This window comes from Amphibalanus amphitrite, unplaced genomic scaffold, assembly GCF_019059575.1.
Source record: "Amphibalanus amphitrite isolate SeventyFive unplaced genomic scaffold, NRLGWU_Aamphi_draft 000010F_arrow, whole genome shotgun sequence".
NCBI lineage: Eukaryota > Metazoa > Arthropoda > Thecostraca > Balanomorpha > Balanidae > Amphibalanus > Amphibalanus amphitrite.
Genome location: NW_024881506.1, coordinates 1,660,330 through 1,803,682, shown reverse-complemented (window position 1 = coordinate 1,803,682; position 143,353 = coordinate 1,660,330). Strand labels below are relative to the sequence as shown.

Sequence of the window (143,353 nt, the reverse complement as noted above, 5' to 3'; positions counted from 1 at the left end):
TGATGACCCGCCGGCCCGTGTGACGCGGCGGGCTGTGTTCTCGTGGTGCGGGCGTCTCGTCGCCCATCTGCCGGTCTGCGGGTGGCTGCGTCCCGCGGTGGCGTGGTTGAAGCGCCGGGTGAACGAGGCGACAATCGGCTGGGATGACGTCATCGAAGACTCGACTATCTCTGAGCTGATGGACGCTATCTCGACCCGGCTGGCCACTGATGATCCTGCCCGTGGAGTGTGGTGTGTGGAGGGTGAGCGGGTCGTGGTGTGGACTGACGCTAGTTCGCTGGCCGCGGGCGTCGTCGTGGAGCTACCGGACGGCAGCGTCATCGAAGATGCGTGCTGGCTGCGCAAAAACGAGTCCGCACATATCAACATGGCAGAACTGGATGCCGCAATCCGAGGTGTGAACCTGGCTGTGGCATGGAACATGCGCGTGATCGAGCTGCGAACGGACTCGACCTCTGTGCACAGATGGGTGAGCAATGCACTGACTGGCCGTGCCCGCCTCCGTACGAGGGCGCACAGTGAGATGCTTATCAGACGCCGTGTGGACACAATCTGCCAGTTGGCTGCCGAGTTCGGCCTCAGTCTGTCCGTTGTGCTGGTCCGTTCAGCGGAAAATCACGCGGACGCTCTGACGCGTGTGCCCAGGGTGTGGCTGAGCGGCGGGGCTGAGTCGGCCGGGGGCGCGGACTCCGGCATGTGCAACGGCCCGGCGGCGGCCGGCTGGCCGGCGGACTGTGTGGGTGCGGCGGCCGCGGCTGGGCCGGCTGCCGGTGCTGCGACAGCGGATTGTGTGGGTGCAGCGGCCGCGGCTGGGCCGGCTGCCGGTGCTGAGACAGCGGACTGTGTGGGTGCAGCGGCCGCGGCTGTGCCGGCTGCCGGTGCTGAGACAGCGGACTGTGTGGGCGCAGCGGCCGCGGCTGGGCCGGCTGCCGGTGCTGAGACAGCGGACTGTGTGGGTGCAGCGGCCGCAGCTGGGCCGGCTGCCGGTGCTGAGACAGCGGACTGTGTGGGTGCAGCGGCCGCGGCTGTGCCGGCTGCCGGTGCCGCGGCGGCGGTGAATGTCGGTGAGGGGATGGTGGCAGAGCATGGTGAGCGCGCTGTCACTGTTGACGAGGTGCATGTCAGCGCCGGTCACCCCGGCGTCCGTCGAACGTTATATTTCGCGCGGCGGTGTATCGGGCCGGCGGTCACACGAGCTCGGGCGCGGGCTGCTGTGGAGAACTGTGACGTGTGCCGTGCAATCGACCCGGCGCCAGTGAAGTGGCGTCATGGGACGCTGGAGGTGCCGGAAACCTGGCGGCGACTGGCCATCGATGTGACTCACTTTGGTGGTCAGTCTTATCTGACCATTGTGGACTGTGGACCTTCGCGGTACTGTTTGTGGCGACTGCTCCGCCGTGAGGACTCAGCTAGTGTTGTGCAGAAGCTGGAAGAGGTATTTTATGAGCGGGGTGCACCTGTGGAGATTTTGTGCGATAATGATACTGCGTTCCGCGCCCGTCATTTCGCGTCTTTCGCTGCACGGTGGAATGTGACGCTGCGGTTCAGAGCTGCCCATGTACCGAGCGGCAACGGTGTCGTTGAGCGCAACCACCGCACAATTAAAGTCATTGCCGCGAGAAAGCAGTGTTCAGTCGCCGAAGCAGTACATTTGTATAATGTGGCTCCGCGTGACGGTGGAGATGCTGACGATAGCCCCGCTGGCCGTGTGTATCGTTACGTGGTGCGAGACTGTGTGCAGCCGGGGAGTGGCGAGTTAGCTGCGACGGAATGCGATTCCGAGCCGAATGCAGCGGAAGCTCCCCCACCTGAAGGGGCTGTCGGGCTGAATGTGGGGGACATTGTATGGGTGAGACGGCGCGGCACGCGGTGCACAGAGCCGTCGAGGCGGGGGACTGTCACTGGTATTGTATCCCAACAGGTAGTGACGGTAGATGGTATTCCGCGACATGTGAAAGATCTGCGACGTTGTGTGGATCAGGCGCTGCGGTGCAGTGAGAGCCATGACGAGGACGCCGACTTGCCACTGTATGTTGATGTACCCGCGCCTATGACGCCGGTGGGTGTGGGTCAGTTGGAGCCGCCGGTGTCGCGGGCGGAAACTTCGGGTGTGTCAGTACCGCAGTCATCAGTTGGGCTGACTGAATTGGCGATCCCTGTTTTAAGGCGGAGTCAGCGTGTCCGCCGCCCGCCCAAGCGGTGGTGTTGTGACCCTGATGGTCAGGGAGGGGTGTGAAATAGTTGGCGATGCACCCCGAAACAGCTGGGCCTGGGCGCGCCCGTGTCAGGATCGTGCGCTGGTGCGGTGACTGCGGCCCGGGGCGATTGGCGGCTCGGGAGGGGCGGTCAGTGGGCTCAGCGAGAGCGTTGTGCGCGGGTGTGCTGCTAGTTGCTCTGTGCTGCTGGTTGATCTGAGTGCATTGAGCGTGAATACAACATGTTTCCATGGAAGCTGAATACCACAATACGTGTAGCGCACTGTAGCATCGTGCCGTGAAATAAGGCTCGGGACGGAAGTTCCGGGGTCACAAAAATTGGTGTGGCGGTGTTGTCGCGGCTGGCGGGCGCCAGCAAGGGGTTTAAGTTTACGACACCACTCTTGTTTCAGGAGAGGTGTCAGCGATTCGAGACTACTTGGGCATGCGGGCAGCGGGGTCGGCGTGGCTGCCTGCGGCTGCGGCCACACATCTTGGCGTCCTGGAGGCGGAGATGCTGATGGTAGCATGAGTCATCACTGGCTGCCCGATTTCCATGCTCCAAGACTCGCCGTGAGGGCCGAGGCGGGCGTCGTGCCGATGGAGAGATGAGGAGGGATGCGCTGGCATCGCGCCTACTGGCGAAGGCGCTCTCCCTCCCGTCGGAGGACCCGCCGCGTCGTGGCGGAAGCCCCCCCCCCCCCCAACCGTGACTGAAGTCAGTGACCGGCTGGAGAGAGCGCGGGGGAGCGGTGTGGGACCACTGGAGTGGCGCTGCCCGCCGAGGCGCGCTTATCCACGAGACTGCCCCCGTAGACGCCAACAGACGGCGTCACTGTCCACCTGGACCGGCTGCCGATCGGGGCGTCCGCGACAGCGAGGAGGAGTGCTGCGGAGGCGTGCCTGGGAGCGCTCCCCCAGCGTGCGACGTGGGCCTGGGTCGACGGGTCTGCGACCGGGGGAGTAATAGGAAGGCGGCGCTGGGGTCCTCACCGAGCACCCAGACAGTACAACATTGGTACTGCGGGAGGCGGCGGGGAGGATTTGCTCCATTTACCGATCTGAGATGGTGGCGCTCAAGACGGCAAAGCAACATCTCCTGAAGCACCCGTCCTTCGAGGAAGACCCCATAATCATTTGCTCCGACTCGCAGGCGTCGCTGGCGACGCCACGAGGTGGACAAGTGGCCCAGACACCCCCTCCCCCCTCATCCCCTAGGTGCCGCCATCTGGGAGTATATGATGGCCCTAGTGGCTGTAGGGGGCCGAAGAATCCACCATAGAAGGAGGGCGGCGATAGCCCGATTAAGCTGGGCGTCCAGTGGAGCCTCGGCTCTATCATGGGCATTGGGCAAGGACTCTGCGAGCACCCCCGTCTCCTCCATCTTCGACGGCACTCCAGTCAGAAAGCTGTCCCCACCCGAGTTTCCCAGCAGCATGGGCCACATGAAACCGAACAGCGCCGAGCCGCTCGACGCTGAGGACCAGGCGAGAGTAACAGTGAAAAGGTGAAACGCTCGAAACGGCGCGCGCCGCCGGCCGAGGGCGCCGAGCCGGCCCAGGCCGGCTGCGGGTCAAACAGAAGCCGTCTCCGCGGCGGCCGCCCAGTGACAGCGACTCGGACTGACGTCGAGGCACCGCTGCCGCCTCCGCCGACCAACCCGCCGCCCAGCAAGGGCAGTTTGAAGGCGGCTGCGCCGGTGAAGGTGGCGCGGCCTGGCAGGGGCCGCGGCCGGCCCACTCCCAGCTACCCGTCCCGCGAGGTGCTCAGTACCACCGACTCGTCCGATTCTGAGGCAGCGCCGTCGGCGGGCCGCCGCCAGCAGTGACGACGACCGGCTGGCGGCGTTCGCGCGGGACTTGTCCGACTCCTGGTACTCGGACTTGCCGCCCAAACTGGACGCCGGCGGCGTGAGCACCAGCAACGCCAATAAAAAGTCCACCTTCATCCGGCTCTTCTCGCACCATGTCAAAAGGACTACGCCGCGCGGCCGGCCGGCCAACTCGAATGAGCGCAGCGAAGGGCACACGTCCCCGACGGCGGCACTGGCGCCTCCCGCCGCGCCGCTGCCGGCGTTGCTGGCAACGCCGATCCAGGCCCATCGATTTCTACTGTTTTGTTGCCTACGTGCCGCTGCCGCCGCTCAGCCAGCACAATGGCGTGCCGGTGTTGCGCTGTCGGATCGAAAAGCGGCTCGTGCAGCGGACGGACGGGTGCGGCCCGCGCGATGAGCCGCCGCCGCACACCGAGCTGCTCCGCGCGGACGTGAAGGTGGAGCTGGCAGCGGCCTGCTCAGTCCCCTCAACGGCGTCGACCGGCTCTCCGGCGATTTGCGGTCAGAAACGCCGCCGCTTCTGGGACCAAGGTGTCAGAGCGCGGCGCTGCCCGTGAGACGTTAAGTTAGCACAGGCAATGTCGTCTGCACTCCTTGCAGTTCATGTTGAATACACAACCATGTTGCGAAGTAATAGGCGCCGGGTTTTTCAGTTCATAGAACTTTTTCCCTGGCTATTACACCCCACAACCGAACACTGACACCTTGCACAAGTATGACTGTGTGTATGAATGTTAATAAATACATGAACCAATGTTGTGTTTTCGGTTCCAGTACCTTCTTTGGGCACCTCGGCAACAAGTAAGTAATCCGTTAGCTTTGCCACACCTAAGATAGGCTCCCACGTTGTTATTTGCTCCCGGGTTAACATAAACCGGTTTAACGTAACTTTTGCATCCCGGCCAAAATTGCCGGGTTAACTGTCCCACCGCTCGAGACTGGCGCTAGGCTGGCCGAGCAAAAAAAAAGTTTGTCCGCGGCTTCGTCTTATTCGCAGCTGCTGGACACGGGGGAGGGGGAGGAGGGGCTGCATCGGACGAAAAGCGGGCTCTGGTATTAACTGGATTTTTTGCCAGCTGGCGCCGTATGGTGGCGCTAGCAGAGCTTCTTACATATCAATGCTAGATATAAAAGAATAAATATTTACCAATCAATTTTTCATTTAAAGCCATTTGAAATATTTATGTCCATCCTACTACCGCGCTTAGGTATATCTAAAATTAAATACCTTTCGTGCGTCGCCAGCTGGCCAGCCAGCTGACGCAATCCAGCTTTTACCAAAGCCCCGAAAAGCGATGACGTGAGCCCTAATATTGGCTTCACCACACAATTTGAGCCCTCAAACTGGAATCAGGTGAGCTCGAAAATGGGGATCAGTCTGAAAACTGGTATCATAGTGAGACTAGTTTTAGAGCTTGACACCGATAATGGGTACTGACTGAGCTCTGTTTCTGCGATCAATGATACCGATTTAAGGGATCGTATGAGCCCATGTGGCGTTAGCTCAGAAAGTATTCTCGAAATGTGCTGTCTGTTTTGAATATGGTACATTAGCCCGAAAACTGGTCTCTGAGCCCGAAAATCGGGACACTGTTTTCTCAGTGTACCTTCTCCCACATCAATTTGACGTCTTCTGTGTAATTTTTAAGAAAAAAAATTAGATATATCGATTTTAGTGATGTAACTACATGGCGTTTTTAGTCAAAAAGTGGTAAATGTTTAAAAAATCGCCAAAAATCAGGGTTTAAAGCAAATTGCAAATTAAGGACATGGATAGACGCAGCTCAACGAGTTCTTAAAAATGGCTATCTCGGATGTTCCATAAAATGCGTTTTTCACCCCTAAAAATTCAAAAAACAACATTTTTTGGAAAACAGCTAAAATCCAAAATTTTGAGAATTTCCAAAAAACCGGAATATATTTTATAGAGCTCTATTAGAAAATTAGATGTCCCAAATTTCAACTTTCTATCTTGATTTTTGACCCCCATATTGTAAAAAATAGCTCCAACATGCATAGGGCATGGTGACGTCATAAGCATTTTCGTGAATTAGAGGTACTTCTGAACATCGCATGTGAAAACAAATGGCACCACTAGATTCCTGGGACAAAGCTCGTCTAGAAAAGTGCATTTTTATGTCAAAAATAAAAAGTTGAAAAATTGACGTTTTTTCTTAGCCCTCGTTTAGTTATGTATGGTATAAACGATTTTTTATGCTTTCAATGCACACTTATCACTAGCACAGTGACTTGGGGTTACATATAACCATTACCATCGGATTCGTCGTGAAAAATAAGCCATAAAACATGTGTCGCACGCCCATGTAGCAGAAAGTGAAAACCGTGACCTTTCGTGACCTGACCTGACCTTGACCCGTACTTAGTATGACCCCTATACGCACATGGTACCTTCACTAGGCCTTTGAGGTCATTTTTGGTGAGTTTCGAGCAGCAGCTATCGATTCCGCTGTCCGTAAGCCTAATCATGCAAAACCCCTGAATTTGACCTTTGACCTGACCTTGACCCAAAAGTTGACCTCAATCTTAAAATCTTAAGAGTGCTTTGGGAAGGTACCTTTCGAACGCCGCCTCGCGGGGCTCGATACGACCATTGGTTCTCGAGATAACAGGGGGGGGGGTCGGATCCGACCCCCCCCCCCCCCAGGTTGTCGTGGGTACGGAAATAGCCCAGGCGGTGCCGGGTTAAATACTAACCCGTAGTTTGCCCCCCCCCCCCACCCGTCCTCCACGTTTAGCCAATATTCTCGAAACACTTGGCGCCAGCTACGTAAATCTTTTACTACCTTATCATCCATCGATTTGACGATATCCCTAAAAATTTGAACGAATTCCGTCGGATTTTTTTAAAATGTTGTTATAGTGACGTCCTTTCACGCTATTTTATGCTTCAAGAACTCGCTTCAATCGTTTCTGATACCGTCAGGTTGTAAGGAAAGGAGACGCCACAAAATGCGTGCATGCGATTGTGCTTTGCTTTTGTGGCTAACTCGTTTTTTAAGTTTTGGATTCGATCCCATAATTTAAAAAATGTAAATAGTAATGAAATTCAAAATTCAAAAGGGATTTTCATTGGTGGGAGGGGCAGGGACTCAAGGAGCCAAACCTAGGGTACCCCCAAATCCTGTTTATGCCACTTATTTTTCATCAAAGCCCTGACACAATAAACTTTTTGATATTAAAAAAGTACATAGGCCATCCGACCCATGCCAGTTTACATTATAAGTTTGTAACCCCCTCACATTTCCCAACCAGACAGCAATAATCATGCAAAGAAAGAAGCTGTAGTGTTTGGGCCTGCCACACCTTTTCTTTAAAGTCGGTCATTTTTTACCATTTCAGCCTCTCATGAATGCTTTACTGTTAATCGGAGTTCAAAATTAACGACTTAGGTACTCCCGTTGCTCCAGTTAATCTGTAAGAAAATTGCTCCCGTTATGCCTATAGGGGAGCCACCGCTTATTTATCCAACTGTATAGGCCCTGGCCGCCTCATCCCCCGACATGCCGTGCGTCCCTCCCCTCCGCCGCGATAATCTCATCCCGTCCCCACCCCTCAGCCGCGGTCATCTCATCCCCCAGCCGCGGTCATCTCATGCCGTCCCCATCTCCAGCTCACTCAGTCTCCTCTGAGCAGCGCCAATCCCGGCGGCTGCGCTGCGCTGATGATTGCTCATCACGCCGGCCCCAGTCACCCCGGGGTGACCTGGGAACCAATCGGCCCCGACAGGGCGACCTGCCGCGGTCCCAGCCGGGCACAGATCTGGATCGAACCCAGCTCAGCCCGCTGTGGACCCAGGTCAACTGCTGGAGTCTGGAGAGTAAGTTCTCCTGGAGAGCTGCAGGGGTACCCAGCTCAGCCTATTGCGAACGGATGAAAGCCTACTACCAACACTGATCAGGCTGCTGTAAAGCACATTGCGATATTGCCTGTGGACCCGGCTGCGTTCGCTGTGTGTTCGGCCAAAGACCAGTTCCGCGCTGTGGAGACTTACAGGGTGTCCCAAAAGTTCGTTCTCACCTTATATTTGCATGTAAAACGGAGTACAGTGCGTTTTGAATTTTGATATATTTATGACTCCTTCGATGTGCTCCCCATTTCATGGGCTGAATACATGTCTTAACCCGCGTCCGGCTGGGGGTTCTGGATTTCCACGCCCTGCTGGGGGGGGGGGGTGTTTGAACACCCCCTTCTAACTCGGCTCCTGGGCCACGTAGCGATACGCGGAAGGCGGCGTTCGAAAGAGCGTAAAAAATAATGACGAAATAACTTGGGTCAATTTTCTGGTCAGGTCAAAGGTCAAGTCACCAGAGGTCATTGAAGGCAAAATTTCGCCGATTTCCAGGTCGAATGTCGACAATTTCCAAGAAGCTAACGCATAACTCGGGAACCAATAGAGCTTCAGCGCCGCAATAATAAGTATGACGCACCTAGTGGCAGCAAAATGTCGAATGGTTTAGAATCGAACAGAATAGAATAGTCGAATGCCGAATGGTTGGCTTCCAGCTACACAATGGGGAGTGTTCCAGATGCGCGACAGAAAGGTGACTTGCTGTCCGCATAGTTCCAAAAATTATTGGTAGGGCTCGATTGACTTATTTCAGGATCACAAAGCCATTCTTACCACACAGCCCCCTAGGGCTGATGTTCAAACATGAACCGATTGGTAGGGCTCGGATCAGCCCGGGCCCCACTAAAACGACTCCCATTGTGCTTACATCATCGCCAGTGCATGACACGTTGACTTACGTTGGCCCTTCTGACTTCTGTAATTCAAGGCACCAGCCTATTCGTCAATCGCAGTCGTAATACTGGACATATCGGGTCATAGTCGAGCATTACACGGCAGCCGCTAGATGGCACTGATGGTAGGCGCCTGAAGGTATGCTGTGCCGCGCATCCCGGTAGGCGCCTGAATGTATGCTGTGCTGCACATTCGATGGGATGAGTGCAGCAGACGATGTGTCCGTAGCGGCACTGTGTTAACCATGGGTGGAGAATTATGCTGGACTGGGGGTGCTCGAGCTCTCCCAATTCCACGCCGGCTTGGCTTTGGAGCCGCGGCCGGGCGGCGCAGGTCAAGGTCACCGCTAGGCGGCGGCGGATTTGCTGCGCCCGAGCACCCCCAGCTGGTCACAATTCTCCACCTATGGTGTTAACTGTTACTGTATGCCAATACTCGCCTGTGTCCGTAGCCGCAGTGTGTTATTGTGTGTCAGTACTCGCCTGTGTCCGTAGCCGCAGTGTTACTGTGTGTCAGTACTCGCCTGTGTCCGTAGCCGCAGTGTTACTGTGTGCCAGTACTCGCCTGTGTCCGTAGCTCCACTGTGTTACTTGTGTTGTGTCATAGTCGCCGTGTGATTTGCGGTGACGACTGATGGCGCCATCATTGGACGCATCAGTCGCGGATGGACTGGTGATCGGCCGGCCCTGGCCCGGGGGGCGGGTATGGAGATAGGAGCTCAGTTACTCTACTGACCAACGCTCGCCGAACTACAGCTCTGTACAATACACTCAACAAACGGGAATCAGAGGTGCCCGTGAACACTGTTCGACTTTTGAGCTGGCAGCGACGGAAATATGAGGCGATATCCCTCGTTGTTATAGGAAAACTTTATGCCACTGTCTGGTTTTCAACCCAAAAATAAAGCCCACTTCTTTGTCTGGACAGAATTCACATTAAATGAAATGAACGAGCTATAATGACGGCCGTGCTAGCCGAAGTTATAAGGCCATTTTAGTAATGATCATCTTCTCAAAGAGGCGTCGGCTTCAGGATTAATGTGGGTTGACAAATAAGACAGCAACCGAACTTGCCGGCACTTAATGGCCTATGAACATCAGCCCGAGGTTGAAATCGAGAATTTACCGAATGCCTGAATATGTCCAGGCCACTGGCCTTCCTTGGATGAGATCTTCTTTACTTGTGAACCACATCAGGCTCCAACTTCTTATCACTGCAACTGTTTCTCTCGCAGGTTTGCAGCAATATGACGCACGGGAATAAGCTCGCATCTTCTACTAACCTCCCTAGATCTTCTTCCTGCCCTATCAATCGCAATCTAGAGCTACCGTTTTCTACATTTATTCACATGTTGTTTTCTAGAAGCCATTTGCTAGGTGTCGTTAATCAATCGTCCAGCTGTCAGTCGCTATCCAATATGTCATGTCGGAAATTGCGTGTCAATCGCCGCTTGCTATCTGACGTGGCTTGTCGTCTGTTGTTCGTCAACACCTGCCAAATGTATGGTCTCCATACAGCTATCATCTCTTGACTGACATCTAATGAATGGCCTACAATTGGGTAAGAACTAAAAAGTTTACCAATATAAAAATCGAAATATATGCACTAAATACGTACACATTACACAGCATATTGTAGATTTTGACAGTGACCTGAAAAGGAAATACTTAAAGTTCAGTTTCGATAAGCAGATTGGTCTGTGTGTGTTCCTAACCGATGCCTTCTCCCCGCTGCTGCCAGCCGCTACTGTCCGGGCACGGACAGGGACGGAGCGGCGAGCGGCGGACAGGCGGCGAGCGGCCATGGGGCCAACACAATGGCGCCGCCGCGAGCGCCCCAGACCAGCTAATGAGAGCAATGATGTGTAAGGAAGGGCTGCTAACAGATTGTTGCATCGTTACAAATAGCCGGAGCGCGCGGCGCGGAATAATTGGCCAAATGGAGGCGGCCGGAGCAGTGCGGCCGGCGGCCAAACTCGTTAGCTGGTCGGTTCCGGATCGGGCTGCCGACCAGGGGGAATCGGCAGGAACAGAACCACACCGGAAGGCCCGGGCGAGGGAGCAGAATCAGCCGACAGAAAGGGTTCGGAGAAGGGGGCAGAATCCGGCTAGCTAGCATGGCCAGAGAAGATTGCAAACGGGAGTAGGAGCAGATGGGAGGCTGTCAATCGTCGGGTAAGGGAGAAAAATCAGGCCGGAAAGAATTGGAGAAGGGAAATCATTGATCAATAAAAAACAAACATGGAAGTAGAATAAGTAGGTACTGGTCAGAGGCCTTGAACGAGTGAGACGTGAGATCCGGTCCAGAGAATGAAATTAAGTCTGAGAGTCAGTCCAAGTCAGAGAAGCTGATTATGAATTGCACTTATGTCGCTCATGCATGCTGTTGCCATCAGCTCTCTCATGTGTACCGCAGGCAACGGCGGATCCAAGAAGGTGGTCCTGGACGCTGCAGGGGGACACCCCCCAAGATGCTCTTCAAAATTTCCTAAACTCATCGGAGTTAAATTCCTAACGCACTACTGTGCAATTTAAAAGGAACTTTCCTTTGTGCCAGTTGTTTTAGTTTTCTTTTTATTCTATAAAAACGGTAAATTTCCAGCGATTGTCATTAGCCGCTTTTACAGGTTAGTTTTCTGCCACTATCTAGGGTTGTCGATAAGGTCGGCACGCCGACACCCGAGAGAGGCAAGTACTTAGTACATGCCTCACTCTGTCTCCCCCTCTGTAGACGACGTTAACATATTTTTAGTACTGCTCTCCGTCAAGCAAGTCACCTGGTCGACCCCTGCCTGAAAAACAGACGCCGTCCGTACGGCACCTTCAATGCCGAGCGCGGGCTACTTTTTGTCCCGGCCTGGAAACCAATTAGGCATGTTTTCGTCCCCCGTGCAGTTGCTGACGGCGTTTTTCTCTGGGCAGATGATCGCCCCCACCCTTTCCCCAGACGCCCGTATTTCTCGACTGCTCTATCTTCCCGACAGGCTGGGTGCACGGGGCGCGCGCTGTGCAGCACGCGGCGTCTCGCCACGCGGTGACAGCCGGCGCACGTCTCCATCGTCCAACACAACACCAGCCGCAGTCCTGCCCTCCAACGTATCCGAGCTCAGGTCCAGTCAGAGAATAAATGCCAGCTTTTGGCAGAGCGTACGCTGCTCGCGCGAACCTGTTCGATAGCTGCTTTTCTTACAGCCCATGCTTTTTTCACCACACATGCAGACACGTCACATATTCATTATTCAGCGCACTAAAAAAAAAAACACACACACACACATACACACACACAATCATCATAGTGACCACTGACCAGTACTACCGCTGTGTAGTGGCTATTTTACATTGCTCACTCGTCTGCGTTCCAAGTTTCAGGAAATAGTTGAGAATTCCGCGGCGGTCACTGCTGGATTCTCCGACTGCGCGCTCACAATACATATCGCGCTGATGCGTCTGGCTTTCCGCGGCGGTCACTGCTGGATTCTCCGACTGCGCGCTCACATATCGCGCTGATGCGTCTGGCGAGCTGAGAGTCGAGCTCGCAGCCGCCGCGTGCCCGCTGTGAAACGGCCCGCTGTGCGCTCCTCTGTGTTTGCCAGGCTGGCACCGGTGCTTCCATTACACTGCGTAGTGCGCGCCGCCGCGCCGGTCGCGGCGGACCGGCGCCAGTTTGGGCGGCCTGAATTGGCGGGCCGGCACCTTAGTCACTGCCTCTCACCTCTGAGGCCCCGTCCTGCGTCACCAGTTGTTCTTTTACACCCCGTTCAGCCCCGCGCCCTCCCCGCTCCCCTCATATTTCACCAGCGACACCAGCCAGCGGGCGTTTCTGACGGAATTTACCAGATCTTCTCCAGTGCACCACCCAGCTGAATCGGAGGTGTGACCTGGCATAGCAGCCGGCGCCGATCAAGAGACGCAGCATTGCCGGGGGGCTCTAGGCGGTCTGGTAGCGCCACCCCTGAGATCAAAGGGCGCCGACGAGCGCTGCTCGAACCCGCACAATACCGCGGAGAGGGCCGCGCTCTGTGAGAGCGGGCGAGTGCCGCCCGGCAGGCAGACAACACTACCCATACCCTGCACTGCAGAACTTACAACATAGTTAATATACGGCGCGGCCCGGTCCCGTAGTCCTGTGACCCCGGGACCGACAGCCCGCCATCAGCGTGGGTGTCGCCCAGCCGGGTCCCGCCCGACCTCTGTATATCGAGCACACGCTGATGTCTTTATCACTGAGCGGTATGGAGCTCCGCACCTGGTGGCCTGTCCTCACCGCCACATACCGCAGACCGGTGTCCATCAGTGGGCTGATGACGCGGTGACGCGCTACCTGTCACATCACTGTCCGCGCCCGTCACTCCCCCCCCCCACGGCCCGCTCCTCCGGGCCGGGGGCGTATACGGAGGGAGGAGGGGCGGTTTTTGCCGCGGTCCGGCCGGCGATCCCCGCTCGGCACCTCATCACCAGCTCAGCCACAGCGCAGCCGCCCGGATCCGGCCTACCGTCCGACCACCGGGAGAGGCGGTCCTGCGGGGCCGTGTAAAAATACACCCCGAACAGGGGACGCGCCGACCGCAGCGGAGGGAGGGGCTGATAACGGGGCGGGCCGAGAGGGTAATGTCAGGTGCGGCGGTAAAAACGCGCCGACACATTCCGCGCGCAGACGCCGCGCGGAGCGTCTTACTCGTTAGAGGCGCGGGAGGACGTGCCTTGTTCGTAGAAGCTGTGGCATATCGCGGCGGCTCTCAGCGGCCGATAAAGTTGCCCTGGCGTCATTCCGGCCACGGGAACACCTGGTGCCGGCGCCGGCCGTCCGACAACGGCCCAGCTCCGGCCCAGCTCCGGCCCAGCTCCGGCAGACACATCTCCCGGAGAGACGTTCTACCAATCTGAGAGCTCCCACTGCAGCCGTAAGTCACGAGCTTGTCAGCTCTATACGGTGGATAACAATGCTACAACACTAACTAGGTTACGCAGTCAACGACCATCGATAGTTGGTGACATAAGGCCATGTCTGCACCTGTTGATCCATGGCTTCCTTTCTAATTTTGCATCCAGTCTATGGGTAGAGAGGAGTTTCCTTTAGTAAGTACATTGTTACCTAACGGTCTTCTTAGGTTTATGTGCTTAAATTAAGCCTTCAGTCAATGGCTCTCATCAGGATCATACATGGCTTGATCATTGATGCTTACCAACTGCTGCAGCTAGCCTGAAAGTAGCCTGAAAGGCAGGCGTGGCGCTGAGGGACTGCCCAGATGGTCCGTACACGGGGGCTCTCATCTTGCTGCAGGCCAGCGACGGCTCCGAATTGGGATGAGAATTAAAGGGACTATCCCACCTTCTAAAATGTTGTTAAAACCAGTTAAATTGTGCCCGACTTTATAGATTGGATGACCAAGAACACGGTTCTGGTATTTATTTTTCATTAAACATCTTAGGCTTCCCATATTCCAAACACAAACTTCCAAATATGTGACGTCACAGCCCAAAATTACCTCCTTCCCCAGGCCACATTACTGTCATAAAGCTGACTCTTTTTACTCTGTAGGCACCACAACAAAGTTCAGACCAAGTTTTAAGCGATTTTTCAACGAACAAACCCATTTAAATCAGAATGACTAAACGAGGTGACGTCACACTAACGGTCGCTCCATGAAGATAGGGCCTTGTACAAGGCCCATTTTCAAATGAAGGGAACGAATTTCTTCAACACCAAGAGGCCGCGGGGGTTGCAACCTAGATAGATAGTGGTTTCTGAACCTCGCCGCAAACTTGGCTATCTCAACTCAAACCCCATGTTAAAGGTGGGATAGTCCCTTTAACGTCCCAATTCTTGGCAGTTTATTTTCGGCTGGCAAAGGCGCCGTGACTTATTCTGGGATGTGCAGCGCAGAGAGATCAGAGGCTACATACTCGCCAGAGGAACTGTTATGTGCAAGTAAGCTGTGAATACCATGTCGGATGTCGCCTACTATAATTGTTAGAGCATAGGCGTTATGTATATACGTTAGGTACGTTAGGTACGTACATACAGACACACCTACTGGTGTCACCCAGCTGTCAATAAAGCATTGGCATCAACCCTGGGGTAACATGAATGAGCGTCCAGATTTTTATATACTGAAGCAAAATAAAATAATGAGCATGCTTATTGCTTATGCAGGATGTCAATGTGCCTCCATGTCCTGAGGTACCTATGTGCTCGAATCATTCGATATAGTGCACCTCCGCACATCCTTGTACACATGAGATCACAGGTCTGCGGAATTACACTCATCACCTGATTCATGTGCGCGTCCAATCAGCGAGTGCATGCTTCATTAGGCGGCAGCATTACTGATCAGCGCCACGTGCCAGTACCGCACAGTGTGCGCCATTGCGCGGCCCCAGACACGGTGAATGGCCTCGTCAAACGGGGGCCGCCCCACCCTCCCCGGCCCCGGGCCCGCCCCACCCTCCCCGGCCCGGGCCCACACTCTGTCACCAGTCTTCCTGTGGGGCTGCACTCCCCGCAGAAATCGTCCCGCAATTACCTCCTCGGCGACCAATTACCATTTGTCGGGGCGGCGGGCCGCGCCCCCCCCCCCCGCCGCCCCCGGGCGCGGCGCCGACCTCCAGCTTCTGTGCTGCCGCACTGACGGCTCCGCGGGCGCCGCCGGCTTGGGGCAGGTCTGCGCAGGGGGAGGGGCAGACGCGCCCCGCGCCACGCCGACGAATTTATGAACCCGCGGGACGGAAACAGGTTGGTTTTATTGGAATGGCGGGGCGTCGGGCTGAAATTCGTCTGTGATGGTTTGGGAACAGGGGAGCAGCGGGCAGCCCCAGAAAGGGGAAAAAGATTAGATGAATCCGCTTGCAAACGATAAACTGCTCTTGAGCGAGACGATCACGAATCCCCGATCTTTCAGGAAATAGCCATTTTTACGAAATGACTAATGTAATAAAGTTAGATTTGTATCAACCCAACATAGCACCCTACCAATGTGCGTTTATTTGCATGACGCCCTGACTAACGTGGAGGAATAGGTATTAAGTACCAGGGGAGAGTGAGGCACATTCGCGTATGGGGCACATTCGTTTTCAGCAGTTTATGGGAAAATGAGTGACTGCACGATCTCGAGGTAAATTATGGAAATATGTCTATCATTGCCACCCTTCGTTCACTGTAGAAGACAACACTGTACCTGCTGTCAAGTGTCATGCTTGATAAAAACGCAAATTTGTAATATTCGTGAGCTTTTCAAACTTTTCTCATATCATCCATTTTCGTGATCCTGACTCGAAAATGTGGTTCAGCTTTTCAAAATTGGGGACGAAGAAGCTCACTCTATTCACGGAACTGCTGCAAACTTGTTTCCTGAAAAAATGTAATTTTTCAGCAAGAAATTTTGAAATATATTACAAATAACGTTGTGGTGCAGGTTCGTGTACGCACTGCCTCGGGGCACATTTGTGCATTTTTTTTTAGTTTTTGCGATTTATGACCTTATCTGTAGAAGGTTTAAATAATGACGCTCGTCTCACTCAGTCTCGGCTGCTTGCGACGTCGTGACAAGTAATTCACGCGACCTTGGCGAAGTCGCGGAGACCGGCAGTTGGCACATTCTTGTAAGCCAGCCCATTCTTTCCAGTGGCGGATCCAGGGGGGGGGGGCAAAATGGGCATTTGCCCCCCCCCCAAAGGCTTAATTTTAACATTACGCCTATGGACGAGGCATGGAAAGAATCGATAAATTGTTATGGTCTCCCCCCCCCCCAAAAAAAAAACTCTGAGCTGTATCCGCCTCTGATTTAGAGATGCCACTTTTGAACCCGCGAACCCGCTTTCTGCGGGTTTTCAAAACCCGCAGGGTTTTTGGCGGGTTCGAGAAGCAAAACTTGTCGTGTGGCGGGTATTTGGCGGTCAGACTTAAGAACCTATAAATTTTATTATTTTTATTTTTTTTAGATGCAAAACACAATGCCAAGTGCATTTGCTCAGGTTAACAATACAATATTCATCAAAACAACTTCTAAAACAGAACCAAATATAAAAATATATCAAGGAAGCACATTTCAAATGCAAAACTGAAAACAACCAGCAATAGCATCCACAGTCCAGCAATGACCAAACCAGGGAGGGTACAAGCAACAAACTACAAAGCATAAATAAATGCTGATGAAAGCATTCCATAAAACATAAAAGAACCTGAAAGCAAACTTATAGGAAGCTGAACTGAAGTCTATGTGCAGTGTGCACTAGATATACATTAAGAAACCAGACTAAAATGAGATGTTGAAAATCAGAGCGCCACATGTTACTTTATTTGCGTCTGGTCGGCATAAAAAAGAGCTATCAGCTAAACAAAATTTGATGCAAATTCATTGATTACCTATCCTTAATCCTACTCTATGTTCTGTCCCACCCTATATTACGAAAATAACACACCAATTACCCTTACAAAAAATCAAAATATTGACTGGCATGCGGCCCAAACATAACGCAATACAATACTGGCGCACTTCCGACATTCTGACAAGGATTGGCATTTGACTGCGTCAATTTTGGTCTCTGAGGCAAAGGAAAGCTGTCATTGATGACGCAATAATAATTTTACAATCAATTTTTCTGTCTTGGTTTTTGAATACCTCAAAATAGCAGTTATACATGTTTCAAAACCACGTATTTCTTTTATTTCTTTTGCCTTCTTATGTCCTTATCATTTGTATGCTGAGAGAGGACCAGCCAGAGAGGATTACCAAGACCAGATCTATAAAATTATTACATTTAATTTAGTACTTAGTGTCTCTTTTTCTTAACCGGTGAATTAACTCTGAATTGTAAAACTGTAGCTGTTACGTAAAATAATTTTATCAGAATGGCACGTGAATATGCATTATGCAACGCTGTTTTCGCAACAAGTTCGCACTAACTACGGCTGCAAGAATTTAGTCGCTGTAACTTTCTTACAATCAGCTGTTGGCGACGCTTCTGACGCATGTTCCCAGGGCTGTTCACGGGCCCTGTGTGCGGTCGGACCGCACACAGCCTCGAAGCTCCGCCCACTTCGTCCCTACGAGTACGTCAGCCTTCCGTCACCGCACACAGCGATCGCTGTGGCCGGTCGGGACTGGCCACAGCGGACCGTCCCAAGGCTATATAAACCAGGTAGAACGCTCCGGGAAAAAAGTTGGAAACAATAAATTAGTTGCGGCGTTCCCTGATGACGCGAATGTGGGTCAGCGGCCGGCGGCCGGCCGCCGCTAACACTGTATGAGGAGGGATGCGCGGAACTTTTGCTTGTTGGTGATTCCGCTAGGCAGTTAAATGGTAATGTTAGGATATGTTTCGAAAGTAAATTGAACGACGCTTCGAACGCCGTCAATGAATTTGCGATACGACGACTATTTATTTAGTTAGAGCCGGCGAACTTTTACCTTCCGACCGCGCGCGGAGGCGATATGGTGCCACACTGGCGGTTTTTACGATAGCTCAAAATTCTTTTGAGATAAAGAGATGAAATTTGACATGTCCTATCTTTTGATCAAGCTGGATCTTATGGTACAAGTCGCATATTTAAGGTAGGTCAGGTTGTTGACCTATGTCGTCGCTCGTGAGCCTCTGCACAGTCCAAAAACAACGCAATTTCTGAACACTCAGTGCCAAGAAATCCTTCACAGAAAGATGACACTTGGCAGAAAGAAGAGTTGTCGGTTTCTTACCGTTCGTATGTGTCGTGTTTTCACAAGAGTTTAGTAAGGTCAGGTCCGTCACGTGACCTCCCCTCATAACTCAATAGGTTTACGGGTTTACTATCATAGAAGCGTTTATCAATCGCCGGAAATCTTAGCCAATCCCACTGGACACTGGATCCATACCCACATGGGGCCATCCTGACTGGCCACTCCCTCTGAAATCCACAATAACATTGGGCTGCGGCCACGGTTATGTATTAATGCTTTTCACTAACAGAAATACAACTTCAACCAGCACAGTGCACGCCGCCACAACAGTCCGACCCACGTCCCTGATATCGACTAGCTCCCGGCCGGATGCACATACGCGGAGCCAATCAGTCCGAATGTGACCTGCAGCTTATAATTGCTGTGTCGCATGGCGCATGGCACAGGACGATTCCTAGCAGCTGTCGGCTGGAGTGGAGAAACAGCACGTTGCGACACACCGCGCCGGCGACAGAGCTCAGCAGGGCTGGTTGGAGGCTGGAGCCGGAGGTAAGGGCGGACACAGGCACAGACATTGCAGGACAAATAACAGGATGTCAGTTAGGGATATAATTCAAGACGAATGATTCAAGACGGACTGAAATAATACACGTTTTGCTCACTTGGATACCAACTTCAAACTTGACGTTTATGTATAGCACCATGGAAACAATGGGCACACAGGAAAGAAACAAAAGATGAGGGTTTTTTAACTCAAGGAAGTAAAACAGCCCGAAGTGTAGACAAGCACATACTTTTGGTAATAGCTATCAGCTGTCCTACTCCTCTTCTCCCTTCATCAACTACTGGACACATTTGAAGCATCATATATAGCACCAAATACCAATGTCCATAACCAAAGCTTGCAAGTAGTTTTAACTTCTATGAAGCCAGGGGAAATGTGCCTACATTATGCATGTAAACTCAAAATTACACATGCATGACAAAGGAAGCTTATGTAAAGAGAATAGTTGACAAAAGCATCTCATGGTTAAAATTATTCAAAACTGCACACAGGGCAAACATAAAAAGCAGCAAGTGTACTGTTCTGTTATGCTAAGAAATAGTCCAAAACAAAATACAATCTTTTCATGTTTGAACTGGTTGTTCTTCTATGTCCCTTCATCCATATCTTGATTACAGATGGGCTGTTACTGTAGGCTGATGAAGTGACACTTGATTGCCTTTGTGCGAGTTTCAGTTGCAGCCTCCTTGGTACTGCACTGGAAAGCAGATTGAATTGAATGCCTCTGAAAGATAGGAATACAGGCAAAGTTAGCTGTAGTAGTGTCAATGATAATAGACATGACATTTTTGTCCTTTGACATACATTTGTTGAAGTACAAAAAGGTACAAAATAAATTGGTTTGTTTCAAGACACGCACACTGCACAAAGCCGCACAGACATTACAGAGGCATATGAAATTGGTACACATAAAAATTGATGATTAAAAAGGTCAAAACTTGCAATAATAATTGAAGTAAAAGTTACAATCACAATTCACAATCATTTGATTTAAAATGACTTGACGTAAGTCACAAGACGCAACGCTCCTATTCTTTTATGCTTTCATTATCCTCCACATATCAACCAGCTTGATACCAGGCTGTGCAATAGTGTGTACATAACCCCATGTTGCCATTTTATTAGAGCAAGTGGGGTTACAGCAACAATGCTAATGTCAAACCCACACCTGCAACCCGTACTGCAGTTTCAATCACCTTACAAGCACACCTTCTGGCAGTTTGATAGGCAGAATGGTCATAACTACTTTCTCCTCATATTCAACACATATTCTCTTTATACAGATACAGTTTAGACCTGGTTATGGCAAGCATTTTCGAGAAAAGATATGATATAAGTCCAAGACAAAGGTCGAGAGAAACAACACCAACATAAAACACCGACTATGTAGCACTAGTACTGTCAAATTCATAAAAATATATACATGAGTCGATCAGAAATTCACTGTAGATTTCGAAAATGGTGTCAAATGCCACTCAAATACCCCCATTCGCATGTAAGAAGCAATAAAACACTGACCTTCAATTCCGCGTGCCATTCTCCATAGGCCACTGTGTATTAAACAACGCGTTCACTGATTGCAAAAAATGAGACCCACATATGACGCGTTTGCTACCAGCCAATCAGCGCTCGAGATGCCGAACGCTGATTGGTGGAGAGGGCCATCGTTAGCAGTCCATTACACGTTGTTTTCCTTGAACATGTGCGTGAGCGCTGATGCTGCTCACGGGTTGTTGCCATTTTTCGTAATGCTGAAGGCACGGGAGCGAACCCCCCTGGACCGTCCACCGCACGCAGCCGTGACGTCAGAACCGCCTACCCATCCCCTACCCCCACGCCTGCTGGACGCACCGCACACACCGCACGCAGCAGTGTGCGGTGCCCGTGAACACCACAGAAATCCGTGGTTCATTGGTGCTTAGTTGGTTTTTGCTGGGATTTTGCATGATTTGTTTTATGTGTAGATCGACTGGATACTCATTATTCACCGTGTCACTATTTATTTCTAACTGGAAATCGCATATCTTTTTATATCAACATTCATTTTGATAACAATATCATTCCAGAAGCCTAACATTGAGAGGCAGCCAGAGTGAAATTTCGATCCTCAGCCAATGCTGAAGGGTAAGGTGAGAGAAAGATTTTACTGAACTCTTTTCAGAAAGGCATTTCAAATGTATTGATGCATTATTCATTTTCCACTATCCAGTGTGCACTTCCTGAGGGCTTAGCATAGCAATTTCAAGTCCTTACTATTTGTTTGGCTGTCTTTTTTCTGCACAGCAATGAAGCAAGTAAGGTTTATATAGCTCTAGCATTGACCCAGCTGTATTTTTTTCTTGCAAAAGCAGGTTTTTAAAATTGCGGGTTTTTTGCGGGTTCGGCTCAGCCAAAATCAGCTTGCGGGTAGTTGTGGTTGGGCAAGGGGTAGCTGCAGGGCGGAGCGGGTAATGAAATTGCAAATTTGTGGCATCTCTACTCTGATTCTTTCTACATATGTTGTGCAATGCATTCTTGTCGAAAGGAATCAAGTGTGAGATGACCCCCTGCCAATTTCTTTTGGTAAATTTCTGGTAATGCCCGGTAATTGCTCGAACTTTGCAGGGTGCACGGAAGTGCCCCATCCCTTGCACGAAAGTGTCCCATTGGTGGGGCAGGTTCGTGCAAACGTATTTTTTAATAGAAGCAATTATTTTAGAGGAAAACTTTCCAGGAGGAAAATTATCTGCAATAGTTCCTCACCATACTACAATAAAAAATTTGGCCGTTGCACTAACCAAAGAACAGATATATGGATTTATCCATTGTTTTTGCACGAATGTGCCCCACTCTCCCCTATACTCGTAGTCTGGCAAACCTGGGAAACAACGGAGTTAAAGGAGTTAAAGCATCTGAATCACTTTGCACGTGTTTTGTTCACTTGAAACGTATGGTTCGGAGAAATTTGTGTGAAAAAGTTGCGACAGAAAATATGCTCTCACAATATAAATGCACATGCATCAACGGCCGAAGCATTTCAATCCATTCTTTCTTAGGTTTGCAATCGCCCCCCCCCCCCCCTACCCCGAGTCCCAAGTGGGCTGGTTGACTGCAACCACGTGTGCAAGTAGTTACACGTTGAAACAGATTCGCATTGAACATCAAATGCAGCCTACAATACACACTTTGGGTCTGGATGAACACTGTGCGCAGCAGGCGGAAAGAATGAACTAAAGAGACAGAGACCTTCTAATTCTAGTGAATTCAAGGGAACCCGGCGGAGAACGCCTCCTCGCCACCGCAGTGGAGCGTTTGGTCCAAAGGCCCTGTCACGGTCAGCCTTAAAATACTCGCAAAAGAGGGCAAGCAGGCGGGACAATCCAGGTAGACCGAATCGTTCTCGTTCATCGTTGTCCATTGTTCACTGAAAATAACGCTTGAATATTGTTTGTATGCCATCTATTATAGAATGAGCTATGATCGATAGCTATTTCGAGACAAGCTGCATCATCTGTGCGGCCACCCAATCAAAACGGTCACAGTGCTCTCTGGTCGACATCGCTGAAAGGTTTAAACGGGCCGGAAAAGTGCAGCCAACTCGGAGTTTTAGTGGAGCATCGTTCAACGTCAGCGTCGGAAGGCGTCGTTAGCTGCAGCGCTGGCCTCCACGTGCAGAGGCGGCCGGAGGTCCCCGCAAAGACGCATCAGTTGAGGCCCAGCATACTCAGCTAATAAAGCGAATGCTTCTAAATATACAGATTCACCAGCAGAAGGCAACGCACTTCTGACTTGTGCTCTATTTGTATACGCTGCCGGTATTCGAATACGAAATCCATAGTTGTGCTTACAACGTAAAGCTCGTACCGTCCGTCCAGGAGAGCACGTCATGCGCATGCCGTCCAGACTTACCACTAACGTGTGTCAATACCTCCCCCAGTGTCTCCCCTCCCCCTCCACTGGCGGTACGGCTCCGCTGTCTGCTATCCACCGATTGTCGCTGCTGCGGTCAGCGCCCAGCGATGGAGACCAGACACACAGTTCCAGCCGTGTATTCTCTGATGACGGGAGACGGAGACATCCTTGTCTCCAATCGGTCTCAGCGACACGGTCTGAAAACACACCCATCTCGCCGTGTCTCCCTGGGGGAGACGAGGGAGACCCGCCCGACAAGCGCCTGGCTCCGGCCGCGCTTCACATCGCATTACGGCGGCTGATTCGATTCGGTTCTCCACCGCCGCACCGCGCGGCTCGTTAGCCCCGGCGCGGGGGCGGGGAGGGGTACACTGGACGGGGGGGCAGCGCCGGAGGGTGGCGAGCCGAGAACCGTGTCGCTGCTGGCACAAAGGTGCCCACAGTCGGTCATCAGCTCCTGTCCCGCACAGTCCGGCGTCTACCGACAGAGATTGATCCCATCAGAGGGCTGGTCGTATGGGGCCGGGCCGGCCTGAAAGCCGAGGGGACAGTGGATCCCCGCTGCTGCTGCTGCAATCAGATGTTGATTCTTCTAAAGAACACATAAAACTAGCACCAACTGCTGAGCAAAGGCTCACATATTTCTGCAATGGAGTGGAGTATTTTGTGAGATCCTTCGTCGTAGCCTGCAGGGTTCAGTTTTGTTCACAACAGATCGTTGTTATTTACTTTGCGTGCCCGCACGCCGTGTACATGCTGCATACAGAACAGATGAAACCGATTGTCCTTTACGGCCGGAGCAGGGACCGCGGATTCAAATTCTCGTAGGGTGTGCAAGATGTGGCGATTGGGCCTCCATCTCACGCCGGGCCCCTTCCAAAAAGTCAGCGACGCCACTGCTCCGGAATAATCCGGCTCTAAGGAAGCGGGGCGGGAAAACCTTCAAAATTGACGGTCGTAAGATGACTGAGCGCAGAGCGAGCATCTTACGGTCAGGAGATGCATTAGCAGAGTAAATGCACATGCATGCATGCAACGTGATCCAAATCAATCTCCGATTTTCCCAAACAGGCCCCTTAGGGGAAGCGGGGGTAACACCGCCCCCCCTAAGCTTTTCGCCAAAATGAGAGAATATGTGTGAAGTATCTTGGTAGTTATTGTTTTGGTTACAATATTTAAACATTTTCTCACGTGTTTTAGGTACTTATTTTGCATGCTCCTAAAAGGTTTTCATGTATCACGACTTTTAAAAATACCTTGCATATTTGCTGCATACAAATTGTGTGGGTAACCCCGCCACCGGTGTTGATGTTAACCCAACCCATTCCTACGAAAGCTTTTAATTGTTCAGAGACCGTGTGCGATGAGTTTCCTGTCGGTAAGTGGTAATTTTCGCAAATAATCGGTAATGGACACCTAAATAGGTATATAGGTTCATCAGCTGTTTGCCAGTTTTATACAGCTGGCAAGTGCTTGCATGGGTGGAGAACCTGCCCCGGCCACCCCGGCCGTGGCCGGGGTAACTTTCAGCCGACCCCGGCGCGGCCGGGGTAACTTTTTCCACTTTTGTAAATCCTAAAAGCTGTCTCCATACGAAAAAACTGCCATCTATAAAAGCGTCTCTCATGATTCTTATCTACCTTGAAAAGTTCTTGAAAATTTATTTTATTTTCATTTTGGAGCTTCTATGTTTTTAAGTCTTTTCATCGCGGAGCCCAACATGTTTCATCAAAGTAAATCATATTTATGGGCCGTTATCGTAAGATGGCACTGACATCACAAGACAGGACGAAGGTAATATCAGTGAGATAGAAGGACGAGCTGCTGGGGCTCAAGGCTCCCCCAACTTAACCCGCGCCAGGGTGGTGGCCTTATCGTAACACGTTGAGTCGAGAGGTGGGCTTTTCACGCTCCTTCTAACTCGGCTACTGGGCTACGAGGCGAGAAGCGGAACGACGTTTGAAAGAGCGACAAACGTGATCAGAGAAATCTGGCCATGTTTTAGGCAAGCTCAATAATAAAATCACCATAGATCATCAAAAGCCAAATTTCTCTGATTTTAGCGTTCTCCGACAACTTTTCTCACAGTTCATGAACATAACGGAGCTTAAACACTGCAAACAAAACATTCGATTACTCGTTTAAGGCTCGGTCGCGAATAATATTTCAGGTGCGAGCTCAAATCAATAAGATGGTCAAAACGGTCAAATTTGACATTTTGTTTGGTGTGGGAAGGTTGCAACTTCCACGGAATAAGCTTTGCAAAGGGCATGATGGCATTTTTAGCACGAGCATCCAGCAAATTTGACCTGATGACCCCTAGCACTAGGTGACATGCGTCCGAAATTTTAAGGCGTGTTGCAAAATTGTTGTTACAATTACGAAATCTTCCGCACCTGCGTGCAGCAGTTTTCCCTAAAAACGTACAAACGGCAGACATCCATTATTCTATGCAACAGAATATGGGCTTGTTGAATGTTGATAACCGTTGACAAATATTTGAGCGTCATCGTCTTTCTGACTTTCGGTCGCCGGCCGGGGTAACTTTTTCAAACATTCTCCACCCGTGAGTGCTTGGTCGGGATGCATGAAAAATATAAAGTAAAAAATCAAATAAGCTGCTTATTCCCGACTTAGGAACATCTACGAACATAAATAAAGCGTGTCTTTGGAGTTTCATCACTTATCACGCTACAAACAGGAAACACCGCAACCTCAATTGGGGTAACACCGCGGGGTGGCGGTGTTCCCCAATAAGTGATCACAAGCAAAAATCGCCAGCGGTAAGAATGTACTACACGGTTCAAGCAAACTTATCTTACTGGACAAAGCCGATCAGTTATTTTTCGATGTAATCAAGTAAATCAAAATGAGTCTCTACTTAAAGACATTCAAAAGTGCTCCCAACTCATCGAATTTTTATAAGAGAATGTGCATTTTTCTTTAAATGCCCACATTGAGCTTCGATTACACTGAAGTCTGAAACACCGGAACACAAATCAGAAGACGCTTACCTTCGTGCGGTCAATAGGAAATAACGGATTTTTACACTTCACATGTTATACTTTCGCCGCCAGATGGGGTGGCGGTGTTTCCCACAGTGGCGGTGTTACCCCCGCTTCCCCTACAGCTTACAGTGACCTTCAAGGGCCCCTACGGGCCTCAGAGAGCCCTTTTTCACAGTTGATGTTGGTACACTTCTTTTTATCATGGATTACATGAATTAGTTTAAAAATAAAACACGGCCGGCGGGATGTTTGGGCCCATCGATTTGGCCCCTATGACCTATGGGGGTCTGGCCTCCGGCCCCCTTAGCTTCCCCATTGCTCTACGGCCCACACGCTGGCTTTGGAGCCCCATAAAGGCCGCACGCCAGCTCCTGAGACCCAACGCCGGCAATTCTAAGGGTTACCGGCGCACCGCACACGGTCTTTGAAGGTCCCATAACGGCCTCTGGAATACCTCATGTACATAGAAATATGGATGCCCACGCCGCTTCTTGGGCCCCCACACCAGGCTCTTTGACACCGTTCGCCGGCTCCATGGGGTACCAACTACTACCAAGCAAGCTCGCCTGGAGGTCCCCCACCGTCTCTTGGCGCCCGAGTAGCCTCGATGCCTGAATAGGGCCCCGAGACATCGACCTTGGCCAAAAAGTGTTCGTGTAGGCCCTCAGAAACTGGTGTGAGCCCTGAGATTACTGTGTGGGCTACTCAGGCACTTCTGTCGGGTCATCATGCATCGATTTGGGTCCGAGCTAGTGAGGGTTATCAGAAGCATCCTTTAGCCCTGCGACTTCAGAGGTTGGTGTGAGATCCTAAAAAAGAAAGTGAGGGCACTCCGAGGCTTGCAAAGGGCTTTTCCTCGGAGGTCAGCCTTGGCCGAACGGCGTTCCTCAAACTTGTGTAGGGCGCTGAGATTACTGAATGTGACTCTCGAGTATTGGCATGGGGCCCTCAGGAGCCGGTAAGGTAAGGGCTGCTTTGCGGCATGCATAAGCCATCCGATCTCAGAGGCCGGTGTGAGATCCTAAACAAGAGCTGAGTGCACTTAAAAACCTGCGTAGGGCCCTCAGAGATCAGCTTTGACCAGACGGCGGTCGTGGACGCCCTTAGAAACTGACGTAAGGGCCGCCTCAGTCGGTCAGCCCTCTCACATCAGCCTGGGGATCTCAGGAATCGGCCTGGGGCCCTCAAGAGCCGGTTAGGGTCCTCGGAAAGTGGCATTATACCCTGAGATAGCTGTGTAAGGCCCTCGGGTAACGGCTTGGGGCCCTCGGGCATCGGCCTGCGCCCCCGGGCATTGGCCAGAGGTCCTTGGATATCGGTCTGGGGCCCCTCAAGAGCTGGCGAGGGCCTTCAGAAACTGGTATGGGGCCCTGAGATAACTCTGTGGGCTTTCAGGTGCTGATGCAGGACCCTTGGGCATCGGCCCCAAGAGGGGTTAAGGAGGGCAGGGGGCAAGGGGCCCTCAAGAGCCGGTTAGGGCCCTCAGAAACTGGCGTGGATCCCTGAGCTAGCCATGTAGGTACTGACACCGGCGTGGGACCTTTAGACATCGACTTGGGGCCCTCGGGCATCAGCCTGGGCCCTCAAGAGCCGGTGGGAGCGCTAAAAAATGGCGTAGGTGGGGTTCTGAGATAACCCCTGAGATAACACTAGAACCTATTCACGCCTTCAGGCACCGGTGCGGGACCATCAGGCTCGCGCTGGGGCCCTCGAGAATCGGCTTGGACACTCAAGCGCCAGGGCCGCATGGGCCCCCACAACGAACTGTGGGTGTGCAAAAATAGGTGTTTGCACACCCTCAGGATTTTCAGGGTGTGCAACTGCACACCCTGCCCCCCGGAATCCGCGGTCCCTGGGCCGGAGTGCTGGCGGACGGGGGCGATGCGCTCAGCTATCATGTTTTCCGCGCAGCTATTACCATTTCGGAGATGCTGCCGCGCCTCATTAGTGCCCGCGCGCTGAAATGGTAATTGGATTGCATTATTTAGGCGCACAATTAGCCTCCCCCACTTGTGTCGCCATCCAGGCACTTTCCGACCATTCAAATCACGGTCGTGGGGCGGCGGCCGTCATTTCTGCCCGTCACCACGGTCTGTTGGCCGTCGCGCCTCAGCCCGCCCAATGCGGCATGTTGTGATCAACGGCACAGCCACCACAGAAAAACACTCAACTGGGAGTTGGGACTGTTCAGCTGCATAACATCGACACATGCACACGTGTCATAGGAAGCGTTTGTAAAACTTCTATATTACTAGAACGGACAGATATATGAATTTCCAGCAGGGTTACGAGGACTGGGAATGTCAGCAATTCACCATGCTGATATACAGGGTACTACAAACGACTAGTGACTATGCCGTGCTAAGACGTCTGGGATTCCGTGAGTGGCTGACGCCTTGGCGCCTTTGAAATCACGGAATCCGGCGCCAGGTCTGCTCTCCATCAAAGCATCAAACCCTGCTGAGCGGTCGGCAGTCATGAGCGTCAGCATGGTCCCACCGACATACGGATACCTCCGGCCGACCACCCGGTCACGATCGGCGCGGCCATGAATTTCTGAGCCGGCCCGGACTCACGGACCTGCGCGACCGGGCCAATAAACGTGGCCGTGTCGCCGGCCGACGGACACGACTGAGCAGTGGAACACATCAATGATGGAACACGCCTCGCCGCCCAGACCGCTCGCGCTGGCCCGGTCACTGCTGAAGTCACTGGCACGGTCACTGAGAGGTCACTGCTGAGGTCACTGGCACGGTCACTGAGAGGTCACTGGTCCGGTCACTGAGAGGTCACTGGTCCGATCACTGAGAGGTCGCTGGTCCGATCACTGAGAGGCCACTGGCCCGGTCACTAGGAGGTCACTGAGGGGTCACTGGTGCGGCTACTGCTGAGGTCACTGGTCCGGTCACTGGCCTGGAAGGTAAGATCGCCGGTCCTGATCACCAGGGACTCAATGGTTTTCAGCTATCTCTGGGAGGGACTGGAAAGGTCGAGCTGGCTCTGCTACAGGGCTTTGTTTTGAGGGACGCTGGGTGATTCGATGGTTCATGTTGCGCTGCTGGTGTTCTCGTGCATTATCACTGAACGCTGAGGCTCAAGCGCCAACTGTTAACGCCTGGTTACTCTGCTTCAGTTCACTATACTGTTTTTATGTTTCCCATCATTCAGTCCCCACAGTAAGCTGGGAGTCCTCTATTCGAGAGCTGCAGCTCCAGCCCGTCACGGACGGTTCGCGGCCGACCTGCGCGCCGCCTGTCGGCGGGCGGCGCAGGTGCCAGCTCCCGGTGGAGGAGGCGGCGCCCGGCGGCCGGCGGCCGGCGTCAGTCAGCAGCCAGCTCCGGCGGCGGTGGTTGGTACGGCACGGGCCGAGACCGGGCTGAGGCGGACAGCACGAGTGGACCGACAGCAGACGGTGACTGATACAGGCACAGAGAGACTGAGCAGGCCGGCCGGTCGGCGAGCCGCGCGCACCAGAGGACGGACGAAGGACCTCCCGAGACCGAGGGGAGCGGCGGGAGGACGGTCTTCTGGTCTGTCTCGCTGAGGACGGACACCATGGGGACGCAGCTGCTGGGGACGGCCGTCCTGCTGCTGACGGCGCTCTCAGGTGAGTCCCCGTCCTCCGTTCAGGAGTGGGCTGCTCAGACAGTCTGCTCCGCCGGCGGGGAGGGCTCGGACAGCCTGCTCCACCGGTCGACCCTATAATGGACGAGGCGGGGTCGGAGGTGGCCAGGCAATTGCACACAGAAATGGTGTATGGATCGGCTACTCCGCCATGCCGTCCGAGCCGACGCTGTGCGTACAACTGGCGTTCGACAGATGGTCGACATTGCCTACTCAAATGACACATTGTCTGACCAGTGACCAATCAGGTTAGGCACGTAATAGAATGTCCTGATGTTTGCATATCCTAAGTCCTCTTTTGATTTTTCCCATGATTCCCTGGGTGTGCACCATCTATTTACATTTCGAGAGGAACGCTTTAAGCAGCGGTGAACTGTAGCAATGAAGTTGCCTGGCCGCATCAATCTCATCCTAGCAAGATGTGACCGTCGGTTAATACGATCAGCTGGACCTTGCAGATCACAACACAACGGAAATTGACTCATAAATTACAAAAGAAATAGCAATTAACTGTTACATTCAAAATACATTAAAAATGAAGACAGTTAAGAATGAAGGAGAGAGACATTTGATTGCTACCATTGATTGTAGGAGGCATTGGTTGCCTAGCTCTTCATATTGTTTTTTTTTTTTTTGCTATACGTCTCCATGTTATGCGTTGACGACTGTAAAATATTCTGCGTTCTTTGTTAAAAGATCGGTCGAAAGCTGCTCGCCGGGCTTATCTGCACGATATGGGTGATTGTTATCCAGCGAACGGATGGACCGAGCCGGGCTGATCTCCCGGGACAGGCCGATCGCCGCTGCAGTGTAGTGCGTGATTTTCGATAGACGGCAGCGGAACGCCACCGCGCAGAGACCTTACCTGTACCTCTCCGAGCCGGACCACACAGCAGACGCGCCGGCGATGAGCTCCGGGGGACGGCGCGGCGCCGGGCCGGGCAGTCGTGGCGTCTGCAGTCATATGCATGTGAATTGTCCTGCGACGGGTGACGGACGCACCGCGATCAGTCAGTGCCGGCGGGGGGCCGAATCGCCGCCACGCGCCGCCGACCATAAATAAGACGGGCCGGACGGCGCGGCGGCCGGCAGCGCGGCCAATAAGGCAGCGTGCTCACTCCGTGCCGCGAATCCCGAGTCCTCGCCGAATGAGTCAGTGCCGGCCGGCGCCGCGGTCCATAACCGACACGCTCGGCTGTTGGTATACACGGCGCACGGCCACAGAGTGGCGGATTCACTGGACAATTTCCAGTACCAAGCAGGCGTTAAATTTAAACTGTCAGATTGTATCAGAATGGGCCACTGTGACGTATATGTCTGGGCATGATTAAGTATCGATCGTCGTAAATCAGACCGCTGCAGTGACCTTGCAGCGTTCGCCCAGTATCATCATGAGTTCATCATCTGAGTTGTCAGGACTTGACGTCTGTGAGCCCCTGGGGCAGAGCCATTGATTCAGACAGGCCCGGCGGACATCCTTCTGGAGACTGTGTCACCATGTTCCCGGCGACAGAGGCCGATGTTTTCACAATGCCGACACGGGAAATGTCACTCGCGTTACCTCACATCCCTCGCTGGAAGTGCCGGCGAAAGGTGGCGAAATGATCGCGGGACGCCCACTTCATTCCCTTTACTTTTTGACAACCCGAGAATGCCAAGTGTCCTGGGTGATATGAGCGGTTGAGCTTAAGTTGTGGCTGGCACGTTTAGCAAGTACCTCGTTCAGAACCGAATAGCAGCACTCTCTCAAGGTGTTGTTTCCTCACCGGCTATGCCCGTCTCCTGGCGCTACTATATGCTGCCCTTGCTGTACTCGAGCTTCCCTAAGTTACACCCGGGCTGCGTCCGCACTGTGTCCATGGGTGAAACTTTGACATCACCATTGGGGTCCCAAACGTCCAAGGGGGCCTCCATTTAGTGGGGGCCTCCAAGCAATTAGGGGCCTCCAATTGCGGAAGCGGTAATTTACGAGCCACGCCAGGGCCTCCTCTAAGAAATTTTCATTGGGGGACCAGAGGCTCAGAAGCCAAACATAGGGTACCCCCAAATCCAGTTTTCTCATCGGATTTAGGCCACTTATTTTTCGTCACAGCTCTGATGCCATGATTTTTTTTTTTTTTAATATCGATAAAGAAATGGTAGGTCACCTGACCCTACTGGTGGATCCAGGCCAGCAGGGTGACATTGTATGTAAATATCCCCCGCGGCATCCGAAATCGACGAAAATTTCTGGCTTTTTCACTTTTGACAATAAAACACAATGCCTTTATAATAGAAAAAAAAATTAACGGCACAGCATTGCGCAAGGAATCTAGCCGTAAGCCGACCCCAGAAAGTGTGAGGGTTAACCTTCGCCGGCACCTGGGGGGAGGGTCGCCACCCCCAAGTTAGTTTTTCTGCTCTACACTTAACATTTTTAAAGCTAGAAACCTGATTTTCTTTGTATAGCTGCTTTTCTATCTTTTCTCAGCGTCCATTGAAAATTTCAAGCTTCTGCGGCATTTGGGTTTGGAGATATGACCTTGTTCTTCAGGTCATGTCATGTCCTAAATGACGAATACCCAATATCTTGCGATGGCTATGGGCCTTGTGAGCTTTTGACACGCTGATTTCGGCTTTTTTTTGCCAGTCTTACCTCCCACCTATCATTGAACATGTTGTTCTGCGATGTACAGATGTCAGAGTCAGGGTCAAGGTCAACCTAGGTCATCTAAAATTATTGCGCTTTAGGCAAGCTGAATTTACTTTTCGTGAAGTTTCTTTGACTGTATGTTTAGTAAAAGCTTCTCACTTCATGATCAAGTGTAATAGGGACACACAAACCGATCTGTGCACACATCAGTACATACACAGACATACACAGACATACAAACACATATCATTGACCTTGACCTAACTTGACGTGAAATGACCACAGCCAGCAAATTAGTCGGATAGTGTGACAAAGAGCTGTTCTAGCTCGCTTGGCACTAATACGGCAGCGTCATCGGTATATGATGGGTTGGCCCGCTGCTTGTGTAGGTATCTTATTCGACATCACCACAATTTTTTCTTACAAGATTTTAAGCCTTGCGGTCAAGAGCAACAGATTCTTTGGGAAGTGACGAATCCAATGATACCAATTTTACCTCATCAGGTCAGTCATTGACCTTCCAGGTCAGGTCAAACTAAAGAATGTTGCTGTTTGGGGTCACCGTTGCCCGTTGGAATATCACGTGCGCTGCTCATCATGTACCGATGACGCTGCCGTATTGTGGTGCCAAGCCAGCTAGAACCTCTTTGTCACACTATCCGACTAGGTTTTTGCTGGCTGTGGCAGTGGCGGCGGAAGGTAATTTTGGATGGGGGTGCAAAGTTTTCTCAAGGGGCCCCTCTGGAAGTTTTGGGCCCCCCATTCATTTTTTTTTTTTTTTGAGTGATTATTATTGATTTATGAAAAACGAAGATTTTAGAAAACTGTCCCCATACACATAAGTTCTGTAAAAGGTTTGAAATTGCAGTGTGCCTACCTATTTCAAATAATGAAAGCATAAAGAAGCAAATGCAGCTAGTTTTTTTCTAATTTGTTTATCGGCTAATCTTTTAGTCTAGCCACCACCCGCAGCGTCTCAAGCCACTTTCTGGATCCGCAGTGAACCATTGAGGGCCCTACGAGACCGTTCCAAGAAGACCGTGCTTAGAAGCCCCTTGGAAACCGACCACATAAAGACTCCTCCAGAGACCTACATGACTCCCCAGACTGAATGAGCCCTCCGATCAGGGTCGGTCCCTTGAAAGTTGCTGAAAGGTTTCAGAAGGCAGTATAGGTCCGAAAGTCTTTTGAGGGCTCTCAGAAACCGGCATCGGACCCCAAAAAAAGCCTGTATGGAGGCCCTCCAAAGCCGGGATGGAGGCCACAGGAGCCGATGCTTAGCCTAAAGAGCCGGTATGGAGGACTGAATAGGGGAAAGGGGGTCTCAGTGTCAGTGGGGCCTTCAGGGGCAAGCGCTTGAGCCCCAAAAGTATGTGTGGGGTCTTAGAGGCAGGTAGACCCCTGGGGTATATGCACGGGGTCCCAGGAGCTCGCGTGTGAGCCCAAATATCCGGCTGGTTGCTACTAGAACCAGCATGGGGATTCTTAGAAGCCGCGTAGACCCACATTTCATGGGTCATGAGTCCCAAGAGTCGATGTAGGGGCCATAAAAGCCGGTGTAGGGCCCATGGCCCCCATAAGTTCCGGCACTGAGACTCTCAGAGGCCGGCGACGGGGCATCAAGAGCAGATAAAGTGCCTCAACAAGCCGACATGGGGCCTGAGAATCATTGTGGAATTCTGGGAGCCTGCGTGAGCTCTCGGAGACCTTCGTATTTCGTAAGGTCCACAAAGGTCGTTGAGCCCTCTGAATCTGAACTCTGCGGGGCCCTCAGATGCCAGCATGTCTCCTGGCACCTGCCTGCGTTAAGTTGAGGCCCTCCGAGGCCGTCGTAGGGTTCTTCAGAGGCCAGCGTTGGCCCTTGAAGCCTTCGTTAGGCCCTAGAAGCCGTCAAGAGGGCCCTCAGAGGTCAGCATGGCCCCTGGAGCCTGCCTGCGTCGAGGCCCTCAGAGGCCGTCGTGGGGCCCTCAGCCGCCAGCGTGGGCCTTTGGAGCTTCCGTTGGGTCTTAGAGACCATCGTGAGGGTTCAGAGAGGTCGTCGTCAGGGCCCTCAGCCCCTTAGGGACCATCCTGGGGTCCTCAGAAGTTGTTGTGAGGACCCCATGGGCCCTCAGATACCTTTGCAGGGCTCTCAGAGGCCTTGGTAAGAACGCTAGAGGTCATCGTTAGGGCCCTCAATAGACCGTTGCAGGCCCCCAGATGCCAGCATAGCCCCTGCAGCCTGGCTGTGTTGGGGCTGTCGCTGGGCCGTCTGAAGCCAAATGGGCCCTCAGACTTGAGTCTAGGGCCGTCACGAGGGCCCTCAGCGACCGTCGTAGAGGCCCTCAGAGGCCAGCGGGGCACCTGGAGTCCTGTGGGACCCTCAGCGGTCGTCATTAGGGCCCTTGGTGGTCGTTATAGGGCCCAGGGGACAGAGGTCGTCGTGAGAGCCCTCAGGGATCATCGTAAGGGCCCTCAGAGGCCGTCATAGGGGCCCAGAGGCCAGCGTGGCCCCTTGAGTCTCCTTGGGGCCCTGGAGTCTCTGTGGGACCCTCAGCGGTCGTCATGAGGGCCCTTAGTGGCCGTTGTAGGGCCCCAGGGGACAGAGGTCATCGTGGAAGCCCTTAGAGATCATCATAAAAGGGCCCTGAGGCCATCGTGGGGGCCCTCAGATGCCGCATGGAGCATCAAACGCGGCTCGGGACACTTCTAGCCGGTGTGGGGGCCCCAAAGACTAGCATGGGGCTCTCCTGACCATAATTGGACATTCCGGATGATTCCACATCAGTGTTCGTTTCCCGATCACTGGTTTTCAGAAGAAAATGTATTGGATGGTGCGACGGGCCCCTTGTACGGATTTTGGGGGTGCAAAAAGATATGCTTGCACCCCCATGTTTTTCGATGGGGGTGCAGCTGCACCCCCTGCACCCCCTATTCCGCCGCCACTGGGCTGTGGTCATTTCAGGTCAAGTTAGCTCAAGGTCAATGACATGTGTTTGTATGTCTGTGTGTGTCTGTGTGTACGAGTATACTGATGTGTGCACCGACTGTGAATGTGTCCATATTACATGAGATCATGAACTGAGAAGCTTTTGCCAAAAATACAGTCAAAGAAACTTCACGAAAGTAAATTCAGCTTGCCTAAAACGCAATATTTTTAGACGACCTAGGTTGACCTTGACCCTGACCCTGGCATCTCTACATCATTGAACAACATGTTCCATGATAGGTGGGAGGTAAGACTGACAAAAAAGGCCGAAATCAAGGTGTCAAAAGCTCACAAGACCCAACGCCAACGCAAGATATTGGGTATTTGTCATTTGGGTTATGACATTACCTGAAGAATAAGGTCATATCTCCGAAACCAAAAACCACAGAAACTTGAAATTTTCAGTGGACGCTAAAAAAGGATAGAGCAGCAGCTATACGAAATATCCGACTTCTAGCAATCAAAATGTTTAGTGCAGAGCAGAAAAAACTACCTAGGTCGGGGTGGGGGGTGTGGCAACCACTGCCCCCCCCCCCATGTGCGGACGAGGATTACCTAAGTAATTTGAATATCAGGAAAATAATTTATTAAATCAGGTATTCCAACAGAGTCCCGCTTTTTTATAGGTGACCTCCGATTTGTGTTGCATCTAAGTTACCCAGGGGGCCTCTTATTTGTAATTGTAGGTACAGTACAGAGAGCCTCCTACTTCGACTACTTGCACAGAGAGCCTCCTAGCGTACATACGGCTAAGCTTCTACAGGTCGAGCGCCGGTCTCTTGTACGTACAGAGAGCCTCCTACTGTTACAGAGGGCCTCCTGTTTGTCTAGGGGGCCTCCTATTGGTTAACGGCGCCTCCTATTTGTCCAAGCGGCCTCCTATTCGTCTATGGGACCTCCTATTTGTCCAGGAGGCCTCCTGTTTCTCCAGAAGGTCCCCTATTTATCCAGGGGGCTTCTATTTTCCAGGGGGCCTCCTCTTTATCTAGGGGGCCTCCTACGTGTTCAGGGGCCTCCTATTTGTCCAGGGGCCTCCTATTTATCCAGGGGTCTTTTATTCGACTAGGAGTCTCATATTTGTGCAGGGGCCTCCTATTTGTCCAAGGGTCTCCTACTTGTCCCGGGGCCTCCTTTTTTTTAAGGGACTCCTTTTTGTTAAGGGAGCCTTCTATTTGTCCAGGGGGCCTCCTATTCGTACAGAGAGCCTCTAGCTCCTACTTGTCCATGGAGCCTCCTATTTGTTCAAGAGGTCCCCTATTTGTCCAGGGGGCCTCCTATTTGTCCAAGGGACCTGTTATTTTTCTAGGGGGCCTCTTTGCCCAAGAGGCCTCCTATTTGTCCAGCGTGCCTCCTACATGTTCAGGGGGCCTCCTATTTGTCCAAGGGGCCTCCTATTGGTTAAAGTAGCCTCTTATTTTCCAAGCGGCCTCCTATTTATCCAGAGGGCTCCTATTTTTAGGGGGCTTCCTCTTTATCCAGGGGGCCTCCTTGTTCAGGGGGCCTCTTAATTGTCCAGGGGCCTCCTTTTGTGAAAGGGGCCTCCTATTTGTCCAGGGGGCCTCCTTTTGTGAAAGGGGCCTCCTTTTTGTCTAGGTCTAGGACCTTCTATTTGTCCAGGGGGCCTCCTATTTTTGCAGGGGCCTCCTATTTGTACAGAGGGCCTCCTACTTGTCCATGGGGCCTCCTATTTGTCCAGGGGCCTCCTTTTGTGAAAGGGGCCTCCTGTTTGTCTAGGTCTAGGACCTCCTATTTGTCCAGGGGGCCTCCTATTTTTGCAGGGGGGCCTCCTATTTTGTAACGCGCCGCCTGTGGCTGACTGTCGTTGTGAAGATGTTGCCTTCGTCACGGCTCGCCCTCCTCCCCGGACAGAGTCAGGTGGGAGGTCCGTTTGATGATGTATTGGCGAGCGACAGCAGACAGAGTAACCACTAGCGGCTAGCGTTGTCCCGGAGTGAGATGTGTGTGCCTCGGAGCCCCGCCGCAGACTGCCCTTCTCGGTCCGGAACAGAGGGTAGTACGCACCCGGGCCGAGCCACTCGTTACCAGTTCAAACCAGTACAGAGTGCCCTCTGCCCGGCTACGCCCACTCTAGTTCTTTTCCATCAGGCAGTCCCGGGTCCGATAGCCACCAGAGCTCGGTCCGCGCAGGGACTGGCACTGCTTAATAGAATAATAGAATAACATTTCAACACCTCCGGCGGCCGCAGGCGCGTGAACTGTATATTTGTCTAGCGACACACCCGGGCGGCAGCGCGCCGGCGTACGGTGGCCGGCGGCCGGCGGTGAGCGCTGCACGCCTGGACCGGCGCGTGGGGAGGAGAGCTAGTGCTTTTCAGCTTGCTGATAAAACACGAAAATGCTATTCTATACTGATAAAAATGAAAATGCTATTCTACAAAATTGCATAAAAAAAATATGGAGTCGATGCGTCACTTGGCTCAGCGACCGAACCGCGTGACCTGAGGTCATATCTATGCCTCGGTAATTGTCCCTGTGAAATACTCCTCTGTGACGACGGTGTCAGCTGACCGTGCTCACCATTCTCAGGCAAGGATGGCGAGTGAACAGCGGGGCTGGCGGTTGTCGCTGAAGGCGGTAGCGGACCTTGTGCAATACCTTCTTCCGCTTGTTGCGGACTTACCGTTAACGGATACGATGGTGTAGCCGGTTCATAGTCAGCGAACCAACTTTGGTCGCTGTACGGTAGCCGAGCAGCACGCATGGGCTGCTGTCTAACTGGATGTTCTTCCGGCATATCACTTACCTGTATAGGTCTCCTGATCGTCTGATACGATCTGTCCCACACGTCATTTGAATCTCTGAGTCTCAAGTTTTCTGAATGTACTATCTTGGTTTTTCCTGTGATCATGTTTTTGATGCAGTAGTTTTCAATTCCTAATTTGGACACTACACGGAAGTAGTTTTTCCAATGGAGCGTCAGTTTAGAAGAGTCACCTGGTTGAACTGAAGGATCGAAATAGAATACCAGATCTCCTGGCTTAAAGTTTGATGGTTTAGCTGAGCTCGCAATGAGTGATTTGTTGTGTTCCCTAGCCTGCTGGATATTGTTGGCTACCTGTGTGTACGCGTTGTGTAGATGTTCGAACATGGCTGGCACGTACTCTTCTCCTGTGTAGCGATGACGGGGCTGCAGGAGGGTGTCAACAGGAAGCACAGGATCTCGGCCATACATGATGAAATAGGGCGAGAACTTAGTTGACTCATTCTTACTCATTCGATAAGCTCCTAAACATGGCTGTAGTATCTCATCCCACTTTGTTTGATCTTCACTGATTTGTTTTTGGATCATCTCGTTCATACAACGGTGAAAACGCTCTGTTTTACCGTTAGACTGGGGATGATAGCTGGACGTGCGGATCCTAGCGACGCCGAGTTCTTTGTGGACTAGATCCAACAAAGCATTGCAGTATTCTGTCCCTTGATCACTGATCACTAGCCTGGGACAGCCATGACGCGGAATGAACTGTTCCAAGAGAATTCGCGCCATAGTGTTTGCTGATTTGTCCGGGATAGCGTAGGCTTCTGGCCATCCACTAAAATGATCTACGATAGTGCACACATATTTGTTACCTGTTTCTGAAATAGGAAATGGTCCGCAAGTATCAATGCCTACGATTTCCATTGGCGCTGAGGGCATTGGCATATCCTGCATAGGTCGTCTTTCTTTGACAAGTTTCTTTCTTTGGCAGGTTTCGCAAGATTGGACGTATTGCACAACATCCTTCAAAACGTTTGGCCAGTAGTATGACCTTAACACCTTGTCGGTGGTCTTTTCGATACCTAAATGACCACCAAGATAGCCATCATGAGCTCCTTCCAAGATAGTTTTTCTCAACGCTGTTGGGACAACGAGTTGCCTTTTAGCATTTGGTCTGGTTTTCGTGCCTTTTTCTAAGTGATAGAGAAGATCATTTTCCATAAAGAAGCCTGGGTTTTGCGCGTCGATCGCATCGTTTTCTAATTTTGTGATAATGCTTTGTATCTCCTCATCTTCCGCTTGTGCTTTCTTTAACGCTTTCTCATTGAAATTGTGATAGTCTAGTGGTTTTGTTTGTTTTTCCTCAGATTCGTTCTCGGTTGGACCTTTAACTGCGTTGTCGATCACGTTTACGTTAACCTGTTCGCCTTGCCAGTCTAGGTGGCAGTTATCGTTCAATTCTCCTGCTTCTGTCGTATTTTGAAGTCGAGACAGCATGTCAGCGGCTGCATTTTTGGAACCAGAAATGTACTCAATTTTACAGGCATATTCTCCTAGAATGATCGCCCAGCGCTGAATGCGCGGGTTTTTCATTTCACTTGTAAACAAATGTTTCAAGGGTTTGTGATCGGTGTAGACCGTCACATCAGTTCCAATCAGAATGGGTCGAAGCTTTTCCAAGCTATAGACGATAGCGAACGCTTCACGCTCAATTGTAGGCCATTTTTGTTTTTGTTCTGAAAACTGATGGGAAATGTACTGGATAACTCGATTCACACCGTCTTGTTCCTGCATCAGAACTGCACCCATTGCGTATTGAGAAGCATCAGTATACAACTTGAACGGTTTGGTGATGTCTGGAAATGCTAGAATTGGCGCTTCGAGGAGCGCTTGCTTGAGCGAGTCAAAAGCACTTTGTGCTTCGCTCGACCATTTGAAACGAGCGTTTTTCTTGGTGAGGGCTGTCAGGGGTTTCGCGATTTTACTGAAATTCGGTACATACTTGCGGTAATAAGATGTCATGCCTAGAAAACTGCGTACTTCTCGAATATTTTCTGGGGGTTTCATATTCTTCACTGCAGACACTTTCTCTGCGTCTACTGAAATACCTTCATCTGAAATGATGTGCCCTAGATAATTGAGCTGTTTTTTGACAAATTCACATTTCGAAATTTTTAATTTGAGGTTTGCTTTTCGTAGGCGGTCTAGGACTTCTTGCAAATGTCTAATATGATCCTCGAACGTTTCACTGAACACAATGATGTCATCTACGAATGCTAGGGCAAATTCACGCACATCTCCTAAAACAGCATTCATACAATTTTGGAAAATCCCAGGGGCACCCGCCGTCCCAAATGGCATGGAATTGTATTCATACACGCCCGAGGAAGTTCCAAAAGCGGTCTTTTCTTTGTCCTCCTCTTTGATAGGAATTTGCCAAAATCCTTGTTTCATGTCGAGGCACGTACGGAACTTCGATTTTCCCAGCGCGTAAAAGATATCTTCAGCTGACGGCATGCTAGCTGCCGGTCGAACAGTAATAGCATTGACCTTCCTAAAGTCTACACAAAGTCTCATTGAACCATCTTTCTTTGGGACCATGATAACTGGAGAGAGCCATGGTGAGTTGCTGCGCCTTATCACCTTTGCTTTAAGCATTTCTTGGATTTGTTCCTCTAGAATATTCTGATGCGCTAAAGGCTGACGTCTGGGCTTTTGATAACAAGGATGATGATCCTGAGTGTTGATTGTCATCTCTGTTACGTTTGTTGTTGTTAGTTCAGCATCCTTTTGTACAAAGACGTCCAAGTTCTTTTTCAGCAGTTCAATGATAGCTTCACGCTGTTCGGAAGGAACATGATCTAGATTAAATGTTGAAATGATATCCATCTCGTCCTTCTCTGTCTCCGATGCTTCAGCATCTACAGTTGAAACATTTGGCTTTAATTCATCCTTGTTGACCATGGTCGCTGTTCCCAATACCTGTCCTTTCTTGAAATGTACATGTCTACCCGTTTCGTTTGCAATCACCCATGGAATATGCTTGTTCTTTGATATTTTGACCAGTGCATTCGGCAACAAAACACCTGGTTCGTTCTCGAAACAGGGTGATGACGGCAGTTGTGAGACTACAAAATTTTCATCTGTATGTTTCTTTCTAGCGATAGAACATTTCACTTGTACCCCTGAACGTGGGAAGACGTCTACGTCCTCCGCTAGTCTCACGAGATTGACTTCCTTTTTGTTTTGTGGCGTTTTTCGCTGCAACGGAAACACAGAACTTCCCATCACAAGGATTTGTGAATCAAAATCGATGATTGCTTTTCTCATGTTCAAGAAGTCGACACCCAGAATCATATCATGTTTGAAATCCTCAACGACTAGAAACTCATGGTACATTCTGACCTTGCCTAATGTGATACGAATTTGCACTGCTTCCGAAATTTCTAAGGTATGGCCGGTAGCTGATCGTAGGGAAACGTTGGGCGACTTTGAGCATGGTTTCACTAATTTAGGATCACATAGTTCAAGGAATTCTTTGCTAACTAGAGAGAGTTGAGCACCAGTGTCCAAAAGTGTTCTAAATGGGTGGGATCCTATATGAATGTCTACATAGGGGCAATGTTCACTTACCTGTAGCACCTGTATGTGCTTCTCCTGTTCCTCTGGGTGAGGTCCTTCTAGTTTTCCGGCTGCTGCTGCTGATGGGTCTTTGCGTTTTCTGCGTCTGCCCTACGTTTGCGACACGCTCGCTGAACGTGTCCAGCTATGCCGCAATAGAAGCATATGGGCCTGTTGTCTTTTGTCCACTGATACTCCTGTCGTGAAGGTCGGTTGTTAGGGGGACCACGGTTACCTTGACTTTGACCTCTGGATGACTGGAAGTGGGGTTGTCCGCTGTGATACCGCTGTGTAACCTGTGGATGGACCTGAAAGCGCTGATCTAGCAACTGAGGCTGTTGCTGTGGGACTGGTGGCTGGTTCTGGGCGACTAGAACCTGACAAATGTTGTTTAGAGTTTCGGTCACCTGGTTCAGTTGTTGTTGAATGTGGTTGTCCTTTGCTTTTTCTCTAATCAGTGCGTCGCAGTCCATTGGTTCAGAGCCATGAGTGTTGTCCTTAAACAACGAAACGTGCTCCCTTACCTGTTGTTCGTGATGAGCGTGTTTGTAGGCCTCTGCCAGAGTGCTAGGCATTTTTCTGGCAACATTTTCTTGGAGTCGGCGGTCGCGCAGTCCATTTATGAAAGCGTTGGTAAGGGTCTCAGTTACCTCTTTCTCGTTTATGCGATCAGCATAGGCCTGTTTTCCTAGGGTTCTGATCCTCTCGGCAAAGTCAGCGACAGATTCGTTTGTTTGTTGCAGAGCCGTCCTAATCTTTTGCTTTGATCTTATCACCGGGTTTAGATGTACATACCTGTCTAGTATGACTTCTCTGAGCTGAGGCCATGTGGTAATCTGGGAGCTGTTTTCCATAAAAAAGTCAAGGGCCATACCTTTCAGGGTCTGTGAGGCAACTATGAGCGTTTGGGCGTCGTCATGGTCCAAGCGGGCACAAACATAGTCCATCATCTGCAACCATTTTGTTAGGGCATCGGCACTCGATCCGTCGAACGTTTTCTTTAAATCTATCATTTGTGCAATCTTTTGTCCTTTTTCCAAGTCACGTACTGATTTCGCTATTTCTGCTAGAATATTAGGGTCCATGTTGATGCTACTTTCCAATTTGATTTGACTAGAATGATCTGATTGAAAATTTGAAAATGGGGCTTTTAGGGTTTCTGGTGTGAGGTACTCACTTGTCCTTTGCCGGCGCAGCGAAGTCTGTCTCACCAGCCGCCCTCCTCCGGTCGGTCTAGTATCGGTTGCGGCAGCGCTAGCGGCAGGAGGCCTGCCGCCGGGATGATCTGTCGGCGGACCGATAGGTCGGCCCGCTGACGCCAGTGTCGTCGATCTATGCGCCCGGCTCCTCTTGAGCCTCTTGTGCTCGGCGCTGATGAGGTTGTCGGTCTATGCGCCCGGCTCCTCTTGAGCCTCTTGTGCTCGGCGCTGATGGGGTTGTCGGTCTTTCTCACCAGTCGTCCTCCTCCGGCTGGTTGGGCGTCGGCGGTGGCAGGACGAGTGGCGGTGGCTGGGACTGGGTGCGCAGCCGGTGCCAGGGCGCGCGGGGTGTTGGCTGGGCCGGCCGGCGTTGCGGCTCGACTATGGCCACTGGTATTTGAGTGGGCTGGGTGCTGGTGGCCGCGTCCGCGACCTCGGGAGCTGTCGCTTTTGCGGGTTCTTGGGCTGTCTCGTCGGTTCCTTGCCCCGGCTGAGATGCGGTCGCGTTTGGGCAGCTGGTCTTTGACTGCACCTGTCTTTGGTTGTGATGCCGCCGTTCCTGGATGAAAACTTGGTGGGCAGTGGGTCTAGCGGCTGTGTGTTCCGATTGCGTACAGCACCTGGCTAGGCAGTATCGACAGGAACAGCGGTGAAAGCCGGGCGCGGAGGTGGTAACAAGGTCGCAGCCGCAGCTGTGGCAGATGCCGCAATGCTGGCACCTGTGCTGATCTGGCCGGTAATGACACCCGCAGTTGTTGGCAGCGCAGCCCTGTCGCCGGGCGAGATACCCCCGATGATAGGAGCACACCCGGTTCAAAGCGGCTTCAAGTGGCTCCAGTAGGTTTAGTGCTGGAACAAGGGCGTCCCAGCAGGAGCACTGACCGTTCGGGTTTGCCAGATCCTGTGTGTAGTTTGCCCCGAAGCTTGGTCGTTCGTCGGGCTCCTGGGGCTGGTGCGGCAGAACTGGGATGATGAAGCTGAGTCGCGGGCTCCGAGGCAGCGAGGACATCAGATGGCGATGAAGTCCAATCCGGGTCACGGCACCACTGTAACGCGCCGCCTGTGGCTGACTGTCGTTGTGAAGATGTTGCCTTCGTCACGGCTCGCCCTCCTCCCCGGACAGAGTCAGGTGGGAGGTCCGTTTGATGATGTATTGGCGAGCGACAGCAGACAGAGTAACCACTAGCGGCTAGCGTTGTCCCGGAGTGAGATGTGTGTGCCTCGGAGCCCCGCCGCAGACTGCCCTTCTCGGTCCGGAACAGAGGGTAGTACGCACCCGGGCCGAGCCACTCGTTACCAGTTCAAACCAGTACAGAGTGCCCTCTGCCCGGCTACGCCCACTCTAGTTCTTTTCCATCAGGCAGTCCCGGGTCCGATAGCCACCAGAGCTCGGTCCGCGCAGGGACTGGCACTGCTTAATAGAATAATAGAATAACATTTCAACACCTCCGGCGGCCGCAGGCGCGTGAACTGTATATTTGTCTAGCGACACACCCGGGCGGCAGCGCGCCGGCGTACGGTGGCCGGCGGCCGGCGGTGAGCGCTGCACGCCTGGACCGGCGCGTGGGGAGGAGAGCTAGTGCTTTTCAGCTTGCTGATAAAACACGAAAATGCTATTCTATACTGATAAAAATGAAAATGCTATTCTACAAAATTGCATAAAAAAAATATAATCCATGTCTGGCTGTTACAATTTGTACAGAGGGCCTCCTACTTGTCCATGGGGCTTACTATTTGTCTAGGGGCCTCTTATTTGTCTAGGGCCTCCTATTTGTCCAGGAGGCCTCCTACTTGTCCAGAGAGCCTCCTATTTCTCCAGGGGACTTCCTGTTTTCCGGGGGCCTCCTACTTGTTCAGGGGGCCTCCTACTTGTTCAGGGGGCCTCCTACTTGTTCAGGGGGCCTCCTACTTGTTCAGGGGGCCTCCTACTTGTTCAGGGGGCCTCCTATTTGTCCAACAGGGCCTCCGATTTGTCCAAGGGGCCTCCTATTTAAACAGAGAACCTTTTATATGAATATCGGACCTCCGTTTGCAAAGAAGCTGATGCGTCTCGGGGGCCTCCACTATTGGGGTCCCAAAATGACAATTGGGGTCCCAAATGTTCGCATTGGGGTCCCACATGGGACCTCGAAAGTATACAAAGTTACACCCATGACTGTGTCCGCATTTTGTCCGTATTACGCCCGTGTTGTGTCCGGCCGGACAGTCAGGCCCCGGACGGCAGTCGGACCCCGGCCGGCAGTCGGACCCCGGACGGCAGTTGGACCCCGGCCCGACAGTCGGACCCCGGACGGCAGTCGGACCCCGGACGGCAGTTGGACCCCGGCCCGACAGTCGGACCCCGGACGGCAGTCGGACCCCGGACGGCAGTTGGACCCCGGCCCGACAGTCGGACCCCGGACGGCAGTCGGGACCCGGACGGCTGCTCAGTGCGCACTCTGCACAGTTGGACACCCCGGACGGCTGCTCAGTGCGCGCTGCACAGTTGGACCCCGGCCGGCCGATTCACCGCGCGCTAATGACCCGGCGCCGAAAAACACGCGGCCCATTGTGGTTCCAAGCAGACGTCTTCATCCGAAAGGCGCCGCCGCGCGCCGGCTCATTTGCATGGCGACCGTCCGGCCGATGGATGGCTCTTTTTCGGTGTGGCAGACCAGCGGAGACGGCCTCGGAGAGCGGTACGGAGACGGCTCGGAGAGCGGTACGGGGACGGCCTCGGAGAGCGGTACGGAGACGGCTCGGAGAGCGGTACGGAGACGGCCTCGGAGAGCGGTACGGAGACGGCCTCGGAGAGCGGTACGGAGACGGCCTCGGAGAGCGGTACGGAGACGGCCTCGGAGAGCGGTACGGAGACGGCCTCGGAGAGCGGTACGGGGACGGCCTCGGAGAGCGGTACGGAGACGGCCTCGGAGAGCGGTACGGAGACGGCCTCGGAGAGCGGTACGGAGACGGCCTCGGAGAGCGGTACGGAGACGGGGGACCGGGGACCGGGACAAACGGAACCGAGGTGCGTGGAAGACACGAGACCGAATGACGGAACCGAGAGCACTGGACCGCCCGAGAGCCCGGACCGTATTTACGGCACTGCAGTACGGGACCAGTACGGAACCGAGACGCGCAGACGAAACCACGCGGCCGTTAGCAGAAACGTGAACATCGGGTATTACGTTCCTAGAAAAAGCACCGATGATGGCACAGAGCTTAGGATGGACGGGTGGAGTGAGTGACGTCTGCTCTCGGTGTCAGCCGTCCCCCTCCCTTGTCGGTTGTGTCTGATGGTGTCAGTCTGTTGTGTCTGATGGTGTCAGTCTGTTGTGTCAGCTGCTGATGTCCGTCGCTACGGCCGCATTTACCTGTACTATTTTATCCGAGTGCAAGCCGTGTCCCCTCTCCCCTGTGTCAGTTCTGCCTTCTCCCTGGTGTCAGTTCTGCCCTCTGCGGGTGTCAGTTCTGCCTCTCCCGGTGTCAGTTCTGCCTCTCCCGGTGTCAGTTCTGCCTCTCCCGGTGTCAGTTCTGCCTCTCCCGGTGTCAGTTCTGCCTCTCCCCGGTGTCAGTTCTGCCTCTCCCGGTGTCAGTTCTGCCTCTCCCGGTGTCAGTTCTGCCCTCTGCGGGTGTCGCCGCGTCCTCTCCCGGTGTCAGTTCTGCCTTCCCCCGGTGTCAGTTCTGCCCTCTGCGGGTGTCGCCGCGTCCTCTCCCGGTGTCGCCGCGTCCCGTCCCGGTGTCGCCGCGTCCCGTCCCGGTGTCGCCGCGTCCTCCCCCGGTGTCGCCGTGTGTCGGCCGCTCGACAGACCGCGCCGCGTTCGACACCGGCTCGTCGCCGTCATCTGGTTCGGAGCTGGTTACGGCCGCCGGCGCACCGATAGCCGGCTATCAGTGATAGATGTGCGTCGGGACGGCCGCCGCCCGCCAGCTTTGTCTCTGCCGCGCCAGTTCGGCACCGAATGGATTTCGGCGGCGGCGGCTGCTTATTTATTCCACTCGCCAGATAAGTAGCCGGGCTTGTTTGTGGATGCAGCCAGTTCCCGATGCGGAAACGGTGTTGCATTTGTGCTGAAGGCTGTTACTGAAACGGTTAGGCTGGATGCGTCCAATTTAACAGCATTTGAATTTCATCATTTTATTCCTGTCATTGGATCCAGTGGGATCCAGAAAGGTGGTCTAGGACACCGTCACCGCAGGAGGCATAAATGTTTCTCTTAATTCCAAAATTCATCGGATTTCTGTTCTTTACGCACTGTCGTGCGTTTTAGTTTAGACTGTTTATAAAAAAAGTTGTTTAGTGGTTCTAGGAAACTACAAGTTCTGTTTGTATGTATTATTTTTTGGCGCTGTGAGGAGGAATTTGTCCCAAATTTGAATTCGCGGATCACCGCGGATCCTCCATTGCTATCATCGTTTGTTTCAATTACTTTGGCGTATACTTGCGACATTTGAACAAATATCTTACGTAACCTATATCATTATTTTTGCTCATTGTTGAACACGTGTCATGCATCAGCCGAAACTTATTTGGAAAGTCTGTATATCTTCAACTGATGTTGAGAACATAAAATGTATTCGTAAGTAGCAATGCTTACTTCAGTAACTTTGCGAATGCTTACGACACTTGAACAAATAGCTTATGTTACTTATATTATAATAATTAATACTCACTGTTGAAGATGTTTCATACATCAAGCGATTTTTTGTTTTCAAGTTTTTATGTCTTCAGCTGATTTTTCATTTTCCTTATCTTTTTATTTTGTTCGTGAGGTCCGAAATATTAGCGCGCTGCGTGACAGTGATTTAAGAGAAAATCATCCACTTTTCATAACATTACTTTATTTGCAACACTTTATGACACTGAGTTGGGCGCAAAATGACTTCGCAGTCGGCGCGCCCCTAACCCCCAACAAACAAACAAACACCCCTGAGTGTGTGCTTCCAATTTCTTTTTTATTACTCGGTCTTGCGTAAACGTTAGTTATTGTTGATTTTTTGGCTGTTAAAGAATAAATTGTGAAGTCAATTAACACAACTTCATGACTTGGTCTTTTGAGTTGCGCTATGCGGCAATGTCATTAAGCAGATAAATTATATCTTCCATATTTAACGCGAATTCATTAGAATTCTTTCCCATCTGACAGGCACCTGGCTTCCCACTGTTGGCTGGCTCATTTGTCTGCCAGCGATGTTCCGACAAACAGGCTGGGACTCGGCCGGTCTCTCGGTTACGACTGTTCTACCGGGCCGGCATGTCACCATGTCGACCGGCCGCACATTAATAATACGACGCAGACGTAACGGGAACGGCCGGGGGCGGGGGCGGGGGTAAACAACAGCACCGGAGACGGACCGGGCCGGACCGGCCGTTCGCCGCGGTCTGGGACACGGGGCAGGGCGGCGGGGGTTGGGGGGATAGGTCTGCCGCGGTCTGGGACAGGAGCAGGGCGGCGGGGGTGGGAGGATAGACGGACCGGGCCGGACCGGCCGTTCGCCGCGGTCTGGGCCACACGGGGCAGGGCGGCGGAGGGTGGGAGGATAGGTCTGCCGCGGTCTGGGACACGGGACAGGGCGGCGGGGGGTGGGAGGATAGGTCTGCCGTGGTCTGGGCCACGGGACAGGGCGGCGGGGGGTGGAAGGATAGCCGGACCCGGACCGGCCGGTCGGCGCTGTTCGTACCCTGAGAGAGCCGGGGTCTGGGCTGGGCTAGGATGGCGGAGGATGACTAGGTGATGTTTGTGAGTTGGGTGGCCTGGGCGAGAACATTCACTGTCGACATGTCCCACTGGATTGCAGGGCACCATACAGTCTCGCCCCGATCGTCAGCTGTCCTCTGTTCAGACCGCTGCCATAGCCGAGACGCGCGGTATGTACCCGGCTGTGGTGGTCTGTCCAGGTGTGACAAATCACCCGGCCCGCCGGCGTGGCGGTAGCCCAGTTCGGGGTGTGTATGACCTGACCTGTGACCTGCCCCGTGACCCGCTCTGGCGGCCGCCCGCCGCGCTGTGAGAGACGGCTGCCGCCGGTAGCCAGAGGCCATCGGGGGTTATCTGCGACACGGGACGGCCCCTGTCTGGACCGACAGGCAATAATGCAGCCGCCGCCCCAGCTGCCGGCGGCGGCCCGCCGACGAGGGGCTCCGGCACGGCCGGTGTGGGTACTGCGTGTGTACTCATTCTGCACGTGTGTACTGTGTACCGTGTGCGCACCGCGCGCGACTGTATACCGTGTGCGTGTGTGTACCGGCGTCCCTCCGCGACTGGCGCGGGAAGGTGCGCTCCTCCAATATTGACTGCGGCGGCTCAACAGCTGCCTGCCGCCCGTAATGGGCTGAAGTGGTGCCCCAGAGACCACCAAACATCCTGTAGAACGCCCGGTCTGCGGGACACTGAGGCCGCCCTGCAGTGGGCCTGAGCAGCTAGTGAGCTATGCCAGCTGACCGTCTCCTCACCGCTGGCGTAACAGCCAACGGCTTCATTCAATGACCAGCACATATTTCACACATTTCAGACGACATAGTCACTCCGTACAGTTCCGTCCCCAGGTCCTCTCTCACGTCTCCCATTCCTCTCCCAAGTCGCTCCCTCCTGTTTCGCTCACACTCCTCCCTCCTGTTTCGCTCACACTCCTCCCTCCTGTTTCGCTCACACTCCTCCCTCCTGTTTCGCTCACACTCCTCCCTCCTATTTCGCTCACACTCCTCCCTCCTGTTTCGCTCACACTCCTCCCTCCTGTTTCGCTCACACTCCTCCCTCCTGTTTCGGTCACACTCCTCCCTCTTGTTTCGCTCACACTCCTCCCTCGGTCCCCCCACATCTCCCTCCCACCCTCGCCCATGGCCGGGCCGGGAAGCGGACACCGACTGCCGCGCATATCTGCCGCCGCTGCCAGTTAGTGGCCGTGACGTGTGAGTGACACGGCGCGATAATTGTCTGCCGAGAAACACGGCTGGTGTGAGCGCGCCGGGCGGGCCCGGGGCCCAGGGTCTCCATCCACTCACCGGTACCCCTGGAGGGACCGCGCACCATGCAGTGGAGACCCCGTCCCGTGTCCCGTGCCTCGCGTATCCACTCCTTTCGTGCCCGGCCCAGCGCCTCGGCTCTGTTCGACATTCCCCCCGCGGCCGCACTCGGAGGAGTTGGGCGGTGCGCCGGCGGCGGCGGCGCTTTTTAGCTGTATTTGTCACCAGTCGCCCTGTCTCCATCACGGCGGCAGGGCTCGGTAGGTAAGCACCAATGGGGAGCAGCCCAGCACTCCGGGCGGGTGGCGGCGGCGGGCGGCGCCGGGTGGAGCCCACGTCACACCTAAGCTCTGGTCTCTGATAGTAGATACTGGAGACCACAACGGCCCCTCCGGGCGACTTAAGGTCTAGAGTGGGGTCTAGCGAAGTGCGGGCGCACATACGAAATAAATGTTGCAACGGCACCGGCACAGCAATTGTTTCATCGGCATGGTTAATGCTACAGGACCGGTCTCCGTCCCATATTTATCAATACCTTACCCACCGATCAGAAAATACTGACAGTGCATTGCTGGTAGGTACATTCTTCATTCCATACATGTGAATATCAATCGGCAGTCTCAAAGGCAATGTATGTACATAATGTAAATATCACTTGAATGCAGAGACTGTCTTTGTCGCCTGCTCGTCAACTCCTTAAATGCAAGTATTCGTCCTACTATACAAGAGTACATGCCTGCATAATTATTAAAGATTGTCGGCGCTAAATGAATTTTTCACATTGCCAAACCTACCAATCTGACCAAATCTCGGACATATGTAATTCCGTCTTCACAATTTTTTTTTCAAATGTCGCCGAAATCGTTGGCCGTTTGTCCATCAGAAGTTGATTAAAACAAATGTCTCTGCACACCCGTGCTTTCACCGTTAGAGATTTCAGATTGAGTTCTGTGAGCTCCAGGGGAAATTGTGTCCGGTCGCGCAGCAGGCAGGGAATCTATTGGTCATATTTTTTAATCGAGGCAACTTTTCCACGGAAACCGATTACGCCGACAGAATATCTTGAGAATTCGGAAACAAAACTTCAGATGGAAAAAGTTTGGCTGGAATTGCAGCTTCATGGGCGTTGATGCTCTGTCGAGTTCGTCGTGGAGTTCGCGCCGGACCTGCGCATCTATTGTTTTGGCGGGGAAGGAAGGCGCCAGATTGTCGGTTTCGGCTCTGATATTAATGACTGTTCAGCTCAGCATTCTCACTGGCCGAAGCTGCAGCGCATTCTGTTTGAGACTTGCATATTGCATATTTGTGGCCAAAGTATCTACGCTACTCTAGGCTAAAACACACCGAGAGAGCTACTTGGAATTATACGGACTTGCTTAAACCGGAAATTATTGGTCCAATTTGAATCAGTGCCGTCTTATCGTATGCAAATGCGATGTAAATTATTTGAATGGGCCTGATAGAGAACATGTAATTGATTCTACGTATCTCTGGGACTCGTTCAGATTACTCAAAGGCTGGTCCAACATAAAGAGGCTCGTTTGAGCCATCCTACTCAGCTACAAGCCCAGCTGCAGCTGAAGTTGTGACGTGGTGCGCACATGTTCCTAGCGCTGCTCGGCATGGGCCAGCTTCCGCAATAGGTCTACTCCTACACTGCAGCCCCTAGTAAGCCTCCGTGGCAGTCAAAACGGTAGCGTGAAGTGCACTGCCGGGCTGGGTTGCAGTGGTGGACCGGCCTGGCGCCTTTCCGCGCTGGGCGACATAGCGCTGCCATTGAGCCCCTCTCTCGCCGCCATTGAGCCCCTCTCTCACCGCCATTGAGCCCCTCTCTCGCCGCCGCCGCCGCCGTCGGTCGGGCGCCATGCAAATGCGCCGCGTCGCGTCGCCGCTCCGTCTGGGCCGCTGTCGTCGGTCATGTCGCGGTGACAGGCCGTCCCCACACCGGGTCGGGCCGGGCCAGCTGCCAGGGAGGGGCACGCCGCCGCGCGCCGGCCAGGTCAGCACCCCGAGACCTGTCGGTACAGCGCTGAGGTGCCGGTCGGCCCCGGTCCCGACCCGGTCCCGGTGGCCGCCGGTGGTCGGGAGGCGGCTGTCGGTACAGCGCTGTGACCGGTAATCACGGCGCGGGGCGGCCGATCAGTAACCTATACCGGCGGCGGTAACCGTGGGAGCGGCGGCCCAGAGGTCGTCCGGTGGCCGGTCACCGAGGCAGGCAGACGCGCCCGGCCGGCCGCTCGCCGCCGGCCAGACGAGCCCGGCCGCTCGCCGCCGGCCGCCGGCATTGGCGGCTGCTGAGTGGAGACCGTCCTTTATGTGGCGGCGATATTCAGATGTTCTGACATATGGTTGCCGATAAAGCTGTGCATTTTATTCGACTTTGAACCTGATGTGTCGAATGCTGATCGATGATAGATGATCTCAGAGTCGGCTGATGATGAAGGGTGATTGGTGACGCTGGCTGGCCGCTAAAGTTTTGATGGCGCCGTCATAGGACGGATGACGTTCTGTTTTAGTACCGGTATCAGACTCTAGTCGTCCTGTTTCTTCAAGACGGTCAGACTGCAGCTTTTCGCCGGCGTACGGCGGTGTGATGTCACTGGTCAGCCGTCAGGACGCGGTCACCGCGCCTGCCATCCGTCCCGGAGAGCTGACCGCTGCCTGCTCGTTTGCCGGTGTGGAGACCAAGCCTGGCTGACGTCACGGTCGGGCCCGAGTTACAGCCGGGTCAGAGGGCCAGCCGCACGCGTGACGTCATGTGACACGACACGTGACGTCATCGGCGACCCACCCGTTCGCCAGCCTCCATGGCTCTATTGCCTGCGCCCGATGAGCGTGTCCATGGGGAAGCCGGCGGCGGAGCGCGGCTTGGGCCCAGTTTAGCTGCCTGGTGCCGGGCGCCGAGCCCAGATGGGGCTCTGACACTCCCTCCCCCACTGCGGGGACGCGCCGGTACTTGGCCGATGCGGAACGGGCCGCGACGCGCACAAACGGCGCAAACACGGCCGTCAAAGGGCGTCTCAGGTGGAGAGGGGCGGCGCATTCCGGCCGCGGAGGCGCGCCGGCTCGTCTGCCCCGGCCGCCAGTCGGGTGACGCTCTGACGCGTTACAGCCCGCCGGATAACTGCTGAAGACTCTCCGGGGCCCTCTCCTCTGAGCCCGCCACGTCCGCGAACCGGCTCCTGTCCGTAAACAGCAGATCCCTACTATCCGTGATCATGTAATCAATGATTGTGCAATGGCCGTACTGATGCAATCATACGGCTCTCCGTCGACTGGTGGTCTTGGCCGGAGAATATCGACGAAACGGTCATCCCGACCCCTCGCCGAGCTATTTCTGGCTGTGTGTTCATTGTTCGCGGTACCCGTTCAGTCTTCGTTGCCGTTGACAGCGGGCTGTTCATATCGACTCAACTAGCTGTGTGGTCAGCCCTTCAGTGGTGTCCACGTATCGAACAAGCTGACTTCCGCCGTTCAAAGGGGCGAGACGTCCGGTGCCTCGGGACTGGACGCCGCGCCGGTCAGTGGTCGCTGCTGGGGTCGGGTGGGAAGGGGAGGGGTAATCACTGCGTAGCCGGCGGTGACCGGTGCCGCCAGTCGACCGACGACCCGCCGGTGTCACCACACTGTCATCCCGTCACCGATTATCGTGTCACCTGTCACTGCTGTCACCCACGTCCCTGTCCACGTCTCCGTGCCGTTCCAGAGGACCGCTGTCCCATCCCGGTCTCTGTTACGGGCACCGCGGCGGTGGCTCACAGGGGCCGTATTCACGTCGACTTCGTAAGTCGATTTTCTTTCGTAAGTATAATTTGGTATTCACGTCGACACTTCTCAAGTTTTTATCGACGGAGTTCACGTGATTAAAAAAATGTGCTTAAGAAGTAGGTCATTCGTAAGGAAATTCTTACGAAAATAATCGACGTGAATACGGGCCCTGGTTCCGTGATCGGCCCGTCTCGGCGGCGAATGGTCCGTGACAGAACCAGGTGTGGTCCGGGCCGGACCGTGACAGGACCCGGCGTGGTCCCGGCCGGACCGTGACGGCGTTATCGGCGGAAAACCGGCGCCACCGAGGGCCGCGCCGCGCCGCGCCGTGTGGCGCCGGGCACACGGCAGCGCCACACACACACTGTGTGGCGGTGTGGGGAGCGCGGTGTGGGGAGCGCGGTGCGGTCGGCTGTCACGGCGCAGCACCGGATTGCCGCCGGTTGTGCGATGTTTGGCCGGCCGGGACGGGTGGAGCGGGCCCGTCGGAGGCGGCGGGGCCGGGCAGAGCCGGTCCGACGGAGGCGGCGGGTCCGTCGCTGCCGACGGCCGGTGATGGATCAGCCGGCGGCGCCGGCTCGAGGCGGAGCGGCGCTGAAAAACGAGCGCGCCGGCTCCGGTGCAGCGCCGGGCTCGATGACGGATCGGCCGGTCCGTGCGCGACGTGTGGCAACTACCGGCCGAGATGACACGCCGACACGGCGGCCGTCGGCGCGGCGTGGCGCGGCGCGGCGACGACAGCGGCTCACGTCCGAGCCTCGTCCCCCGGGACGCGGAGGAGTTGGACTCTCAGCGGGGCGGGTCTCTTTGTCTCAGTACCGAGCGCCGATGCCTCACGAGACGTGTGTCTGTCGGGAAAGTCGGCGGCCTTTCTGAACGGTCTTTCCCGGCGGCGCTGTCTTGCCCCGCCGAGTCGGCTGTCTGTTGTGGGGTCCGCCACGGCGCTGTCTCGCCCCGCCGAGTCGGCTGTCTGTTGTGGGGTCCGCCACGGCGCTGTCTCGCCCCGCCGAGTCGGCTGTCTGTTGTGGGGTCCGCCACGGCGCTGTCTCGCCCCGCCGAGTCGGCTGTCTGTTGTGGGGTCCGCCACGGCGCTGTCTCGCCCCGCCGAGTCGGCTGTCTGTTGTGGGGTCCGCCACGGCGCTGTCTCGCCCCGCCGAGTCGGCTGTCTGTTGTGGGGTCCGCCACGGCGCTGTCTCGCCCCGCCGAGTCGGCTGTCTGTTGTGGGGTCCGCCACGGCGCTGTCTCGCCCCGCCGAGTCGGCTGTCTGTTGTGGGACCCGCCACGGCGCTGTCTCGCCCCGCCGAGTCGGCTGTCTGTTGTGGGGCCCGCCACGGCGCTGTCTCGCCCCGCCGAGTCGGCTGTCTGTTGTGGGGTCCGCCACGGCGCTGTCTGCCCGTCAGCTGGTGCTCACTGCTCACTCTCCCGGCCGCGCCGGTGGCAGTCAAGGGCCACCGCTCCCCGCCGCCGCCTGTCGACGATATCATCTTATCAAGACGTTGACGTCGCACTACGGCCCGCTTTTTACGAGCACGGCCGGCGACCGGCGCGGCGGGCGGTCCGGATGGCGGACGCGATCCAGGTCTGCGCGGCGGCGGCGGCGGCGGCGCGGTGTCGCCGCTTCCGTCCGGCCCGGATGGGCTCGGCGCCGCTCGCAGGAGCACCGGCTCTGCTTTATATGCTCCAACCTTTGTTTGGGAGAGAGAGATGGCCGGCCCGGAGCGGCCTCGCCGGCTGTGCGGCCGGCTGGAATAGTCGCCGCCCGGTCGGCGCTGAGCCCCGCTGAACGATGACGCGATGACGCGATGACGCGCCGGCAGGCGACGTCAGCCGCTGGCGTGGTCACCGCGCGCCTCCAGTGACGTCACCGCGCGCCGAGGGCGCTGAGCAGTGAGCGGTCCACCGCCGCGCGCACGTTTATGTTTCAGTTCAGTGAAGCGTCGATTAATGTCGGCCGCTTTCCGTCCGGCGTCCACCGCTGATTTATGGTATGAAAGCATTTCGTACTTCTTATTGATTCACGATGACTGATGAGGCAAGCTCACTTACCAACTATGCCTTAACACTTCGCTAGTATCAACAATGTCAAGCTGCAAGTTTTCTTTAATCGCCATTTCATTTAATTAAGTCTTTATCACGCCTTTTAACCATGCACGCATATTTGACTTCGCCGCGTCATAGTTATGGTATGCTCCTGTGTCCGCCTCGCACCATGAGGCTACTGCTCCCCGTAGAGGCCTACGCCTCACCCGGTACCATCAGGGCAGCCCGGCACCGGGCTGGGCCACCGGCCGGCTCTGTGTGTGTGCGATTGTGGCCGCTGGGCGGGGCCGTACTGTGCCGCTACAAACCGGAAACGCCCAGCGGAAGCGGCGGCACCGCGACCGAACCGCTCTGCACTGCTGCCGGGAGGACGGGCGGCCGCAGCGCTGCGCTGTTGGGGGAGAGAGATCAGAGAGAGAGAGAGGGGAGAGAGAGGGAGAGAGAGGGAGGGAGAGAGAGAGAGAGAGAGGGGGGAGAGAGAGAGAGAGAGAGAGAGAGAGAGAGAGAGAGAGAGAGAGAGAGAGAGAGAGAGAGAGAGAGAGAGAGAGAGAGAGAGAGAGAGAGAGAGAGAGAAATGGCGGAGGTCAAAGTGAAGCAGAGTACCTATATCGTACGACCCAGGAAAGGATGAAAAGAGGCTGCCTTCATTCCATTGCTTCTTATATATTGCCGTCCATTCATTCTTTCTTTTTAATAAAGCAGGACTAAAATTTAAATCACCATCACGCTCTATTTTTTAATATAAATGCTAGCGGTTCCTGGCAGAAGAGGAATGCTTGGTTTCTAACATTGCCGTGATATGTACCGTAGTTGTAAATGTAGTTGCGCGGCGCCGCTCGGCGGGGCCGGGGCGGCGGTCGCCTGCTGACCCAGAGGTCGGGCTTTCTGGTGTCCGGCGCCCCTGAGCACGGCCGGTAAATGGCCACTCACAATGGCACCGCGCTGTGTCACCGGCGCGTTTTTCGTCAGCTGGTCGCCACGCACCGTCGCACAGTCGCACCGCGCCGCCACCAGGGGCGAGGTCAGCTGCTGTGTCCCTGGGTAGGGTCAGTTGGGAGCGGGCCCGGGGTCAGTTGGGAGCAGGCCCGGGGTCAGTGGAAGCGGGCCCGGGGTCAGTGGGAGCGGGGTCAGTGGGAGCGGGCCCGGGGTCAGTGGGAGCCGGCCCGGGGTCAGTTGGAGCCGGCACGGGGTTAGTGGGAGCGGGCCCGGGGATCAGTGGGAGCGGGCCCGGGGTCAGTTGGAGCGGGGTCAGTGGGAGCGGGCCCGGGGTCAGCGGGCCCGGGGTCAGCGGGAGTCGTGATCCACTCCCGCTGGGGAGAGCCTATCGGCACAGTCGGCGCTCTGCCGTGGAACAGGTCTGGTGCGCCAATAATTCTTCCATCCGTATGGTTCTGCACTTCATCTTCAGCCAGAAACTCGTATGTAATATTCGGTGGGTCTGCCAAATACCATGTCCGTGTCTGCAGAACTTAGAGGAGAATTATGCTTTCCATTGGAGCATTCGACATGTGCTATTGCAATTTAGCACGCAACGTCCAATGGGTGATGGGGAATGACTTCTGAAATATAGGGACAATGTGAAGCGTCATGAAATACTGTCATCATCAGAAAGGTGCCGAGAAATATGGAGTTCATCACGCTAACTGGCGACATGACTACATATCATCTGCAATCGAAAATTCGCCGCGTCGGCGGTTGAAGCCCCTGAGTGCCGGACTTTCCTAAAACTCCCACTGTAACTAATATGTGTGGACACATCAAACCGATAGGTACTGCCTAAGCACGGTGCAGCTCTCGTCAGCAATGCAAATGTGTATCGCCACCGGAATACAGAGCAGCCCGTTCATAAATTGGAGGCGCCGTGTGTGACCAGAAGGCGCCGGCCCATTTTCGTCTCCTGCGGCTGACAATGCAGGCTGACGTTTGCCTGTCCGCTGGCATCTCATATACGTGCTGATTCTGAGACATCCCTTTGACTCAGAACAGGACGCGACGTGTCCCAATGATGCTGTGACAGTTCGCCGCCCGGAGCCCGATATTGAGTTTCCTGTGACCGGTGAGACTCGGAATGTGAACAGGACAGGTGTCAGTCTCAATTCCTGCGATATACGTCCAGCCAGGGTGACAGAATCAATAAGGATAGCGAATGAACTCAGGCGAGGCCTGCATCTGCTCTGCGTTTAGATGTATTTTAATACACAGAACATGCATGTCTGTATAGGGGGGGGGGGGGGCAGTTACACCCCTCCACGGCAAATGGCTTTTGTTCCTCGATGAGTGACGAAACCGCAAGAGTCTATGAATGGGTTCGCGATATATACCATTCGACCGCGTGACGTCTTCACACTCTCCGTCCCTTCGAGAGGGGAGAGGGCGCCGCATTGTCAGAGCCCCATATCCCGGCGAAACTCGCGGCCTTTGTCACCTCTGTGGTGACGCCCTTCCAAACAGACCGCTTCCTGTTGTGTGTCGCGCGGCTGCGGGGACCACTGGCGGCCGGCCGTTTTCTGCCCGTTCACAATGCCGGACAGTCGCCGGCCGGCGGCCGGGTGTCGTTATGATTCGAGGGAGGGTGCCGCGCCGTCCGCAGGACAGGCCAATCAACTGGCGGCCAACTTTCCCAGCGGCGCGCCAGATTCGCCGCTAAATCAGCGCACAGTCTGCAGTCTGCCGGACGCCGAGGCAGTGTGGTGGTCCTGATGTCACCGCCGCAGCCGCCGCAGTCTGCTGTTCTGCGCTCACTGTGTATCACGGCCATGGCAACCGCCGCCGCCGCAGTCTGCTGTTCTGTGTTCACTGTGTGTCACGGCCATGACATCGGAACTGTTCATTTGGCTGGGGAATGGGGATCAGTTGGGGGTGCTATCTGACTCGAGAATTGATTTGTAACTCTAGCGCTAATGTTAAACAGTATATGAACGGGAGAGCCGTTCATAGCCTCGTGTCTTGGATAGCCTCGGATTAAAGTAGACAGACATCAAAACAGAGTTAGGTCGCAGTCCGCTCCAGTTATCAGCAGCCGATGCAATAGTCGGTCTACCGATCTTCCCGACTCTTGTGGTCACTGTTAGTGAAACCGAGCGCCCGGCGGTCATCGATACTGAGTATCTCCTCAGTGCCGATAACAAGTGCTGGTCAGCGGCCATGCCTCCCGGGCGCCCGGGGTCAGTGGGGACAGACCCGCCGAGACGCGCACTGATGGTAGGGACAGTACTGCACCCCTCAGCCTCCAGTGACGCGCGCTGGCGGCAGGGACAGTGCTGCACCCCTCAGCCTCCAGAGCCGCCCGCACTGGCGGCAGGGACACTGACAGTGCTGCACCCCTCAGCCTCCAGAGCCGCCCGCCCGGCGATGTTCGCCCGTCACGCTGTCAAGGTCACCGGATGGGAGAGCTGACACTGGTGACCTAGCATAACGACCTCGTGTGACACGGCACTGATGACCTGGTCCCTGAGGCCGGCGACGAGCGGGCGCTGTTGACCTATGACCTCATGTCCTACCGAGTACCTACCGTCTGGGTGAGTCGTCTAATGCTTCATGTCCCCATACCGTGACGCTCGCCTGGCTGAGACATCTACGGCAGCCCGCCTCGGGCACCACTGCACATTCGGTACACCGTCCTGTCCGTATCGTCCCGGCGCGGCGGCCCGGGTCGGCTATCGGCCGCGCTGTTCATACCTGTCCCGCCGTATATACTACCCGTGTGGATGTGTCATGGAGCCTGGACGGACGGGCGAACAGACTCGGTGTAATGAATCGGTCCGCGACCCCGCGGTGATGAGGTGACCTGACGGCCTGACCCCGCGGTGATCGGAGAGAGGGAGGGAGAGAGGGGAGAGGGAGGAGGTGGCGCGGAACGCCTCCGTGACGCGCCACTGTCACGCTGCGGCACACCGCCAGGGACAAATCGCGTCACAAAGGTCGTCATTTGATACGCTGGATGCGTCTCGGCTGGCAGACGGGCGACGTCCTACTCTCGTCAGTCCGCCAGACCCCTGTCCGTCAGTCCTCCAGTCCGTCAGTCCGCCAGTTCGTCAGTCCGCCAGTCCCCAGTTCCGCACTCCGTCACTGTCCCGCCAGTCCTCTAATGAGCCAATCTGCCACTTTGTCAGTCTGTCATTTGCCACACTGGCGCTGCGTCAATGTTCTGCCAGTCCGGTGATTCTGCTCAGTCCGCCAGTCCGCGCCAGTCCGCCAGTCCGGCGCTCGGTCGGTGGCCTCGGCCAGTCGGTTTGTCGGCCGTCCATCCATCAAATCCGACACGTAATCGGCGCGGCGTGGTCACGGCGTGGTCACGGCGCGTCGGCCGCGGTCGGCCACGCACAATACGGCGTGCTGCCGGTCGGCCGGCCGGCGTCTTCATCTGGCGCCACCGTGCCGCCAGCGGCGGCGCCGCGCGAGCCGGAACAAACGGTCGCCGAGCGGACAGACCGAGCGGGGCCAGAGCTCAGACCGGGCGGGGGCTGCTCACAGAGACGGAGCGGGGCCAAAGGACAGAGACCGGGCGGGGTCTGATCACAGAGGCCGGGCAGGCTGAGAGCACAGACCGGACGGACGGGAGTGGGACAAGCACACGCGCACAATGCCCAGGGTCACAGATAAAGAAGACTGAAGAAGTGACGAAGGCAGGTATAGCGAGCGGGGACGGAGTGAACGCTCAGCAAAGCGGAGAGCTGGCTGTGGGGATAAAGTACAAGATGATGGGAGCGGAGTAAAGAGACCGTGCCTCAGTATTTAGTAATGTAAAAGGGTAGCTATTTTCCGAGCCCGTGAATCACGGCCATTGTCAACTGTCTGTAGCCCTGCTGTCCACACACAAAAATGCCACTGCTTAGGTTGCTCTGCACCATTTCGATTTGACTTGACCTTTGATCTTGATGAGAAGGTTTCTGGCTGTGATGACCCTTTCATAAAAACTAGTGTGTATGGTGGAATTATCAGCAGCTAGTTAGCTTTTCTCTGGAAATACATTTAGTACTTTTTCGTCTGCTCGGCTGGGGAGCATCCACCGTAGAGGAACTGTGCTTTCTTTGTACAGTGTACAATGAAAGACGGGGAGAGTGCCGAGCTGGCACATTCTGATTGATCCCAGGGTGATCCCACAGACGCCCCAGCAGGGTCCCGGCCCTCCAGAGACGGCCGCTGCAGCACCCCAGCCAGCCAGTCTTTCAGGGAAGGAGGGAGGCATCGGGGCGCTGTCGTCCAATGGTTCATTGAGAGGTGCTCGAGGCTCGCGCTCGGTCATCACCGCGTGCCGAGTGTCCTCCACTGAGACGGCCGGGCAGGGGTCGGTCGGGTGCGGCGGCCGGCCGCTCTCAGCGTCCAGTGTCCACTCGTCCCGGCGCCGAGGGGAGAGGAGCTGTCGGCCCCGTCCGGCTCTGATAGCGCCCCGTCCAGCCAGGTCCTGTGTCTGCCCTCTCGACGGGCACCAACCGGACACCCGAGAACCCAGGACACACGGGGCCGAGCGCACGCACCGCCGCCGCTGCTCGCCTCGCTGAACCTCCACCGTTATCAGAGGCCGCCGCCGTTTTTCTCGGGTGGTCGCGCACGGGATGATGGGGGTATGTAGCACACAAAAAACTCCGTGCCGGTCGCCGCTCCGGTACGGTCCGTCGCGGCTCGAGTCACCTCTCCGCCGGCGTGTCAGTCCGCCTGCAGCCACCCCCGACACAGCAGCGAGTCTCCTGATCCCTTCGTCAGCAGCCACCCGCGACACAGCAGCGAGCCTCCTGAACCCTCCGTCCGCAGCCACCCCCGACACACCAGCGAGTCTCCTGAACCCTTCGTCCGCCGCCGGGAGCCGCCCTGCTCCTCCGGCAGCGGACCACGGCGGGCCGCCCTGCTCCTCCGGCAGCGGACCACGGCGGGCCGCCCTGCTCCTCCGGCAGCGGACCACGGCGGGCCGCCGGCCGATCCGGCCGCCGGGCACGTCCAACTGCCTTTCAGCACGGCAGCTCCCGTGAGGGGCCATTATTGCCGAGATCAAAGGCCGAATCAGTCAGTCGTGGGCTGCTGAACGAGACCGGCTGATAAAAAGTCACCCGACAGCGGCGGACAGCAGTGCGGCCGGTCTGCTCCTCTGAGAGCTATGTGATGGTGTGCTCGACGTGAGCCTGTCGTGCGCCGCCTCCGATTCATCAGTCACAGTTTCGGACAGCCTAGCGCCATTGCATAAATCGAGTCCAACTGATGTCAGGCTGAACCCATTTTGATCTCACCAGATCTGGATGGAAACAATATTGCTACAGGGCTGCCGCACACGCCGTCCTGACGCCGGGCAGACGGCGGTGTCGGGCCAGTGCAGTGAGGCGGTGGGGGACGTCAGGGAGGGGCCGAGGGACGTCAGGGAGGGGCCGGCGGCCGCCACGAGTCACCGCTCATGTGGAGAGCCTGTAGGAGCCTAGTGTGGACCCTCCCTGTGAGCCGCGCCGGTCGGCCGCCGCCGGTACCGCTACCCGGAACGACACTCGGAGCGCGACAAAACACCTGGACAGCGGACATCGCGGCACTCAGCGGCTCCCCAGCTCCACAGCTCCGCGCCCATCAGACTAAAGGGCTTTCTGATCGAGCTGGATAAAGCAAAACGGCAGGTGTGGTGGACTGGTCATGTACTGCGAAACAGCTATCAATGGCAGCAAGGACGCACAGCAAAGCAATTATTGTAGCTTATATGTTCAAAATTTAGACTTAAGTGTGACCAGTCAGACGAAGTAACTATAGCTGCCCTGGTTGTCCAATGCCCTAGACAATCTGCACACCTACCAAACCGCTGCTGCCAGATGATCGGCGGGTGTCGGTCTGTGCTCGTATTGTCAGGACAGAGACCGTTCACCGGCCACCGCTCTGTCCCATCGCTGCACTCGTCCGGCCTGCTGCCGGATGTCCCCCTCCCCTCCCTCCCTCCCCTGTCCACCGGGCAGCGGCGCGCAGCTCTGCTGACTCGCCCCGGCGGCGGCGGCGGCGGCGGGGGCGGGGGCGGCGCACGTGATGCGCGCACGATTGTCACGCGACTGTCGGACTCGGGCACGATTCACAGCCAGGAGGCACAGCGCGAGGCGTCAGGTGGGGCGTCTCAGACACAACTTGGGACCGTGCTGCGACACGCTCAACGGCGGAGCAGCGGCTACTGCCGGTCCGTTTTGGGTATGCCTAATTGGATACGCAATGATTAGGTATGTCTGTCGTGGCGGACACGACAATGAGTGTAGAAACGTTCTCTTCTCTTACGAACCACAGAATGCCGGTAATATCACGACCAAAGCGCCGTTGAGGTCAGTCCGCCGCGTCCCTGGTCTGTGCCGGCCGACAGTGGCCTCCCGTTCGTTCCGTTCGTCTGAGGCCGCGGGGCCTGTATCTCGAGCCGACCGCCGCCCACCGCGCGCCCTCCGGCCATATTGACATTGGCACTGGGTAATCAGCGGCGGCCGGCCGACACCGGGGGCAGACACGTGCTCGGACCGATAATGGCCCGGCCGATTACAGGCCTCCGTCAAACGCGCGTAATGAAGACGCTCCTCGCTGAAAGGCTGCCGGCCGGCCAATCTCGGGCGGAGGCGGCCCGCCCGGCCGCGCCGGCGGCGGCCCGGCCGCTGTGGGCGGCACTTGCCGCGCGGTGGGCCGCCCAGACCCCGGCCCGGGCCGCCGCACCACCGCGGCGGCGCACAGGATCCCGGCGGGAGTTTTTGCCGCCGGTACGCCTTTTGTGCGGCATCCCTTTACGGGTGGCCGGGTGGCGATTTTTACATGGTGCTCAGCGAGCTGCTGCGATGGCGCTGACGGGACGAGTGCTGGCGGCGAACCGGCGGCGGATTAACACGTTCACCCCTCTCGGACCGATTACAGGGACCGTGCCGGACCGGACCGGACTCGGGTCTGTCCCCGGCACCCAGTGTGGGACCGCACCGACAGAAAAACGGCTCACCGCGTGCGTGAAATGCCGTAATGAAGCCGTACAGGACCCGGCGACCCGCTCAATGGAATGCAAATTTTATGTCTGCCGAGTCGGCGGGAGAAAATTGAGTCTCAGCTTGATGCGGAATGCTATTCCTTTGTGCCGTAATAAAAAGGCATCGATTGTGCACGCGAGCAGTGTAGCCAATACTATTGTGCGGCGATTGCTTAAGACGCGGCCAGGTGCATTCTTCCTGGCTGAATTATGCTGGCAGGAAAAGTAGGGGGTAACAACCTTGCGAAGAACTTAATGCACACGCTTATTCATTCATAGAGAGGACGCAGTCCCTGCGCGAGCTGTCGAGGAGGCCGGGCTTATGCAAATGCTCGGACGGCGGGGAGGTCCGCCGAAACAAACGCACTCGTATTAAGCCGTCATCTGTCAAACAACTCACGGCTGATGGCCGGTGGGCGCCGCGCCGGCCGGCACACCGCTATTGTGCCCGTCACGCGCCTGACGAGTGGCTCGTTCTGCGCCCAGCCCGGTCGTGTCATCGGGCCGACCCGGGCGGCGGGCTGGAGACACGGCGCCGGCCCCTCACCAGCAGCGGCCACCGGCCGGAGGTAGCTGGTCCACGCGATATCTGGTCGGGATCTGTTCCAGCACTGGGAGTCGTGGTATGGGCCGTGACCCACCGGCTATCAGACGATGAGGTCACATCACCGACATGTTATCTCGAGCGGGACAGACCATGTCACTGCTGGGTCAGACCGTGTCACTGCCGCGGAGGGCCGTGCCACAGCTGTGTCAGACCGTGTCACTGCCGTGTCAGACCGTGTCACTGTGTCAGACTGTGCCACTGCTGTGCCAGACCGTCACTGCCGTGTCAGACTGTGTCACTGTGACACTGGATGAACCATTACGGGTCAGGGCTGTCAGGGCTGCGTCCCAATCCTCAGAACCCTGGGCAGCAGTAGAGGGGGGGGGGGTCTGTCGAGGGGGGTCCGTCGAGGGGGGGGGGGGGGGGCGGCCTGTCGTCGTCGGCGCGTCGATGCCGACGCCGGATGTTTGGCCACGCTCCCCGGTGGCAGAACACGCTGTAATTGCTCCGCGCCGCCACGAAAAACGCCCCGCGGCCGCCGCACGCCGCACTCGTTGGCCTTTTTGCTGCTGCGAAGACGGGCTCACGGTACCGGCGCGGCGGCGGGGAGGGCTGGGGAAGGCTGGGGAGGGCAGGGGAGGGACAGGAAGCCGCGACGCGCCGCGACATGGTGCACGAATGCATGGAGCATGCATCCGGCCATCGCGGGCCATCCCCCGAGATCGGCTCGCGGAGGGCGGCGCTCAGCAGACATACCGCTCCTGCACCAGCCGGAGCCTAGCGGCACGGCACCTGCAGCTCTCAGTCGTGGCTTATGACCGGGGATGTGTTACGGCATACAGCTCATTATACACAGCGGCAGAGCGGCAACACGTCGGTGTCTGTTGACGCCTGTTGTTTCTCTGAGTGGAATAGGAAGGGTGATGTATCGCGCGGTTATAATGGGATTGTCGGCCTTACCGGCCTGCTGCGGCGGATTACAAAACATCCTGCATGATGAGCCCATGGAGCCGCGGTGGATGGGAGAGCTCAGCTGGGTAAATGTAAGCAAACCCCCACCGAGCGGGGGTGGCTGGGAGGCGCCGATCAGCTGTCCATTCGCCCGAGAAGCTGCAGCTCAGGTGTGTGTATGTAGTTCCGCCAGGGTGGAGTGGAAGGGGATGTCACAGCCCGTGCTGCAGAGATCCCTATACGCAAGTATACACAGTCACAGCCCCAGCACCCAACTGCGTTGCCGTTCCCGGTTCAGAAATATTACTTTAGATCCAAAGTTTATCGCATCTTACAGAGTGTTGCTGGCACGATCCTCTTCATGCCCTGTGGGATACATACAGCGCAATCCACTGTTTCAACCACTGAAATTTAGTAGGAAGGCTAAACAGCGCGTTCGTCGTTATCGTTCCAGCCAAGCCATGAGACTGTCTCCTTAACCTCCAGGCCTCTCAAAGGAAATATTAATGATAGTCCCAGAGAGTTACATTGTCACATCGTTTGCACCGAGCTCCAGCAGGTGATGGATCGTAGCCGTTCACCGCAGGTCAATGTAGACCGCAAACAAATGGCTGGCAGCCTCACCATGAACTAAGCTCAGCCAGTGACGGAATTTAACGCTCAAATATTGTTTTCAAATTTCCAATAATTTGGATGCTGACAGAATCCCAAGGCGGCGTCAAATTTCAATGCTGCTACGACTACATTTACGGAGCGTCTTTCCCGTAATGTTCACGCCGCTCGATGGGTGTTTGATCTGGTCAAAGCGGCAAAATGAGGGGCAGTGGTTCCGTCTCGCCACCCACAGCAGTGACCTGTCTCTGCGCCTTCCTAACCGGCCCCAAACGACCTGGCCTCGGTGGGGTCCGCCTGTCACCCCAGCCCGGTTACAAAAACCACTCCGGCACGCGCCCGTCCAGAGGTGCCGGCCGCGGGCAGACGGTCAACAGGCTGCAGCCTAGTCACCGAGCGCCGCCGGCGGCACGCCATTGCGGAGCTGCGGTCAGGGCCGCCGGCCGGGTCTGGAAATGAGATGTCAACATGGCAGGGTGCAAAAACACCCGAGAAAAAGCCTGCATTGTGCAGTTAATTGTCAAAATTCGGACGTCTCAAAACACATTTTTAGAGCACTGCAGAGATAAAACGTGAATGAACAACAACCTGAGTGGCCGAAATTCGTTGTGTGCATTGACCAGCTGCTCCGGATCTGATGCACCGTTCACCTGCTCTGGGATCCAAACACCAGGAGTGTCGCTGGCAATCAGCTCCACTGCACAGGGTGATGGGACCCACTGGGGCGACATCCCCCGCGGACCCCGCGCCACGGACGCTCGTAAGCGGAGAGCGGCACGGGGCACGACGAATCGCCGCCGCTACGATTCAACCGACCATGCTGGCCGGGCCGGCTTTACAGCCGCACAAATCTCCGATAGCGGATATGAAGCTGAACGAGCTGGGAAATAAAACGGCCATGCCTTCTGTGGAAGTAGAGGCATTAATTTTGATTAATATGCAGACATAATTCGAAATGTTTGGGGATGATAAGTGTTTCTATGTTTGTGTGTTTGTGTTCCCAGTGTGTCTGTAGCTGTCGCATGATTCTCAGCCACAATGAGTGCCACAGCCTACGCCCATTTGAAACTTTGCCAGCGTGCCGAGAATGAGATATATGGTATGCTGGACAATTCATCATCATCTGCATGCATTCTAGTGTGATGGAAATAATCAAGCCGAAGGCCACTCAGTTCCACTGCCAAATGCACAGCGGATAATTACTCACCAGTCATGTATCACTCGGAACGGAGCCGCTTAATCACGGCCGCCAGATAAGGGCATTGTTTGGGACCGGTTCAGTCGGCCGCCGCTGCCGGCCCACAGAGGACGGGCCCGGCCGCGCTCAGACAAATTGCCCATTGTGACGCAGACATTTGGTGAAGAATGCAATAGTTAATCTTTGAACAAACAATGTTTAAGCGATCAGCTTTCAGCTCACAGCCGCAGCTGTGGTCGGAACATGGCTGTTGACATCCGAAGGTGTCAGGTCGTCAGATGTTGTCATGTCACTCGCATTCAGCTGTCACTCGGCGACCGGCGTGGGGTCAGGGTGACAGAATGGCTACTGACAGTCCGAACGGGCCCCCATCGTGTCCTGCCCTGTCATCCCTCCCAGCCTGGCCCGGCCCGGCCCAGCCCGGCGCGCCCAGCCCGGCCCAGCCCGGTCCTGCTCCCGTGACGGATGCCGGACACACGCGCGAGGCGCCGTTTTTACCGGGACGGGCGGGCCGCCGCGCCGGTGGTCTATGCTAATCCGCCACTCAGCGGAGACGCCGGGCGCCGGGCGGTGAGCGGTGGGCGGTGAGCGGTGGGCGGTGAGCGGTGAGCGGTGAGCGGTGAGCGGTGAGCGGTGGACGCCGGACGGTGGACGCCGGGCGGCGGGCGGTGGCGGCCGCAACCCTGTCTGCGCATGATAGCTGGAGAAAGACGAGCGACTTATCAGCAGACTTGTAAACGACTCTGAGTTGATTCGTGAATCGACTCAGAATCAAACCATTTTTCGATGAGTCGTGAGTTGATTCGAATCACTTCATCGAGGAACTTGATGAGTCATGAGTTGATTCGAATCGATTAAATTTAGCATCATGAGTCATTTGATGAATCTGTGGTGCTGTGGGGCTGTTCACCACATATCAGTGACTGGATTTTACGTTAATCAGAAATGGAGAATATCAACCTGGTGCGTGTTCCAAAAATTCAATCAGTTCGATCCAAACGGCCCCAAGTAAAAGAATTAATTAAAAGAGCGGGTTGTTATATTTAAATTACCAAAACGAAGTCAAAAACCAAAACAGCGAATCAGACAATGGAGCGACGAAGAGACGAGAATGGAATCCAAGTTTGCCAAATATGCCCTGCCTAATCTAAGTTATAAATCCCGGACAGAACGGGCCAAATCGCGGAGCCAGACGTGACGCGTCTGCTCGGGCCAAGAGCTCGGCCAGAAGTCCCTGGGAGCGCGCGGCCCGACGCAGCGGGCCGGGCCCAGACATGCGCAGAAGCACTCGGACACCACGTGGCTGCCGATCGGAGCGCGGATTGGTCACTGGCCGACGCACTGCGGCAGCGCAGGCCGCAGACACGCGGTCGCATCGTGATGGGACAAAGTTCACGAACAGACACGTCCTGGGCCGCCCCCCAGCGCCGGGGCGGGGTAGCGACGTCACAAGTCGGCGCGCGAATCGGTCTGCGCCGGGAACTCCCGTGCCGGCCGGCGACACACGTGGTTACCACAGTACTCACCGCCTCAGCGCGGAGCGCATACACGATAAGCCAAAACGATCACTTTTCACATCACTCGGTGCGCGACGTGATCGACACTTCACTGCGCGACGCAATTATCACTACACGGTACGGCGCAACGCAATTGTCACTGCACGGTCCTCCGCGACGCAAGAATCACTACACCGCGCGACGCAGTTATCACTTCACTGTCGGCGCCACGCGATCAGGATCGTCCTCGAACGCACGTACGCGGGCGCACTCAAAAGTATCTGAAGTCCGGTTGCGGCCGGAAGTGCACGCGGCGGCCGCTGCGGGTGTGCACCGGCGCAGCCGCGGACGGCTTGTCGTCCTCGTCCGGCGATGCGGAAGACGTCTCTCCAGGTCTTGAAGTCCTCTTGCTGGACGGTCTTGTAGTCGTCGGCGTCGGTGTCGGCTCGTCGGGGGCCCCAGTGGTGAGGGGCCCGAGCGAGGTCGACGGTGACGGCTGCTGCTCCGGAGCCGAAGGCTCGGTACTGCTCGGACCAAGCGTGTCCGCAGGTGGCGGCATGTGTGCCGGTTTGAGTCTGTCGACGCTTACAGTGTCGTGGGCGCCAGTCGGCAGCTCCAACGTGAACACTTTAGGGCTGCGTCTGATGACTCGCATGGGGCCGCGGTACGGTGACTCCAGAGAGTGCCGCACGCGGTCAACGCGTACCCACACGTGTGTGCATGTCATGAGATCGGGTGGCACGTGCGTCGGTGGTGTGCGGGCGTGGTTCGAGCCCTGTGAGAGAGTGACGAAATCGATTTCTGACATACGCTTTGCCAGTTCTTGGACGTACTTTGTCCCGACGGGGACCTTCTCGACGGCGCAGCGGGGAAACAGCACCTGCGCGCCTGTGACGGCAGTGAATGCCGAAAAACCCGACTCTGCTGGCATAGCTCTTATACCTAGCAAAACTACTGGTAGCGCGCGCAGCCACTCTTGCCTGCGCGCCCGGATGGCAGCTTTGAGCGTTCGGTGGACTCTTTCCACCATCCCATTACATGTCGGATGATAAGCAGTGGTTCGGAGGCGATGGAAACCTATCATTGAAGACAAGTGTGAAAACAGTTCTGATTCGAATTGGGAACCGCGGTCTGTGACTACATGCAGTGGCACTCCGAACCGGGACACCCAAGTGTCGAGGAAAGCGGAGGCTACACTTTCCGCGGTGATCGAGACCAACGGCACGGCCTCGACCCAACGCGTGGCGCGATCGATGCATGTCAACAAATAACGAAATGGTGCGGTGAAGGGGTGCCCGTGAGGTACTGACGGGGGCAGCGGCCCGACTATGTCTATATGTACAGTTTCGAACCGCTGCGAGGGCACATCAAATCGACCGGGCGGAGAACGAGTGTGCCTGTGCACCTTGGCTTCCTGGCATGCTTCACACTCCTTCACCCATCGCGCAATGTCACGGCGCATATCATGCCAGAAATAGCGAGAGCTGATGAGACGGGTGGTGCCTTTCCTACCCGGGTGTGACAGGCCGTGGAAACGATCAAACACGGCGCGCCTGCATGCCTCTGGTACGTACGGGCGTGGATGTGGTCCAGAGTTTTCACACAGGACTGTGATGTCGCCAGACAGTGTTACTGGCTCCAATCGGGAGGTGTCCTGCGGCTTTGAGCGCGATTCTGAACCTGACTCGGAATCCTGGTGCTCTGAATTGGCACTGTCGACGTCTCTCTCCTTTTCCTGCTTCTGAGCCGCCGCGATAAAATGGAGGTCACATGCATCGAGGGACACTGCATTTACCGGGCGACTGAGGCAGTCCGCCACCACGTTGTCACTGCCACGAATGTACGAGACCTTCGTGATGTATTCCGTGACGACACACCAGTGGCGCTGTTGGCGGTCAGACTTAGCCGTGTGCGGGCTGTGAAAAGCGCGCACGAGTGGCTTGTGGTCCGTTCGCAGGGTAACGTGGCGGCCTTCGATCATGTCACGAAAATGGAGTGTGGCCAGATAAGCCGCGAGTAGCTCTCTGTCATACGCGGCGTACTTCTGTTGGGCCTGACTGAGCTTCCGTGAAAAGAAGCCAATGGGAATGGGTACTCCGTCCACAATCTGATGGAGCGCGGCACCCACCGCGACTTGTGATGCGTCAGTAACGAGCTCGTACTGCTTGCAGTGTGGCACTGGGTGTGGCAGAGTGCAGGCGCCAGCCAGCGCTGCTTTACTGTCACTGAACGCCTGAGTCTGTTCCTCTGTCCACGTCAGTTCTTTGCTTTTTGGATTGAGTCGAATCAGTTCGGTCAGGTGGAACGTGACATCGGCGAATCGCGGAATCATACGCCGGTAGAAGCCGATGAGTCCCAGATAGCGACGCAGTGACTCTGAGTCATGCGGTAGAGGGAGGTCCAGAATCTCCTTCACTCTGGCCTTGGGAGGTGTGACACCTGTGCTGGTGACGTCATGACCGAGGAAAATGAGTGACTTCTTCATGAACTCGCATTTCTCCAGTGAGATGCGAAGCTTGTGCTCAGCCAGCTTGCTGAACACGAGGCGCAAATCTTTCTCATGCTGCTCCTGGTTCTCGGAAAATACCAGAATATCGTCGAGATAGACGAATACGCACGGCACGTCTCGGAAGATGCCGTCCATGACCCTCTGGAATGTGGCACCTGCGTTGCGAAGCCCCATTGGAATGAAGGCGTATTCGTACAAGCCGAAGGGCGTGGTGACGGCCGTCTTCTCTGAGTCAGCGGGGTTCATAGGCACCTGGTGATATGCACGGAGCAGATCGATTTTGCTGAACCACTGAGCGTTGTGGAGCTTGGTTGAGAGGCTCTGAATGTGCGGCAGTGGGTAGCGGTCCGGTTTGGTTACGGCGTTGAGCGCGCGGTAATCACCGGTGACCCGCCACTCACCAGGGGTACTCTTCGGAACCATGTGGATGGGTGAGGCCCACGGGGACCTAGACGGACGAATCACTCCTGTTTTGAGCAGCACATCGAGTGCTTGCTTTGCTGCGGTTAGTTTGTCGGGCGGCAGCTTGCGTGGGCTGGCGAACGTGGGTGGAGCGCTGCCGGTGTCGATGAAGTGAGTGGTTTTGATTGGCGAGTCTGTGTACTCCGGCTGGTTAGGGCTGGGTGGAGTCGCGGAGAACTTGGGAACCACAATCGACAACCAACGAGTTGTGAGCGAGAAAATCGTTACCGAGTAGTGGCTCTGTCACTTCAGCCACTACAAATGTCCATGTGTAACTGCGTCGGAGTGTGGGGAGGGCAATATCGAGAGTGGCCTCGCCATGCACGCGCAGTGGCTGCCCGCTGGCAGTCGTGATCGAAACAGCGGACGGGTGAATTAGAGTTCCATTCACATAGGAGGGTGGAACCAGGGATACACCAGCGCCAGTATCCACGATGAATTTCAGGGGCTGATCATTCACCTTGGCTGTTACCCTAAGGAGCGGCAGGCCGAGGGCTGCGTTTACGGCCTGCTCCTCTCGTTTCCCGACTCTGAGACTGCACGGGAGGGAGATGCAGCTCGTGAGGACGGCTGCATGGTCAGATCAGCAGCTTTGTCGGGCCAGTGACACCATGGCTTGCAAGTGCGTGCTCGGCTGCCGAAAAACAGGTGAGCACGGCATACTTTCGGCTTCTGGTCAGGATGGAACGGCGTGAGACCGAGAGACGCTCTTGAATCACGAGCATCACGAGCAGGGGAGTGTGTGGCGGCTCGGCTCTGCGGCTGAGTGGCCTTGTGGTACCTTGGGTGCTGCTGAGCCACAAAGAACGCCTGTGAGTCGGACTGTGGGTCCTGATCCTGACAGTGAACCATGTTAGCAGCTGAGTTTTGCACAAGAGGCATCAGTTCGTCCGCGAGTTTGCCCAACTGCGACAGTGAGAGCTCGCGCTGAGAAGCCAGGGCCGTAGCAATGCCTGTAGGTAGCGACTGGATAAATTTGTGCCGAACGAGATCGTCTCCGACACCAACCTTGTCGGCCACCTCTCTGAGTTCGCTTAGAAAGAGTGAGGGTCGGCCCGTCAGACGCGTTTTGCTGATCAGTTTCTCAAACATCTCTGGCTTTGTCTTTTCGTACATGTCAGTGACGGCTGTCTGTAGCTCAGAGAAATTTTTGTTGCTCAAGACAGCACGCGGAATGTGCGAGATGGTTTCCGGAGGCAGGGCAGAGAGAACGTGGTAGAATTTGGTCTGCGAGTTGGTGATTTTGGCAATGTTAAATTGGGCGTCCATAATAGCAAACCAGCCGTCAACCGCGGTGTCCATAAAAACCGGCGGCTTGATCGAGACATGATGGACCGGCTCAGCATGAGCGGGTTCCATCGTACCCTCGTTCGTCATGATCGTTAAAGTGTAGCCGGTGTTTGCAATGCACTGAACAATTAAAGATTAAAACACCGGGTGCAAAATCCGAAAGAGCCAATGGAACGCCGAAATAAAATCACCGAGAAGATAAATGCCTAACTAATCACACGGCGGAGAGATGGCACAGAAACCATCATGGAAAAGTGGCGCAGAAGCCACTGTGGAGCGACGGAATAGCAATCCATGTGGGGGAAATAATATAAAATAATTGATTCGGGAATGAGCGGAGGCGACAACCCGGAAGTATGGAAAAATCGAACAAGAATCACGTCGGGCTCACCAATATGTGGTGCTGTGGGGCTGTTCACCACATATCAGTGACTGGATTTTACGTTAATCAGAAATGGAGAATATCAACCTGGTGCGTGTTCCAAAAATTCAATCAGTTCGATCCAAACGGCCCCAAGTAAAAGAATTAATTAAAAGAGCGGGTTGTTATATTTAAATTACCAAAACGAAGTCAAAAACCAAAACAGCGAATCAGACAATGGAGCGACGAAGAGACGAGAATGGAATCCAAGTTTGCCAAATATGCCCTGCCTAATCTAAGTTATAAATCCCGGACAGAACGGGCCAAATCGCGGAGCCAGACGTGACGCGTCTGCTCGGGCCAAGAGCTCGGCCAGAAGTCCCTGGGAGCGCGCGGCCCGACGCAGCGGGCCGGGCCCAGACATGCGCAGAAGCACTCGGACACCACGTGGCTGCCGATCGGAGCGCGGATTGGTCACTGGCCGACGCACTGCGGCAGCGCAGGCCGCAGACACGCGGTCGCATCGTGATGGGACAAAGTTCACGAACAGACACGTCCTGGGCCGCCCCCCAGCGCCGGGGCGGGGTAGCGACGTCACAAGTCGGCGCGCGAATCGGTCTGCGCCGGGAACTCCCGTGCCGGCCGGCGACACACGTGGTTACCACAAATCGATTCAAAATTTCCGACTCAAACAAAGAATCGACTCAAAAAAAATTTGAGTCGCTTACAAGTCACCATCAACACCCTAATAATCAATGCTAGATCACTCCCTCAGCTTTAGCCATCACTTAACTCCATATTTCAGACTTACAAGAGCCTCAGAGGCTCAGGCACAGGCGCCTAATGAGCCAAAAGCATTTGGCAGTTGGTAGGTACTTACCCCGCGTTCGATGTCTCTCGGACGACGAAGATTCTACGTCGTCCGGCCAATCACGTTCAAGGTCAGCGGGGGCTCGGCTGCGGTTATGGAACGTGATTGGCCGAACGACGTAGAATCTTCGTCGTCCGGGAGACATCGAACGCGGGGTTAGTCTTACCAAGCCAAGTGCCTGCTACACTACCTAGGTACCTACATTTTACATGTCAGAAGTCAGAATTGACACCTGCGGCTGCCTCCCCTTCTCCCAGTCCCAATTTGGTCCCAATAATCAATCAACAGCATAAGAATTTGGGCGTCTATAGAGTCAAATACGCCCAAACTACCTATAGCCTATAAACTACCTATAGGCTATGCTATAATATAAATAAACTCACCTAGGTCGGTAAAGCTGGCGTCACCGTCGCCTTCCCGCCAAGGTAGGCCGTAATGACCAAGGTCACGTATGTCAAACTAGTGACAGCTTCAGATCGCAGTTACCGTGCGATCGTACTAACTTACTGCAAATTTGTGCTAACCTGCTGCAGTGGAAAACAAGTAAGTATATGTCCGTGAAGTTAGCGTCAGCAACAACAACGAATACAGCGTCGGATTCAGAATCGCTCAAAAAACTCATATTCGGTCAATTGGGGGACGGGGAGCAAGAATATGACCTTTATTTGGCCCTAGCTTTTATCCCTTACCCCTTAATCGGCCCTTAAAGGAAGGGGCGCGTCAAAAGTGCCTCAAGGGTTCGTCTGATCGCCAAAATAAGGGTCGCAATCGATTCCCCGGGTTAATATCTAGCCGCAGCCTTGGGTTCCAGATGTGTGCAACTTACCCCTTACCCCTTAATCGGCCCTTAAAGGAAGGGGCGCGTCAAAAGTGCCTCAAGGGTTCGTCTGATCGCCAAAATAAGGGTCGCAATCGATTCTTCGGGTCAATATCTAGCCGCAGCCTCGGGTTCCAGATGTGTGCAACTTACCCCTTACCCCTTAATCGGCCCTTAAAGGAAGGGGCGCGTCAAAAGTGCCTCAAGGGGTTAGGGGTAAGTTGCACACATCTGGAACCCATGGCTGCGGCTAGATATTGACCCGAGGAATCGATTGCGACCCTTATTTTTGCGATCAGAGGAACCCTTGAGGCACTTTTGACGCGCCCCTTCCTTTAAGGGCCGATTAAGGGGTAAGGGGTAAGTTGCACACATCTGGAACCCGAGACTGCGGCTAGGTATTGACCCGAAGAATCGATTGCGACCCTTATTTTGGCGATCAGACGAACCCTTGAGGCACTTTTGACGCGCCCCTTCCTTTAAGGGCCCATTAAGGGGTAAGGGGTAAGTTGCTCACATCTGGAACCCGAGGCTGCGGCTAGATATTAACCCAAGGAATCGATTGCGACCCTTATTTATGCGATCAGACGAACCCTTGAGGCCCTTTTGACGCGCCCCTTCCTTTAAGGGCCGATTAAGGGGTAAGGGGTAAGTTGCACACATCTGGAACCCGAGGCTGCGGCTAGATATTGACCCGAGGAATCGATTGCGACCCTTATTTTTGCGATCAGACGAACCCTTGAGGCACTTTTGACGCGCCCCTTCCTTTAATGGCCGATTAAGGGGTAAGGGGTAAGTTGCACACATCTGGAACCCGAGGCTGCGGCTAGATATTGACCCGAAGAATCGATTGCGACCCTTATTTTGGCGATCAGACGAACCCTTAAGGCACTTTTGACGCGCCCCTTCCTTTAAGGGCCGATTAAGGGGTAAGGGGTAAGTTGCACACATCTGGAACCCAAGGCTGCGGCTAGATATTAACCCGGGGAATCGATTGCGACCCTTATTTTGGCGATCAGACGAACCCTTGAGGCACTTTTGACGCGCCCCTTCCTTTTAGGGCCGATTAAGGGGTAAGGGGTAAAAGCTAGGGCCAAATAAAGGTCATATTCTTGCTCCCCGTCCCCCAATTTACCGAATATGAGTTTTTTGAGCGATTCTGAATCCGACGCTGTATTCGTTGTTGTTGCTGACGCTAACTTCACGGACATAATACTTACTTGTTTTCCACTGCAGCAGGTTAGCACAAATTTGCAGTAAGTTAGTACGATCGCACGGTAACTGCGATCTGAAGCTGCCACTAGTTTGACATACGTGACCTTGGTCATTATGGCCTACCTTGGCGGGAAGGCGACGGTGACGCCAGCTTTACCGATACCTTAACTACTTTCAATGAGTCTCAACTCAAGATCATATCTGATTCTGAGGCCTGAGCCACCCATGCAAGGTCATGGCCTCCTCGTTTGCTCCTCGTGGCCCATGGAGTCCCTGCTGATGCTGAATGTGTCACAGGTGGGATTAATCCTATTTTTGAGGTTGTACTGTTTGAATAATTTTATGTGATAAGTAAGAAGTAGTAACATTTGTTTCATTATCATGTAGAAGAAGTTTGATTAAAAAAAACATGAATGCCTCTCGGAACTTGTGCTTTTGAATTTTCAAAAAGACTTTCTAGGTAATAATAATTGAGATAGGTTACTATGCTACTCCTTAGTCCTCACTTATATTATAATTGTCTCTCAGAGTTACTTACAAATTTATCTGATATTGCACTGTTGACTGTTGAGTGTTGAAGATAGGTAGGTGTAAGGTAGGTACCTATGTACCTAGTCCTACTAGGTAGCTGCTTGAATCTTTGGTCAAGGCTACTATGCTGCTTAATACAATTGTGGTATGCGGCATATTCATTTTATCATAGCTTTGAGTCAAATAATCAACAAATGCCTATAGTGAGTCATGGGTTGAATGAAATAAGTTCAATAAAAATGTTGTGTGAGTCATGAGTTGATTTGAATCGATTCATCAAAATGTGAGTCATGAGTTGATTCGAATCATTCCGTTGGCTAGTTGCTCGAGTCATGAGTTGATTCGAATCATTTTATCGAGGAACTTGATGAGTCATGAGTTGATTCGAATCAATTAAATTTAACATCATGAGTCGTTTGATGAATCGATTCAAATTTCCAGACTCAAACAAAGAATCGACTCAAAAAAATTTTGAGTCGTTTACAAGTCTGCTTATCAGATGGCCGCAGGATCGCAGGGTCAGCGCAGACAGACGCCAGAACGTGGGCTGCAGGGGTTCGCTGCACTGTGTAGCTCCTTGTTCGCGTGATCCTTATTCTCTTGTTGTGTTCTGTTTTCTATGTGTTGACCAAGAATTTTCATCGGCCATCGGTTTGGAGGTGGAACAATTACATATTCAGAACACAACACCTTCTCTTGATATCTTAACCCTCGCCCTGGCAGGGCATTTTTCATAACACGGCCTGGCAGGGCGGGGGGATTGGCTCCTATGGCACCTAGAAACACCAAATTTGGTAGGTAGGTGGGCTCCCAGGAGTTCTCGCCCCTGTGCAAATTTGGTTGCTCTAGGTCAATATTTAGGGGGTTTTGGGGGGTATAAATGTAAAAATTTCGCTAAAAACAGGTCAAAAGTTTTTCGCTTATAACTCTTGATCTAATTAAGATAGAGCAAAAAGAAAAGCACCAGTGAACTCAGCACGTCAAGGCGCGTCGAATGATATACTTTTTAGCTTGCTTAAGTGTACTTAAAGTTTTTCTTAAATTTTAAGTAAACTTAAGTTAATAAATAAGTTCAAGTTAACCAAATTGCATCATATCGCATATCATTCGATTCGGCTGATCACCAGGAACACAATGATACCATTTTTTAAGCTCTAGCGTCCTTATGTGCCAAGTTATTGGCAAAAACGTCATTTGACCTCAGTTGACCTCATTTGACCTGACCCATGGATAAGTACACCAAACAAAGAAGCACCAAGTGACCTGCTGTTAAGTACCGTGGTTTCAAAGCACAAAAGTGATAGAACGAAGTGGATATCTCCAGTATTTTCCGAATTTAGTATTTTCCCATAGGCTTAACATTACGACGTAATGACCTCTAACTGACCTCAGGTCAGTGACCTCAAAAAAGCCGGACTATATGTTATACAACTCGGTGAACTTGGCACATCCTGAAAGTTTGAAGGAAATCAGTCGAAAACTGTGAGTTGGACAGGTGCAAAAAGAAAATTGAAATTTGACCATGACCTTGTACCGGTTTTTCTGACCTGGTGACCTGACCCAAGGTCACCCGGACCTGAAATTTTCGGGTCATATGTAAAAAGGTTGCCCCATAGGCTGTGCCAAATTTGGCGGCGCTGCGCGCCGCCGTTTTTACGCTATCTTCGAAAAACCTTAGGGGGGGGGTCGCATCGACCCCCCCCTGCCAGGGCGAGGGTTAAATTGATTGTTAGCGTCTGCAGTGTTACTGACGGCTTTAATTGAGCCTTGGTGCAAAATGGAATCGTTGTGCAGATACATGCCAACTCAAGTGCAAACATCGCATGCATGTTATTGAAGTGCCTGGCATTTTTTTAAAGCATTTCTAGGCCACAACCCGGCGGAACGCGGTGACCACTGTCACAGACCAAAGTGAAAAGCTCGGGAAATGAGTCCCTTCAGAGACACCGGGACACCCCTTCTCTCTGGGAACTAGGCCCTTTATGGAGGAGATGAGTGGCAGGGATGTCTTTAGAATGGTGACGAATCGACGGAACAAAGACTACAAACGACGGTAGACCGCGGAGCGAGCGCTGCCGGCGGTGCCGGGCTGGTGATGTGCGGCCTCCCGCCAGCTGCGCCCCTGGAAGGGTTGGGGGGGGGGGGGGGGCGGACCGGTGGGCGGCAGAGGACCGGTGGTCCGCCGGTCCCTCCCGGGTGGTCCCGCGGTCCCGCCGACAGACGCGCCGCCGCCCGCGGCTGAGCGGTCCGCAAACGGTCCGGGATGGTCCAGAAACGCTCTGGGTTGGATCAGCACTAAGGTAATGGGATGCTGACAAATACATCAGTCGAATCTTTCCGATCAGTCTTTCAATCAGTCGAACACTAAACAATTGTTAAAAACGTCCGAACACCAAGCAAATGTTCGACTCTAGGGCTGGCCGTGAGAAATTTACGCCAAGCTGTCTCTTTTGTCTGCTCGCCGTGGGCATATGCAAACAAATGTACCTTTCCCATGGGATGCGACTATTTCAGTTCGAGTTATTTCCTTATGCTGATGGCTCCCTCTGTCTTCTAATCAGGCATTTGTGTTTGACCTAAAGCATTGAAAAATTGCCTGTCTTTCGTCCATTCTATTCTGGGAACAAACCATGTTTAGCGGCAATCTGTGTCACTTGTATTGTCCGCTTCTCACCTAGCGGCGCTCCTTTGCCGTCGATAGTGATTTATTCGGGCAGGACCCCGCGGTCAGCCAGCGATCTGCCCGCCTTTCATATGTAAAACCGACTGTGATCGAGTCGAATTAGATAAATAGCCGGCGGCGAGAGCGGCGGGAGCCGAATGGCCCTGGTGTGGCGCGGCCAGGGCGGCCGACAGAGACCGCCGCGCCGGTCGGAGGGCCCTGCTCTCAGACCCCGGACGGCGCGGTCGGAGGACCCTGCTCACAGACCCTGGACGGCGCCGGTCGGTGGGACCTGCTCTCAGACCCTGGACGGCGCCGCGCGGTCGGACCCTGCTCTCAGACCCTGGACTGCGCTGAGCGCCGTGGGATGGTCGGCGGGATCGGCTCGTTTTCTCGGCGTGTCGCCGACAATCGGGGAGTGTGTGCGGGACGGAGCAGTCGGGGGATCAGCCCCGTGCGGCTCCCGCTGGTAGACGGACGGGTACCTACGGAATGTGGTCCGATTGGGAGGTATGTGGCCCGCCGGAGACAACTGTGGTCTGCGGCGGATGATGCCAACAGCTGGAGCTGGGCGGACCAATGACGCTCCTTATATGGACAGAAGCAGCTCAAAGTGTGCGAGCAAGGCAGAATGCTCGCTTCAATTGCGCTGATGCTGAGTACGTATCTGGTGCATCACTTTTATTGACTCAGAAATTCAGGGTACCTATTTGAATTTGAATCGGCGAGGGATTTTCAATTTTATAGAGGAAGTACACGCTCCTATTTCTTATCGGTTTGCATCCTTTATTGGCTCTGTCCAGTCCAGCATCGTCTGTTTCCGTCCGTTCCTGGCTGTTCTCTGTCTCATCAGTTCTCATTTATCGCTTACATCCGACCGTTTCCCGTCCGATCCCAACAGTATCCGTTTATCCCCTCTGTCCAACTGTTTCTCTCTGTTTCCTTCTGTCCGACCGCTTCCCGTCTGGGCGACCGTTTCCTAGCTGCCCGTCTGTCCGTCCGTTCCCCTCTGTCCCCTCTATCCGTCCGTTCTCGTCTGTCCCCTCTGTCCGTCTGTAGTGTCTGTACGTCTGTCCTCTCTGTCCTCTCTGTCCCCTCTGTCCACTCTGTCCCCTCTGTCCCCTCTGTCCGTCTGTCTGTCTGTCCCCTCTGCCCGTATGTACGTCTGTCTCCGTCTGCACGTCTGTTCCCTCTGTCCCCTCTGCCCGTATGTTTCCATCTCTGCGTTACCGAGTGGCGGCCGGTGGGCGGCCTGCGTTACCGAGTGGCGGCCGGCGGCGCCGTGTCAGCCTGGAGCGACCTTCGAGGTGGTCCTGTCGGCCGCACCGACCGCGCGATTTACTACCGGCGGGCAGAGCAGCGGGGCCCGGCCGAGGACGGCGCGGTAGTCCAGCCTACCGTCCCGCACTGGCGGAACAGTGTCTCGTCTGCTAGTCTGTGTTTAGGGTGAACCCGAGAGATCTGAAACATTGCGATACGGGATGAGGACATGATTGAACCATTTCGCCCCGCGTTAGCAACTTTGTCAACTGCATGCCCGGTTGCGAGATATTTCTATAATCGCTTCGTCAGCATGATACTGCATATTAAGTAGCGCTTTATTATGTGTCCTACCAGGTGACATGGCCTGCCTGCAGTTACCCTATCAGATTACATCAGCGGAACAGGGTGATGTACGGCGACGTCGGTCACCATATTTCGCGACAGGTGGCTCCAAGTTCCCACCGGCCGGCGCTGGCAGGAAATTATCTCATCGTCCTGAGCAGCAGCCTGATTCATGGGACGTCTGAATCTCTCCTCATGGTGTCGTACTTCTCGCTGAGAGCACGCTTCGAACGCGCGTGTCTCAGCTGGTCGTCCCAGCTGTGTTGCGCCTCATTACAACTCGTACTCCTTTGGTTGGCCGTTAGATAATTTTCTGCTCACATGGCATAAAACCACTCAGTTGACGCATAAGTATCAAAGCAGCACTTGGAATTGCATTTGGTATCAGTCTGGCCAAAGTATCATAGGTTCCATGATACACTGATGCCTAGATGCGATGGGTTTCAGTGAAAAGAGTTAGTGGTACAAGAGTTAGTGTACCGGTACCGGTAGTGTACCGGTAAGCGCTAATGATATTGTTAACATTGAGCTCGCCGTGAAGGAGCCAGCAGGCTGATCCAAATTCAGTGCTCGGTCCCCATGACCGCCCGCCGCCCGTCTCATACATACGGGGATGAGGCTATCAGCCCGCGCGCCATTTTTTGTTATGTTCGCGGTCCGCCCAGGACAAGAAACAGCGGTGTACAATGTGCCGTAAATTCTCACGTCGTAGCCGCGACCGCGGTCCGTTGCCGTGTATCCTCTCATTACGTCTTTGTGGTCGCTCCGAGGGGGGTATGTAGCGCGGCGGACCACCACCATAGATCACCGCGGAGCCATGGCGATATTTACCGAGCGCCCAGCCGGGCGGCGGCCACTGCGTGTAAATCTCCACGGCCGAGCGGTGGGGACGGATAACGTTTCACTCGGGCCAGGGCGGGCCGGTCCTCCTTGGCCGCGGGACGCACAAAGGGACGGCCGGGCCCCCGCCGGGAGACCGGCCTGGGCCCGACGTATTCAGCACAGCGGCTCACAGGGGGCGTCTGTGTGCACCTCAGGGAGGGACAGGTAAATTGGCGACCATTTCAAACGGTAAAATGGAGGCCGTCTGCCTGTTGTGTGGTTCCATTATAAAGATCCCACGCTCGAATAGTTGCGTTGATGTTTATTGCTTGTAAAGAGCATACAGAAAACAGTTGTGGCTATATCGGTTATCGGATTTTATTATAATAATAAACTACCAGGCACTGACATAAGCTGGGAGAAAATTATATCGTGAAAACATCATGGAATCGGTCAACAGGCAAAATCTACCAAAAACGTATTAAAGTTATTTCAAAGAAAACTGGGAATGTTTCGCAGCGTCAGCAGACAAAGTTAAAGTTAAGTTAGGTAACGTGCCGCGCTGTTATTTTGTGGAGGCACCAGAAGCAGAACTTTAAAAAAGTTAAGTAAAAACATTTCCTGGAAAGCTAAGGGCACAATGAAAAATACGACACTTGAGAAACTCTCAGCGGGCAGTGTTACGGTATGAGGCATTGTTTTGAGTTTAAATGAAACCAGTGAGTATATTGCCAAGAGATCGCATCGCAATAGCGCCGCCTTTTTGTTTGGGGACAAAAACAGACGGCGCCGCCGAGGTCGGAGGTCGCGACTCGGGAGGCATGGCTCCGGTCGGCGTGCTGAAAAACAGCCGCCACTACATTGCAGTTGTTTGTCTCATCTGCTATTGTTGGTCTGGTGTAGACGCCGCGGGCGGCGGACCGGTCCGTGCCCAACAGCGGCACTGTGGCCAGGTGCCGTCCACGGCGGAGAGTCGGAACACTCCACTCCACTCCACGGGAGTGTCGGTCCACTCCGCTCCACAGTGTCGGACCACTCCACAGGACTAGAACACCGGTGTCCCTCTCCACGGCACCTGCCGCTCTGCGGCCGCCGCGCCAGGCCGTCGTGAGCGGCTCTTTAGGAGGCTCCCGGGCGGAGAGCTCGGCTGTGGGTCGCCGCACTGTTACTCCCAGCGGGGCGCCCCACAAACACTGGGTCCGCCGGCCGTGCGTCTCTGCCTGGCCGACCAGGCGCCGCCGAACTCCGAACCATCGGCCGATAGCCGGCGGCGCGGCCCAAACGGGCGACAGGGCGGACGGGAGCTCGTGTAGGTACCGCTCCTCGCCACGGCGGCTACCACCCGCCACTGTCACACATCCCCGCGGACGCTTATGGAGCAAATCGTGGGTGTGACGAGCAGTCCGAGCCGTAGTTGTAACACTGCCGCACTGTCGTATGATGTAAATATTCAACAGCACATTGCTGTTAGTTTGGGGAGGCACGGCACCAGAAGCAGAACTTAATTAAATGCAGAGCGAGCGAGGTCCAAGTTATCTATATTCGTTAAATCGAACGCCTATTTCGGAAACGCCTTAATCCAGCGCATCTTTGTGGGGAGATTCGACTGAAACTGATTGAGATCTCAAGTTGAAGCCCTCCGTTTACTGTTCACACAAAAACACACAGAGTGTTCCCGGAGCCGGCCTTTGAAGCCCTCTCCGCTCCGGTGAGAGCCCTCCGATCTCAAACATTGAGCGGCCGCAGCGCTCCGATCGGCCGCACTCCGCCCTCCAAGCGGCGGCGGCCGATATTTTCCCTCTCTGACCGTCGGGAACCGCTCACCGCGCCTGACCACCTCCGCTGTCGCCGGCCACGTGACCTGCATCTGCCCCTCCCCTCCCCTCCCCAATCGGCCGCGACGCTAAATCACCGCCGGCGTCCGGGGAGAATCGTCCCGGTCCGCGCGCTGATTGAGATTAGCGCACGGCGAGCGGGCGCTCGATCGAGCGTGACCGCCGGCCGCGCCGGTCCGACCACGGTCCCCGCGCACCTCGGCCAGTGGACCGCCGTGGTCAGAGCGCGGTCCGTGGGGAGTAGTGGACCACGGTCCGTGGAGAGTGGACCACGGTCCGTGGGGAGTGGACCACGGTCCGTGGAAAGCGGACCACGGTCCGGGGCGGTCGGACCGCGGCGCTTAGTCCATTGTCCGTGGTAGGTCGCGCTAGTGTGTGATAAGAGACGGCCTGAGGCTTTGACGTTGAGCTGGCGGAGGTCCGGCCGGGTCCGACACCACCGCTGTGCTTCGGCCGGGTCTGCCACTGCCGCTGTGGTCCGGCCAGGTCTGCCACTGCCGCTGTGCTCCGGCCGGGTCTGGTGCCGCTGTGCTCCGGCCAGGTCTGGTGCCGCTGTGGTCCGGCCGGGTCTGCCACTGCCGCTGTGCTCCGGCCGGGTTCGGCACTGCCGCTGTGCTCCGGCCAGGTCTGCCACTGCCGCTGTGCTCCGGCCGGGTCTGCCACTACCGCTGTGGTCCGGCCGGGTCTGCCACTACCGCTGTGGTCCGGCCGGGTCTGCCACTGCCGCTGTGGTCCGGCCGGGTCTGCCACTACCGCTGTGGTCCGGCCGGGTCTGCCACTGCCGGCTGCAGACCGCCGCGCGGTCGTCTGTCAGAAATGACCACCGTGTCGGGCCGGCGCCATCTGCGGCTCGGGCAGACGGACCAGCTGAGCACCGACAAAGCGCGGCCCGACCGGGGATCGCGTCATTAGGGAGCGCCCCGCCCGGTGAACGCGTTAATCCAGCACTTCCTGGGTGGCGGCGCACAGTGATGCAAATGGGGTTCACGAGTGGCCATAAATACCCAAAAGTCAAGTTTACCAAATCGAGTTAATTGCGATATGGCCGAGTAGACAAATGTTTGGGGAATCTGAAATCCCATGGTTTTCATGTTTTTGTCAAAACCGGCCTCGTGTATGATCGTCAGAAGTCGTGACATTTTCTAGGTCGTAAAATGACGGTCAGACACTCGCAAGTTCAAACGCCGCTGGTTTGCGTTCATTTCGTACAAATAAAAAAAAATATGCATGGAAATGATCCCCAAAGCCTTCTGCTTCTAATGCCGGGTCACAAAAAGCCGTATCTCATTTGCTTTGGCGGTAATCTGACTATTTATCATCATGTTGCAATCGCAGTTTTTTACTAATAAAAAAATGCTTTCGTTTCACCTACAGCACTTAACACAAAGTGTGCCCGTTAGTCCACCATACCATAGCCTTCCCTAATCATTTATGAGTCGCATCGTGAAAGAATTAAGGTGCTAGCGCAGGGCTGACCGGCGCTACAGAGGTTTTTGTCCGGGCGGTCGGGCGCTGCAGTGGGCGCGCAGTGGGCGGGTGGGTGCCGCCGCGCGGCGTCCGGGCGGCGCGGCGGCGCGGCCGCCCGGGCCGCCCGCTGCGCCGCGGCACCCGAACGTGCCGGACGAAAACTTCTGTAGCGCCGGTCAGCCCTGTGCTAGCGCCTTAATTCTTTCACTAGGCGACTCAGAAATGCTTAGGGAATGCTATGCTATGGTGCACTAACGGGCACACACTGTGTGAAGTGCTGTAGGTGAATTGAAAGCAAATATTGTTGGTAAAAAACTGCGGTTGCAACATGATTACAAATAGTTAGCTCACCGCTAAACCAAAATAGATACGGCTTTTTATGACGTGGCATTAGAAGCAGCAGGTTTCGGAGATCATTTTCATGTATAATTTTGTGCTGTTTTAGAGTCATATTTTTCCCAGGTTTATGTTTGTAGATATGAAACTTTATCGGAATTCACTGGGATTGTATTGCGTATGCAAGTCCAAATATTTCGGCCAATATTGTTTGGCCTTGGTCACTGGACAACTAAAATCCAAAAAAAAAATTTTTTTAGTTTTTTTTTTAGTTGTCCAGTGACCAAGGCCAAACAATATTGGCCGAAATATTTGGACTTGCATACGCAATACAATCCCAGTGAATTCCGATAAAGTTTTATATCTACATGTATAATTTTTGCAATTTGTATGACATGAACGCACGCTAGCGGCACTTGAATTTCAAGTACCTGACAGTCATTTTACGACATCGAAAATGTCTCGACTTCTGACAATCATACACGAAGCCGGTTTTGACAAAAACATTAAAATCATACTTTTTCAGACACCCCAAACATTTGCCTGACTGACCATATTACGATTTATTCGATTAAGCGAACTTGAATTTTGGGCCTTTTTCGTATTCATGGCCACTCGTGAACCCCATTTGCATCACTGTGCGGCGCCCCCGGACAGCCCCGGCGCCCCCCCCCCCCCCCGGACAGCCCCGGCAGCCCCGGCGCCCCCCCCCCCGGACAGCCCCGGCGCCCCTCGGACAGCCCCGGCGCCCCCGGACCGCCCCGGCGCCCCCCGGACCGCCCCGGCGCCCCCCGGACAGCCCCGGCGCCCCCGGACAGCCCTGTGACTGCCGGACAGTCCCGGCGCCCCTGGACAGTCCCGGCGCCCCGGACAGCCCCGGCGCCCCCGGACAGCCCCGGCGCCCCTGGACAGCCCCGGCGCCCCCGGACAGCCCCGGCGCCCCTGGACAGCCCCGGCGCCGGCGCCCCCGGACAGCCCCGGCGCCCCTGGACAGCCCCGGCACCCCCTGGACAGCCCTGTGGCCCCCGGACAGCCCGGCGCCCCCGGACAGCCCGGCGCCCCCGGACAGCCCTGGGGCCGCCGTACAGCCCTGTGGCCGCCGCGCCGGGCAGAGGCCGCTCCCTGCTGACGGAACTGGCGGCCGACTGAACGGTCTGAGCAGCCCGCCGTTTTGGACTGGGAGAACTGAGGGCTGTCAGTGACTGTGGATTAGAATGACTGAGAGCGCTCCACTGTGGACTGGCTCCCCGAAGGCCGTCAGCCAGTCCACTGTGGACTGGGAGTGTGAGCTCTGTAACCATTGTGGCTAGGCGACGCTCAGCACTCTGCAGCCTGAACGGCCGGCCCAGCGGCTGATAACGTGATCGCCGACATTACAGGCCGCTCTGCGAGCAGTCGCCGTCTCGGCCCGTTGAATAACACACGGCTCGTTGTGCGCGGGGAATAGTCCGAGCGGCCGTTTAGGGCGGGGCCGGTGAGTTACGCTCGGCCGCCGCCGCCGCTCCGCCGCCCGCCCCGCCGCCCGCTCCGTCTCGCCGCGTTGTAGGTAGGTAGGTAGCACACGGCCGCGGACGGGCCGCCGCCGCCGCCGCCTGAACTCTGAGAGGCATGCTGTGCCGCACGACTCGGCGACTGCAGCGCGGCGCGGACGGGAACACCACAGCACGGCGCCGGCGATAGGGCAGACGAGACGGGAACACCGGAGCACGGCGCCGGCGACAGGGCGGACCGAGGCGCCGCGACGACATCGCCCGTAATCAAACACCTCCATCGTCGCCGGTGGACGTGATGGCGCGCCGCGAGTGGCACTGCTGCGCCGCTAACGCCCACACGGCTCGGCCGCCGGCAGACGGGTCGGATGGTGCGCGCCTGCGACCGCGCCTCCGCCCGCGGGGGACTCAGCAGAGCGTGCACGCATGTGGCTCTGCCGCCGCACAATGCGGCCTCTCACAGCCCGTCAGCGGCGGGACGGACGGGGGCGCGTCTGCCGGGCAGGTCGGCAGCGCGTCCGTCCGCCCCTTCCTCCGGCGCGGGAGAGCCGTGGGAAGTGCGCCGTGACGGACGCATAACGCACGCCCGCCTCGCTCGCTCCGGTGTGTCGCTCTGGCGCGACCGGGGCGTGGCGCGGGCCCTGAACGGCGGGGAGGGTGGGTCTGGGGCAGGAGGGGGTGGGTCTTGGGGCAGGGGAGGCGGGTCTGGGGCAGGAGGGGAGGTGGAAAGCCCTGAAAGTGGGGAGGGGAGGGAAGGAGGCAGGGAGAGAGGGAAGGAGACAGTTCGAGACAGTCCGTGTTTTCATTGAACACAAACGGAATGTGAATAAGGCTTTGTTAATTAGTTTAACTGGAAAATGTGGTCATGGGTAACTGCGGGTGGAATGTGACTGGAATTTAGCTTCAAAGGCAGAGGCAGCTGGCATGGAATTACGATTTCCTGCCACTTCGTGACTGGTCTGCGTTATGTACTTATGAAATAAACATCCACTAACTACCTTAATATAGCAGCGCTGCTATATTAACGCTAGAAACGGTTCTCGTCGTATTTCCAGCTAGGTTAAATGAGACAATGAGGAAAACAGCCGCCCTTCTCTGGAAGGATTAATATTCACTTCTCATTATTTTCAGCGGCGCACAGGGAGTGGGCTGTTAATTGGATGTCGCCGGCCGGGCCGGCAGTGCCAAGTGTCGTGTCTGGCCGTGTTGTGATGCTGTCGTTAGCGGTTTCCACACAATGGACGTGGCCCTGACCCGGAGCGGAGAGCCGGGAGCAGCCGGCCGGGACACGACGGGATGAGGGCCGGGACGGGACGGGACGGGAGGGACGAGGCGTGACGGGACGGGACGGGACGGGACGGGACGGGACGGGACGGGACGGGACGGGACGGGACGGGACGGGACGGGACGGGACGGGACGTGACGGGACGGGACGGGACGGGACGGGACGGGACGGGACGGGACGGGACGGGACGGGACGGGACGGGACGGGACGGGAGGGAAAGTGGAGCGCGGTGCGATCCCCAAGGGGAGGTAGGGACACAGGGCAGTGCGGGAGGATCCCAGGGATAGACGCATGATTGGCGAGCACTGGGCACTCAGGGCAGTATGTGCGCAAGGCTCAAAAGCTGCAGATGATCGGGCAATTCATTATCAGGCAATGCAAAGCACTTAATGTACCGTCTGTTCTGGTTCTGCAGAACCTTCTTGCTTTCCACATGTTTTATGTTGGGCTATAAAAGCAGCAAAGCAGCTTAGCGTTCAATACATAGAGTTACCGGAGGCTTTGTGTATTGATGTTCTATTCGCATCGATTTGACCTGTATTTTACTGTTTGGTAATGTATACTTTACGTGTAGGCCTGCAGGGCAGGCGTATTCTGACGTCTTTTAAGCTGCCTGCGTCGTCTAGTTTTGACAGCTGTCGGAAAGTCACGGCCTATGTGGTTTAGTGCCTGTCCCCTCCCCTCCCCGCTCTTCCTGGCCATAAAGCAGGGCCGGCTGTACACCTGTCGGTGCGTCATCCCGCACCATCCAGCCGGGCGGAACTCGGCCTCGTGAGCGCCCGCCCCGCCCCGCCCCGCCCCGCCCCGTGTCCGGGTGACCCACCCGCCGCCCGCCGGGTGGTCACGGTCACACGAGCGGCACATAGCCGACACAGAGGCAGCAGCACACGGGTGTCGCAGGGCCGATATAGCGGCGGCATATGGGTCGCACAGGGTGGAGGGGGATTGGCACAGAAGCGTCAAAGGGGCAACATTACAGCACTGGGACAGCAAAGACATATGAAATTAAATCGAATATGCAATTGCGTAAAGTAAAGTGCAGGTGTAGCGGTTATTATGAGCACTAGGGTTCTGTTCCCATGTTCCACTGATAGTTGTCAGATCAGTTAGCCTCCACCACTGATGGGAGGTCCATGACCTTCTTTACGTGCCTCGGTGAGGCTGGATTTCGCGGAGTGGCCGTGAAATTGGGGTTGTCCGGTGCAGGTGCCGTTTCCGCTCCCTCGATACATGACTGTCGGGGGGGGGGGGGGGACTCAGACGGGGCTTTATGGCGGGCTGACTCAACGGAGCAGAGGAGGAGAACTGGAGGCCACTCGAACACACGGCGAGGGCTGTTCTCAGCGGCAGTGTCACGCGCCGCTGGCGGCCGTCCGTAGTCGCCCCTATCCGGCGCCGCTGTCAGTGTGGCCGGCATGTGATCAACGGTCCCACCCTGAGAGCGTGCATGGCCATATATCATTCCGCAACTGGAAATGAGGCCGGCATTGCGCTCCGTCCCGACTCCAACTGGCGCCGTCCAATGGCACATCCCAGCCGTCGTGTTATGCTCGTCTCATATCATACCACCTCGGGCGACAAGCATCACGCGTGAGTGGTCCCTCCGGCAGACGGCTGACCCGTCCGCGCTGGTGCGGTGTGTTGTGCCGCGGGTCCTGTCAGCTCGCCGTCCCGCCCGCTGAGCTGGTCCGGACTCGGTGACGGCCGGGGGACTCGGTGGTGACAAATGGGTCAGCGCCGGCCGTCAATGGAGCGCGGCACTCCTGGCCTGCCGCTGGACAGCGTGTCCGCGCTCACCGCCGGCCCCGCCACAACGGCAGCCGGCCACCGCGCTCAGAAAAATGACGGAAATTAATCGCACCTCGGCGTGCTTCCATGAAGCGGCGCGCGGCCCGCTCGGCTGATGGCGTTTGTTAAACTGTGGCGCAGTTAGGGAGCGGCTAAAGGACGGTGGCGTCCGGCACTTCCGAAATTAAGTGAAGCTCTTTGTTCGGTGGCTGAGTAGCCAGAGAATAGATACTGGCTTTGCGTCATTAAATATGAATTTCAGAGTCGATCGCCGTCAAGTTAGTGCGGGCGGAATTTTAATCAGTGCCTATTGTGCGTACCTGGCGACTCCCGGACGGGATTCCGGCTCCCTATCAGCGGGTGTGAGGCACCGTGCCTGTCCGGGGGCCGGCTGTTGTGGTCTCCGCGCGCCACCCGCCGGCGTCCCGTCACCACTATCACATTAGCGACAACAAAGGCCGCCTCCGCCGCCTCTGTCACACGCCGATTGGTTATGAATTCTGAGCCGGGAGCCGAGACGCGCCTTTTTCAGGCCAGAATGTGCTCCGCGGCGGCTTTACTGGAGACGTCAGAGTCGGACAGACGGGTACAATGCGGATGAGTCGCCGTGTCATCTGTGAACGGATCGGGACGGATCTGCTGAACTGCAGGCGCGCCCGGGAGCGCCCGGGGCAGCACACGTCTCTGACGGGGTCCGCACGTGGCGCCTCTCACCGGGTTCGATCGGTGGAGGATTCGTCTACCTACCATCCGCCGCAATGGTTGATAGTGGAATAACACGAAACGGGAACAGGCTGCTGCGAGTCGACAGCAATAAAGCGAGCCGGAATTTGTTTTTAGCGCGCACCCATACAATATGCATTTGTAATTGGAGAGGAGATGGCATCCCACCATTTCCGTGTTTTGTTCATTTTGTTTCCCATAAAACTAGTATGTAGTCAGATAAAAATACAATGCGCCCAGGCTGTTCAACATCAAAACTTCCATAAAAGTGAAAAGAAACACTTATCTGAATATTTATCAGAGGGCAATCTGGGATGTTTGCTGGACGCAGCGTAACATACGGTATTAGTTCCCATTTCAGATATGTATCACCGTTCAACAGAGCGGGCGTCGTTGGGTCTGCGGCCCGCGGGGTGTCTGTCCTCCCGGTCGGCGCTCTCCGCCAGTGACATTCCTGCGCCGCCCGCCGGGCCGTGAGAGAGGCACGGTTCCGGCGGACTGAGGGGCCGCGCTCCACTGCGCTAATCCCACAGAGGCGTCAGCGCGCTGATTTACCAGAGGCCAGTCGTCCGGCCGGGGTCCTCAGATTACCGGCCGTGGCGGGCCCGGATTACGGCTCCGGGCCGGTCCGGAGTGACGCTCCAATCCGCCGGCCGGAGGATTAGCGGCGCGCTCAGTGCTCACCGCGCGCGGGGCGCATCTCCACGACACGGCGACCCCACGGCCCGGCACGGCGACCCCACGGACCCCACGGCCCGGCACGGTGACCCCACGCACCCACTGCGGGGCACATAGGAATAGGGCATCTCGGGACCTGTGCCCTACCGCAGCCCGCCACACTTGCCCCGGGATGTAGCCCAGCACCCGCGCGCCACCGTGACCTCACGCAGTACATAGGTACCTCGCAGAGGACAGCATATTCGGACAGAGCGGGAGATGGTCTTCACGTAAAGGAGAGCTGCGCGCGGGAGGAGAGCACAGACCGTTCTGCCCGGGGTCGCGGCCCACCCCAGTGGCGGCTGGAAGTTCTCGTCAGCCGGCGAAATCCGCCCTGGGACGGTCGAGTTCCGCGGCGGGGCGGGGAGACAGACCCGGGCGCCTCCAGCTGTATCTGGCCGAGCCGCCGACCCGACTAAGGTGCTTACCGGCAGCTCTGTCACCGGCCCGGCCCCGGAGTTCAGGTGCCGAGCAGAGACCGTCTTTGGAGCGGCCGCCGCTGTAAAGGCGCCGACTGAGTGGAGACCGGATATAGACGGCTGCGGCGGCACTCAGAGCCAGGATGGGCAGCCAGACGCCCGAAAGGTCTCCGATGTCGGCCCGATAGGGTACTGAGGTGCAGCAGGCGGAGGCATCAGGCGGGGCTCTTGGTCATATTTCGATCGTGACGGACGGAATGCTTCATTTTACTAAATCTTATGAAAATGAATGCTAAGTAGCTGCACATTCTCGGCACATTCTATTGTCAAATTGAGCTCATTCTACAGTCAAAATTACAGCTCAAATTGAGCTGTAATTTTGTATAATACTTTGAGGATTTCATATTCAAATCGCCTACAGCGTAACCAATATTCATGTCTTCGTACTTGAATTGAAACGTTCTAGTGACTTTGCTTCAAAGCTGATGGACAGCCGGTCGGAATTTTGCAATACGACGTGCTACGTTATAATCGGATCTACAAGCCCACGCACGCCAGCACAGAACAAACCGTTCTTCCGTGATTTCAATTTACTTTATTTCAGACCTGAAATGATATGCCTGAGCAATGAGGTGGAAGAAGTTTGAATGTAGATAATATGATTATGTTGCAAGTTGACAGTTATGAAATGGTAAGCCTTTTTCTACCTGAACGAAGCATGGGAGTAACATATCGTCCGTTCATGTTATCAATTCTCATTGACTCGCTCATTTCGTCATCGTCTACTGATTTTTGTCTACTGCATTTTAAATAGGTACCTTATCTCGCGCTAATACTATGGAAAGATCAGTTTATCGGCATGCCAAGCTTATTTGCACCGTCAATTCAATTGATGTCCTCCAAAGTTCAACTTCAGTTAATTTTGTTGCACTGTTCACCTAAAATGAAGCGGACAGATAAAACATCTGCTGGACTATGCTTGGTCGAGGTATGGCCTGTATCTGAGCTCGATGGAGATCACTCTACATAGATATCCAATTTAGCCGGCCAATGTATGCATTATATATGTATGCATGTATGTGTGCATCAACATCACAAACCATTCACAATGGCAATTCAAATCACCGTATACCCGCTCTCTTAGCCCCATTCATCTCTCCCGCTAATCTATATATTCGTTCTCCCTCTCCCCTTCACCTCTCTGTCCTCGCTATCACAGCCGCACTGAGAAGCTTATACCTATGTATAACTACCTAAGTAGCCATGCGGGCGGGCCCCACGCACTGGGTTGCTCACACGGCAGCCATTAGCTCGCTGTTTGTGCAGAGAAATGTCGCCGTGGGTCAGGTCGGGAACGCGGCAGCTGGACAGTTGTGGGCTGCTCTGAACGCCGCCCCACCCACCGGCTGCCTCCTCCCCTGTTTTTATATTCATCTCCAGGGTAAGTGCCGCCGGCCGGGCGGTGAGCGCGTGTGGCGCGGGCCGGCCAGTGGCATTAATTGGCCATCGGGCCTCTCCGCCACCGCCGCGCCGGGCGGTGAGAGCGCCGGGCGACTGTTAAACTAAAAGGTGGCGTATATCTGTCGGCACCCTTTTACGAGCGGCGCGCGGCGGGCCGGGAGCGGCCGCCCGGCCGCGGGCTCCCTCCTCCGTGGCTGGGACGCGGCATCACTCGCGCTCCGGGCATAGCTGGCCGGTGTCGGAGCGCCAGGACTATGTGCGGCACGCCGGCCGCAGACGGCTCAATCAGAGCCGTGCCGCTGCAGCTGCCCGAGCTGTCGGCTACATGTGTCAGACATCCCCGGCGGATATCGGAGCACAGCGCGCTCTTTGATTCAAACCGGCAATACACGTCCGGCCGTATGCAGATAAATGACTGAACACAGTGCCCGTGTGAAGTGAAAACAAATGGCGAGCCTACCTCAACACTCTCCCAATAGCACCACTCTGACAGCTCCCGGATATGATCTCACAACTCCCTGACAGCAGCACTGTCACGGACAGGACAGCCCCGCCGCCACCTGGGTCCTCAGTACTCCCAAACTGTCACCGTCCCGCCATCCCTGTCGTCTGAGCTGCCATCCCTGTCGCCCGAGCTGTCACCGCCGCCGCCCCCGAGTGTCGCCGCCGCCGCTCGAGCGGTGCCGTCGACGTGCTAGTCCTGTTCCTGACGTGTCCGCCTCTGAATATGCAAACGACCGTAATGTGACGAGGTCCGCGCCGTCGCCGCCGACGCCGCCGACGCCGCCGACGGGCCATTGTGTCACGCGCTAAATGCCCCGGCGATGGAGATGTCGCGGCGGAGGGCCGAGACGCTTTGGCCACGACTTACTGCACGACGGCGCTGATCACACGCCCGGGAATGGGGGGATATCTGAGCGAGAGGAAATGGGCGCCGCTGATCCTTTGGGTCGGACTCGCTCGATGTCATCTTTGTACGTCTGATGTACGACTGGAACTAGCCGTGAATTCTAACGCCCTTCCGAAGAAACGCAATTTGCTGGACGCATAATATGAAACGTTATACAAAGGAAGGAATCACAAATAAACTCTCACCATTCCAACTGTCATGAGCATGACCGTAATTTAGGTAAGATTGCCTGATGATAAATTTCGTTGTGGGTTTCCATGGTAGATGATGAGTTTGAGACTTGACTTCCCTTTAGGACCTTAAATTCCGTGTCACAACATTTCTTGGATTTCATATGAAGCTATTTCAATGTGTCCCTCTTTTTCGGACTGACCTCAAAACACAATAGTTGCTTGACGCTTGTCTGCAAGCAAAATCCTTTCAAACAACTGGATCTTACGGGGAGATTCAGCACTCAGCCAGCCCTCCCGCGGATCGGCTCATCTTTTCACCGTCCCCTCCTAGGGGAGACGGCTCGTCTCGCGCAATCCTGACGTCTCGCCGGCCTGCCCGGCACCGCTTCCGTCTTAGTGGAGCATCTGAGTGACGTGCTGCCGCCTCCGGCCGGCTCCCCTGGTCCGGAACTGCTCGCGCCGCCGGCCCGGCCGGAAGCCGAGGGCTGCGGCGGTCCCGGTGGGGCTGCGGCGGCCCCGGTGGGGCTGCGGCGGCCGACCCTCGGACCGGCTCCCGGCGGCAGGGGTGCGGCCGAGTGCCCGCCAATCGTCGGGATGGTGCTGGCCGGGGGACCACGGCAATCCGGGCTGGGCCGAGGTGTGCTCAGATAACAGGGCGTAATAGCCGTAACGGCAGCCCCGTGTTTGTCCGGAGGGGCGCTGTGTATTCAATATCGTGATGGAGCGGCTGGGGCGGCGCGGCGACCGGAGCTGGCCGCCGGGGAACCGCCGACACCGCGCCGCCCCCGCCCCCGCCCCCGACGGAAGGGTGCGGATGGCCGGACGGGGGCCTTGGTAGAGTGGCGGCGCTGTGATTGATCAGGCCCATCAGTTTTCGGCGGACTTTTCACCACCGCAGCCCCGCTGCCGCGCGGACGTCTGAATGATCCCGCGGTGACTTCCGGTCCGCCGAATCTACCCGGTGATACCGGCCGCCGTGATACCGACTGACAGTGATACCGGAACACGCTGGCAGTCCACAGTGATACCGGAACACGCTGACACCGAGCGAGCTCCACAGTCCACAGTGATACCAGTGATACCTTCCTCCAGATCCGCCCCAGCTATTGGCGACCTCGCTCGGTCACGCGGGTCGGTCCGGCCCATACCGCCGCTCGGACTGATAGAGTCTGACCGGAGAATCGGCCAGCACCCAGCAGGAGTGAAATCAGCCAACACCATGATGCTGGCTGAACTGTTCCACTGCTAACTGATCGCGAAGTAGCTGGGGAGGGAGCCGTGGTCCCTTGCTGCTATCACGCTGTCCCATCCGCAGCGCCTTTATTGGACCTCGAAAAGAGCCTCCTGCTTTTAGTATTTTTGATCATTAATCGGCTTCGCTCTGATCCGCTTTCCTCGTTCAGTTCTTGTGCTTTTTCTCCCACCTATCTCATCTTTGATTTCCGCTCCACCTCTAACCTTGTTCCTCCATCACGTTTTTCTACATCGTCTAAAACAGGACACCTTTCATCTGCTTTTCTACAGACTCGGTGACAGCCACCATTGCTGCGCTGCGCGCGTCGTGTTCCTGTCTCACTGCAAAGTGAGCTCACGGGACCGGGGCTGCGGCCCGCCCACAGGGACGCACGCAGCGCGCACCGTACTCGTTTTTTGGCCGGGCCGTGAGAGTACTGGGCTGTATGGTCAGACAGGCAATCGATAGGGAGGAACAGAGAAGATGAGAACGCGCCGGCCCCTGCCAGACATGTCTGAGTGTGAGAGACTTCCAGAGAGGGCAGGGCACTTATGGTGATTAATTAGACCGTCATATTATGCTGAGAGAAATAGTCTGTGTCATATGTAGGCTATCATGGGTATTTATGAGAAATATGCATCACATACAGACACCAATTATTGGTTATCGAACAATACATGTCCAGCTATGACCAGTTGAAACGAGGAGCGCTGAACGACACGTCCTGCCGACGTCAATGTGTAATCAGCGTCGCGTCGAGCCTATTTGACAGCAGCACTCGTCAGACGAGGCTGGCGCGTCAGCTGACTATGAATGCTGGCCGCCGGGCCGCTCGCCCCGCCCTGGACAGCGACATATTGCCTCTGGACGGGCCGGCCGGGCGGCCATTCAGCGCGGCTAATTTGATTTCCTCCGTCGACAGTGACTGTGTTGTCCAACACTAACAGGAAAAACAGGCACCGATCGATCTGCTGCGAGCGCGGGCGGTTTAATTAATGGAATTACATTAAGCTATGCTAGAGAAGCAGCGTCTAGCAACTGGCAGCGAAGAAGCACAATAGCGATGCCTATTTATGTTAACAATGAACTCAATGCTATTGTTTGCTAAATGGGGAAACTATCAATCAGAATGTCGTTATGTTTTGGCAAATAGTATATGTGCTTACGATGAGCAATATGCGATTTATAATGAAGCCTTCCGAAAATGTCCAAAGTGATTTCCGTGCCTCATCGTACCTCGTTTCTCCAATATGTTGCCGTGTGTCCCCTCGCGTGTCTGCGCATTCTTCCAGCCTTGCTGTGCCTCGTTCTAAATTTCGCTGATCTTATTAAGCTCCAACTCACATAATCCACTTAGGCGACTAAAAAACAAGCAGTTTGAGAGGTTCGACAGGCCGCAGATTGCTTTCATGTGGGAGAGCGGGTGAGAAAGTTGGCTGGGGGAGATTGTCAGAATTGCCTGCACCGCGCCACCGGCGATGGACGGCCCGAAACTTTTTTTGTCATCATGCCTTTTTCAACAACAAAACACCTGTTTACAAGTTGCTGTTTTTTTTTTTTGCAACGATGATTTCATTGACCATGAACCATTGTCCATTGGACCAGTCTTGTGTACACCAAAGGTGTCTATGTATCTACAATAAGTAGCTACCCTGGACCAAGATCTCATGCTCGAGCATGTTCCCTTCCAAGGCCATATAACCCTCCCTTCAATACGCTAAAGCGGCGCGCTTTCTCAGTGGTGTGGTTTCCAGTGTTCCATGAGGTTCCCGAAGTGGTTCCGTCCCAAACCTCGGTACTGGTCTGTAGCGGTCCAACGATGGCCCTGCCTCGTCCCCCGTTGAGTTGCCGTATATGGTAACGACGACCGGTGCCGCTCCCCAGAGGCCGCCCTCTGACCGTGTGCTCTCGGTCTTCCAGCGGCCGGCGCGCTGCAGACGTTCGAACAGCAGCCGCAGTACACGGAAGTGAACCCGGGCCAGACCACCGTGCTGCACTGCAAGGTCTACAACAAGGCCGGACAGTGCTCCTGGCAAAAGGACGGCTACGTGAGTATACCGGCACCGGGCACTGCAGGTCACCGCGGGCCACCACCGCAGCGGGCTGCACCCTGGGCGCCGACACACCGCGGGCCACCACCGCGGCGGGCTGCCCTGGGGCGCCGGCACACCGCGGGCCATAGCAGGCCTTCGGTCAGCCGCTGGTGGACAGCACATCGTGGGGGGCCGACTGAGGACTGGTGCGGGGCCGCGGCGGGAGACGGTTTAGCTGATGGCACGAACGAGATTGTCTGTGGGATTGGGGATAGACTGCAGTGTTGGCATCATGGACAGACAGCGGGATCCATGTTCAGTGTTCATGTTTCGCTCTCCGGGGTCCGCAGTCCGAAGTTCGTTGTCCGGTATTGGGGCCCTTTGTGCGGGACTCCCGTCAGAGGCCCTCTCTCCACCTTAACGAGCTTCCCCTCTCGGCACGCGCTATTTACCGGCATAGTCGTGTTTGTGTTGGAGACTCGGCCAACTTTTACAATGCCGGCGCGCTGGCATCAGAAACTTCACTGAGCTAGTAGCATATCTGTTTCTGTCTCCGGCCTATGGGCTCGTGTTGTCGGGAAAACAGTTGGCAAACGAGAGTTTACGGCCGTGGACTCTCACAATGAATTGGGGCGTTTCGAGAGCGCCATTGGCCTGGTACGATTAGCCTTATCGATTACGCTTAAAGCTACTCTAAAATCAAATAATCTTGTATCTGGTTTTGTAGCGTTTCAGTCCGAATCCGGGCCGCTATCGCGGCATTTCAGCGGCGATTCAGTGAAGCGGAAAACGCGGTTATTAACTGGCAGGAGTAACGGCGCCACTTTGGCCGGCGGCGACTCTCGACGGTGTCGGCTCTCGTCGGTGGCGACTCCCGTCGGCGTCGATGACGTCGGAGCGGCGCTAAGGGCCGCCACCTAATAACGGCGCCGTCCGCCGCACCGCCGAACGAGGAGGGGGGAGGGGAGGTTACTCCGTCCGTCCTCTCCCCGGGGACGGGCAATACGGCTAATTTAGGCGGCGCGACGTGTACGCCGTCCGGCTCCGGGCGACATTTCCATATAAACCCAGCTGATAATGATCAGAGGCAGTCGTATTTCATCGCGGCGAGACGTCGACGGCGGAGACTGGGACCGATGGGGACTGGGGAGGGGGCCGCCGCTACTACAACGAACCTCCCCTCCGAGAGTGTGTGTGGGGGGGGGGGGGGCGCCGAGTCAGCAGTTACGACCGAGACAACATCGCTAACCGGCACAACGGCGAAACACACCCGCCCCAGACCGGTCACTATCTTAATATGACGGCCCGAGAGATGAATCAACCAAGCCAGACGCTATTTCTGTCTAAATCGGTACATAAACGCAAACGTATGCCGTCATATCGGAGGGGATTCTCCCGTTCAGCCGTAACTGATAACCGAACCCAAACAAATCGGCGTGACAAGCGGGCCACTTTGCAGCTCGGTAATATGCACGGTCCGCTACTACGGTATGGATCGGTCGCCTTATCACGGGGTGGCAACTGCCGTCACCAAATCTGCACGCACCACTGGGCGCCAGTCGGTGTCGGCTGCTGTTGTTCCAGCGAGCAGTGACCCAAGTGGATGGTGGTGCCCAGCTGGGGCACCTTGTCCGAGCGAGAGAATCTTGTGTGATATGATTCACATTGCGTTTTCATTTCAAAGCTTTTTTTTTTGTTTTCTAATTAGCTCAAAGACGAGCTTTAACCCTCGCCCCGTTGGGGGGGGCCATTTTGGCCCCCCCTGTGGTTTTTCCTGAATAGCAGGAAAACGGCGGCGCGCAGCGCCGCCAAATTTTCAGTACCTTCCCGGGCATCAATTTGACACCTTCACACCAAATTTCAAGTCTTAGGTCACCTTAGGTCAGGAGTTATTGAGGTCAAACTGAGGTCATGTTCGAGCAAAAATGAGCAAAAAACATGCAATCTTGAAACGCTCACCAAATCTACAGTTATCACGCAATTTCAAAGTTCTTTATATGGTCTAGTAGACAAAAAGCGGCGCTACAAAACTGCAATCTCGGATTTTCAAAATTTTTGGTTTTTGACCAAAAAAAAAATCAAAAAATTGATTTATTTAGAAAAACTTGAAAAAAATACCAAATTTTCCAAATTTCGGAAAAACCGGAATATATGTGATAGTCCCAGCGCTCTTCTACATACATACCAAATTTCAGATCGATATCTCGTTTTTTGGCCAAGTTATAGCGAAAAAACTGTTAAAATGATGACGTCAAATTTTTGAACTCAATTTGTAGCGATTCTAGACCACGTACGGCAAAACAAAGCCCACCATTGAACTCCCCGTGACGAGCTGCATCGATTCGATACCCATTTTATGCAAAAATATTAACTTTGAGATTTGACCTAATTTGACCTGACCTTGACCTGACCTTGACCTGACCTTGACCTGACCTTGACCAAAACGTGATCTAAGCTGGCCCCAAAGGCTGCCTGACCCATATAATCGCATTTGTCATGTAAAATGGACCATAAAGCATGTATCACACGACACTTTCATATTGTGACCCCCCGTGACCTGACCTCTGTGACCTGACCTGGTATCAGTGACCTCAAATAGCAAAATATGTGTTTGAAGAACATTTCCCCATCGATGATTTTCAATGAAATGCATTTTACTCGATTTTACAACGCATTTCTTGAAGTGCCTGTAAACGGTGAAAATTGGACCTTTGACCTGACCTGTGACGTCATCGGTTTGACCTAGGTCAATAAAATTGGGTCACAAGGTAGTTCCCCGTTGGGGCTATCCAACGCCGTTTACCGCTTGTCGCTATGTTGCGTGGTTCTCGAGATCTTAGGGGGGCCATAATGCCCCCCCCCCAACCGGGCGCGTTGCTCGGCAGAGCCCAACGGGGCGCGGGTTAAGCATTAATGGATTTCAATCGTTTAACAACTCATTGGACTAAATTGATTTGTGCGTGTTAACTGTGCATAACAGCTCACGACCTTATGGTGACTTCACACGCCATCTATTCGCACATCGTCTGTGTTTTATTGCTGCTAACCAATCATCCATCCAGTTAACAGTTCACCATAAATAACGCCCGGAAGGAAATAGGTCTAGCCTCAGGAGCTGGTCGACTTGAAGGTTCCATTGCGTTCGTCCGGCCGCAGTATGAGCTGGTGCGAACTGGCTCCGAAGAAACTAACGAACTAACACAGAGTCGTGTCGTGTACTGAGCACAGGTATCTCCATAGCTGGGAGTGTGTCCGCTGCCACCCAGCCCACGTGCCGTGGCTGTGTAATTGTCGGCAGGGGTCGGTGCTCTGTTAGCGGAGGTCTGAGTTCCGCGGCACGGCAGTCTGCTAAGTGGAGGGTCTGAGTTCTGACGGTTCCCTATTAGTGGAGGGTTTGACGGTTCCCTATTAGCGGACGGTCTGGGCAGTCTGTTGGCGGAGAGTCTGACAGTTCCCGGTTAGCGGAGGATCTCACGGCTCCGCTGCTGGTAGTCTGTTAGTGGGGTCTGACGGTTCCCTGTTAGCGGAGGGTCTGACGGTTCCGGGGCCGGCAGATAGTCAGTGCAGTGGCTACTCCGGCGGCGCCCGTCTGTATCCGGCGGCTGACGGACTGATGGTAGAAGAGGCTGTGGAAGGACTGCTCTGACGGTGACGGTGCGACCACTCACCTCAATCCGCCGTCATCCATGGATGTGTTGACCCATGTCCTCCCCAGTGTCGACCGGCATGTGACCCCATGTCCTCCCCATGCCAATATGGGTGTACTTTTTTACTTGCACGTGCCAACCACTGCTGACCCTCCACGCCAATCGGGCTTTGCCCCTAACATCCTCGTGTCAACCGGTCTGTTGCCCTGACCTCCACCACCCCAATCCGCCTGCAACTCTGGTCTCTGACCTCCACCACCCCAATCCGCCTGCAGCTCTGACCCCCACCACCCCAATCCGCCTGCAGCTCTGACCTCCACCACCCCAATCCGCCTGCAGCTCTGACCTCCACCACCCCAATCCGCCTGCAGCTCTGACCTCCACCACCCCAATACGCCTGCAGCTCTGACCACCACCCCAATCCGCCTGCAGCTCTGACCTCCACCACCCCAATCCGCCTGCAGCTCTGACCTCGACCACCCCAATCCGCCTGCAGCTCTGACCTCCACCACCCCAATCCGCCTGCAGCTCTGACCTCCACCACCCCAATCCGCCTACAACTCTGACCTTCACCACCCCAATCCGCCTGCAGCTCTGACCTCCACCATCCCAATCCGCCTGCAGCTCTGACCCTCTGCTCTGCCGTGTCGCCAGCCAATCGGGCCGGAGCAGGACAAGTACGAGTGGGCCGAGTCGCCCGACCAGGGCGACTGTTCGATACGGATCATCGGCGCCGACCTCAAGTACGACGACGGCCTGTGGATCTGCCAGGTGACCAGCAGCAGCTTCCAGACGCAGGACGCGCTCAAATCGGCGCCCGCCCACCTGGTCGTCAGAGGTGAGTCGACTGCCGACCGCGCTGAGCAGGGGGGGGGGGGGAGAAATGCTAACATTGCCGGCCGTCTCAACCGAAAATGACCGCTTTCAGCAAACCCACTAGAGGCGATAGACATTGAAAAAGAAAGCGGGCTGATTTTTCTCGATGAAAGAAACACCGGAAGTGGTTGCATCGTATTCTGCATGTAATTTACTCATTCCTCATTGCGCTTTTATCAGTCACACTGTGCGTTTTAGTCGTTCTTGTAATCTGTCGCTATCCCACTCTAAGAGCTATTGCACAATTTGTGTGGTTTATGTGCACATACATGGAGGTCTCATTTACTTCATTCAATTGCCTTTCACTACCGCCTTCCCGAAAGTGAATCCAGACGTCAGTCATCATATCTCATAACTGAGATTATTTTAAGCGTCCGATTCTGTCGTCGCGCCGTCCAGGATATGGGGCTCGCTGAGCGCTGATGGCTCGGCCGGGCCGGACAGATCCATTGGACGCGCCAATCGCGCCAGCCGCTTCCCGCCCAAAGTTGGCGCCATTTCCCAGACGGCTCCTCGGGCGCCGCCGTCACGCCGTGATTTGGCGCGTAGTGCGCCAGATATGGCGATGGCGCGCCACTCTCGCCGCGGGAGTGTCACCCTCTCTGGTCCGTCAACTGACCGCGAGAAGTCGACCCAGCCATCAGCCCATTGTAATGGGCTGATAGCTCGGTGGCTGAGTGCCTGGGTCTTCGATAATGATAAGAAGCAGGGAATCTTCTCAACTTGATGAAAATGTACACATAGGATGATCGTGCATAAAGGTCTGCCTTTGTGGTTCGTCTGTCTCCTCTCCCTCTCTGTCATGCAGGCGCTGCCCACCACAGTTCGCTCTGTCCATCGCCGCTATCCCGCTTCCGCTGTTCGCCGCCGCGCTGCTATCCTGCTTCCGCTGCTATCCTGCTATCCACCGCTGTTATCCTGCTATCCACCGCTGATATCCTGATATCCACCGCTGCTATCCTGCTATACACCGCTGCTATGGCCTGCTATCCACCGCTGCTATCCTGCTATCCACCGCTGCTGTCCTGCTATCCACCGCTGCTTTCCTGCTATCCACCGCTGCTATCCTGCTATCCACCGCTGATATCCTGCTATCTACCGCTGCTATCCTGCTATCCACTGCTGCTATCCTGCTATCCACCGCTGCTATCTCGTCACTGGGAGACTCTGGCCCGCTCGCGCTGCCACTTACCGCCGGGCCCGGCTCGTCCAACTGAGAACTCGATGGTCGTCGTTTCTCTGCGGTTAGAGTGTTTGTCTCTGCCGCTCCTCTCTTCCCGTGCACCGTGGTTGGGGAGGGACACCGCCGCGCCGGCCGAGACGCGGCGGATAAAGGACCTCGGCGGCGCCGCTGACCGAGTCGCCGCTGATCGCCGGCCGCGCGCCACAATCGGCGCGGCGGCGCCGTGTTGTTGTTTGGAGGCCGGGGGACTCCCGGGAGCCGTTTTCTGGAGAGGCTCCCGGACCGAGCGGGCAGCTCCAGGTAAACAGGCGGCGGGCGCGGTGGGAACATTCCGCCCCGGCGGCACCGCAGAGGCTGAGGTGCGGGCGGGGCCCGACCGGCTGAGAGCTGCGGGGCGCGGCCCGGCCGGCTGAGGGCGCTGCGACCACTCGAGAGGCAGATTCCCTCGGCCACTCACAGAGGTGTTAACAACTGGCTGTCAACCCGCGGTAGGCAGTCAGCAGAGCTGCGAGGGTGGTTCTCACTGTCGACGCGCGAATCAGCCGCCTCAGAAAGCTGAGTTCCGCTGGCCGGGCTCCGGCAGCTCGGGCGCCCCTCCCATCTGACCCCAATTAGCGGCGGCAGTGAAATGAGCGTCCGTCTGCCGGTCGGGGGCTGAGGACGGCGCGCTGAGCTGGCGCCGCCCGGAGCGCCCGGTCAGCACCTCCCTCCGCGCCGCGCCGGTCAGCAGTCGGACACATTAGCCATGCAGCTCCGCGCACAGCCCGAGTTTACACCGCTCCCCGAGCGGCTCCCAGAAGCCCTAAGCTGCTTAGCCAACTGTCTGCACAGTTAGCAGAATGTGATAACTCTCTCGTCTTTGTTACTTTTCTGCATCACATGCTCGATCTGAGGCATATTAAAAACCAAGCAAAAATGCTTGATCTGAATTTCCCAAGGAAAACGGGATAAGCTTCTCGTAGAATATGCATTCTTCTTCTTTTTAAATGAATTGTGACGAGACGAATAAACGTCTCATTAGGTTGCAAACGGTCAAAATTATATAGCACAAGCTAATTTTAATATGATTATTATAGCTCGTGACACCAGTGATTCCAATAAGACTCCCGTGATTTCAGTGAGCTCTTTGAAATTCCGTGCAGTCAATGGACTCCTCAGGACTCCTTTGCCTCATCTGGGTTTCCAGTAATTCTCACGACGTCAGATAACTCCTCATGACTTCTTTGTCTCATGTGGGTTCCCGGTGACTCTCATGACGTCAGAGGACTCCTGAACCTCGCGAGATTTACCGTCGATCATGAAGGCGACATTTTCGGACCGGAGATTAAAGCGAAAGTTATCTGGCAGCGGAAATACGGCGATGGCTTTATGATGACCTGCTAGGAGTAAGTTTGCGAGCAAATTAAAACCCGTATGGAATTAACAAAAGTAACTGGAGAAGTGGTTGATAGTTTCCGTTTTGCTGGCATGCTGTTTGATACTTCTATAGCCGTCGTGTGAATGATGATTTTCGTGACGCGGTAACTTCTCTTTTTTCAAATTACGGCATGTAGGAACTAGTTACTAAGCCAAGTTCAAGACAAAAATCTGCCAGACCTGCCTATCAATTATCTCCATCTTTATTTATCCCTCTGAAGTTTGCCCTGTCCTGCCGCCGCGCCACCTGTCCGCCACCAGTGTGTGAGCTGCTCCTGCCCTGTGTCTGGGCAGTGAAAGTGCTCCTCCTGTCATGCAGTGCATGTGCTCCTCCTTTACCGTACTGTCCCGTGCCGTCGGCATGGTATGAGTCCCTCCTGCACTGCGGTGTATGAGTCCCTCCTATCCTGCGGTGTACGAGTCCGTCCTGTCCTGCAGTTGTATGAGCTTCTCCTGCCCGGCGGTGTATGAGATGAGCCCTCCTGCCCTGCAGTGTATGAGTCCCTCCTGCCCTGCGGTCTATGTGTCCCTCCTGCCCGGCGGTGTATGAGCCGCTCCTGTCCCGTCTCGGGCCGGCTGCAGTGGTATGAGCTCGTCCTGCCCTGCCGCCGCGCCGGCTGGCCGTGACAGCCTCCCAGACGTGGGACCAGCGGCTCAACTTTGGCCCGAGTTGGCCGGCAGGCGCTCCTCGAGGGACGCTGGGACTGCGGCTGCTCCGGGCCGGAGACTCGGCGCCGGGGCTCCGGCTGCTCCGGGCCGGAGACCCGGCGCTGGGGCTCCGGCTGTTGTGGCTGTGGCGGAGACCCGGCGACGCGCCGCTGTGGGAGCCGTGCCGGTGGGCTCTTCTGTGACCTGTGCGCTGACAGGTGATAGGTCTGGGCTGTTTATCACAATATATGCTTTCAACCCTGTTTTCATTCTACACTTTCTTCCAATGCTTGCTTGCTTGTAACCATGCCTCCGTCCTCGGCCCCACGTTCATTGCTCACTGACTTGATGCACTCACGGTAGCTGCGTTGGATCGGTTCCCATGTGTCCTCGTACCGATGAGCCGTGTGGTCGTCTGTCCCCCACCCCCGCCCTCACCGGCAGTAGCGGCGGAATACCTTCAATTAATGGGGGCACTGACGATTTTTGGTCCCATTCTTTCCATGCAACGCCCATAGGGCTAATGTTGAAATGCCAAAATCAAAGGGGGCACGGTGCCCCGGTGCCCTCCCTGTTCCGTCGCCTATGCTCACCGGTGTATAACATTGGGTGCGTGCCGTTTCAGTGGAGCCGCAGGTGCCCCAGATGGAGCACCGGGCGGCCACCATCGGTCCCGGACAGAACCTGACGGTGCGCGCCGGCGAGGAGGTGGACGTCCAGTGCCGCGCGCGCTACGGCAACCCGCCCGCCATCATCAAATGGTTCATCGGTGAGTGACGCCGTGCTGAGACATGGATGAGACACGTGACGAGATGTGGTAGGTGAGACGGACACACTTGGTGGGATGAGGGCTGAGACGCACACGCGCTGGTGAGGTGAGCGGGTCCACGGCCACCGGGGCACCACCGCACAGAGACATTCATGTTGCGTGGTACGTGTAAGGAAAGGACGATGCTGCAGGGACTGCGTCCTGAGGTCCATGAGGCAATGACTGATTACAGTACCAGTCACAAGCCTTAGGACTGTGGTATCCGGACTGGCTCATCCACAGTCCGAGGACTTGAGCGCACGGACTGGCCTTGTTACAGTCCGAGGACTGAGACACCCTGCAGACCGGGCTCTCCGCCAGTCCGAGGACTGAGACACCCTGCAGACCGGGCTCTCCGCCAGTCCGAGGACGGCGATACCCGGAGGCCGGACCAGCCTCTCGGGCACCCGGGGTCGATCCGGCCGTGAGGGATGGCCCACTAAATCAGCACATAGCACGCCAGCTCAGGACACGGCGCGCCGCGTGGCGGCGGCAGGCGCTGCGTCTGGTCCGGCACGGGGCGGCCCCCGGCAGACCGGCCGGGGGCTAACGACCGGCCGCCGGGCCCCACCCGTCCGCGCCGGCCGGCCGGCCGAGATTGAGACCTCCTTCGGCTGATGAACGGCGCCCGGGACAGAGCCGGCCCGACGGCACCCGATCGCTTTTCGATGGCTGGCGCCGTCGGCGTCACAAACGAGCTGCATCGCACCGCGCCGGGGCCCCGGACCCCTCCCATCCTACTGCGGGAGCCGGGGGGACGGGCTCTCGGCGGAGGAGGCCGCAGGACAGCAGGTGGGAGGCATTGTGCGAGCGAGGTACCTACTGCACGCCCTGTAATAATTTCAGAACTGCTTTGGTAAGTAAGGCTGCCAACTAAATTTTGCAATTCATATTGTATTTTTACCCAGGCAGGACAGCTACACAGACTGTTTCAACACCTTCCATCCCCATCGTTCAGCAATGGGCAGTGGGCATCCAGCTCTGCCCTACCAGCTCATGAAACTGCCCTCCCCCATCACCCCCCCCCCCCCCTTCCAGTTGACCCTTCGCCCGGGGAAACGCCACCGAAGATGAACGGGAACGTTCAAATCTCCTTAGAGCCAGGACCTCCCGAAACATAAATCCCCCGCTGTTCGTCGATATCCACTTTTTAAAGTTAGCGATCGTATCTCAACAATGGCCGATGGGTGGCATCCATCCTCAATATAGCCGGCAGCAATTCGCCAGTGGACATGTATTAGGTGGCATGCATGCGGCCGACCAATATTTAAATATGTTTCAGGCGGTGACGATCACTTTTTCTTTTATATCTTCTTAGCCTCTTCTTTATGGACGCCATTTAATTGCGTCCCAGAAAAGCTATTTCTGGCACCTAAAAGCTGACTCGCCCCAAAATTGGTCCTCAGCACCTATTTGGTGGATACCAGCAACAATCATGGAAAATGACCTTAATTAGCTGTTTCTGGCACCTATACATCGGTACGCCTTACTCTTTTTTCTGAATCTGGCACCTAAATGCTGAGCGTAGCACCAATCTAGTAGAAAAATGAACTACTGGCTGGTAGAATCATGTTGTTCTGGTATAATGACCCCTGGAGTCTAGCCTAAAGGTTGCCAGTGCAGCTACACTCTAAGACAGCCCCGTAGTGATCTCAGCATTGTATATGACGTTTAAGTAAGCAAATAATATTGATTTGTTTGAAAAAACAATGTCATTTAAATATTTAAAAGCATTTATTTGTAATGCTTAAAGGGAAACATTTTTGTGAGTAATTGTCTCGATTTTGACCATTAAAACGGGTATTGTATTTTTTGACGTCATCAAATAGCTCCAAAAAAGAAATGTAATGTTTTCATTCCGTTCAAGGCCGCTCAAGAAACGCGGGATCTTGCGTGGGACATTGTCCGTTGTTTGCCGCGCAGAGTTGTGCCGTGGTTGTGCCTTTTTCATCCGTTTCTTACTTATGTCATATGTGTGCATGAAGCTTTGATTTTGTTTTTGGCTATTGTGTGGCCGGTCAGTCAAACGCCCCTGTAGAAACCGGATGCTGCGTTTGATCAAGATGGAGTCAGACGATGATTGCAGAAAGCTAATAATATTGAAAAGAGGGCCGGTTGCGTGGCATGTCTGTTCAGAGTTTACATTTTGCTTTGCTCCAGTTTATGACCTGAGAGCCTGGCTGGAAGTGACGGATCCAAACTTTTCACGTTAAAATGGCTGAGGGTGCAATAATCTCTATAGTCTCTACATAGCGGGCTGGTATAGGAGCGTCTTGCTGTGCTGCACCATAGCTGGCTAGTGATTCTCTTTTGGCTAGAAATGGCATTAATCATTATCTCCACTGGCGAAAATGGCACTTGACATCACCGAATGCAACGTTCATGTTTGTTAGGATACATAAAATCAGGAAGATTACGCGAATTAGGTAGGCAAACGTGGAATAAAATAGGTGCTGGATGTTTTGGTTTTGGTGCTGAATCAGCAAACAGCAAATACGGAGTTCAACTAGACGATCTGGCAACTTTAGGCTGTGTGGAAGCAATTAGGTGCCAGATTCAGATATTAGGGTCGAATAAGCATTTTGGGGCTGATCAGCAATTAGGTGCCAGAAACAGCTTTTTAGGGACCAGAAACAAATATTCCCCCTTCTTTATCAGCCATGTCTATTGTCTAGTCTGAGCTCCAGTGTTAGGTCTGTCATTCTTTTACCGAATCACTTTGCATTAGTGGCGTGTCAATTGGCATGAAGCTATTTTTTGTACATGTATGTCATCAAAATGCAGCTGAATTGCTGTTGCTGATTGTTGCTACTGCTACGCCAGTAAATATTGTGCTAAATATCCACATTTGCGGACAAACGACGTTGATTGTGATAAGTCTTTTAAGCGCTGAAGTCAAGAACTGTAGGCCGTTGGAACTATTAAGCAGCAAACGACCCACTTAATGTGTCAATTAGCGGTTAAAGTGCTCGTAAGTTTAAACTCAAGTGGCTACTTTTAATTACGTACCGCTGATATCGTTGACACCGAACATTGACAACGACCTAACCTGGCCTTACGTAGGACTGACCTGACCTGACCCTGACTCTGACCCTGACCCTGACCCTGACCTCTGCCCGCAGGTGATAAGGACCTGACGCACCTGTCGACCCAGCGCAACCAGACGGAGCTGGACAATCCGAAGACGTCGGCGGCGCTGTCTGTGTTGCGGCACTCGTTCGGCCGAGCGGCGGCCGGCGACTTCTTGCGCTGTGTGGCCGTCCACCAGGCCTACGACACAAAGTCGCGCGACACCATCGCCAAGCTGGACGTCCAGTGTAAGCGCAGCGGGAGCGGGAGGGCGACGGTGGAAGACAGGGAGGGAGTGGTGAGTAAATGAGTGGGTGAGTGAGTGAGCGAGTGAGTGAGTGAATGTTGCGCATGTTTCGTCCCGGTCTTGTGTGATGTCATCTTCACGCTTTAGCCAGCTGCTTCAACATTCGTGATACTATTTACTAATGTCTGAGACAATCCGATTGAGCGGATTCCGGTCCGCCATGGGCCAGTGGCGGGCGGTCTCCGTGAGTCGACCGATGCGCCGCGCCGCTGGGAGTGGATCCCGAGCGGTGCCGGGGCGGACCCCGGGCGGTGCCGTGGCGGACTCCGGGCGGTGCCGGCGCGGATCCCGGGCGGTGCCGGGGCGGACCCCGGGCGGTGGCCGGTCCCGCTGCAGCGTCAGCCGGCCGGGCCGCCGCTCACCGGGGCGGTAAATTGACCGGGAGTCGCGCTGAGCCGACCCCATCCGTCCGCCCCCCCCCCCTCCCCCGCGGCCGCAGCAGCGGGGCGCGGCGCATAGCCAGTCGACAAGTCCGGAATTAAGCGATTACAAGGTCTCGCTGGCGGGAGATCCCGGCTCGAAATAGCGAGGTGGCTGGCGTTGAGGGACCCGTCGGCGGCTGTCGGCCCAGTGCAGCCGTCCCCTCAGCCGGTCAGGGGGCGAGCTGCCACACCGGCTGACCGGAAACGGTGTCCCCTCAGCCGGTCAGGGGGCGAGCTGCCACACCGGCTGACCGGAAACTGTGGCACGGCCGGCGCACTGCACTGGTGGCACGGATCTCTGCCAGACACCGGCCGACCTAATTAAGCAAGTCTGTCTCTTTCCGGTTAAGGGTTTTTTGTGAAGTGTAAGATGCCTACAGTCTATACATTATTTGGTGAAACATCAGCGTATTTTTATCCGGACTTATTACCATAAGGTACTAATAATCATTGTTCGGTAACAATGTTCAACTCAGCTAACCTAAGGTGAAAAACCGCGGAGCAGAAAAACACAACATGCGTAAATAATCAGCCAAGCTTCCTGTCGTGGCCAGACAAGGATGGTCTTTCAGCAGATGTTGATGCTCTGTCTCAGCGCCGACAGAGACAGAGTGACGTCATTTGTAGCTGTCTACGTCACCTGCTGGGCGTCCAATCAGCACCGGGATAGCGGGGCCTCGTCAGAGCCGACCGCGTACCAACTGAACCCGGCATTGCTGCAGCGCGAGTGGATGCACGATCAGAGCATCTACACGGTCAGCTGTGGTCGAATTTAACCGGTCATTTTGTCCCAGTCACTCAAAAATACACTCAGTGATCGCTCAACAAACACAGGTTCGTATGGTGTTAAAGAGTGGCTCTGTCTTCTACACATATTTTCTTCAGTCCGAAAAGTTAGTTCTTCCAGCTGCCTTGACCATATTAGCTGTTGTTGGACCGAATGCCAACGAGCTCCTTAGAATGGTTGAACTTTCGCATTGCATACTGATAGATGTGGTCGTGGAATGTGGACGGGAAAGAGAGGAGGGCCGTGACGATCTGCTAGACGGACGACCAACTCGCTGAAAGTCACGTCGGAATTCAGAACTGTAAAGGGCGGGGAAGACGTAGTGGTGCTACATTCTAGATCGCAACGCCCGAACGCTGCAGCGTTTCAGGTGCATCCGAGCCTTTTTAAGTTCAGTCACATTTTAAGCAAGTTGCATGCATTGACATTTCACTGGATCCACAAAATGTCGTTCAAATAATTACTTTCATTCAAGAGCATCTTGCATATAGCGTATTCTAAGCCAGAATGAGTCTTCTGTTCAGGTTGAATGTCAATTTTCACAAAGCCCATATGTAGATCGCCACGTAAAATGTGACGGTGTCTCGCTTTCCGATAGCTATCCGCAGAGAGTTTTCAGTGACGAAACTGCACACCCGACCCTATATTCTCAGTAACCAGCTGTCCCTGGGGCTTTGGGGACGGCCCTCCTTCCTCGTAGAGCGCCCACGGACGGCGCTCCCAGGGGGATTGGAGACGACCGTCTTACCTTGACACGACTGGCCTTCTCAGGGGGCCCGGGGATGGTCCCAGTGCCGAGCCCAGTGAACACATCCAATCCGCGTGCGGTGTTGACGGCATGTGAGCTGAGCCGACTATAGGGATGACACGGGGCAGGTCAGCCTCCCTATCCACTGGGCCGGTCCAGTTGCATTGGTCACCTGCGCTAACAATTTAAAATGGTGAGAGGCGAGAGCGCACTCATCCTCGACTGCCACCCTAAGTTCTCTCAAATAAGTTCTTTTTGTGGTGACTTTGAAAAGAGTTGGCCATCCATTATCCAATATTCAAGTATCATAAGCTTGCAAGCCTTTTAATTGAATTGAATCGATGCTATTTCAGAGCGACAAGAGTCGGGTTTCAGTTCACCTCTGGAGTTGATGACTCAGTTTTCTGGCAGACAGCAGTGCAACTCAGCACCGCAAAGTTGTCTGTTTTCAGGCGGTGAACTGGGCAGAGTTCCCGGAGCCCCGCGGACTGGCCACTAATGCATCGCCGCTCGAATGTCGCCCATCCGAGTCCGACACAGGCGTCCGCCCGGCCCGCCTCGTGTGTGTCTTTGTCAGGGTGTCAGTGTGTCACGACACCGGCCGCTGAGACGAGTATCGGCCCGGGCAACTGTCGGTGAAATTGAATCGCCGCCTCCGCGCGCCGCGCCGCTGGGCGCTGTGGGAGCGGCGGGCCGTCACGTGCACGCCCGGTTCGCCGAGCCCGTTCACGGGGACTCGGGAATACCGAGATGGGTCGACCAGAGGTACTTACACCGTGCCCACTGCAGGCAGCACTGCTAATGTCAGCCGCATTGTGCACACTCGGCGCTCTGAAATATTCCCCGGCACATCTGCCAATAATGGTGCCGCCATGCTCATGAAAATTGCTAATGTATCCAATTAGGAAATGATATTGCCGGACGGGCCGCGTGTTATTACAGCCACGGAAATTATGTAAATAAAATGGTAATTAGTGCTAAAAGAAAATTGTGTCCTCATGATGAAACAAACTTTGTTGAAATTTGACCACCATATGTTCTTGGTGCATACTTGTTATTAACATTTTGATTATATTTGAAGAGTGAAGAGGATCAAAAGCATTATTGCAATGTGTAACACAGCCTTAGACCCTTCCAATGTTCAATTTCTGCAAAATTGCAGGTGTAAAGGGCTGCATGAGACGGCATTATTTGTAGAGTGTGTTTCGATATTTAAGTAAATAAACGTTTGGTTTAAACCCGTTTTAGCTCCTTTACTGAAACAGCTAAAATGCATTGCTTCTTCACACAAGTAAATGTTCCTAATATTAGAAAGAGATGGAAAAGATCGGAAATGGAAAGATTAAACGAAAAAGAAAAGGTCAATGAATGATCATATCACGGTCTATTTACCGTTAACATTGCTTGTTCAAAGCCGTTGGTTAGTTCCGTTTTATCTTGGACTAGCTCCCCTTCGTACCTAAGCCAACTTTTGTTCCATTCATTTCATTTACTATTGTTCAATTGCTCCAGCCTGACACTCCGTCGCGTTCACTAAGTTACTTACAACTGTGCCTGGTAAGTTGACTTATATTAGTTAGTGCTGTTACGTTATTTCAGTGTCGAATTTTCGTTATGTTATAACTCGACAAGTAATAAATGTTTTCGGCAGCAAGCAATATTATTGCAACCGCTGGCTGCTGTAAAACAATGCGACTGATTTTACGTAGAAGAATGAAATGGGTTCTCAAAACTTGTGGATTGTTATTCTTCGAGATGTACTACGATACACATCTGCTCGTCGCGCCAGCGCGGCTCACATTTCCTTTTCATTCACCGAGTTCCGTTTGCTTTTAAGCTCAGCCGGAAACTTAGCCGGGCTGCAGACTCATTGATGCCAAGCCCAAGTTCGGCACGAAGCCGTTCCACTGCATAAGGGCGCGGGGCGGTGCGCGCCACAGCGGCGTCGTTTCGGAGAAGTTGGCCGGCGGCGGCCACCGGCGGCGGACGACACTGGCGCCCAAGTTGGTCGTCATCATCGGCGCCGCCACCAGAGACGGCCCGCGAGTCGAGAGCGGCGCCGGCCGCCGTGACATTGGACGGCACTCAGCGGCGCCGGCCGGACCGCTGCGCCGGTACCGAGAACGGTCAGCGCGCCGGACAGCGAGACTGAGACAGCGAGACAGAGGCAGCACTACCAGACAGCGAGACAGAGACAGCACTATCAGACAGTCAGACAGAGAGACACAGACAGCGAGACTGGGACAGCGAGACAGAGACAGCACTACCAGACAGTGAGACAGAGAGACGCAGACAGCGAGACTGAGACAGCGAGACAGATACAGCACTACCAGACAGTGAGACAGAGAGACACAGACAGCGAGACTGAGACAGAGAGACAGAGGCAGCACTACCAGACAGCGAGACTGAGACAGCACTATCAGACAGAGAGACAGAGAGACACAGACAGCGAGACTGAGACAGAGAGACAGAGGCAGCACTACCAGACAGCGAGACTGAGACAGCACTATCAGACAGAGAGACAGAGAGACACAGACAGCGAGACTGAGACAGAGAGACAGAGGCAGCACTACCAGACAGCGAGACAGAGAGACACAGACAGCGAGCCGAGACAGCTCCTCCGGACAGCGAGACACAGACAGCGAGCCGAGACAGTGAGACAGAGAAGCACTACCAGACAGCGAGACAGAGAGACACAGACAGCGAGCCGAGACAGTGAGACAGAGAAGCACTACCAGACAGCGAGACAGAGAGACACAGACAGCGAGCCGAGACAGCGCGCCGGACAGCGAGACAGACAGCACTACCAGACAGCGAGCGGGGAGGCAGCACTATCAGACAGCGAGACAGAGACTGCGCTATCAGACAGCGAGACAGAGATAGCGCTATCAGACAGCGAGATAGAGACAGCGCCGGCGGACAGCGAGCCGGGAGGTAATGCGAACTTTTCAGGACACAGTGCCGCTCTGCACTTTGTTCATCAAGACAGCCCATATTCAGCCCATATTCAGCCCGGATTCAGCCCATATTCAGCACATGCACTTTGGTCCAGGCTGGCTTGCGTAGCGTCGGACTCGCAGGAGCTCGGGCCTGAGCCATACAACACTCAATATAAGTGAGGTCATACGGTTCTAGTTGTTTGGTAGATGGGCATTAATAGTTTAATCAAATATCGATTTGTACCCGCGCCGATCTTACGACGGAAGTTATCGGTACTGGCCGAATACCTACTACGTGTAAGCAGCAAGGGCAGCTTACCAACTGGCCACTGACCGCTGACCGCTCCTAGCTGACCGCTGACCACTGACCGTCGTTCGGTGACTGACCGCTGACCGTCGCTCGGCGGCTGACCGTTGCGAATCTGGCCTGGTCCTCTCGGGGCGGCGCGCGGCCGCCATAGATCATCTGCAGTGGGCCGGCGCGCCTATCCTCCCACGGCCGCGCGCCTCTGAATAGGGGCTCGTAAATCGCCGCCGACCGGCCGCCGCGCCGACCGCCGTCCGACACACTCCCGGTCACACGCGCACGCTATGGGTCGCCGGGAGCGGGTGTCGCCGCGGGGGCGGGAGGCGCCAGGGGTGACAGTCGCCGCGGAATGGCCAGAGGCGGTCTGACGGGGTACTCTGAGTCCGTCCTCTCACCGACGTTTAGGGGCTTGGAGGGGGTTGATGTTTGATAGTTGTCGTCATTCAACATCACACCAGTCACCACCATGATGATGTATTCACTGGCGCCCATACAGTGAAACCAGGTGTCGTTGTTTAGTGAAACCAAAATAAAATAAAGTGACACCACACCACGAGTTTTTCAATTTTGATAAACTCGTGGTGTGATCGGTAACCGATGAAAAGTGACCAGTAAAAAACATCAGACCTGCTGTGGCCTGACCTGTAGCCTGAATTGCGGGCTTGCCCGCCGGGCGGCGAGTGTCGTGGCCCAGTCTGTCATCGTGACCGTCTGCCTCCTCCGGCTCCCGCAGATTCTCCGGAGGTGCGTCTGGCCGGCCGGCCCGACCGCGACCTCGAGGAGAACGTCGACTCTGTGGTGTTGCGCTGTGTGGCCGACGCCAACCCGCCGGCCAACGTGTTCTGGCGCTTCGTGTCGCGAGACACGGGCCGCACCGAGACCTTCTACGTGGACACACTGGAGCTGCGGCCGGTCACCCGGAAAAACTCGGGCACCTACCAGTGCGAGGCGGGCAACACGGTGGGCAAGAGCGAGCCGCTCACCACCGCGCTCGACATCAAATGTGAGCTGCCGCGCGTCCGTCCCTGGGGTGGCCGAGTGTGTGTGTGGGGGGGGGGGGCGGTGAAAGGACGCAGGGGACCCTTTCGGAGGACTGCAATACTTTGTGATTCGATATGTGGTCTGTAACTGTATGTGCCCTTGTTCGTGACCTTGTTATATGACCTGCCCGTGACAGCTGTGACCTAAGCTGACCGTGCGCCGTGTGTGGCAGTCGCTCCGTCCATCTACCGCGTGCAGCCGGAGCGTCGTGTCACCGTGGACCTGTACAACACCACCGAACTGGCGTGTGACGCCGAGGGCAGCCCGCCGCCCAGCTACCAGTGGCTGCAGCGGCTGCCCGACGGACAGGGCACCGTCTTCATACGCGGCACGTCACAGGTGAGGGCGCCGGACAGGGCACCGTCTTCATACGCGGCACGTCACAGGTGAGTGTGACAGACACGACTGCCCGACGGACAGGGCACCGTCTTCATACGCGGCACGTCACAGGTGAGGGCGCCGGGGACTGGCCAGGGCACCGTCTTCATACGCGGCACGTCACAGGTGAGATACGTGTGCCGGGAGCAATTACTGACCGACTGGGAATACAACCTGTGGCGAAACCACGTACGGAACTCACCTGGCGTGATAATGGCACATGGGTGAAAGATAATTGTAACTTAGGGGATAACAACCCTTCCACTACGACTTGATATCCTCTGTAACCGCCATTCCCAGTACTTTGCAACTGGCTGCATTTTTAGGAACAAAAAATAACCAGACCAATGGACGTAATTGCAACAGACGTCCGTTGATTTATGTCCTTGTTTCGTTTAGCTCTGGGCTGAAGTGTCGCCACGAGCCTAATTGCCGTGGGCCACCGGCTGGTCTACCGTCTGTTGCTAGGTCTGAGGGTGTGGGACAGCCCGCGGTTGTCGTCCTCTGGCCGTCAGTTCACTCACTGGCGGATCCAGGGGGGGGGGCCACGGGGGCCATGCCCCCCCCCCCCAAAGGCCTAAAGTGGCCTGTTTGCCCCCCAAAACGCCAGAAAAATTGCTAAGAAAATATACCTTGATGGAGGTTTTTAGCCACTTGGTGAAGTAAAGCTTTCCACAGCATAATATGGAAGCAATATAGTAGCAGTGAGGGTCAGTCAAAAGTTGCGCGAGCGGAGTCGACCTTAACCCGCGCCCTGCTGGGGGTCCTGGATTTCCACGCCCTGCTGGGGGGGGGGGGTGTTTGAACACCCCCCCCTTGTAACTCGGCTCCTGGGCCACGTAGCGATACGCGGAAGGCGGCGTTCGAAAGAGCGTCAAAAATAATGACGAAATCACTTCGGTCAATTTTTTGGTCAGGTCAAAGGTCAGGTCACCAGAGGTCATTGAAGGCAAAATTTCGCCGATTTCCAGGTCGAATGTCGAAAATTTCCAAGAAGCCAACGCATAACTCGGGAACCAATAGAGCTACAGCGCCGCGGAAAAGCGCATTCGATAGCCCTATTAACGCCCTTTCTGAGTAATTCTCTCAGATTTGACCTAACGTCAACGGTTTTGCCTGCAGGGGGCAAAAACTGCAAAAATAGCCGATTTTTTCGGAAACAGTTTTTCTGCAATAACTTTTGACCCAAGCCTTGTACGAGCTTACTTTTACCGGCATCGTGTTCCTCTCGTCAAGACGCATCGAATGAACTATAACTTGACCTTGAAAGGTCAACTTGAAAATTTGACCTCAGGTCAAGGTCATGACCTGACCGGAAAGGGTCATGTTGCATATCAGTCGATCCGTATCGTCGAGCTGAACACATCTAAGGCGTTTTCATCGCTCTAGCATGCCTCTATCAAAAGTTATTTGCGAAAAACTGTTAGATACCATTCGTGACCTAAGATGACCTCAGGGCATAAACAAGGGTCACGGACACCATTTTCATGTTCAGTGTGTCTAAACCACTTGTAATTCGGTGTTTGGGAGTGTTTATAATGTCTTTCATCCAAAAGAGGCGCATTTCAATTTTCTCCCATTGACTTATAATGGGGAGGTCGCAAAATTGACCTGACCTTAGGTCATCGATATCAAAATTCTGAGATATACATTTTGTACATGCTATTGCTCTTAGCAATCGCTGAAAGTTTCAAAGCGATCGGTCACTCGGTGTAGCTATGACAGACATTGAAAGTTTTTATGAGGTGAGGTCACTTCAAGTGACCTGGTGACCTGACCTTGAATGACCTTGGTCTGAAATTTTCACAACATGTGTAGAATTGATGTATGATAAGGTGTACCAAAAACGGCGGCGCTCCGCGCCGCCGTTTTTGAGATATTCGCGAAAAACCACAAGGGGGGGTGTTCAAACACCCCCCCCCCCAGCAGGGCGCGGGTTAAAAAAAGACTGTTGTTGGCACGTGTTTATGGCGCGGCAGCTGGTAGTTGGCGGTGTTTCGCGTGGTGTGGCATCACTGGCGGATCTGGGGGGAGGTGGGGGGGGGGGGCACGGGAGCCTGAGGTGCCCCTGACAGGCCCGTGGTGCCCTTGCTAGGCCTGTGGTGCCCCTGGACCCTGGCAGGCCTGTGGTACAGTCCACAGCAGAAGTAATGTGGGGTTTCAGTCATGGGTATGTTCTGCTTCTGAAGCTTAGGAACGATTAGCCAGACTACAATGAAACTTTGAATGTAGCTTATATGTATCGTCACCCTTGCAGCTGCAACTTTAGCTATTGACATCTTCTTTTCAATCACTTCGCATTAAACAATCGCCAGTCAAAGCCAACCGTTGAGTTTGGTAAAACCCTACATTACTTTAGCGGTGGGCTGTACCTCTGGCGGGCCTAGGGTGCCCCTGCTAGGCTGCTGATGCCCCTGGGACCTGACAGGACTGTGGTGCCCCTGACAAGCCTAAAGTGCCCCCAACAGGCCCGTGATGCCCCCGACAGGCCCAAGGTGCCCCTGCGTGATGCCGTGATGCCTGCGAGGCCGGTGGTGCCCCCTGCGAGGCCGGTGGGGCCCCTGACAGGCCCATGGTGCCCCTGCTAGACCGGTGGTGCCCCTGGCAGGCCTGTGGTGCCCCTGCTAGGCCGCTGGTGCCCCTGAGCCCTGACAGGACTGTGGTGCCCCTGACAGGCCCAAGGTGCCCCTGCAAGGCCGGTGGTGCCCCTGTAAGGCCTGTGGTACCCCTGCTAGGCCTCTGGTGTCCCTGACAGGCCCATGGTGCCCCTGCGAGGCCGGCGGCGCCCCTGGCAGGTCTCTGGTGTCCCTGACAGACCTGGGGTGCCCCTAACAAGCCTGTGGGGCCCCTCACAGGCCCGTGGTGCCCTTGCTAGGCCTGTGGTGCCCCTGGCGGGCTGGTGGTGCCCCTACTAGGCCGGTGGTGCCCCTGACAGGCCTGTGGTGCCCCCGGGCACCAAGGGGGTCATGACCCATGTGGCCCCCCTTGGATCTGCCACTGATGCATAATATATTGATTTGTAAAGGCGTTATGGCTTATGCAATATGCAATTGCAGGCACTTGGTATCCCTCACTTATCCCTCATTGGGGCTCTGGCGGGCTCCTGAGGGCCCACGTCTATCTCCGGGAGCCCATATAGACAGGCTCCTTTGGGTCCTTTCAGTACACTATAGCATAAGAGGTCTCCATGCGAGTCCTATACATACATCTGAGGGCGTAGCCGTACCCTGATGTCTGAGGTACCCAACTGCAGCTCCAATGGTCTCTTCTTACACTGGCGGATCCAGGGAGGGGGCATTTAGGGCCATGCCCCCTTCCCAGAGGCCTAAAGTGGCCCGTTTTCCCCCTCCCCCAAACGATAATGAAACATAGTTCAATCAGGGCGAGGCCCAGGAGCCGAGTTAGACAGGGCTGTTTTACCACCTCCCGGCCCGCAAAGGGACCCAAGCACTGACTCGAAGCGGGTTAAAGAGACCCTCCCACCTTCAAAAAAGTTAATGAATTGGCATGAAAGTGATGTCGCTAGGTTCAGAAAGGGCGAAAACGAATATCTACCAAATTTTATCGAAAAATATTCACCGGTTTTCAAGAGATTAGACTTTTATTTTTGTTTACTTTTTGGGATATCCGCTGCTGTTCCTAGCGACTTTATTTGAAAGTGCGGCATTTGTTGCGCGCAAAGCAGCCTATACCACCGCATGCTACCAAACGTTGTAGTAAAATATTAAAAAATCATTAGATCTCCGCTAACGTCACACATTCAGAGGGGTATCCAAAAGCATTAGCCCCTCTGAATCAAAATGCTGCAATTTTGAAATTCAATATTTCCGATTTAAGGCATTTCTCGATGTTGTGAGTGCGTGCCGAAACCGGTAATTGTGAGCCAGGGACCCCATTTTGGCTATCTCAGCTCAAATCTAATGTTAAGGTGGGAGGGTCCCTTTAACTGGTCGATAAAAACAATGGTAAGTGTTTACAAAGTAATATAAAGGCATGGGTCGGGTGGGCTACCATTTATATATTTTTCTTTTTAGTTAAAAAAAAAATACATAGTGTCAGGGCTGTGACGAAAAATAAGTGGCCTAAATCCGATGAGAAAACAGGATTTGGGGGTACCCTAGGTTTGGCTCCTGCATGAGTTGCCCCCCCCCCCAAAACGCAAGCCTGGATCCGCCAGTGAGTTCACTGGCGATTGACACCCCCCCCCCCCTCTGTCACAGGTGCTGCGGATCCACAACATCACGTACGCCAACCAGGGCCAGTACGTGTGCGTCGCCAAAAACGTCATCAACGGCAACGAACGGCGCGTCCAGGGCGACGCCGTCGACGTCGAGGTCGTGGGTGAGTCGGGAGATGGGAACGGAAAAGATAGGGAGAGGGAGAGAGAGTCGATATAGAGGGATATTAGCGAATATCAAGCAATTGATATATTTATGTATTTGTTGCTCATTAGTAATTCCTCATTGGTCACGAAAGCGAAGTGTTTGCTCTATTTTACTTTTGCCAATTATTATATCGATGAATGATTATTTGCAATACATTATTTATGAAACAGCTGACGGCTGGTAAGCTTTCTCTGGTAGGTATACATTTCATGTTTGGCCTCCGAAACTGGATACCTCTCCTCCACTCTCGCGAGCGGAGGGCCATCTCCCTTCCCCGACCCTGTCGACCCGGTATCGGCTCCGTTATGTCGGCGTGCCGTGTCCAAACTACGGACCTACTGTTCGGCAGCCACTGCCGATAACAGCCGCGTGACGTCACACCGGCGGCAGTGACGTCAGACGCATGGGGTGGTATGGGCCGCCACTGCACCGCCACAATGGGACCTATGGGCCGGTCCGGGCCGCCGGCTGGCCGATATTGGCCCCGGCGGTGTGGCGGTCACGCCGGGCCCGTCTCCCCGACCGCCGATCACCCGGCTCTGATTTGACGGGGCGGCGCCGCGACAAATGCCTCCTGTCGCTATCGACGGCCGCCGATGGCCCGCCGTGGCGCGGCTCGGGGTGACGTCTGTGTCTGAGTGGCCTCCGACAGGCCCGGGGACCCTCGCAGATCCCATACGGTCGGACGGAGAGACCGCCGGCACGGACCGGGTCAGAGACAGAGACCGGCGACACGGACCGGGTCACAGACAGAGACCGGCGACACGGACCGGGTCAGAGACAGAGAGACCGGCGACACGGACCGGGTCAGAGACAGAGACCGCCGGCACGGACCGGGTCAGAGACCTCAGACCGGCGACACGGACCGGGTCAGAGACAGAGACCGGCGACACGGACCGGGTCAGAGACAGAGACCGGCGACACGGACCGGGCCAGAGACAGAGAGCGACGCGGACCGGGTCAGAGAGACCGGCGGCACGGACCGGGTCAGAGAGACAGAGACCGGCGACACGGACCGGGCAGAGACAGAGACCGGGCAGAGACAGAGACCGGCGGTCCAACGCTCCTCCGGCACGGTCGGGGCCCGTGACGCGCCACTTGATGGCAAACAAACACACACGGCCTTATTGCCGAGCCTGTCAGTCGGGCGGCGCGCGATCGTCGCTAATACGGCGCCCGATCGCCGCTAATATGATGCAAATACGGAGCACAAACACGGACCAGTTCCAGCCTCCCCGGCCTGTCAGACCGGAGCGGCGGTAGAGAACCGTCACGGCGGACCTCGGGAACCGTCGGGGGACCCCTGGGGACCGTCACAGGACCGTTGGTCTGTCCGTGATTCGAGGGTCTGCCAAAAGGCCACCGATGGCCATGGAACCATTGGAGATCGTCTTGGACCATCGCTCGTGAGGATTACTGGGATGGGATCCTTAAGAAAACTATCATAGAACCGCCGAGAACCGCCCGGCGGTCTCAGCGCGCGGTCCGCGGCGGTCTCAGCGCGCGGTCCGCGACCCGGCGGTCTCAGCGCGCGGTCCGCGGCCCGGCGGTCTCGGCGCGCGGTCCGCGGCGGTCTCAGCGCGCGGTCCGCGGCGCCCGGCTGATTGGCGCCCGTGCCGCTGATTACGGCTCGTTCTGCAGCCGACTGGTGTAAATGATCCGCTGCCGGGCGGCAGACAGGGGTAGCCGCCGTGGACGCGGCCCGCTGCCGGAGGGGCGCCGATCGGTACTTATTGTTGCGTGATGTGACCATGTCAACACCAAATGACCAATGGTGGTCGCTCCATCTGTGGATTGTTTTTGCAGTAAATTGTCCTCCCTGCTCCTCTTGTTCTCTTTTCACCGAAGTGTTCCTTTCACTCTCCATGCTCTTGTCAGTTCCGGAAGCGTCAGGCATCCCCAAGGTGACCCCCTCCCTCCCGTTCCCTGCAGGGCCCCCTCAGGTGCTGCGGCGTCAGGCGACCCCCGAGGTGACCCCGTCCCTCCCTCCCGTTCCCTGCAGGGCCCCCTCAGGTGCTGCGGCGTCAGGTGACCCCTGAGTGACCTCCCTCCCTCCCGTTCCCTGCAGGGCCCCCTCAGGTGCTGCGGCGTCAGGTGACCCCCGAGGTGACCTCCCTCCCTCCCTCCCGTTCCCTGCAGGGCCCCCTCAGGTGCTGCGGCGTCAGGCGACCCCCGAGGTGACCCCCTTCCCCACCTGTTCCCTGCAGGGCCCCCTCAGGTGCTGCGGCGTCAGGCGACCCCCGAGGTGACCTCCCTCCCTCCCTCCCGTTCCCTGCAGGGCCCCCTCAGGTGCTGCGGCGTCAGGCGACCCCCGAGGTGCTGGCGGAGGAGGGCCGGGAGGCGGTGCTGGAGGTCACATTCTGCAGTGACCCGCTGCCCACACTCAGTGTGTGGCACTGGGGCAGCCTGCAGCTGCAGACCGGCCACAGCCAGGGCCGCTTCGTCGCCGAACAGGTCACCCAGGTGAGCCGGACGGCAGAGGACAGTAACACCGCCGCGCCGGGGACCAGGGCAGGCAGACAGAGCAACTGTTTCCCAAAGGGGATGAAGACCTAAGGGGGTAGGCAGATGGGGAAACAGGGCAGACAGGTCAATCAGAACACCCGGTGGATGGGTCGAGGGACTGGTCGGGCGAGATTTCGAAGGTCACAACTCACAGATGTAGCAATATAATACCAGCAGTATCCGCTATCCAGATCGGTTACAGTGTACAATAAACTGTCAGCCTACATATTAGTTATATCGTCGGTATATTGTATTCACATACCCCGAGGTACGGTTATGGCATGCGTGCTCAGGGTGAGGTGAATGTGCGGTGAGTTGTAAGAATGGATAAGAGCTGTAAGAAGGCGGGCTCACGTGTTCACCTGGCCCACTCCTGGCGGTGGTCTGGGGCGTCCGTGGTGCCGCTCGTTAACTCTGGTCGAATCAAGTCGACCCGGCTGACCGGCCCATTGTTCCCCGCCGCCGTTCGCGGATCTGCCGCCGCCTCTATTTCTGTCGTCCTCAGCGGCGGACGGACGTAATGTCGTTTGGTCGGCCGTCATTTCCCGTCGAGTCGCCATTTAGCGGACACAGCCGGTCGCGCTGTCGGCGCCGCGCGATGAGTCGCAGCCGACGTCAGGTGTCATCGCTGAATGGTGTACCAGAGCGAGGCCTAGAGGGCGGGCGGAGGTGCTCCGTCCTCCGTCCGCAGGACACCAGCGAGGACTGTTACGTGGCGCAGAGCTGGCGTTACTGACCGTCCCTCCGTCCCCAGGACTCCATCACGTGGCGCAGAGCTGGCGTTACTGACCGTCCCTCCGTCCTCAGGACTCCAGCGAGGACTGTTACGTGGCGCAGAGCTGGCGTTACTGACCGTCCCTCCGTCCCCAGGACTCCCGCGAGGACTGTTACGTGGCGCAGAGCTGGCGTTACTGACTACTGACCGCCCCTCCGTCCACAGGACTCCAGCGAGGACTGTTACGTGGCCCGGCTGAGGCTGCAGGGAGTGGAAGCAGCCGATGAGCGAGACTACCTGCTGAAGGTGCAGAATGACCGCGGATCCGACCAGTACGGCGTCTCGCTCCGGGTCAAAGGTGAGGTCAGAGGTCACTACAGGCCACCGCTCCAGCGAAGGGGTCGCCGCTCAGGACAGGGCAAGGAAGGCGAGGGCGCCAGCGTTTGTTTATGTGAGAAATACTCTGTGTGCTACATTTCTTGGCGATGGCTGCATGACGATACTCGCAAAAAAAGAAAATAGAATAAAAATAAGATATAATTGAATTACAGCAAATACATGTTGTAAAATCTGCGTAAAAAGAAACGTATTTGGAAATTCGGAGTATTCGGTATTCGTATTCGGAGTAGTAATTTATGTGCTAAACCAGATTCGACGAGCCTATGTTTATGGCTAAGTTCGTGACTTTTCGCTTTGCATGTGTTTTTTTTTTCAAAATAAGAATTAAATGCTTTTGTCCTACATGCGGTGATAACCACCCTTCTTTCATCACGTTTTACTTGAAAAGAGAAAATTCTGATCCTTGCATTTTGTATTTGTTATGTTTAAGGTCATGCACCCAGCGAGTCGTGTTTATTAATTTTTGCCAAGATTTTTGTGTTAGCCTGATGGCCGGTCGCCACTGCCTGACGTCGCCACCGTCGCGCCCGGGTCCGTCGGTAGCTGCTATGGCCGCTGTTTCAGGGTTTCGTCTGCTTACAGAGCCGGTAACCATGGCAACGCTCATCAGCCTCGTGTGCGGCTGCCTGGTGGCGCTCGTCCTCGTCGTCGCCCTGCTCTTGTACGCCTTTAAAAAGGAGAAGTGGTGCTTCTCGCGTGAGTACTGGGCGGCGGATGGGTGGGCGGTGGGGATTCAGCGCACATAATGCACGCATAACGGTGGAGGAGCGCACCCGACGGACTGATTATCGGTAACACAACTCTTCTTCAGTTATTCACTGTAGCTACTTTGATGCAAGTTACTGCCACCACTGAACTATGCGCACTTCTTGATTCCGTCAATCCTGGGTTTCTCGTGCTGGCGTCTGTCGCTTTTCATGCTATCTGTCTAGTCTGCCTATTGGCAATTATTGCCTTCTGAGTACGTAGTGTTTAACTGCCTTCCACCGGTCGCTACCGGTTCTATAGGCGTCGCAGCGACGACGGAGCCTCATCCGAGCAGGGACCTGCTGTTTGCCTTCTCACCAGCCACGCATCCACCGCCGCCTCACGTCCTCAAGTAGATGGCGCCACCACCTCTCCGACAGAGGTCACCACTAGCGCCGGAACAGATGTCGCCACCATAATGTGGCGTAGCCCGTCCTCGTGCTTTGTACAATGGCGGAAATTTGAACTGAGCTGTGAACTTGAGTGTGTGGCGGTTGTTCACCCGACGGTCTTGGAGTGCTGTGGTGAAAAGCGGTTACTAAATAATTTACAAAGTAGCTTGTATCAAGTACCTACAGATTGCGACTTTAGTCCCATGCCACATGTTCGTGTGACCTTAGCAGAGGTGTTGTAACAGGCGCAGCGCGATTAGTCAGAAGGACCAGTATTTTTATCATTTTGGCCAATGGTCCGAGTAGTCGCTATAGTGCGCCACCACAGCTGTCCAGGCCACACACCCACGCTAATGCACGTGAGCCTGCTCCTGGGGCTCACGACTTACTCATGACTTATAATGGTGACCGTCCAGCCCGGAGCAGGGTTTGGGGATGAGGACTCCTCAAGTCCTCACCTCTAGTCACTGACGAGGCTATGTGCATCATGAGGATAGCTAGATAAGCGGGATTATAGGCCCTGGCCGTAGGATGAAGCAGCGCTGCTTTCATACGCCACGATGTCCGGGTAGCTGAAACGGTGTGGATGGACTGCGCGAATGTCTATGCATCGTTTGGGCAGATTATTGCTGTTACGTGGACGCCATTAGCAAAGAGCAACGGTGTACCCATAAACCGAAAGTGGCATTGAGTCCTGCCGTCCAGTAACAGCAGTGAGATGTGATGCTCGTCAGTTATGTGTGCTGATACTGGCGCCCAAATAGCAGTCGTGAGGTCCGACACCGCTGAGAAGTAGCCGGTGCTACGCCAGACGTTCACGAGGGTATATACAGTGGCAGACGGACGCAACTTCCCACTGTATCCCTCCCCCTAGAAGAAACAATATGTAGTACCTAGCAGTTCGGACAGCTGCCGCAGCTCTGTTCTGGGGCGCCCGACGGCTGCCACTGGCGCCCAGGAGGCCCTCACTGCACATAAACCAGTAAAACGCCTTTTGGGCGAAGAACGAGCGAGCGAGATAGTGAGCCCTGCACGTGCGGAAGGGCGAGAGGGATACTTCCAACGGGCTTGCGCAAAGCACCCTTCTAACCGGTCGCTAGCGGTGTGCCAAATTTGAACGCAATCGGCCCAGCCGTTCCTGAGATCTGGATGCGGCATTCTGCACGTGCGCACGTGCAAACGGGGTCCAAATGACTTTTGCACGGCACCCTACTAACCGGTCCCCAACCGTGTAATAAATTTGAGCGCAATCGGCCCAGCCGTTCTCGATATCTGGAAACGCCCCCTGCACGTGCGCACGTGCAGTAGCACCCTAACCACAACACATGGGAATGCATTGCGTGGTGGGTGCCTACCGGTATGCCAAGTTTCGGCGAAATCGCCCCAGTAATTACCGAGTTACTGAAATGGGAACAAATTTGGCACCTCTTCTTTTTGTATTTTGCACGTGCAGTGGGGGTCACTCACATAGATCAAGAGTATCCGACCTTTGGTAGAAGGGATGCAGCTACCCTATAAAAATTACCGCAAGACAATCGCTCAAGCCGCTGCTGAGATATGGGCCTCTCAAAATCATTACTTTTGCAAAACTGCTTGAACACCCTTGACTTTTCACGTGGCACGTGCCACGACGGTCACTGAGATGTATCAAAAATAGTCAATTACGGGGTAGAAGGGATGGGGTTACCCAGCAAAAAAGACCGCAGGCCAATCGGTCCAGCGGTTGCTGAGATATAAGCCTCTCAAAAGCGTTACAGGCCGGGCCGGGCCGGGCCGGGCCGGGCCGCTCATACTGAGATTTTCCCGTTATATTGAAAAGACTTCGCTTCGCTCGCTGCGCTCGCTCGCTCGTAATAACTATGGTATTAGAAGGTTGTAAGTGTCAGATTAAAAAGTATTTTAAGAGAAAGTATGACGTTTCTTATTTTTTAAAGACAAATTATTCGACCTTTATGTTATTTTTACTGTAGCTTTTATAAAATATCAAAAATTAGCACATTTTTGAATGTGGAAACGTTTTTTTTTCCTCTTTTTGCAACAGGGCAGCAGTACTTGTAGTACCTGTAACACGACACCCACCGAAAAGGTATTGTCCTTTTCTATAAAAGTCGCAGTGTATGGCGCTTGTGTCACACATCATAACGGCGCTTCAGTTTTTGAATGTTATGGCCTTGGTCATTGCTTGTTTGTTAGTGTTTTGAGCATTCGGACTTGTTCTCAAGAAGATTAGGTATTTAGGACTCGATTGCGGCCAATGAAGTCAGGTGGAACCAGCTACGAAATATTATGTTGTCCGTTACTTTAAATTTGGGCTCACCAGTATCCAAAGAAGGGTAATGTACCTAATTGTTTCGATTTATCATAGAAATATTTTCCCATATACTAAGAATTAAAACAATTAATACCCAGCTGCTCCAAACATAAAGAGGGAGGCTGTGTCTTCGTCCGCTCCTTATTTACAAATAGAATTGCTGCAACTTAATTTTGTATGACATTAACCCGTGCCGTGCCCATCAGTTTTTAATAATTTCCAAAAGTACAGGGGAAAACTTCATAAGAAAACCCTTTATAGACAAATGGAACGTAAGGGCAGCGACCAAGTAAAGTGAACATGTCTAATATTGGTAAATGTTTAGGTACTTACCCACCTATCCATGCTTCTATCCTCAGGATACTAAAATCCTTCTCCTCCACGCCGCAACCCCCCTCCGGGCTGGACAGGTAACTTTATCTCATGCGGGCTGCTCCCTTGGAGCGGCACCGCTGCTCCTGAGGGAGCGCACCCCGTAGCCGGGTGCAGTGAGTGCCTTGGGGCTGGGTGGCCTGTCCTCTGGATGGGCTCAGCCCCGGCGACTGACTAGGGTGCCTGCCCAGACCAATGTCTCCCCCTAATTCCTATCATCCCTCCGGCTCTGAAATGGTCTTGTCGACCGAAAGGGCCTAACCCAACAAAACAAACAAACAAACAAAAATAGGTACTTACCGCTTTTTGGTATACACCTGCAAGTTTAAAAAATATATATTTTTTGGATTTGCTGCTAAAGGGATTTCAATAATTTCACCGTACATTGTGCACTGTGCAATGTACATCCTCAAAGTTATCTTACGGATGGGCTTGGCAAGTGCCAGATAGTCCGCGCATTAATGCGGCAATACGATATAGCCTTGCCGCTGTTAGGCCTCATAACACCGGACTTGCGGCATTACATGCTAACAACCCAAATGGCGCCCGACACTCCGAACCGCATCCTACATTCGCGGCGCTGAATAATGAGCGTTATCTATATTTTTAGCATACGGTTTGTGTCAGGTCCTTTAGAACGTGTGCTGAGTGTTCAATGTGCAGGGTTACAGCTGTTGGTGCCGGCGCATCATTCTACTTGCTGTGTCACCTATCTGTCTTCTGTGAGGGGCAGGCATTTAGTATCGATAACCACTGTCGCCGGCGCTGTGTCCGTGACTGAGGCTCCTTCACGCTGCTGATTGATTTTGTTTTGGTTGATCGGGCTTGCTAGAAATGCCCTTCAACACTGTGTCACATGTAATGATGCCATTGTAATAAACTTGTTACGTAAATTAGGTACCTTTTTGCATGCTGTATCGAGGATTGTGCTCAAAGGTAACGCCATTATGACTACTTCAAGTAGAAGATCGCATGATTATGTAATTCCATGCGGTACCGTTTACCGATACCAAGACTTGTATAGCGTTGCAAACTTTATCTATAGGTAGACCGGGCGCCACTGTTTTGGTTTAGACAACCCATCTTTTCATGCATAATGACCCTTTTCGACATCACCACGGTAACCTATCGCTTTACTTTGTTGCAGAGAAGGGTGGATTTAAGCCGACGGATTTAGAAAGGTGAGCTCGCTGGTCCTATATAGTTTCAACCGTATAGGCATGCGAGTATAGATGAGAATGCTTTCTGGTCGAAACTTTCACGATGTCCTAAATGTCGAGCTTTACGTTAGTGTGGTGTCTCAAACTATAGCTGATCGTGTGTTAGAATATGTCGGTGTGAGGTCTGAGAGAGTGCTAACCCAAGTTCTGCCCGTTTCGTGGCATGTCTGGATGAAATAGATCGAAATTGAAGTGCACGAATAGTGAAACTTGGAACTGTTGTCCAGTAGTTATTTCGTTCTTGCATCGAACTTTGCCTGTCACTTATTGCAAAAAATTGCAACTGCGATAAAAATATAACTTTTGAGAGAGAAAAAACACAATGTAAATTGTAATGCATCATTTTATTTATGCTAAAACTATTACCGCCAACACATTCGTCCAAATAGGGCAATGCAAATTTATTTCGTTCGGTTTTGTTGCTTGCGTGTTTACATAAAACTGGTAAGATATACTTATCAGAGGTGAACTATCTATTAACCGCTCGCCTAGCTCGCACCCATATGCTCGCATGAAGGCGCTGGCATCTTGTGTTGGTTGTACCGTGTGGCCGATACTGTAGCGTGTGCACCCGGTGTTGCAGTGAAAAGAGCGAGGTAGAGAGCCGCACTGGGGAGAGTGGCGCGCGCCAGGGTCTGGGCGCCATCCCTCCGGACGCCCTCTACTCGGGCCCCAAAAAGTCGGCAGCCGGAGCGCTCCACACAAACGGCCACGGTAGTAACGGCCGCGCCGCCAGCGGCGACCCGCACAAGGTGAGCTTTCTCCACCGACCGCGTGGTGGCAGCACTAAGTGCATGATATCGGTCATCGCCGCTGTCCAAAAGGTTGGTCGTAGAACTTCACGAGTATTCCAAGTTGACTTTCATTGGCTACATTGGAATAAATTTCTTTCGAGCGTTTTTTTTGTGAACGGTCTAATGGTCACAACTTCTCTTCCTCTTGGTCTCTAATGCGAGCCGTGTTTGATTTCCGCAGTACCGTGGTGAAGACGGAGACTGCGGGCAAAGCGATAGTTCGCGAGGAGGCATCATCTACGCCGACCTCCAGCTGCCAAAAACCTCCAACAACGGCTCCATGAGGAAGCACCGACACGAGCGACACCTACCGTACCAGGACCAGAGACACCTACCGGGCTCCAGCAGAAGCGAGCCCACCCGAACCGAGTACGCCGAGATCAAGTTCGTGCCGAAAATCGACGAGCGCGCGGATATATAGACTTGGCTCCATATCGCAGGGAGCTGTTCCGGCTCGGACACAGTATGCGGCGGTGTGTGGGCGCCGGGCGGTGCGCAGCGGCGGCAGTGGTGCTGTACAGTACAGTAACGCGCCGGTCGGTCCCGGCACCACCGTCCCAGCGGAGGTTACGGGGACGCCGTCCACCTCTGTCCCGTCCCACGCGGGACCTCCGGAGTCGGCGTGTGTTACGCGCCGTGGCTGCGAGCCCGGCACCGGTGACAATCAGAGTGGGAGCGCTGACCGGCGCGCCAGTGACGAGGCGCTGCCGCCAGCGCTCAGCTCCCACAGCGGAGACAAAGTGCAGACTGAACATTGTACAAAGCAATAATGTGGCGTGAGCTTAGAGCGGGCGGCGCGGCGTTCCGGCTCGGCAGTCAGGCCACCAGGAGGTCGGAGGTGTACGCCCCGCGGCGCCGCGCGGTGAGCGAGGCAGTGATCTCTCTCTGACGCCCGTCCCGCGCCGCCCCAGACCCTGCGAGCAGTGCGGTGCGCTCGCGGACAAACCCCCTCACCTCCTCCCGGGGTCGTGAAGGACGCTTCACCCCAGACACCAGGACGGCGGATCTGACGCCCGAGCCGCGCGGTGACGCTGCGATGCCAGTGTGAACTGTCCTTTACCGATACAGAGCGGTGGCCGCTACTTCAGTGCCAGGGATAGACTGGGCCGGGACCGATGCTGCGAGATTAACTGGGAGCGTACCATGTAGTTACCATCTTTGTAACTTGTTTTCCGTTATCTGTCAGCGTAAGTCAGCTAACTGAATACCGGTGACAAATGTGCACGCCAGTCGTCGGCAGAGAAGCTCAATTGATTAAAGGGACCCTCCCACCTTCAAAAAAGTTGATGAATTGGCACGAAAGTGATGTCGCTCGGTTCAGAAAGAGCGAAAACGAATATATACCAAATTTCATCGAAAAATATTCACCGGTTTTCAAGATATTAGACTTTTACTTTTGTTTACTTTTTGGGATCTCCGCTGTTCCTAGGGACTTTATTTGAAAGTGCGGCATTTGTTGCGCGCAAAGCAGCATATACCACCGCGTGCTACCAAACGTTTTAGTAAAAGATTTAAAAATCGTTAGATCTCCGCTGACGTCATAAATTCTAAGGGGGCATACCAAAGCACTAGCCCCTTAGAATCCGAAAACTGCAAGTTTGAAATTCCATATCTCCGAATTAAAGCATTTGTCGATGTTGTGAGTGCCCAAACCGGTATTTGCAGGCCATGGCCATCAATTTGGCTATCTCAACTCAAAACTAATGTTAAGGTGGGAGTGTCCCTTTAACGTTCGCTGACGACGTCCGATGTTTATTATTTGGTCGCTTAAGTCTGTCTCTGGCGCAGGGCGCAGAGAGCCCCGCTGGCGCCGATTTCGGACAGAGGCGCTCACTACTGGTGAGGTCACTATTGGTTGCCCTGTGTGAGATCTGAGGAGGGCGAGCGTTGTATGGTAAGTGCCACAGGGAGAGAGTTTATGAATGTATGTCGGAAGGCGAGCGTCTGAGGGAGTGGGATTGGGGGAGGATGTCAGAGAGTGTCCGACTCAGTGGTTCGTACAACACGTGTCGTAAAGCGAGTGGTGAGTGTCTGAGAGCCTGTGAGTCCCCGAGGGAGCGTCTCGAGTCGGCAGCACTATACCACGCCCGGGGGTTCGCGCGCTGTCGCCGCCTTGCCGAGGCTCCGGGTCCGTGTGAGCTATCTCAGTGCTGCTGTGCTGATGTGCCGCGCGGCCAGTAGAGCGTCGTCCCCGTCCCGTTCGCCGCCCGACGCACCAATCTAGTCCTGTACGTATACCGTTTGCTGGCTTGCGCCGTCTGATTTGTACTCTCAGTGTCTGATATACTGTCGGCCGCTGTGGCTGAATATACCCGGCCAGTGCCGACAGCTGCCGCCGACCTGTGCAAACCGGCTGTGTAATGGAAAGCAGCGAGGGGTCATGTTAGGTACCGGTAATCTGACGTCAAGAACAAAAATAGAGGGCATTTGGAGGCGGCGCGGCGCGTCGTTTGGCGGAGCAGAAAAACTGATGAGTTGATCGTTCCAGAACCCATGGGGGAGGGGGGTGGGAATACAGGCCAGGGTGCGCAAAAAGTTCTGACACTCTAACAGTAAGCGCTCCTACGCGTGCTGCGGGTGCTTTTCGGAAACCCAATAGCCGCACACAATATCTTCAATAATCCTGCTACACAGGCATGTGTCGAACAAAGCACACCTTAACGGCCAGTCATGGAGGCAGGCTAAACGTCACATTGTCGTTGGATACCCGCGCGCGGCGGCCGAATCGGGCATGACTGTTGGGCAGGTTCCGATGAAATTCGGAGCCCCCTGCGAACAAATACGCGTATCAAAGCCAGATACGAATAGGGGAGGTCTTGGAGGATGCCCCCAGGTCAGACCGGTCACGTTATTGAGTCTTTCCACTTATGATTGCCTTAGATTGAGGTTTCAATTCAACTTCAGTTAAGCAAATTACGTTAATGTCATTTTTACTCAATGTGCTACGTCACTGTGTCTAGCAGCTCAAATTACTCAAATTAATATCAATATAAAAGTCTACGATTCAAATCCTTTTCTATTCTCTCCAAAACCATTCTCTATCTAGCCACATAACATTCTCAATTTCTTGTGACACACATTCTCTGCACGTACACTTTTGACAAACATACTCTTTTTCTGTAGAGCTTAAATAAATGCGCACCTCCCGTTAGCAATCACAATCCTCTTTGGATATTCTACATTCTCCCCCGGGGTGGAATTCATTCCTCAGGTAGAGAGGCCGCCTCCAGCAGGTACAGCTTCTGAATAGGACGCCGCACGTCCCCCCGGAGGGTGTGCACGGTCGCGGCCCGGGACCGCCCGTCCCGGCCAGGGTGCAGGGTCTTCACTGTGCCCGTGGTCCAGACGAGCCGGTTGGATGACCTCTCCCCCTCGATCAGCACAACATCGCCCGGTGCCGGCTCGAGGTCCACACTTGAGGCGTTGTGACGGAAGTCTCGCAAGTTCCGAAGGTACTCGCGCTGCCACCGAGTCCACAGGCTGGTGACGATTCTCTGCTGGTAGCGGCGCCTCCGCGTCAGCTGTTCCGATTGCCTCCCGGCAGCCTCGCTCCGTTCGAAGGCACAGTGCAGAAAGTCAGCGGGTCGTAGCGGTTGAATATCATCGGGATCATCGCTGACGGGCGTTAGAGGTCTCGCATTGATCGCTGACTCCACCGAGCACAGAACGGTCTCCAACTCTTCCCACAACATCAGTGAAGATCCCAGGGTGCGTCGCAGAGCGGCCTTGGTGAGTCCCACCATCCGCTCCCAAAAGCCGCCCCACCACGGAGCGCGCTCAACGATGAAGTGTCATTTGACACCCTCTGCAGCCAGCACGGACGCAGCGCCACGGAATGTTGTGGCGTTGTCACTCATGAGGCTGGCCGGGCAGCCTCGTCGGGCGCTAAATCGGCGGTAAGCCTTCATGAAGTCCTCTGTTGTCAGCGACTTCACCATTTCCAGATGAACTGCACGAACTACTGCGCAGGTGAAGACGGCGATATACGCCTTGAGGGGGCAGGAATTTCTTCCCTGTCTCACATACAGTGGCCCTGCGAAGTCCACACCTGTTCTGCTGAAGGGCCGGGCCGGTGTGGTCCGAATGCGGGGTAGAGGGGCCGGCCTCTGGTGGCAGAACGGTCTGGCGCGGAACAGGTGACAGCTCCGACAGCTCAGCAGCACTGACCGCACCTTCTGTCGTCCCCGAACGATCCAATACCGATCACGGATGGCGCTCAAAACTTGCGGGGTGCCGGCATGACACAGCTGCTTGTGCGTCTTCTCGATCAAGAGATGTAAAAGATCTCGCGAGAATAAAAGATCTCGCTCCGTTCTTGGACGGGGAGGTCCTGAGAAAGGAAGGCAGGCTGCACTATGCTGCGCTGCCAGAGGAGGAAAAGCGGCCAATCATCATGCCACCGGATCATAGATTCGTACATCTCTTGATCGAGAAGACGCACAAGCAGCTGTGTCATGCCGGCACCCCGCAAGTTTTGAGCGCCATCCCCGAACGATCCAATACCGATCACGGATGGCGCTCAAAACTTGCGGGGTGCCGGCATGACACAGCTGCTTGTGCGTCTTCTCGATCAAGAGATGTACGAATCTATGATCCGGTGGCATGATGATTGGCCGCTTTTCCTCCTCTGGCAGCGCAGCATAGTGCAGCCTGCCTTCCTTTCTCAGGACCTCCCCGTCCAAGAACGGAGCGAGATCTTTTATTCTCGATCCAGGGGGCACGGTGTGACCGGCTTTCAGAGCCTCCACTTCTTCACTGAACTGAGAGCGTTGGGCGTCCAGTATCCAAAGTCGCTCCGCCCTCGCGAGCTCTTCTGCTGTCATGATGCCGTCTTGCTTCTCTGACGATCTGCTATTACAGATCCAGCGCAGGACGTAAGCTGTGACTCTCAGGAGCTTGTTCAAACTGCTGAACCGTTGAATATTGATCAAACGACCAATACCTGGCGCAGGCTCATAGCTGCTGGAGGCCGGAAGTGCTTGCTTTCTCTCTTCGACCTTGCATTCCGCAGGTTCCTGTTCATTTCGCATCCCCTGTGGCCATCTGATTTTCGCTTCTCTGAGCCACTCAGGTCCGTGCAGCCAGAATTCACCTTTCATTTTCTCCGCAGGCGCGCCGCGGGAAGGCAGGTCGGCGGGATTCTCCGCTCCGGGACAGTGGTTCCAGGCAGCAGGAGAGCTGAGGCTTTGGATCTCGCAGACTCGGTTCTTCACGAACACACCCCAGCGTCTGGCGTCGCTACGGATCCAGTGCAGAGCCACCATCGAGTCCGTCCAGAAGTACACGGCTTGTGGTGTCGCGTGCAGCTGCTGCCTAACATAGCAAGCTAGCCGAGCACCAATCAGGGCCGCTGTCAGCTCCAGTCTCGGCAGTGACACCGGCTGGCGAGGTGCGAGCCGCGACTTGGACATCACCAGGGCCGGCGGGCCGACTGCCTGATCCTGTTCAGCGGCTCTTGTGTACGCCACAGCAGCGTACGCCTCTTTGCTGGCGTCACAGAAGATGTGGAGCTGGTATCCGTCTTGAAGTCTGTTTCCATATGGTCTGGGCACAGAGAAGCCGTTCAGTTGATGGAGCTCCGTCAGCCATTGTCTCCAGCTCCTGCAGACACCCTCGGAAGCCCGCTGGTCCCAGGCCAGACCATCCAGCCACAGCTGTTTCAGCATCATCTTGGTGCGCACGGAGAATGGTGTAAGCATTCCCAACGGATCGAAGAAACGTGCTGACATGCGAAGAATACTCCTCTTCGTCTCTGGTGCTTCGGTAGCGAGCTCCGCGAACTTGCGCGTTTCAAACACCAACTTGTCTTGGTCTGGAACCCAGTTTATTCCTAACACCTTGCAAGCTGTGTCAGGATGGGCTCCGAGCACCTTGGTCTGTTCACCGCTGCTTATGTCTTCTGACTGGCTCACCGTCCACTTTCTCATGTTCATCCGTGCGGCTTCAAATATTTCCCTGGTTCGCTCAACCAGAGTCTGCGCCTCATCCTGAGTGTCCACGCTTGTTATCAAGTCATCACAGTAGATGTCCCTCTGTAACTTGTCAACCAGGTCCCGATCTGACTCTCCATACTGCTGCAGGTGTTTTCTGAGGGCGGCCTGCAGTAGGAACGGTGAGGGCTTGACTCCGAAAACTACTCGAGTCATCCGGTAGAGAACTGGATCTCGATCGGTGGTGTTCTCCCTCCAGAGAAACCGTGTCACATCCCTGTCTTCAGGATGGAGCGACAGCTGCAGAAAAGCTTTCTCTATGTCCGCTGTCACGCCCACGCTCTTCGTCCGGAATCTCAGGAGCACCCCTGTCAGGTCAGCGATCAAGTTGGGTCCCGCCAGGAGGTGGTCGTTCAGTGACTGATTCGGAGGGCCAGCTGCCGCATCAAACACCACTCTGACTTTATCATCCTTGTATACTGCGTGGTGAGGAAGGACGTGCACCGGTCCATCCGGAACAGCCGGCGCCTTCTCAGCATGTCCCTGCTCCAAGTAGTCTTGCATCGCATCATCATATTGCTTGAGACGCCCGTTTTTTCGTAGCTGTCTTTCACAGACCTCAAGGCGAGCCAGAGCCTGCGCTCCATTTGTCTGTATCTCTGCATGTCCGGGCTTCCAGGGCCAGCGGACTTCATACCGACCATCTGGAAGGCGGCTACAAGTATCTTCGAAGTGTTTTGTAGCGAGTTCTTCCAGTTCTCTCTTAGAGTCGCGGTCACTGACTCCTTCGCTGCTTATCCCAACGCTTTCCAGGTTCCATAGCTCTTCCAGAAGGCGATCAGTCGACTCGGCCCTGATGAAGTTCACGATACTTGGCGTCGACTCTGTGATGCTCCGGCCTGAACGTCCAGCCAATATCCAGCCGAATCGTGATCCCATGGCCACGGGTCCGTCCTCTCCCTTCTTCATTCTCCCGTCAATCACATCTTGCATGTAGTCAAGACCGATTAGGATATCGATCTCTTCGTTGAGGGGATCAGCGCTGGGCTCCTCAGCCAGTTTCAGGCCAGCTAAATGCAGATGGCCACGGAGATCTTCTTGCGTCACGGCGGGAGGTGGACTGCAGATGACTGGCATTTCGTACGCTGTCAGAGTGATTCTGCTATCCTCGTTATGTGTTGCTGATAGGATTACTTTCACCCTATCACTGGCCTGCTGCAGCCCCTGGCCGCCTCCGAAGGTGTGGACCCGCAGGTGCTCCTGGCTCAGCACCTCGCAGCCCAACTCACGCGCTGTCTTCGTCCGTATGAAAGACTGGTTGCTTCCAGAGTCCAGCATTATTCTGACAAGTCGTGCTCCTGTTGCTCCTGTCGCTTTTACCTGGGCCGTCTGCATCAGAACTGCTCCTTCCTTTCTAGTCATGTGGGTGCTAGCTGCCGTCGCTGATGCCTCCCGTACGTTTCCATCTCGCGCGCTGGAGCTGGCAGTAGATGGCAAGCTGGACCGCGGAGCGCAGACCAGCTGGTTGTGCTTCCCACCGCAAAGCGGACATCTGGGCTTGTCCTCCCTGCAGTGCGCGGCGAGGTGTCCCGGCTGAAAGCACAGGAAGCAGGCCCCACGCCGCATCACCTGCTCTCGACGCTCCGCGGCTGAGAGCGTCTGAGCCCTTCGGCACTCTTCGGTCGGGTGTGGAAACTGGCAGAACAGACAGTTCTGGCCCTGTTCTCGAGAGAAGTTCGCAGCGCTGTCGCTGAGCTAGTGGTTCTAGATGGTGCGTGCGCGGTATGGTCTTCCGTGACCGTCGCACGCCTACTCAGACTGCTGGGAGACCGATCATGGGCTTCTAAGAACCTTTGCGCATACTCAGCTAGCTCATCTAAGCAGTATGTGGCCTTTTCTCGCAAATAGATGGCGAGGGGCTTGGGACAGGTGTTCATAAACTGTTCGTGAATGATCAAGTTTTTCAGACCCTCGAATGACTGATCAGTTTTAGTCAGCGTGATCCATTTCTCTAGGTAACTAGCCAGACGAAAAATAAACTGCTGGGGGCTCTCATCCGGCTCCGGCTTGGCATCACGCATTCTTAGCCGGTAGCCTTCTCCAGTGAGGCCATACCTGTGCAGGAGAGCCGACTTCAGTTTCATGTAGTCGTTTGCGTCATCCTCCTTCATTCGGGTGTAAACTTCGAGCGCTCGACCTGACAGCAAAGCACTGAGACTGACAGCCCATTCCGATTCGTCCCATCCGTTTACTCTGGCCAGTCGCTCAAATCGGTTAAGGTAGCTGTCAAGATCATCCTTGCCATCCGTAAACGCAGGCAGTTTGGGTCGCTTGACGGCCGGCACTGAATGGGCAGGCTCGCTCGGCTGCTGCGGCTCCCTGGAACCACCGGTGCTCTCTAATTCTGCTCTCTCCAATCTCAGTCGCTCCATTTCCAGCTCATGTCGTCTTAAGAGTTCTCGCTCTTCTCTTTCTTCTCGTCTTGTCTTGTCTTCTCTTTCTTCTTTTCTCGCCTTTTCTTCTCTTTCTTCTTGTCTTGCCTTTTCTTCTCTTTCTTCTTGTCTTGCCTTAGCCCTCTCTGCCCTGTCTACTTGCTCGTTCGCGTACTTCAAGGCTGATTCGCCGCTTAAACCATACTTCTCGGCCAGTTCCAAGTATTCTTTGAGTCCTGTCACGGTCGCCATAATATTGAGTCTTTCCACTTATGATTGCCTTAGATTGAGGTTTCAATTCAACTTCAGTTAAGCAAATTACGTTAATGTCATTTTTACTCAATGTGCTACGTCACTGTGTCTAGCAGCTCAAATTACTCAAATTAATATCAATATAAAAGTCTACGATTCAAATCCTTTTCTATTCTCTCCAAAACCATTCTCTATCTAGCCACATAACATTCTCAATTTCTTGTGACACACATTCTCTGCACGTACACTTTTGACAAACATACTCTTTTTCTGTAGAGCTTAAATAAATGCGCACCTCCCGTTAGCAATCACAATCCTCTTTGGATATTCTACACACGTCCAGTCAAAACTCTGAGAATGTGACTGCCGTGTCTTCCAGGACAGCCCATCCAGGACAGCCCATGCCCACGGTCGGGCGGCAAAAAGTATCCAATCGTCTTCATTAACGCCAATTAGAAGATGAATGGGACGAAGTATGAGCGTCTCTCTCTCTCTCTCTCTCTCTCTCTCTCTCTCTCTCTCTCTCTCTCTCTCTCTCTCTCTCTCTCTCTCTCTCTCTCTCTCTCTCTCTCTCTCTCTCTCTCTCTCTCTCTCTCTCTCTCTCTCTCTCTCTCTCTCTCTCTCTCTCTCTCTCTCTCTCTCTCTCTCTCTCTCTCTCTCTCTCTCTCTCTCTCTCTCTCTCTCTCTCTCTCTCTCTCTCTCTCTCTCTCTCTCTCTCTCTCTCTCTCTCTCTCTCTCTCTCTCTCTCTCTCTCTCTCTCTCTCTCTCTCTCTCTCTCTCTCTCTCTCTCTCTCTCTCTCTCTCTCTCTCTCTCTCTCTCTCTCTCTCTCTCTCTCTCTCTCTCTCTCTCTCTCTCTCTCTCTCTCTCTCTCTCTCTCTCTCTCTCTCTCTCTCTCTCTCTCTCTCTCTCTCTCTCTCTCTCTCTCTCTCTCTCTCTCTCTCTCTCTCTCTCTCTCTCTCTCCTCTCTCTCTCTCTCTCTCTCTCTCTCTCTCTCTCTCTCTCTCTCTCTCTCTCTCTCTCTCTCTCTCTCTCTCTCTCTCTCTCTCTCTCTCTCTCTCTCTCTCTCTCTCTCTCTCTCTCTCTCTCTCTCTCTCTCTCTCTCTCTCTCTCTCTCTCTCTCTCTCTCTCTCTCTCTCTCTCTCTCTCTCTCTCTCTCTCTCTCTCTCTCTCTCTCTCTCTCTCTCTCTCTCTCTCTCTCTCTCTCTCTCTCTCTCTCTCTCTCTCTCTCTCTCTCTCTCTCTCTCTCTCTCTCTCTCTCTCTCTCTCTCTCTCTCTCTCTCTCTCTCTCTCTCTCTCTCTCTCTCTCTCTCTCTCTCTCTCTCTCTCTCTCTCTCTCTCTCTCTCTCTCTCTCTCTCTCTCTCTCTCTCTCTCTCTCTCTCTGAGACTTTATTGTGCCGGACTCTATCGAGCATTCACGCACAGGTTCGGGGTAAGTCAAAGAGGTCAGACACACACACACAGCATCACATCATGCGACATTGGGACTGCTTAATGCCTTACTTTGGCAAAGGGGTGAGTAACACATTGAAACAAATGTAATAATGTAACATAAGTCATAAGGGTACCTAGTCGTTCATGCGTTTTGTAGATATCGGTCAGTCAGAATTGACGGCTGGCCAAAGCAGCCTTGAATGAGTCGAGGGATGTGGCACCCACAGTTTCCTGTGGGAGATTGTTCCAGAGGCTGATGGTTGATGGGTTTTTACCCATCAACCATGTTTTTGGGTTTTTATGGGTTTTTATGGGTTTTTATGGGTTTAAGCAGCCTTGAATGAGTCGAGGGATGTGGCACCCACAGTTTCCTGTGGGAGATTGTTCCAGAGGCTGATGGTTGATGGGTTTTTACCCATCAAGGTAGTGAAGGTTGATCGTATATGAAGTATTGTATGGTTTATAGGGCCATTCCGACCCGTTTTAGTGGTAGGTAACTACAGGGAGTTGATTTCCCCCCCCCCCCCCATTGACTTATAATGGGGAGGTCGCGAAATTGACCTGACCTTAGGTCATGGATATCAAAATTCCGAGATCAACAAATTGTAGCTACTAATGACCTTATTAGTCAGGGGAAGGAGGCCCAATTTCGGGCCGAATAACGCAAAATTGGGTAGAGCTTAGCAAAGGGTGGTTTCTGGGACAAAAATGACCGCTGAACCCGAATCTGACCGGTGCGCACCCCTACCTAATGTTGCACCACTTCCAGAGCACGTGCAACTGCGTGGTTCTTCTTTTTGAAGAATGTTACCCTTTTTATATTTTGTATAACTGTGTGAAACTGTCCTAAACTGTCCTAAAATGAGCATTTTAGGACTGTGTGCACAGCCCTAAAATGTTCCAACTTCGCAACACCCTCAGTGCAGAGCTTTCATAGGGAGATGTAACTTACAGGACCTTATAGTATCATCGAGAGGTCTCACAATTTGTATATGTTACGGGTCATATGCTAACTTGGGCAGTATGCAAACTACCCGGGCAGTATGCATACTACCCAACAGCCCGGGCAGTATGCATACCGCCCGGGTAGTATGCATACTACCCGACCCCTTGGGCAGTATGCATACCGCCCAAAAGCTCGGGCAGTTTGCATACTGCCCGCTTTCCGACTTTAAGTTGTGTAATCCATGTCCACATTAAGAATATAAATGGCTCTCTAGGCAATACATTGATCAACCGAGAATAATTTTTGCCGTCAAACGTGATTGCTCGATCGTAGGATGGAATGAGGATTGGAATAAAGTGTTAAAATTACTTTCTCCCAAATCCATTGTTGAATAACCACAAGCCAACAAGTCATTGTCATTATGAAGCGTGAACTGAGTGAAATGAAACGACGACATAGTGTCAGCTCATTTGGTTGCTTAGGTTTGGCACCTTGACCGTAGAGGGCGTTATTACCAGGGCTGCGGAGTCGATGGATTTTCGGGTGACTCCTACTCCGACTCACGACTCCAGCTTCAAAAATCGACTCCGACTCCGACTCCGACTCCAGCTCCGACTCCCGATGTTTCTCTAAAAATTCATGTCTTGATCAATGAAGTTCCAAGTGGATATGTTTTTATTTTGCCAGACACGATCTTTTTGAGTCCTAAGGCCTTGCATTGCAAATACACGTATAAATAACATGCAGAATTAATTAAAAGTACCTATGCTTTGGCGATCTTCTGTATCGCTCGCCGAAAACGCTTGTCCAAAACAAGAATTTTGCCTTTTTTGAACAAAGTCTGATTTTTAAAGGTCAACGAGCGTAGTGTCGTCAAGCAAACAGGTGCAGGGCATGACGTTGAGCCATGCAGCGTTAACTCCGATTGGGGAGTCGGAGTCGGTAAGATTTTGGCAACTCCATTTCCGACTCCGACTCCGGGTAAAACTGTCGACTCCGACCGACTCCGACTCCGACTCCGACTCCGACTTCGACTCCGCAGCCCTGGTTATTACGATTTCAATACCTAGTGCTGCATGAAATCATTTACATGTATGTAAGACGTTGCAAGTTCTGAGGAAAACTCACCAAAGTAAATTTTGAAAAGTCACCTCAATTCCGGAACACAATTGCACTCGCAGTTCCTTGGCCAATTCAGCAAACGAAGGCATCTGAGGCGCCCATTGTCATTAACCCTATTAGTGGCAGGGGGGTTGTTTTTATCCACCCCTCAGGTTTTTCGGGAATATCTCCGAAACCGCTGAAGCTACGATGCTGAAATTTTCTGACTTTTCCTAAAACTAAATTGGGCACATTCCCTGAAAATTTCAAGTTCATAACTTTACCAGGGGCGGCTCCAGAGCACTGGAAATTGGGGGGTCCTATTCGTGAAGCGAGTCATTTGGGCGAAGATCACGATGCTGCACCAGTTTTACGAACAGTGAATGAAAGGTATCATGTGATAACATATACAGTTATTGTGCATCCTCTTTTGACACGTTTTTGCTATAATAGGCGGATCCAGGCGTCCAAAAAGGGGGGTTATGTTTTACCTCCCAACATAGGTGCCCTGACACCGCCTATGCATGACCAATACAATTGTAGTCGTTCTCTCATAAGAAAATTGTAACATAACAAGACCATTACCACCATTTTTAGAAACAGTACCAACAAAAACATTATTTACTATACTTTTTGTGTACCCCCAATCTCAATGATCTGTATCCGCCTATGATTTTTGAAAATGCATATTTTTGGGATCCATGTGAATTCCTGGTTCATTCTCTATCGATCGGCAAAAGTTGCGTTAAGATTGGTTCAGAAACCTGGCCGTGATAAACAGTCTAAAATGTATCTGCAATTTGCCCGTTTTTACCCCCCTCTACCCCCCCCCTATTGACATTTTTTAATTTTTATTTTTTAGAAATGTAGATCACGTTGAGCGAAATCGAACGCCGTTTGAATTTTGAAAATCGGCCCGTTAGATCTCGAGATATCAAGGGGGGGTCGTAAACAGCCCCCCCCCCCCCCCTGCCACTAATAGGGGGTAGCCAGGAGCCTGCCACTAATAGGGTTAACTTGTTCCCGATTGGATAACATTCCGGATGGCGACCCTCTCTCACTGAGAGAGGTGGCGCGTAAGGCATCGGGGGGGGGGGGGGCAGAGGCCAAGACGCATTTTGTCGAAAATCAGCGATAGGATGTAAGTTGCCTAGTACATATGTTGCTATTGGATGTCACTGATAATACCAGGTCAGGTCACAGGTTAGGTCACCAAGGGTCAGCACATGAACCCAACTCTACTAGGGTTGTGCGATGTATGTTTTATGGACAATTTTTCCCCTTTCCAACTCAATGGTGCTGGTTATAAGACAATTATGTACGGTTTAGGTGGAACCTGAAAGGTTTAAAACATTTGTCATTCACATATATACGCGAGTTATTGCATTAGCAAGCCTCACGAAGTGTGGTCAACATACTGCCCGAGTAAACATCTTGCCCGTGAGAAGAAATGTGGGTAGTATGCATACTACCCGGGAGGTATGCATACTGCCCGGGCTGTATGCATACTGCCCAAGGGGTCGGGTAGTATGCATACTACCCGGGCGGTATGCATACTGCCCGGGCTGTTGGGTAGTATGCATACTGCCCGGGTAGTTTGCATACTGCCCAAGTTAGCATATGACCCGTAACATATAAATGTATATCTCGGATT

General features: G+C 54.7%; 1 protein-coding gene across 2 annotated transcripts; it reads left to right on the top strand.

Moving 5' to 3' along the window:
* The first annotated feature begins 29,223 nt into the window (after positions 1-29,223).
* LOC122381252 (kin of IRRE-like protein 3) lies at positions 29,224-131,954 on the top strand. Of its 2 annotated transcripts, XM_043365219.1 has the most exons (15): positions 29,224-29,514; positions 97,077-97,204; positions 101,491-101,674; positions 105,585-105,728; positions 108,890-109,084; positions 115,080-115,349; positions 115,560-115,726; positions 119,986-120,106; positions 122,429-122,613; positions 123,596-123,728; positions 124,352-124,465; positions 128,739-128,772; positions 129,395-129,563; positions 129,787-130,859; positions 131,331-131,954. In XM_043365219.1, exons 1-14 carry the CDS (start codon positions 29,463-29,465, stop codon positions 130,024-130,026), a joined length of 2,136 nt encoding a protein of 711 aa, XP_043221154.1. In that variant the 5' UTR covers positions 29,224-29,462; the 3' UTR covers positions 130,027-130,859; positions 131,331-131,954. The 2 variants fall into 2 exon arrangements, with proteins under 2 accessions (XP_043221154.1, XP_043221161.1); XM_043365226.1 differs by lacking the exons at positions 129,395-129,563; positions 131,331-131,954 and having other exon boundaries at positions 29,245-29,514; positions 129,787-130,027.
* The last annotated feature ends 11,399 nt before the right edge of the window (positions 131,955-143,353 follow it).

What these genes read in the sequence shown, in the direction of transcription:
- LOC122381252 (XM_043365219.1), top strand. Translation starts at nt 29,463, where the DNA reads ATGGGGACGCAGCTGCTGGGGACGGCCGTCCTGCTGCTGACGGCGCTC. An exon ending in CGCCAAGCTGGACGTCCAGT is followed by an intron (nt 109,085 to 115,079) that starts GTAAGCGCAGCG and finishes CGGCTCCCGCAG; the next exon opens with ATTCTCCGGAGGTGCGTCTG. An exon ending in CCAGCGGCGACCCGCACAAG is followed by an intron (nt 129,564 to 129,786) that starts GTGAGCTTTCTC and finishes TGATTTCCGCAG; the next exon opens with TACCGTGGTGAAGACGGAGA.